The sequence below is a fragment of the Hypanus sabinus genome, chromosome 31, assembly GCF_030144855.1.
Source record: "Hypanus sabinus isolate sHypSab1 chromosome 31, sHypSab1.hap1, whole genome shotgun sequence".
Taxonomy (NCBI): domain Eukaryota; kingdom Metazoa; phylum Chordata; class Chondrichthyes; order Myliobatiformes; family Dasyatidae; genus Hypanus; species Hypanus sabinus.
The window spans coordinates 36033084-36177262 of NC_082736.1; the positions used below are offsets into that span (position 1 = coordinate 36033084).

Consider the following 144179-nt stretch of genomic DNA (forward strand, 5'->3'; position numbering starts at 1 on the left):
AATAGAGTCTTTTCAGAGACTCCTGGACAGATACATGGAGCTCAGAAAAATAGAGAGCTATGGATAACCCTATATAATTTCCTCTGTACCTACTCCCAAGCACCTTAAACCTATGCCCTCTTGTGGCAGCCTGTTCAGCCCTGGGAAAAAGCCACAGACGACCCAAACAATCAAGACCGAGTTCACTCAACATATTCTCATAAGGCATGCTCCCCAATCCAGGCAACATCCTTGTAAATCTCCTCTGCACCCTTTCTATGGCTTCCACATCCTTCCTGTAGTGAGGCGACCAGAACTGAGGACCAGGGTCCTCACTCACGCTGGTAGGCCGATTAAGGAATTTCGTAATCTCGGTATTCCAGTGTCGATCAACTTTACTGAAAATCTTTCCTCAGCAAACCTGGGAAAAGCATTCGAACATCGTCCTTTCGAGAACATGGCAACCCTTCGTTCTGCTCCACCCATACAAAACGACATTACCATTTTCTCTTAAAGGCTCGGCAGCTATTTCAGCATTACCAAGGCGAATACTCAAGTGCACATTAACAATAAAAAGTGATATTCAGCAGTCAACTGGTTACACGTATGTCGATAAAGTGACACTAGACACAGGAGTAGCTGACAGGAACTGAGAAGTGATTTGAGAATTGAGTTTATTGATCATGTGTTCATTGAAGCATATACTGTGTTAATAACCAACATGCCCAAGGAATGTTCTGGAGGGGGTGAGGTGCGGGCAGCCCCAAGTGTTGCCATACATTCTGGCATGTCTACAATGTCCGGTCGAACACAAAACAAAGAATAAGCCCCGTTCCTCCCTCCCTACCCACAACCCTACCTGCTATGTGAGCACACACAAACACACTCACTCACACAGAGAAAGACACAGAGACACACACACACTTACACAAAGACACACACACTCACAGAAACATAGACACACACATGCACAAAAAGACACACAGACACACACACACACACACACTCACAGAAACATAGACACACACATGCACAAAAAGACACACAGACACACACACACACACACACACTCACAGAAACATAGACACACACATGCACACAAAAACACACATACACAGACACACACACACACACACACATGCATACAAAGACACACATACACACACACTCACACACACAGAGAAAGGTACACACACAGAGACACACACACACACACTCACAGAAACATAGACACACACATGCATACAAAGACACACATACACACACACACACACACTCACACAGAGATAGGTACACACACACACACACACACACTCACAGAAACATAGACACACACATGCACAAAAAGACACACAGACACACACACACACACACACACTCACAGAAACATAGACACACACATGCACACAAAAACACACATACACAGACACACACACACACACACACATGCATACAAAGACACACATACACACACACTCACACACACAGAGAAAGGTACACACACAGAGACACACACACACACACTCACAGAAACATAGACACACACATGCATACAAAGACACACATACACACACACACACACACTCACACAGAGATAGGTACACACACACACACACACACACTCACAGAAACATAGACACACACATGCATACAAAGACACACATACACACACACACACTCACACAGAGATAGGTACACACACACACACACACACACACACTCACAGAAACATAGACGCACACATGCATACAAAGACAGATACACACACACACACACAGAAAGGTACACACACACACACACACTCACAGAAACATAGACACACACATGCACACAAAGACACACATACACACACACACACTTACACAGAGGAAGGTACACACACAGAGACACACACACACACACACACACTCACAGAAACATAGACACACACATGCATACAAAGACACACATACACACACACACTCACACAGAGAAAGGTACACACAGAGAGACACACACACACACACTCACAGAAACATAGACACACACATGCACACAAAGACACACATACACACACACACACACACACTTACACAGAGAAAGGTACACACAGAGACAAACACACACACACACACACTCACAGAAACATAGACACACACATGCACACAAAGACACACATACACACACACACACACACACACACTCACAGAAACATAGACACACACATGCACACAAAAACACACACACACACACACACAAAAACACACACACACACATACAGTTACACAGAGAAAGGTACACACACAGAGACACACACACACACACACACACACACACACAGACACACACACACTTTCATAGAGAAAGGTACACACACAGACACACACACACACACACACACACACATGCATACAAAGACACACATACACACACACTCACACACACAGAGAAAGGTACACACACAGAGACACACACACACACACTCACAGAAACATAGACACACACATGCATACAAAGACACACATACACACACACACACACACACACACACTCACACAGAGATAGGTATACACACACACACACACACACACACTCACAGAAACATAGACACACACATGCATACAAAGACACACATACACACACACACACTCACACAGAGATAGGTACACACACACACTCACAGAAACATAGACGCACACATGCATACAAAGACAGATACACACACACACACACACACACAGAAACATAGACACACACATGCACACAAAGACACACATACACACACACACACTTACACAGAGGAAGGTACACACACAGAGACACACACACACACACACTCACAGAAACATAGACACACACATGCATACAAAGACACACATACACACATACACACACACACTCACACAAAGAAAGGTACACACAGAGAGAGACACACACACACACTCACAGAAACATAGACACACACATGCACACAAAGACACACATACACACACACACACACTTACACAGAGAAAGGTACACACAGAGACAAACACACACACACACACACACTCACAGAAACATAGACACACACATGCACACAAAGACACACATACACACACACACACACACACACACACTCACAGAAACATAGACACACACATGCACACAAAAACACACACACACACACACACACACAAAAACACACACACACACATACAGTTACACAGAGAAAGGTACACACACAGAGACACACACACACACACACACACACACACTCACAGAAACATAGACACACACATGCATACAAAGACACACATACACACACACACTCACACAGAGAAAGGTACACATACAGAGACACACACACACACTCACTCACAGAAACAGACACACACATGCACACAAAGACACACATACACACACACACACACTTACACAGAGAAAGGTACACACACACACTCACACACACAGAGAAAGACACACACACACTTACACAAAGACACACACACACTCACAGAAACATAGACGCACACATGCATACAGAGACACACATACACACACACTCACACAGAGAAAGGTACACACACAGACACACACTCACAGAAACATAGACACACACATGCACACAAAGACACACATACACACACACTTACACAGAGAAAGGTACACACACAGAGACACACACACACACACACACACACTCACAGAAACATAGACACACACATGCACACAAAGACACACATACACACACACACACACACACACACACACACACTCACACAGAGAAAGACACACAGAGACACACACACATGCACACAAAGACACACACACTCACAGAAACATAGACACACACATGCATACAAAGTCACACATACACACACACACACACACACACACACACACTTACACAGAGAAAGGTACACACACAGAGACACACACACACACACACACACACACTCACAGAAAGATTGACACACACATGCACACAGAGACACACACACACAGAGACACACACACACACATATTCGCAGGACACTTTGTGGGGAATGCGCAGAGTGAAAAATCATATATCTAACCTGGTTTTACATTTGTTTGTGAATTTTAACCAGGGTTAACTTCTCCCTTAATAGAAAACGTTATCACCTGAAAAGTGTTGAACTGGGAGGGTGATAGATTACCCTCCCTTCTCTGCTGACTCAGCATCCCTCAATCAGTTGTCACACCTCAGTTGGTTCAGTGAAATTCCAAAATAAATGGCCTCGCAAGCACTGTTCTTAGACAGGAAGGGAGCCGTGTTTCTCCCTGTCAGGCCATTCTGCTCCTCAGCTCTGTGCTAGCCCCCTACTGGAGCTGAGGGAGAAGGACAAACCGGTGTTCAGCTCACATCAGCCCTGACCCTACTCCATGGTTGTAGCCTGCAACGACCATCTCTCACCTCAGCCCTGAACTGACTCTGGCTGTACAGTTCATGTTCTGTGTACTATTCACTTACTTTTTAAAAGCTGTTTACACGATTTGTTGTTTTAATCGCATATCGGACATTTGACGGTCTTCATGGATTCTGCTGTGTTTGTTTATTTTGTGGAGGCCTGCAAGAAGGCGAATCTCAAGGTTGTATAAGGTTTACATACATTGATAATAAATGCACTTTGAACTTTGGGGCAATGTCATCAGTCCCATCCCCTGCTTTACTTCCCTGAGGCATGGCATCTTAATCTCACTCAGGTTACGCCCTTCCACTCAAAGTCAAAGTCAAGTTCATTGTCACATCCACAAGTATGTTTATGTACAGGGACAATGACACACAGCTCCAAAACACAACTTCCAGAAGAAACACAAGATAAGATTCATTTGTCACAAATATCAAAACATGCAGTGAAATGTGGAGTCACAGTGTAAAAGGCTTGCTTGCATAATTTTGTATAGCTCGATCAAAGCTCCCCGCATTCTCCACAAAATAAAGTCCTACCCTATTCAACCTTTCCCCGTAACTCGGGTCCTCAAGTCCCAGCAACATCCTTGTAAATTTTCTTTGCACTCTTTCAATCTTATTGAAACAGCAATGACTTTGAATGGAACATCCTACAAAAAGTAGTGGAAACGGCCCAGTCCATCACGGTAAATCCCTCCCAACCATTGAGCACACCTACGTGGAGCATTGAAACAGTGTCCATCACGAGGAAACCCCACGAGTCTTTTCTCACTGCTGCCATCAGGAAGAAGGTACAGGAACCTCATAATAGCACAAGGTTCAGGAACAGTTATTACCCTTCAAACACCAGGCTCTTGAACTAAAGGGGATAACTTCACTTACTCCATTATTGAAATGTTCCTACAACTGATGGACTCAGGCTTCGTCCACACTATGCCGGATAAATCCGTAACCAAAGCTTTTTCTCTTCGTTTTTACCCTCCGCCCACACTAAAACAGCGTTTTCGTCCCCCGAAACTGGAGCTTTTCAGAAACGCTTTCCAGGGTGGGTATTTTTGAAAATGCTGCTCGGGCAGATCAGTGTGGCCGGGGTAACCGGAGACTTCTGAAAACGCTGTCAGATGGCAGCGCGCCATCTCATTGTTTTCTTGAACACAACCTAACAATTTCAGAGCAGACGGAATGAGACTGAAGCCAGAAGAGTTAGAAATGTACTCACCAAATACTTTGACCCATAACTACTGAATAAATAAGTATACTCACTTTGCCCTGTTTTCTGTCCTTGCTCGTATGAAGGTGGTTTACCTATTTATGCAAGTACTTCTCTGACAATAGATGTGTAACAGCCTAATGTAACATTATATGGAAATACAAGATAACACTGATGCAGACATGTTTTACACATTTAACAAGGTGCTTTATTAATGCAACAGTTCATCAGTTTTTCAATGTTTGTCATCAGCTGGGTCATACTGTCCATGAACTCCCTGTCGGTTGCCTCCGTATGCTCCAGTATTTGTTTTTTTTACTTTTAAATGCTCCTGCACAAGAGCCAACAGCTGTCCGTTGTTTTAAGTTTTTCTGGTCTGTAACTGAACAAACGCGCACTTTTATGGCAAGATTCGACTCCAAACATGTCGCTTGTTTTCAGTAGATGTGTCCTGCGCATGCCCAGTAGGAGGAGATTCGCCGAAATCTCCGTTTCAGTGTGGATAGAGATATTTTCAAAAACACATAGTGTGGATGCCTATCGTTTTGACGCGAAACTGGCGTTTTCAAAATTAGTCTAGTATGGATGTAGTCTCACTTTCAATGACTCTTCATCTCATGTTCTCGATATTTATTGCTTATTTTGTATTATTTCTTTCATTTTGTTTTTGCACACTGGTTGAATGCTCAATGTGATTCTGTTAACGGTTATTCTAGAGATTTATTAAGTACGCCCACAAGAAAATGAATCTGGGTTGTATATGGTAATATATATGTACTTTAATAATAAATTTTACTTTGAAATTTGATAAGTAAACTTGAATCTTAATGTCAAAAAAGAATCATGGCAAAAGTTAATAAATTTTTAAAAATCACCTATGCTTTGAGGCAAATAGTTCAGGTAGATAATTGAAATGGGCGTTTTCCGAATGGATAAACAACTGAAGTGTTGGTTACACCTTTGACCAAGAAATTCCTCAATGGTTTGGACGTCAGAGTTCAAAGGGAATTTATCCATCACCTATACTAGACCGTAGTTAATCAGCAATATTCAGGATGGTCAAAGGTACACTGTAAGTGACCAGCCTCATTAGACACAGTGTCCCTTTCATTAACCATCTCTCCAGAAGTCATCAGCAACCATGGGGTTCGCCGATATCTTGGAGATTGTTGGAAGTCAAGGGAAGTTCCAAGCCATCCAGATTTTCCTGATGACAGTCCCGACATTATTCATTCCCTGCCTAAACCTCCTCCAGAACTTCGTGGCCGCTGTCCCCGACCACCGGTGCCGGGTGCGGCTGGGAGATGAGGGCTCGTGGTACCTCAATGTGACGGAGGAGCCACTGAGGGAGGAGTTTCTCCGGGTGTTCCTGCCCCTGGACGAGGAAGGGAGGCCGGACAAGTGCCGCATGTACACCTCCCCACAGTGGCATCTCCTGGGCACCAACGAGACACAGGGCAACGGGAGCCAACCTGACACACAGGCGTGCACCGATGGGTGGGTGTACGACCGGTCCCAGTTCAGGTCGACGATTGTGACAGAGGTACGTCTGGAAATGTCCATTTTAATAATGTGTTCAATGACGTGCGACCATAACATGCAAGGTGTGAGGGATAGTAACGTATCTCTTTGTGGAGCTAGCTACCCAGGTTCGCTTCCTGCCACTGTCTGTAAGGAGTGTGTATGTTCTCCCCATGACCATGGGGGCTTCCTCCTGGTGCTCCGGTTTCTGCCCACTTTCCAAAGACTTACAGATTAGCGTAAGCAGGGTGAGGTAACACTTCACCTATGAACCTGCTGGGGTTGTCTATTGTGTCCAGTGCACTCGATATGGCCTCCTCTACATTTCTGCAACCTGTCGTAAATTGAGGACTGTTTCATCGGGCTCCTCCGTTCCAACTGCCACAAGTGGGACTTCCCAGTGGCCAAATATTTTAATTCCAAAGCCCAAACCCATCCCAAACACATCCCCACTGGGTCTCCTCCTCCTTCCCTTTCTCCTATGGTCCACTCTCCTCTCCTATCAGATTCCTTCCTCTCCAGTCCTTTCTTTCCCACCCACCTGGCTTCACCCATCACCTTCTAGCTATTCTCCTTCCCCCCCACCCCCAGCATCTTTTTATTCAGGCTTCTTCTCCCCCTTCCTTTCCTCTCCTGATGAAGGGTCTCGGCCTGAAATGCTGACTGTTTATCCTCTTCCATCAACGCTGCCTGACCTGTTGAGTTCTCCCGGCATGTTGTGTTTGGTGCTCTGAGTTAGTACGTTGTGGGCATGCACTGAGTAATAAACTAATATCAGTAATTATGGACTTCTTAAAGGAAAACGTGATGATTTCTGTTGCTTACTCGCCTGTACTCTGCTATTATTCCACTATTAATTAAAGCACAAGACTGGTTAATTGTAAATTTGACCTCATGTTGAAGATGGTGCTGCTGAGGGCGAGTGGCAACTTGCTGGCAGTTTTCAAAGCAAAAAAAATACAACTAAATGCTTCATTAATAACATTTTTTCCTGTAAAAATATTATGGTAAATGATCACTGCAAACAATGAAGATGTGAGTGATTGAGGCTGAGCAGAGTGAGGAGACATGCGGGTGCAAGGCGAAGTCGCAGCGAGGTCAGTGCATATTCAAGGAGAGCTCGAAGCAAAGTGGAGGCATATTTGAGACAAAGTCAGGGGAATGGAGAGGAGGAATGTTGGAGTGAAGGAGATGCAGGTTTGGGGGTTGTCCACCTAAGAGTGAGGTTTGATTGATCTCAGCACCAAGCTGATTTAGAAAGATAAGGAACGGTGCGAAATGTGGCGGTGGGGTCCAGGCCCGGAGCGTATCCAAGCAACAGGGCCCTGGTCTTAGAACAAGGAATGACCCGATGTTCTGATGATTTAAACTCTGGGCCAGATGGATTGAAAAGACCGGGTCCTGCCCACTGCTCCTCAGTGTTTACTCTGCCCTTCGCTGAACCGCAGCTGAGGCTGTGGCCTGCTCTGTCCAATCGGGCTTCGTGTCTGCGGGCTCTGCAACGTCTTATTCCTATGTGCTGAACCACGGCTGAGGCTGTGGGCCTGTTCTGGGCTTTGTGTCTGCGGGCTCTGCAACGTCTTATTCCTATGTGCTGAACCGCGGCTGAGGCTGTGGGCCTGTTCTGGGTTTTGTGTCTGTGGGCTCTGCAACGTCTTATTCCTATGTGCTGAACTGCGGCTGAGGCTGTGGGCCTGTTCTGGGCTTTGTGTCTGCGGGCTCTGCAACATCTTATTCCTATGTGCTGAACCGCGGCTGAGGCTGTGGCCTGCTCTGTCCAATCGGGCTTCGTGTCTGCGGGCTCCGCAACGTCTTATTCTTATGTGCTGAACCGCGGTTGAGGCTGTGGGCCTGTTCTGGGTTTTGTGTCTGCAGGCTCTGCAACGTCTTATTCCTATGTGCTGAACCGCGGTTGAGGCTGTGGGCCTGTTCTGGGTTTTGTGTCTGCGGGCTCTGCAACGTCTTATTCCTATGTGCTGAACCGCGGCTGAGGCTGTGGCCTGCTCTGACCACTCGGGTTTTGTGTCTGCGGGCTCTGCAACGTCTTATTCCTATGTGCTGAACCACGGTTGAGGTGATGCACCATCAATAACTCACACTGAGACGTAAGGCGAGATATCGGCTTTTATTGACTGGAAGAAGGAACCAGGAGTGAGTGTCCATCATACTATGACCTGGAGACTGAGGCCGAGCGTCAGGCCTCAGATCGCCTTTATACAGGGGCCTGCGGGAGGAGCCACAGGAGCAGTCAGCAGGGGGCATGTCCAGACAGGCACATAGTTCACCACATGAGGCTGTGGGCCTGTTCCAGGTTTTGTGTCTGCGGGCTCTGCAACGTCTTATTCCTATGTGCTGAACCGCAGCTGAGGCTGTGGCCTGCTCTGTCCAATCGGGCTTTGTGTCTGCGGGCTCCGCAACGTCTTATTCTTATGTGCTGAACCGCGGCTGAGGCTGTGGCCTGCTCTGTCCAATCGGGTTTTGTGTCTGCGGGCTCCGCAACGTCTTATTCCTATGTGCTGAACCGCGGTTGAGGCTGTGGGCCTGTTCTGGGCTTTGTGTCTGCAGGCTCTGCAACGTCTTATTCCTATGTGCTGAACCGCGGCTGAGGCTGTGGGCCTGCTTCAGGCTTCGCGGCTAAGGACTTACTTTAGTTTGAAATGCTTGCTTTTATTGTTTGCATGAATTGTCATTTTCTCTCTCTCCCTCCCCACATTGGGTGCTTGTCCTTCCTTCTTTTAATGTTTGTTGTTTGTGGCTCTCTGTAAGAAGATGGATCTCAAGACTGTATAATGTATACATACTTTGACAACAAATGTACTTTGAACTTTGACCTTTGACTGAAGACTATTTATTGTCATTCATTGGTACACGAGTGTAAAGGAGAACAAAATGCAAACAATTACTCTGCATCCAATGTTTCATTAAAATACACAATACTCAATAAATATAAATACACAAGATAGCTTATAGACATAGACTGATTGTACAGCCATAAAGTGACGCTATGCACAGGACTGTCAGTACATAAGGTGACTGACAGGAAATGATAGAGTAGTGGTGGTTGGGGGTGTGGAGGGGTGGACTAGGGGGTGGAGGTGTTGATCAGCCTCACTGCTTGGGGAAAGAAACTGTCTTTGGGTCTGGTGGTCCTGGCGTGAATGCAAAGTATCCTCCTCCCTGATGGGAGTGGGGCAAACAGTCCATTAAGAGACAGATAGAAACAATGACGCATTTTAGAAAGCCTATTTGAGAAATAATCAATATTAATCTTTTAAAAACTTAATTACCATCTCTCCTACCGAGACATAGGCTGCCGATAGCTGCTCTCCAGGGTCCTCTGTCCTGGGCCTGTCTTTCGAGTTTTCCCGGGTGCAGCCTGTCTTCGAACACCCTTCCTCTCCCAGGGGTGACATCCTCAGTGCTGCTGTTTCTGTAGCTCTGGGCTTTTATGAGATGAGGTTGCTAGTCCCCTGTCCAACTCTCCTCTTTCACAGCCGGGCTCGGGACCATCAATGGCGGAGTTAGTACTTTAAAAAGCCGTTTGAAAAATAGCGTCATTCCTAAATAGTAATATTACTATAGTCAGAATCGGGTTTAATATCACCAGAATATGTTGTGAAATTTGTTATCAGTACAACGCAATCACAATAAAATCTATAAATTACTATATATATAGCAGACATACCCCCAATTTACCCCCATTCATCCAGGGTGAACCGCCGTTGCGCCACCAACAGTGCAATACTTCGGTGTAAAAACGGTGTAATGCCCCCCGGTACACACTCGCAACACAAATACCAGACGAAACACCAAAGGTGAGTAAATAATTACAACTTTATAGTTATTTCTTAGTGAAACAGATACAGGTTATCAGTTTGTGCACATAATATTTTAATACATTGGGGCTGACGCCTCCGGTTCCATCCACAATGACTTTTGGGGGGGGGAGAGGGGAGAGGGGAGGGAGGGAGGGAGGGGGAGAGGGAGAGAGAGAGAGAGAGAGAGAGAGAGAGAGAGAGAGAGAGGGAGAGAGAGAGAGGGAGAGAGAGAGAGAGGGAGGGAGAGGGAGAGGGAGAGGGAGAGAGAGAGGGAGAGAGAGAGAGGGAGAGAGAGAGAGAGAGAGAGAGAGAGGGAGAGGGAGAGGGAGAGGGAGAGAGGGAGAGAGAGAGAGAGAGAGAGAGAGAGAGAGAGAGAGAGAACGAAACAGTGCTCTCAGCACGTATCCCTGGAAGCAACAAAAATGCCACACCTGTCCATTCAGAGCCCCAAACTGTCCTTCCAGGTGAGGCAACACATCACCTGTGTATCTGCAGGGGTCGTCTATCGTGCCGAGTGTTCCCGATACGGCCTCCTCTACATCGGTGAGACCCAATGTAAACTGGGGATCCGCTTCCTTGAGCACCTCTGCTCCACCCCCGGAAAGTGGAATCTCCCGGTGGCCATGCATTTTAATTCTGATTCCCATTTCCATTACGACATGTTAGTCTGTGTGCCTAGATGGGGCGACCCTCAGGGAGGAGGGAGCAAGTCCTTATATTCCATCTGTGTAGCTGTCAACCTGACGAACATCCATTTCCCTCCTTCTATTCCCTATTCTGGCCTCTTACCTCTTCTCATCAGTCTATCACCCCTCGGGTGCCCTCCTCTTTCCCTTTCTCCTATGGTCCACTCTCCGCTCCTATCAGCTTCCTTCATCTCCAACCATTTACCGCCTAGCTTCACCTCTCATCTTCCAGCTATCCTCCAACTTCTCCCCCCTCTCTTCTTATTCTGGCTTCTTCCCCCTTCCGTTCCAGTCCTGAAGATTCGGTGATTCTCCGGGTGCAAGTGGGGAGGAATGGCGGGGGGGGGGGGGGGGGGGGGGGGTTGGGCTGATGCTTTTGCCGCGACTGCTGCAAAGATGGGGGAGGGGTTTATCAGGGTGGCGATGTGCTATCATTCATTCTATGGGGTCTCTTGTTTGTTGGGTGTCTGTGAAGAGTATGAATTCCAGGCTGTATTCTGAGTACATTTTTCAAACTAAATGAAATGAATTTGAATATGCATCATCCAATGTCCCGTGTTCTTGCAACCATCTCACTTCTGTCTGGTTGTAAGAATTCATCCACTGCGTCACTTGGCAGTAAAGATAACCACTGTGCGTCGTATTAATATTATGTAAAGAGTCAATGGACAGCACTGCATGAAGTGTGCTGACAGAATTATTGTGCCATCTTGGGCACACAAGCTATAGGTTCACCACCCCTGCTCTGGATCAACCCTGTCAGATATTAGTGTAGAAAAGACCATAAGATATAGGAGCAGAATTATGCCACTTGGCCCATCGAATCTGCTCCACCATTCCATCATGGCTGATCCATTTTCCCTCTTAGCCCCAGTCTCCTGCCTTCTCCCCATATCCTTTCATACCCTGACCAGTCAAGAATCTATCAACTTCTGCTTTAAATATACCCAATGACTTGGCCTCCACAGCTGTCTGTAGCAATGAATTCCACAGATTCACTACTCTCTGACTAAAGAAATTCCTCCTCATCTCTGTTCTAAAAGGATGCCCCTCTATTCTGAGGCTGTGTCCTCTGGTCTTAGATTCTCCCAGCTTAGGAAACTACCTCTCCACATCCTATCAAGGCTTTCAACATTCGTCGTTTCTTCTGGATTCCATTGAGTACAGGCTTAGAGCCGTCAAACACTCTTTATGTGCCAAGCTGTTCAATCCTGGAATCATTTTCCTGAACCTCCTTTGAACCCTCTCCAGTATTGGGTTAGGAAAGGAGCGCAGAAAGGAGGGTGGCATGGTATTTTCGTGGTTAGCATAACTCTATTACACTGCCAATTCCCGTCGCCGTCTATAAGGAGTTTGTAACTGCGTGGGTTTCCTCTAGGTGCTCTGGTTTCCTCCCACAGTCTAAAGACATAAAACTAATCGACTCCGAGAAATGTGTATAAACTTTGTTTTTGTGCGCAAGGATGACGTATACTGTTCACGTACTTTTACATATAACCCATTATAGATTATGGAAAAATCAAGAAATGCGTAATTGAGCAATATATACACAATATTACTCAAATATTCCTGAAACATTTTCTTCATAAACAACTCCCACATTAGTTTTAGGGTGAGTACGTTGAGGGCACGCTCCGTTGGCGCAGGAAGCATGGTGACACCTACAGGCTGCTCCCAGCACATCCTTGCACTGTGTTGGGTCATTGATATGAATGTCACATTTCACAAATACAGCCAATCTGTAAATTTTTATCTTTAAATCTTCCACTGTCTGGACTGTGCAAAGGTAGAGTCATAGAGTCAAAAAGCACTACAGCACACGCGCATCCTTCAGCCCATCTAGTCCATGCAAACAATTATTCTGCCTAGTTACATTGACCTTCACCTGTCCCATAGCCTGCCATACCCCTCCCATCCGAATCTCCCTTAAATATTGCAATAGAACTTGCAACTTCCGCTAGCAGCTCGTTCCACACCCTGATTGAAGAAGAATTCTCAAGTTTCTCTTAAACACTTCACTTTTCACCCTTAACCCATGACCTGTGGTTGTAGTCTTACACAACTTTAGTAGAAAAAACCCTATCTATACCCCTCATAATTTTGTATACCTCTATCAAATTCCTTCTATGTTATGAGGAATAAAGTCCTGAACTACTTAGTCTTTCCTTATAACTCAGGTCCTCAATTCCCAGCAACATCCTTGTAAATTTTCTCTGTAACCTTTGAATCTTATTGATAATTTTTCCTGTAGATGGGTGACCAGAGCTGCACACAATACTCCAGATCAGGCTTCACCATCAACTTCAACGTAACATTCCATCTCCTGTACATAATGTATGAAGGCCAGTTTTCTGAAAGCTCTCGTTATGACCCTATCTACCTTCAGAACATTCTTGTAAATTTTCTCTGTACTCTTTCGATCTTATTGATATAGCATTTTTACTGATATCTTCACATGGTCTTGGATCACCTGGACGATACAAACTGTTTGTTGACTATCGCTCAGCATTCAACACCATCCTTCCCACAACTGTTAAGTTACAGAACTTGAGCCTTTGTATTTCCCTCTGCAATTGGATCCTCAACTTCCTAATCAGAAGAACACAATCTGTGCGGATTGGTGATAACATCTCCTCCTCGCTGACAATCAACACCGGTACACCTCAGGGCTGTGTGCTAAGCCCTCTGCTCTACTCTCTCTATACCATCTATAAATTTGCTGATGCATTGTTCGTAGAATCTCAGAGGGAGATGAGAGGACGTACAGGAGTGGGATACACCAGCTAGTTGAGTGGTGTCGCAGCAACAACTTTGTACTCAACGTCAGTAAGACGAAAGAGCTGATTGTGGACTTCAAGAAGGGTAAGACAAGACAACCAATCATAGAGGAATAAGAAGAGGAGAGAGTAAGCAATTTCAAGTTTCTGGGTGTCAATATCTCTCAGGACCTAATCTGGCCCCAACATATTCATGCAGTTATAAAGAAGGCAAGACAGCAACTATACTTCATTAGGAGTTTGAACAGATTTGCTTTGTCAACTAAAACACTCAAAAACTTCTAGAGAAGAACCATGGAGAGCAGTCTGACAGGCCACATCACCATCCGGTACAGGTTGGGGGTGGGGGGCTACTGCACAGGATCAAAAGAAGCTTCAGAAAGTTGTAAAATCAGTCATCTCAGCTTGGGCACGAGCAGTCTCCAGAGTATCCAAGACATCTTCAAGGAGTGATGTCTCAGGAAGGCGGCAACATCCATTATAAGGAGCATCACCACCCAGGACATGCCTTCTTCTCATTGTTACCGTCAGGAAGGAGGTACACAAACCTGAAGGCACACACACTCAGCGATTCAGGAACAGCTTCATCCCTCACCTTCCTATGTGATACGGAAATTTCATGGTAACTTTCACGACCAGCGGCCCAAACTCCAACAGATCCACCCAGAAGTATTCAGGAAGCAAAATTTTTGTGTTCCAGTACTATGACTCTGATTCCAAATCTCATCTGACTTGCTGAGTTCCTCCAGCATTTTGTGTGAGTTGCTCTGGATTTCCAACACCTGCAGAATCTTTTGAATTTCTGCTTCTAATTTTGCCCCTTTCTCAGGGTGTCTTCAGTGACGACCACTTTTTTTTTTTGGCAGTGGGACCTCGTGTGCGAGTGGAAGTCTCTGAAGAGACTGGTGCAGTCCACTTACATGATGGGACTGATGATCGGGGCCAGTGTCATGGGCAGGATGGCGGACAAGTAAGTTGAGTCGAATCGATTGTCACACAGTGCATGCGTGCGTAGATGCGATGAAAATCTTACTTGCAGCAATATCAAAGGCACAGAGCATCTGCTACACAGCATTCACGCCAGGGCCACCAGACTCAGTTGCAGGCTGGGTCTGTGGGCTGAGGGATGGCAGATGAGATGCAGAGAGCATCCTGACAAGCTGCACCATTGTTCAGTACAGAAGCTGTGTGTGCGATGGGCAGGAGGCCTCCACAATGGGTAGTCAAAATTGCCCCACACATCACAGATAGGATCCTTCCAGCACTTTTCTGTGTATATATTCTTGCTGGTGGGTAGGCTGGTGCCATTGATCTGGAGCATCACACTGACCTCCACACTACCATGGTGCCTCAACAATAAGGACTCACTAAATACTGTAGAGAACCCTTACTAGGTCCCCACCATTCTGATTGTAACTGAAAAGTAAATAAAGTGCAGATATTGAAAATGTATCAATAGAGAAAAAAGATTTAAAGACCATAGAGGAGTACAATTAGGCCATTCAGCCCATCAAGTCTGTTCCTCATCCCATCATGGCTTATGTACCAACCCTCTCAAACCCATCTCCTGCCTTCTCCCCATAACCTTTGATGCCCTGACTAATCAACAATCTTTACTTTAAATATAGAGTCATAGAAAAGTACAGAAACAAACCCTTCAGCTCATCTACTGAGCCATTTAAACTGCCTACTCTTAATGAGCTGCACTGGGACCATAGGCCTCCATATTCCTACCATCCACATTACCTAACAAAACTTTCCTTAAATATTGATATCGAGCTTGTATGCACCACTTGTGCTGTCAGCTTGTTTCACACTCTCCCCACCTCTGAGTGAAGAAGTTTCCCTTCATGTTCTCCTTAAACTTTTCACCTTTCCCCCTTAACCCATGACCTCTGGTTGTAGGCCCACCCAACCTCAGCGGGAAAAGCCTGCTTGTATTTACCCTATCTATACCCCTCATAATTTTAAATACCTCTGTCAAATTTCTATTACATTCCAAGGAATAAAGTCCTGACATGTTCAATATTTCCTAAGAACTCAGGTTGTCCAGACCCAGCAATATCATCTTGTCCAATAACTTGATCTCCACAGTCTAAAGCAATGAACGCGATGTGGTCACCACTCTGTGCTGTACTAAGCACAGGAGTGTCTGTACATAAAGTAACTCTGACAGGAAATGATAAAGCAGTGGGGTGGGGGTAGGTTAGTGGGTGGAGCTGCTTGGGGTCTGTAAGGAAATTGTATATTCCATCTGCGACAACGCGGGTTTCCTCCAGCCCCGGGCATTCCAAAGATGTTGGAGTCAGGTCTAGTAAATTGGGGGTGTGCTCTGTTGATGCCAGAAACATGGCAACACTTGGAAGATGCCCCCAGCTCACCCTCGAATCGTGCTGGCTGCTGACGCAAACGACGCATTTTGTTGTATGTTTTGAAGTTTTGCTATCTATGAGACAAAAAGTCATAGAAAAGTGCAGCTCAGAAAGTGGACCTTTGGCCCATCTAGTCCATGTAAACCACTTAAACTGCCTAATGCCATCGACCTGCACTGGGATCAAAGCCCTCCATACCCCTCCCATCCATGTACCTATCCAAGTTTCTCTTAAACGAGCTTGCATGCACCACTTGTACCGGCAGCTCGTTCCACACTCTCACCATCCTCTGAGTGAAGAAGTTTCCCCTCACGATCCCCTTAAACTTTTCACCTTTCACCCTTAACCCATGACCTCTGGTTGTATTCCCACAAAGCTTGCTTGCACTAACTGATCTAAACCCCTCATAATTTTGAATGCCTCTATCAAATCTCCTTTCAGTCTCTTATGTTCTAAGGAATAAAGTCCTAACCTATTTAATCTTTCCTTACAAATCAGGTTCTCTGTACTCTTTCAACCTTCATATTGTTTTCTCCATTGGCAGGTATGGGCGGCGGACAATATTGCTTTGGTCGAGCTTCCAGCTGGCTGTCTGTGGGACATGTGGGATGTTGTCCCCGTCCTTCACCCTCTTCTGCTTCTGGAGATTTCTCTGTGGCACGGCGATGGCAGGCATCATAAGTAACACTTACTTCTACAGTAAGTAAATCTTCCGGAATTTATTGGCATCATGTCAGTGCTTTAGTACAGCAGCTGTTTTGCCCGTGATCCCAAGAAACTGCAGAACGTTGACCCTTAACTTTGGGAAGAGGAACGGTGCATATAGAACACTCGCTCCTGCATCAACAGTGTTGAAAGGTTCAATTTAATGCCAGAATAATGTATACAATATACATCCTGAAATGCTTTTTCTTCACAACCATGCACAAAAACAGAGGTGTGCCCCAAGAATGAACGACACTTAAATGTTGGAACCCCAAAGTCCCCCCCAGCTCCCCCCCTTCCGTAAGTAAGCGGCAGCGAGCAACAATTTCCCCCCCCCCCCACCCCACCGGCAAAAATAAAGCGCACCTGCTACCAGCACTCAAGCATGAGCAAAGCAATAGCAAAGACAGACTTGCAGTTACCCCAAAGACTACTTCGTTCGCCTGATAATTCAACATGCTGCAGGTTCTCTCTCTCCTAATAAGGGAGGAAGAGGTGACTCCATTTTCAACAAGCAGGGAGATATTACAAACAACTCACTGGTTTACAATGTTAAAAGTCCGTTCCATCCCTGTTGAGGTTGAAAGGGTTGAGAGCTCAACCTCCTAGGTGTGAACATCATGGACAACACTGAACAACGATTTTGATTTCCTGAATATTTTTGGGTGCATTTGATTGATTTTGGGCTGCTGATCATGAAGATCATCATGAAATTTGCCTATCACGCACCAGTTTTTTTGAGATCACCTCCATTTGTTATCTCAATTCATAATTCAAGTCAATTAAAATGTTGTCCATGATGTAAGCTGAAGTTTTCTATCTTGTCCAGGCATGCTTAGGCAGGGCCGATGCTGCATGGCAGGACAGGTTTTAGGAAGCTAAAAATTTCCATGAAGGATTTTGATGTTTCAGTTTTTTTTTTCAAAGAATAACTGATGCCAAGATTAAATCTTTTTTGGTCCACAAACCAAACAGGTCATCAATGATGGGCAATTTGAAAAACTTCTAGTGGGACCGCTGAAATTTTTCTTGGCAAGTGCAGAGCACCAAACTATGTGCAGCTGGTTAACAAGATGCTTCAAGCGCACAAACCATGAAGCGCAACATGTCACTAAAGATTTATTTTCTGCATTCGCATTTAGACTTCTTCCCTGCACATCTTGGCGTTGTCAGTGACGGGTATGATGAAAGGTTTCACCGGAACATTGCGGTCATGCAGAAACGGTATCAGGGCAACTGGAATCCATCAAAGCTGGCTGATTATTGTCGGACACTAGGGCGAGAAGCCCCAGACATTGAGTACAAATGAAATTCAGCAACAAAACATTTTGAGCTCAGTTCAACTATTGCAAAGCATCAGCACCATTCTGCAATTCAATGCATTGTATTTAATTATAGTTGATTTCTTGTTTCTCCAAATTCCCATGTGATACAAGTGGTCTGAAATTATATTTGTGTTCAGCTTTAAACAGTCTATCAGAAACAAAACAACATCCTGAGAAAGCAACACCTCCAAAAAACTTGTTGTCCCGTGTAGCCTGCCCTGATCTAATCACATAGACAGCAGAAGGAAGCTCACTAATCCTTTAGGAGTTCAAGAGATCTGTCAATAGCAGGGTAGAAACTGTCCTTAAGTAACACACACAAAATGTTGGAGGAACTCAGCAGGTCAGGCCAAGACTATGAAATGGAATAAACAGGCATTTCTGGCCATTACCAGAAAGAAAGGCGGAGAAGCCAGAATAGGAATAATGGAGTGTCACAGTTACAGAGAAAGTGCAGTGCAGGCATACAATAAGGTGCAGGATTAAAACAAGGTAGATTGTGAGATGAAGAATCCAATTCATCATTGTATGCTGTGACGTATGACATCTTCATCATGTGCCTTGCCATATGACATGGGGGATCGTGGTCACATGACCATGACTGTTCTTGGTAAATTTTTCTACAGAAGTGGTTTGCCGTTGCCTCCTTCTGGGCAGTGTCTTTACCAGATGGGTGACCCCAGCCATTGTCAATACCCTTCAGAGATTGTCTGTCCGGCGTCAGTGGTCACATAACCAGGGCTTGTGATCCCACGGCTTCGCCAGTTAACCAGTTAAAAAGGAGTTTCTGCCACATGTTCCTCATAGTCCTGTTTCGAATCTCCACGTTCCGTGGGATACCTCACAGCTACCATTCTTGTTCTCCTACAGAGTTACAACCACCAGCACACTTGAATTTATGTGCATTCCTTACCAATTGAAATATTGCATACCTGTGTCATTGGGTGTCGGTCATGTGACTGACCTTTAACACCTTTTTATTGGCTCTGCTCCAGGCATCCATTATTGCCTTCTTCCCAGCAGGTGATAATCGGTAATTTATGGCTCTCCGTTCTCAAAGTCAGCAACCAGCTTGAAACGCACAGGGCAGATACAGGCTCCAACAGTCAAAAACCTGCAAGTTATATCCAACTAAAGATCACCTCACAGATAGCTTCTTATTTGGAAATGATCTGTAGCCCAGCAGATTACCTGAAGCATTATTGTGTCTTCTTGAAAACACTGATCAAGCCAATCAGTTTAAGCTCACAAAATGGAGAACAGAGTGTCTTCACAAAATGGCAGCCTCCATCTCCTTCGGCCTCATGCTGAGAACAAAGACAATTGGTCTGCCTGCTTCCACATCTTTGGTTCATTCAAATTCACTGATTTGTCGACAGCAGCTCTTTCTGGCCAACAGCAACAAAAGCAGTATTTTCTTTTGTTTTAACAAGTTTACTTTCTCCATTCCTGTTCAGTAAGCGCTTTCTCCCTGGAGTTCAGATGGCCTTCAGTTTGTGCTTTAAGTAGTCTGGAATGTTGCTCTCGCACACATGTACCTCCATGTCTCACAAATACCACATCTCCATCCTGACCAATGACAACTCCAGGACCTCTTCATTTTGTGCAGTCTGCTCTTTTTTAATGGACTTTGTCCCCTGTGTCATATTTATCATTGTAGGACAGACCTGTGTCCTCAGTGCTCTTCGAATTCTCTCTGAACACTCCGCTTCAGTGAGAGCCTTCCTTGATGCACGCAGTGCTGAAATATGTTTCTAGTGCCCTCTGGAGAGGTGGTCCATCGACCAGCACCGAGGGAAGGTTTGGATTCTGGCCGAACACAAGCTGATAAGGGCTATAGCCATGTACATTGTGCACGGCATTCTTCACCATAAGGGCCCAGTCAAGAGCTGTGTTCCAATCACAGCCATTGCTTTTCTTCACCTTCAGCATTATTTCAGTAAGTGTTTGATTGGATCGCACACAGATGAGAATGTGCACACAGTAACATCCATGCTGCATCCATACTACACTGGATAAATCCGTAAGCAATGCTTTTTCTCTTCCTTCTTACCCTCCGTCCACACTAAGCAGCATTTTCATTCCCCGAAAACGGAGACTTTCAGAAATGCTCTCCAGAGTGTGCAATTTTGAAAATGCTGGATTGGCCAGAGCAGTGTGGACAGGGTAACCGGAGAAATCTATAAACACTGTCATGACGTGCCGGAACAGATGGTGACAGCAGCTTGCCATTTCATTGTTTTCTTGAATGCAACCTAACAATTTCAGAACAGACAGAAACGAGACTGAAGCCAGAAGAGTTAGAAATGTACTCACCAAATACTTTGACCCATAACTACTGAATAAATAAGTATACTCACTTTGCCCTGTTTTCTGACCTTGCTCGTATGAAGGTGGTTTACCTATTTATGTAAGTACTTCTCTGACAATAGATGTGTAACAGCCTAATGTATGGAAATACAAGATAATGCTGATGCAGACATGTCATATATTTAACAAGGGGCTTTATTAATGCAAAAGAGTTCATCAATTTTTCAATGTTGGTTGTCTGCCGGGTCATACTGTCCATGAACTCCCTGTCGGTTGCCTCTGTACGTTCCAGCATTTGTTTTTTTTTACTTTTAAGTCTTCCTGCGTGAGAGCCAACAGCTGCCCGTTGTTTAAGTTCTTCTAGTCTGTAACTGAACAAACGCGCACCATGACTTTCATGGCGAGATTCGGCACCAGACATGTCACTTGTTTTCAGTAGATGTGTCCTGCGCTTGCGCAGTAGGAGGAGATTTGCCGAATTAATGTGGACAGAGGTATTTTTTAAAACACCTAGTGTGGACGCCTATCGTTTTTACACGAAACCGGCATTTTCAAAATTATCCGGTCTAGTGTGGATGTAGCCTAAGAGACACTGGCTGTTGAAACAGCATTGCTTGATCATTCTCTATATCCAGTACTGCTCCTGCTTTCGTTAGGGAAGTTTTACTGGAGTGATGGAATGTTCACTGTTAGCACCTCTGCTTCAATGTAACATGATGTCTGCCTTATTTTTACAGGAATTTTTGCTCTTTTGGTAGAATGTACAATCTTTCCATCTCCAAATTTGAATGCTTTGTAACTGAGTGTATCTGTGTTGACCAGTTTCTGCACTTCATTCTAATTAGTTCACTTACATAGCTCTCGAGCCATTTTTCTCCACACCCTGTGCATGTCCATGCTGAATCAATGACAGCAGATCCTAAAAATGCTATCATTCAGATTTCTGCCTCAGACTTCTCTGCAAGTGTAAGTGATTCCTTCACAAACAATGGGATATGACACTCTTCTTCATCTTCAGACTTGTTACTTTCTTCGGTTCGCCTAATTTGTTCGGTTCTGTAAGGACAGTTTCTTATTCAGTGATAAATGCTTTGACAGATCGCACATTTTGATCTCCTACTGTACTTGCTTATTGGATTTGTACTAGGTAATGGTGCCCTTGTCTGATCCATCTGGGATCTACGCTTGCTATACTCATGTTTTGGCTCAGTGAAGTATGTAGTTTCCTGACTCAAACTAATTTCAAGTGTTATCTCGGTGGCCTTTTTTCCAAAAAAATCCTCTTCGGTGCTAATTTCATATATACAAATCACAAACAGGTGAAAATCTGCAGATGCTTGAAATCTGAGCCACACACACACAGAATGCTGGAAGAACTCAGCAGGCCAGGCAGAGTCTATGGCAAAAAAAAATACAATCGACGTCTCAGCCCGAAAATGTACTTTATGCCATTGATGCTGCCTGGCCAGCTGAGTTCCTCCAGCATTTTATGCTTGTTGCTCATATATACAAATGTAAATTCTGTACATGCAGTTAACTCTAGCTGTCTGTCCTATATGTTTGATACGCAGTATCCAACTCTTTTAATGGGTCAGGAATCTCCATTTTGTACTTACGCATACAACTGTACTTTTGTTCAAAATCAGTAATATAATCAGCCAAATTTGTAGAACTGTCTCTGGAAATGTTGTCAAAGTCTGAATATGCCTTATAAATCTGAGCCTTTTCTTCCTTCAGAAAAAAGGAATCAAATGCATTTATTTGCATAGTCATGCCGCCAAGTCTTCCACTGAAATTCCCATGCCTGTCTCTCTCACTGTTCCCGAAAGGAACACCTCTACTGCCTCTCCTTCTCGAGCTCCATATCACGAGTCCATATTTTAGTTTCATTTTTCCAGCTTTCATTTGGCTTGCACCCATCGAAAGCCGGCAGGATCCTGTAACTGGAGCTATCCTCTGCTACCACTGATAACACAACAACAACAAAGACAAGGGTTTTCTTTGTTTAAATAACTTTACTTTCTGCGTTCACATTCAGTACACAAGCGCTGCCATTTTCTTACGCACAATCCCCCTCCAGCCCAACTAACCGCTGCAATGAACAATAAACTGAACAAGCACAACGCCTTACAGCAGCAGTGACGCAGGTTCAATTCCCGCCGCTGTTGTGCGTTCTCTCCGGGATCATGCAGGATTTCTTTGGGCGCTCTCATTTCCTCTCACATTCCAAAGATGTAGCATAAGGCCCAAGTCATTCGGTCATCAAGTCTGCCTGCCATTCTACTGCGGCTGATTTATCATTCCTCGTACAGGTTAAGGTCAGTAGGTCGTGGGCACAGGAAGCATGGCCACACTTACAGGCTGACCCTGGCGCAGCCCCAGACGGTGCAGTCTACGGACGCAAGTCATTACAAATTACAAAACATTACATCAATGATGCAATGTTGAGACTATATAAATCACTGGTGAGGCCTCACTTGGAGTATTGTGAGCAGTTTTCGCCCCTTATCTTAGAAAAGATGTGCTGAAACTGGAGAGGGTTCAAAGGAGGTTCATGAAAATGGTTTCAGGATTGAATGGTGTGCAGTATGAAGAGCATTTGATGGTTCTTGATCTGTATTTGCTGGAATTCAGAAGGATAAAGGGTGACCTCATTGAAACCTCTCGAATGGTGAAAGGTCTCAAAAGAGTAGATATAGAGAGGACATTTCCTATGGTGGGAGAGTCCAAGACCAGAAGACACAGCATCAGAATAGAGAGGCATCCTTTTAGAACAGCAAAGAGAAGGAATTTCTTTAACCGGAGAGTGGTGAATCTGTGGAATTTGTTGCTACAGGCAGCTGTGGAGGCCAAGTCTTTATGTATATTTAAGGCAGAGGTTGATAGATTCTTGATTGGTCAGGGCATGAAGAGATACACAGAGATAGGAGATCGGAGCTGGGAGGAAAGTTGGATCAGGTTGATGCAGAATACTAGCTTGGCACAGACTAGAAGGGCTGAAGGGCCTGTTTCTTTAGTGTTTCATGACACTATGGCTCTAAGCCCAGCAACATCCGTTTGAAAGTTCAATGCTGGAGTTCTTTGGGAGTTCTGATTGCTGTTTCTTTTCTCCTGCAGCCATTGAATGGATCCCGAAGCGGATCAACACAGTGGTCATCACGGCCATGAATTACACGTATTCGCTGGGCATGATGCTACTGGCCGGCACAGCCTTCTGGATCCAAGACTGGCGCCGGCTTCAGTTGGTTGTTTCCATCCCGTTCATTGTCATCTTCCTCTACTCATGGTAACAGACCTCCTTTCCTAGACACCGCGCAGTTCGATCCTGGCTTCCGCCACTCACTCGTTCGCTATGTTCCGTGTCGTATGACGTGGGCAATCACGGTTCTTTGCAAATTTTTTTCTACAGAAATACTTTGCCCTTGCCTTCTTCTGGGCAGTGTACTTACAAGATGGCTGACACCCAGCCATTATCGATACTCTTCAGAGATTGTCTGCCTGGTGTCAGTGGTCGCATGACCAGGGCATGTGATATGTACCGGCTGCTCCCGTGACCATCCACCACCTGCCCCCATGGCTTCACATGACCTTGATCGGTGGCGGGGGCTAAATGGGTGCTACATCTTGCCCAAGGGTGACCTGCAGGCTAGCGGAGGGAAGAAGAGTCTCATACATCCTTTGATAGAGATGCATCTCCACCCCACCACCCACTCAGACATCAGAAATACACAAGGGTATAGAACACTGGAGCAGAATCAGGCCATTCAGTCCATCGAGCTTGCTCTGTCATTCCAACATGACAGATTTATTATCCCTTTCAACCCCAATCTCACATCCCTGCTAACCATCGACCTATCAACCTCTGCTTTAAATATACCCAATGAGTTGGCCTCCACGGCCATCTACGGCAATGAATTCCACAGATGAGATCAATTTGTTACATGTGCATCGAAACTCTTTCCAGCTCAATACCACCTTTCCACATAGCAGGGTGACCAGAACTGAACACCATACTCAGAAAGTGGCCTTGCCAACTGTAAGGCTCACAAGCAAACTCAGGTGCCGGAATCACGGGGACTTCAGCAATTCAAACAGAACTAAAGATTTATTACAGATATTACCCAGAGAAACTAACAAGATCTCAGGCAAACCATACAGAATCCTGACAAAGTGAAATCACTCACGTTACGCATTTCACTAGACAAGGAAGAACAGTGACTCAGCAAAGAAGGGTTGGAATAACCTCCGGAAATCCACCCTGGAGCATGTAGGAGCTCAGGACCATACAGTAGCTGTCCAGATGAAGCAATAATCCCCAAAGATGACAGCTACAATACAAAATCCTGAAAATACTGCGCTAATGAAATGATCCCAAATTGAATTAAAGTGACAAATACAAAGAAGTTTAACAAATGAGACAAATGCAAAACTAAGTGAAAACCCAGAGCTAGCCCAAAGATAAATAATTAGACAGAAAAGCTAAACAGACCAAAAAACATTGCACATCCATGGGACGCTGAGAAAATACAGTCCACACACTAACAGAAAAACCTATCTTTCTTTTTTAAAAATGACTCCTGGCTGTGACACCAACGTCTTGTACAACTGCAACGTAATACCCCAACAGCAGGATTGCTGATGTAGGCCAGCCAGTGTGCCAAACGGCTTTTTCACCACCCTGTCTATGTGTGACACCGCTTTCAGAGGACCATTTACCTCTACTCCACGTCACCAGTCCCCAGGACTCTGCCGTCCACTGTGAAGGTCTGACCCTGATTTGACTTCCCAAACTGCAACACCTCACACTAACCTGAATTGCAGGTAAGTTCGAGCCAAGAACTGCAACATAATGTCACAACTCCTGCACTGATTGCCCTGACTGATGGAGGCAAGTGTGTCAAAAATCCTCTTCACCACCCTGTCTACCACGCTCAGGGAACCATGTACCTGTATCCTTACGTCCCTCAGTTCTACACTAATGAGTCCACTTTAAGGAAACCATGTTCTTGTATCCCCACAGCCCAACATCTCCATGTCAGATATCAAGAACCCATGCACACTGACCCCTTTACTCAACTGAGGAACCACCCTCAGGTAAAGAAGATAAACCTCAGTTCCTGGTTGAAAAACCACCCTCAGGGTGAAGGAATTACCCCGAGGTGGTATTTCGTAGGAAAATGGGGCAACTTACTTCACCCAGAAGGTGGAATGATGTTGCAGAGGAAGTGGTTGGGGCAGGTACATTAACAACATTTAAAAGACATTTGGACAGGCACACCTATGCCCTCTTCTCGCTGCTACCATCAGGAAGGAGGTACAGGGGCCTTCAGTAGCACACCACCAGGTTCAGGAACAGTTATTACCCCTCAACCATCAGGCCCCTGAACCAGTGAGGATAACCTCAACTCTGAACTGATTCCATCGGGAAGGAGGTACAGGAGCCTCAGGTCCCACACCACCAGGTTCAGGAACAGTTACTACCCCTCAACCGTCAGGCTCTGGAACCAGTGAGGATAACCTCAACTCCGAACTGATTCCATCAGGAAGGAGGTACAGGAGCCTCAGGTCCCACACCACCAGGTTCAGGAACAGTTATTACCCCTCAACCATCAGGCTCCTGAACCAGTGAGGATAACCTCAACTCCGAACTGATTCCATCAGGAAGGAGGTACAGGAGCATCAGGACCCACACCACCAGGTTCAGGAACAGTTATTACCCCTCAACCATCAGGTCCCACACCACCAGGTTCAGGAACAGTTATTACCCCTCAACCATCAGGCCCCTGAACCAGTGAGGATAACCTCAACTCTGAACTGATTCCATCAGGAAGGAGGTACAGGAGCCTCAGGTCCCACACCACCAGGTTCAGGAACAGTTACTACCCCTCAAACGTCAGGCTCTGGAACCAGTGAGGATAACCTCAACTCCGAACTGATTCCATCAGGAAGGAGGTACAGGAGCCTCAGGTCCCACACCACCAGGTTCAGGAACAGTTATTACCCCTCAACCATTAGGCTCTGGAACCAGTGAGGATAACCTCAACTCTGAACTGATTCCATCAGGAAGGAGGTACAGGAGCATCAGGACCCACACCACCAGGTTCAGGAACAGTTATTACCCCTCAACCATCAGGTCCCACACCACCAGGTTCAGGAACAGTTATTACCCTCAACCATCAGGTCCCATACCACCAGGTTCAGGAACAGTTACTGAGAGAAATGATTAAATTAAAGACGGTACTTAAGGAGTCCATTTAGAATGTGCTGACACAGAAAGAGCGTGCAAAGCAACTTGCAGGGCAACGTATAAACCAATTTGCAAAATGAGGATGAAACAATAGCTTGCTGATTAAAGAAGCGATACGGGTAACGGGAAGACATGCTTAACGGTTGAACAATAACGGTGTTAATGCGCTGAGGCTGATAAGTGGGCCAAAGGGTAATCACATTTGTAATTTTGTAATGAGATTAAGGAAGAATGTCTGCACCTCACATGGGTGCAACTCACAAAGTCGTAAACAAGTAGGGTATAAAAAACTGTGCAAAGTGTAATTCGGCACTCAATCTAGCAGGAGCTGGTTGGGTCCGACTCTGCAGACTTGAAAAATAAAGTTTACCGTTCTGCAAATTGCTGAGACTCAGTGTGTTTCTGACAACGTGGGGGCTCGTCCGGGATCCACACTCCGGCTGCGGTGGACACGAGGAAGGACATCGGAAACGGTGCACCCCGCCGAGTTTGGCGGTCCCTGACTCCTTGCTCGTCGCTCCGGTGCGGCTTGAGCGAGTGATATCCGGACAGCGCAGAGCGGTAAACGGGGAGAAGGGGACAGTACCTGGTACTGGAAGTCCCCAGGACGCACCGGGTAAGTGCCTACTATTATAGTAGAAGGGTGCGGGAATAAGTAAGGACGGAGAAGACCGGGATAGCTACCCGGGGGTTCTCCTGATAAAAGTCCTTGGGACGCACCGAGTAAAGTGCCTACTGTTGCAGTAGAAGGGTGCGGGATTAAGTAAGAGCGGAATAAGATGGGAGGGGGGTGGCTCTAAAAAGAAAGAGGAAACGGAAAGACCGGGACCATACCCGGGGGTTCCTCCTGATAGCCCCCTCGGTAGAATGTTTGAGAATTGGGGATGTGGAAGACTAAAAGGGAAACAAAAGAAAAAAATGATACAGTACTGTTTAATTTGGTCGAAACAGCCGATAGAAAAACCTGCGGTCTGGTGGCCGCGGCTTGGGTCTGAGGAGGATTGGGTACGACAAGCCTTAAACATTTACGTTAATTCAAAACCAAATGTAAAACCGGAAGAAATTGCTTATGCTTTTTGTTGGGCTCCCTGGCCAGGAGTAACAACAAAGAGTTTTAAATTGGGCATTAAAGGGGAGCGGAAGTGGGACCCACTCGATCATTTACCCCCTCCCTATGTCCAGCCTTCTGCGCCCCTTGCGGGAGCAGAGGGAGGACGTGAAGAAAGTGAAAAAACAGAAGAAATAGACCCGGAGAGGGAAGAGAGGGATGTTAGGGAAAAAGCAAAGGCAAGGATCGAAACAAGGAGTGTGACAGGAGCAGATAAGAAAAAGAAGGACGAATCAAAAAGGGAAGAGGTACAGCTGTGTCCCCTTCGAGAGGTTCCAATGGGAGGAGAACGGGGAGGAACAGGATTTGTAAACGTCCCTCTGACAAGTACCGAAGTACGAGGATTTAAGAAAGATATGAAAACTTTATTAGAAGATCCAATGGGACTGGCAGAACAGTTGGATCAATTCTTAGGACCTAATGTTTACACTTGGGAAGAAATGCACGCGATTATGGGAACGCTATTTTCTGCACAAGAGAAGCAAATGATACGACAAGCTGCAATATCAATTTGGGGAAGGGAACAGCCGAATGAGTTACCGGGGGACCGGAAATTTCCAGTAAACGACCCACAGTGGGACAAACAAGCAGAAGTGGGAAGACGCAATATGCGACAGTGGCGAGAGTACATCATTAAGGGAATAAGGGAGGCTGTGCCAAAAGGTCACAACTTTGCCAAGGCGTTTGGAAACCACCAAGGGAAAGATGAGAGCCCAACCGACTTCCTCGATAGGGTGCGGAAAAATGTGCAACAGTATGCGGGGGTGGACCCTAATTCGGCAGTAGGGGAACAATTCTTTAATACCCCCATCCTACCGGTCCAAAAGCCCGACGGCACGTATCGAATGGTTCAAGATCTGAGAGGCTTAAATGCGGTAGTCCAAACACGATACCCGGTAGTGCCTAACCCCTATACATTAATGAGCAAAATACCTCCTGAACATGAATGGTTCAGTGTGATAGATCTAAAAGATGCCTTTTGGAGTTGCCCGTTGGAGGAAGGAAGCCGAGATATGTTCGCATTTGAATGGGAAAATCCCTTCACTGGGCGGAAGAAGCAACTCCGGTGGACCGTCTTGCCCCAAGGGTTCACGGAGTCCCCAAACCTATTCGAACAGGTACTGGAGCAAGTATTGGCTGGATTCCATTGTACCGAAAAGAACCAACTATTACAGTATGTCGATGACCTACTACTATCGGGACCAGCAGAGGAGGTAGTGTGAGACGATACTATAAGACTCCTGAATTACCTAGGAGAAAAAGGATTGCGGGTGTCCAAGAAGAAACTGCAATTTGTCGAGAAGGAAATAACATATCTCGGACACAGAGTCAGAAAAGGGCACCGCCAAATAACCCCAGAAAGAATAGCGGGAATAACTAAAATACCGCTTCCCAGGACAAAGAAGGAAATAAGACAATTTCTGGGCTTAGTGGGCTATTGCCGGATTTGGATAGAGAATTATACCTCCCTGGTGAAGTTTATGTACGACAAATTGGCAAAGGAAGACCGGGGAATAATCAGCTGGACCGAAGAAGAAGAACAGAAGTTCAGGAAAATAAAAGGGCAACTAACTCGGGCCCCGGTATTAACACTGCCAGCACTGGAAAAGCCCTTTCAGCTGTATGCAACAAACAATGAAGGAACTGCGTTAGAAGTACTAACCCAAGAAAAAGGAGGAAAGCGGCAACCTGTGGCCTTTTTATCAAAAATGTTAGACCCGGTATCCCGGGGATGGCCGACGTGCATACAAGCCGTAGCGGCAGCAGCCGTACTAGTAGAAGAAGCACGGAAATTAACCTTTGGGGGAAGAATGACGGTGTATACCCCGCACTCCGTTAGCACCCTCTTAGCCCAAAAAGCTCAGCGGTGGTTGACGGACTCTCGCATACTGAAATACAAAACCATTCTGATGGTCAGGGATGATTTAAGCTTTGAAAAGAACAATAGTTGTAACCCGGCACAGTTCTTATACGGGGAATCAACAGGGGAGGAAACCGAGCATAACTGCGTGGAGCTAACAGACCTTCAGACAAAAAGTAGGGAAGATCTACAAGTTCCCCTAATTGAAGGCGAGGAACTATATATCGACGGCTCCTCCAGATGCATCAATGGGGTACGACACAGTGGATATGCTATTATAAACAGGAGGACTAGGGAGACGGTGGAGTCCGGCCGGCTCCCGGGTAATTGGTCAGCCCAGTCTTGTGAACTATATGCCTTGCAGAGGGGACTGCAACTGTTAAGAAACAAAATAGGCACTATATACACCGATTCTAAGTATGCCTATGGAGTGGTACACACCTTCGGAAAGATTTGGAAAGAACGGGGGTTGATAACAGCCAGGGGAAGGGAATTAGCTCACGAACAAATGATAAGCATGACTCTGGAAGCCCTAACATTACCTCAAGAAATTGCAGTGGTTCACGTTCCAGGACATCAACGAGGAACAGCCCCGGAAGCAATAGGAAACCGGCTCGCAGATGAAGAAGCCAAACGGGCAGCAATGGAAAAAACGGTCCGACTTCTAACCCTGATACCAATAAGGGAAGGGCTTAACAAACTACCAGTCTTCACCCAAGTAGAAATAGACGCTATGAGCCAGCTGGGAGCCCGACAAACATCAGAAGGCGAGTGGAAGACCCCCGACGGACGGCAAGTACTGAATAAGGAAGTAACTCGTCATATACTGCAACAACTACACCAACAAAGCCATTGGGGAGTGCAAGCTATGTGCGACACTATCCTAAGGGACTATGTTTGTAAAGGGATATTCACACTAGCTCAACAGGAGGTGTGGGGCTGTTACACTTGCCAAAAGGTAAACAAGAAAATGATGCGTGCCACCCATAAGGGGGGACAAACACTAGCCGTCCGACTGTTCCATCTGATCCAAATAGACTTTACGGAACTACCACAAGTTCAGAGATGGAAGTACCTGTTAGTAATTGTGGATCACTTCACTCGGTGGGTGGAAGCATTCCCAACCACTAAAGCAGACGCCCCTACAGTGGCACGGATCCTATTAGAAAATATAGTCCCGAGATATGGAATAATGGGGTCTATTGATTCAGATAGGGGAACACACTTTGCCTCAAAAACACACCAGCTAATCTGTGACGCCTTAGGAATCCAATGGAAGCTGCACACCCCCTGGCACCCTCAGAGCTCAGGAAGAGTTGAGAGGATGAACAGTACCTTGAAGAAGCAATTGACAAAACTAATGATGGAAACCAAGCTACCCTGGACCAAGTGTCTACCCCTGGCCCTACTAAGAATCCGCACGGCTCCTCGAAAAGATATAGGAGTATCCCCTTATGAAATGTTGTTTGGCCTTCCATATTGGAACAAGGTGGAGGGCTATCCTTCCCTGCAAGGGGGAGATGTCTTTGTAAGGGACTATTTACAGGCACTGTCTCGTTCTTTTGCAGAATTGCACAGGAAGGGGTTACTCGCACAAACCCCACCTCTGGAGTTCGCACTCCACCGAACTCAGCCCGGTGACTGGGTCCTGATTAAGACTTGGAAGCCAGAGAAGTTACAGCCGCAGTGGGAAGGCCCATTCCAGGTGCTACTGACCACCGAAGCCGCAGTAAGGACAAAAGAAAAAGGGTGGACCCACGCCGCGAGAATCAAGGGACCCGTAAAGCCCGAAGAAGGTGCAGAATGGACTTGCGTCCAGGGAGAAGACCCGATGGTGCTAAAGCTCAAAAGACGGACAGAATGAACTTTGGGACTGTAATGTATATACTGCTATTGTTGAGAAGCGCTGAAGGGGGATGTGATAAGTGCAGGACGACTGTAAGGGTGGGCATGACGGTTTTTCCAGGGTCCTTTGTATCACACTCGCATGTAAACGGAAATGTTATGACTACAACAAAAAGGAGGAGTATGTGGAAAGTTTAATCTAACCAACTGCTGCTTAAAGATAGATGACAACGGAAAGGTGGTTCAAAAAATATCAGATAAAATAAGGAAACTGGCCCACGTGCCGGTACAGACCTGGAAGCCGCTGGGGTATTGGGACTGGCTGGACGGATGGTTGAAAGGAGGCTGGTGGCGAACCGCTTTAGGGGTTATAGGAGGGGGATTGATGGTCCTCCTTCTGCTACCATGTCTGATCCCCTGCTTGCGGGAGCTAGTAGCTCGGGTGGCAAGACAAGTCATGCAACCAGGGGCCCCAGCTGATCCTGTTCAGGTACTCCTACAAAGGGAAATAGAGCTAGAGGAAAAAGCCTATGTAAACCCGTGGCAAAAGCCCAACTGATAGCACATTCTAAAAAGAAAAAGGGTGGATTGAGAGAAATGATTAAATTAAAGACGGTACTTAAGGAGTCCATTTAGAATGTGCTGACACAGAAAGAGCGTGCAAAGCAACTTGCAGGGCAACGTATAAACCAATTTGCAAAATGAGGATGAAACAATAGCTTGCTGATTAAAGAAGCGATACGGGTAATGGGAAGACATGCTTAACGGTTGAACAATAATGGTGTTAATGCGCTGAGGCTGATAAGTGGGCCAAAGGGTAATCACATTTGTAATTTTGTAATGAGATTAAGGAAGAATGTCTGCACCTCACATGGGTGCAACTCACAAAGTCGTAAACAAGTAGGGTATAAAAAACTGTGCAAAGTGTAATTCGGCACTCAATCTAGCAGGAGCTGGTTGGGTCCGACTCTGCAGACTCGAAAAATAAAGTTTACCGTTCTGCAAATTGCTGAGACTCAGTGTGTTTCTGACAGTTACTACCCCTTAACCATCAGGCTCTGGAACCATAAGGGATAACATACTCAACTTTGCTTGCCCCATCACCAAGCTGTTCCCACAAACCATAGACAACCCATGGGCTTGCTCTTAAAGCTCTACAACTCATGTTCTTGAGATTTATTGGCTATGTATCATTTCTTTTATGTCAGGTTTGTATTTGAAGAGTTTCTTGTCTTTTGCACACTGGTTGTTTGAACATCCTGTTGGGCGCTGTCTTCCATTGCGTTTCTTCATGCAAATGCCTGCAAGAAAATGAATTTCTGGGTTGTATTTGGTGGCGTCTATGTAGGTTGATAATACTTTGTACTTGAACGATTTTGAACTTTCATGTGGACAGTAAAGGTTTAGATTAGTGGAATGTGCGACAAGTCAGACTAGTCTGGATAGAAATCTTGGGTCAGCAAGGTCTGGCTGGGCCGAGGGCCTGTTTCCGTGCTGTGTAATACCTTGGGAAGCCCCGATAGCGTAGCGGGTAGTGCAGAGCCTTCCAGCTCCAGAAATCAGGGGTTGAAACCCTTCTGTCTGTAAGGAGTTTGTATATTTCCTCCAGGTGCTCCGGTTTCCTCCCACAGTCAAAAGTCATTTGGGTTGGGGTCAGTAAGTTGCAGAGATGCTATGCTGGTGCCAGAAGCATGGGATCACTTGCGGGCTGCCCTCAGCACATCCTCGATGGTGTTGGTCGTTGATGCAACCGATGCATTTAACTGTATAATGTGATTTTTCATTTTTTATAAACATGGAAGAGTACAGTACTCAAACAAGCCGTTTGGCCTACAATATACAGTCAATTAAATTAATAGTTGACTGTCAATTAAATTAATAATCAAATGGCCAACTAAACTAATTCCTTCTGCCTACACATGTCTATATCCTTCCATTTTCCTCACATTCACGTGTCAATTTAAACATCTCTTAAAAGTCTCTGAGGTTTCTGCTTCTACCACCCCCTCACCTTAACTGCATGCTCTCTGGTACAAGACATTTCAGCCCTGGGAAAAATATACTGCCTGTCTCCTCTATATGTGCCTCTCATGATCTTATAAGCCTCTGTCAGATTTTCCCACAGCCTCTTGTTACAGCACATGCTCTCTAATCCAGACAGCATCCTGATGAACCTCACTTAATTGAATTGAATTGACTTTATTAATTACATCCTTCATAGAAATGAGGAGTAAAAATCTTATTGTTACGTCAACTGCTCGCTGTTGGTTCTCGGTAGTTTTCAATCCTCAGGTTCCTGCAGGAATTCAATGAGAGAGAAACTTTGATTCTACACCATTGTTTATTCTAAAGTTTACACAAAGGAACAGATACTAAGTAAACAAAAGAACCACGCTATAATGCAGATGAAACACACAAAAGAAGTGTTAATAAGGATGGTGCTTTTGAAAAATCTATGACCTTTATATTTCAGGTAACAGAAATTCCTTTGGTAAGAAAATCCAATCAAAAGGCTACACAATTATAAAACATGTGTAATGTGCTAACACTTAGCTGACTAAAAATGAGAAGGTGACAAACCGTTCTGTAACTGCTATATTGCATTCTCACCAGCAAATAGGGACAAATCACCACATACCATGAAAAATACATGAGTTTGTTAAAGATACAAATGGGTAAAAATACAAATCACGTCAGCAAGAAATAAAGTACAATTAAAACTACAATTTTAGCCTTGCATTAATGCAATTTAAAAGTATATTTTTTTAAAAAACAACCGATCCCAACAACCCTTCCTACAATGGGGCGGCCAGATCTGTAGACTGTGACTGATGAAGCTAATCTCATCCAAGTGAATCTGAATCGATTAATTATCACACTTCTCCACGCAGGTGGCTCCCCGAGTCTGCTCGATGGCTCCTCATGAACAAGAAGACCAACGCTGCCATGAAACAGCTGCGCAAGGTGGCAAAACTAAACGGCAAGGAGGCAGATGGGGAAAAGATCACCACCGAGGTAAGTGCACCCACGGACGTGTCCCGCCACTTGCCCGCCCTGCTTGATGCATAATGGGTGCAACTCCTCCCTTCGCAATTTCAAGCTCAAGTTTATCGCCAGCTGGCTGTATACCTACAACCTCCGGACCACGGTGCACTCACAATATATACAGTACTTCACACACAGCACATCAGAACAAAAAAGTTAAGAAATATAATTCAAAATGCTTGCAGTGCGCGGCACAGGTAAATAGTAAACAGCTCGCTGTCCTAGTGACAGTGGTAGCAGGGTACTCAACCCTGCAGCGGATAGTGAGGTCAACTGAGAAGATCATCAGGGTCTCTCTTCCTGCCATTACGGACATTTACACCACACGCTGCATCCGCAAAGCAAACAGTATTATAAAGGACCCCGCGCACCCCTCATACAAACTCTTCTCCCTCCTGCCATCTGGGAAAAGGCACCAAAGCATTCGGGCTGTCATGACCAGACTATGTAACAGTTTCTTCCCCCAAGATATCAGATTCCTCAATACCCAGAGTCTGGACTGACACCAACTTATTGCCTTCTACTGCGCTTATTGTCTTGTTTATTATTTATTGTAATGCCTGCCATGTTTTGTGCACTTTATGCAGTCTTGGGTAGGTCTGTAGTCTAGTGTAGTTTTTTGTGTTGGTTTACGTAGTTCAGTGTAGTTTTTGTATTGTTTCATGTAGCACCATGGTCCTGAAAAACGTCTCATTTTTACTGTGTACTGTACCAGCAGTTATGGTCGAAATGACAATAAAAAGTAACTTGAACCTGAACTTGAATAGTCTCACAGCATGGGCGAAGAAGCTGTTTCCCAGTCTGGCAGTCCTAGTCCCGATGCTCCTGTACCTCCTCCCTGATGGTAGTGGGTCAGAGAGATTGTGGGATGGGTGGTAGGGATCCTCAACAATGCTTTGGGCCCTTCGTGTACAACACTCCCGGTGAATGTCACAAATAGACAGGAGGGAGATCCCAGTTGCTACTTATTCACTGTAGGGTCTTGCATCCAATGCCTTGCAGCTTCTGCACCACAAAGTGATGCAGCCAGCCAGTACACTCAACAGTGGTTCTGTAGACAGAATGGGTTTAGGAAGCCATGCACGGATCAATCTCCTCAAAGTGTAGACACTGCTGTGCCTTCTTGACTAAGCAGGCAGTGTTGTGGGTCCAGGTTAGATTGTCCTTCATGTGCACACCATGCAACTTCGTGCTCTTCACTCTCTCCACGGCAGAGCCATTGACATGCAATGACAAACTCTGCCCTCCAGTGCAGCAGGGAGTTATCTGTCACTTGGTATGTCAGCAAATTTATACAGATGCACCATGGAGAGCTTCCCTACTGGCCACATCATTGTCTGGTCTGGACGGGCCACTGCACAGAATCAGAATAAACTGCAGAGAATTGTAAACGCAACCAACTCCATCATGGACATCTCCACCATCGAAGACATCTCCAAATAGCAATGTCTCAAAAAGGGCGGCATTCATCATTAAGGACCCCCATCGACCAATAATTACTTCACTTTATTGTCACCAAACAATTGATACTAGAGCGTACAATCATCACAGCGATATTTGATTCTGTGCTTCGCGCTCTTTGGAGTACAATTCAAAGTAAATATAATCAAAATTTAAATTATAAATCATAATTAGAAAATAGAAAAGGGAAAGTAAGGTAGTGCAAAAACAAAACCGCGAGTCAGTTCCGGATATTTGGAAACTATTTGGAAGATCCAGGTCAGGATCTGTTCAGCAGTCGTATCACAGTTGGAAAGAAGCTGTTCCCAAGTCTGGCCGTATGAATCTTCATGCTCCTGAACCTTCTCCTGGAGGGAAGAGGGATAAAAAGTGTGTTGGCTGGGTGGGTCGTGTCCTTGATTATCCTGGCAGCACTGCTCCGACAGCGTGCGGTGTAAAGTGAGTCCAAGGATGGAAGATTGGTTTGTGTGATGTGCTGGGCTATGTTCACGATCTTCTGCAGCTTCTTCCGGTCTTGGACAGGACAACTTCCATACCAGGTTGTGATGCACCCTAGAAGAATGCTTTCTACGGTGCACCTATAAAAATTAGTGAGGGTTTTAGGGGATAGGCCAAATTTCTTCATCTCAAGGAGGAGGTACAGGAGCTTGAAGACAAACACTCAAATGTAAGTTCCTCTAACCTCCATGTAATTTAACTCACTGGCTACTTTATCACAGATGATGTATGGAACTTGGGTGGCAAGGTGAAGATACCTCTCTACCAAAGGAGGTGTAAAGTGCTCCTTCCCTCTGCTAGCCTGCAAGTTACCCTTGGGCAAGGTGTGGCATCTGCTTAGCCCTCAATCAGGGTCATATGAAGCCATTGGAGCAGGTGGTAGATGGACGTATGAGCAGCTGCTGCATATCTGAAGTCCTGGTTATGCAACCACTGATGTCAGGCAATGGCTGAAGAAGGCAATGGTAAACCATTTCTGTAGAGAATAACTGCTGAGAACAGACATGGGCCACGGAAAGAGTATGATTGCACATAATGAACAAAGGGCTAGCTTGGTAAAACTCGGGCCTGGCATTTTCAGTTAACACTAGTTTACCCTTGATACGTTTGAGTTTTCCAATGCCATCCTTGAACACTGCTGTGGCATCATCCAGTACCTTCCTTAATTCACTTCCAGTTGATTCTATTTCAGGGGATGTGGTGTGCAAATGGTGGATAGATCACCAAGCAAGTTGTAGTTGTCCCAGTCAATCATTTCCCCGCATGCCGACCCTCCCATTTTTATACCACCTACAAGCCCAATATGGCCTGTTGGTTGTTGTATTTCACTGTTGTTATGATCCCAGCCCCCTCCTTTTTGAGAATCGCCAGATCGTTAGAAAATGAGAGAGAATCCTCAGCAGGACAAAGCAACGGATTTGGCCATTGTTTCTTGGAGACACCTTTGTGAATTACGATCCTATACTACGTGCCAGCTCTCAGGTCAACGTAGGCTGGGCTACGTGCACACCCTCAGGCAATGTGGGCTGGGGGATTGCATCACCCCACCCTGATTGACATCTACAACTCGGCAAGTCCAGATAAAAGGTAGGCTGCAGGGGACAGTCTCGCAGCAACGCAACAGAAGGAGACACCATCGCTCATCGCTCATCACTCCCGTGATAACGGGAAGCTATTCGGAAGCCGCGTGTGGTCCGTTTCCCCGGCCTAGGAAACGAGTGGCTGATAACACCGAAAAGGACGTCGAACTGACAACGGGGAACCCAAATTCCCGATTCAACGGTGTGCGTCCAAAAAGACTGGCAAGTTTCTTTTCTCACCAGAAATCTCTCTCTCTCTCTCCAACGCGTGAAACCCAGCGGTTCCCAAAAGGCAAAAAGCCTGCTGACTTCTGAGTGACTTTTATATTTCCATCGGACTCAGTATTATCCCCTAGACAAATAAGAACTATTTCTTATTGATGATTATTACTATACCCGCGCTTTAGATTGAGTATTGACGACGTATATTATCTGAATGTTTGCATTAACCTTACTTTTGTGTCCCTTTATAAATAAAGACTTTTAAAAATAGTACCATCAGACTTCAGCGGACCTCTCTATCTTTGCTGGTAAGTGATCCAGTTACGGGATACGTAACACTGTTGATACTGTCACTCCTACAGGAGTTATCTTTTCCCCAGTATAAGTTGTCAGTTGGATATTTGCAGGCTTCAGACAGTATCTTTGAAAAGCCATTCAACCTCATTTTTGTGGAATGACTGAAACAGCTAAGCCAGTGTCCAATTCCATTTGAATTAATTTGACGTTTATTTCTGGTGTAAGCAATATAGTTTGTCCATTGTTAGTTTTCACATGTAAATCTCAAGGCTATCCAGTCTTGTGTCACTCAGAATCAGGTTTATTATCACTGGCACGTGTCGTGAAAGTTGTTAACTTAGCAGCAGTTCAATGCAATACATAATCTCATCATTATCAGATTTTTCATCATCAGCATGACTTGACTTTCTATCTGTTTCTCTTCTCTGTGCAGTCCATTTATTTTTGTCTGACCAACATGCTCTTTGCATATGTCCTATTTTGTTGCATTTTCTGCAAGCTTCGCCTTTAAACCTGCATTGGTCCAGTGTATGTAAGCCCCTGCTGCAATGGTAACACAATCTGTTCGACCAGGCAGGTTTCTGTCCAAGCTCAATTTTGTTTCTGTCGACTGTTTCCAGTGACACAGCAATTTTAACTGCTCTTTAAAATGTGAGTTGTGCTTCAGTTAAGAGCCATTTTTGAATGCTTTCTTGTAAGATTCCACAGACTAATATCTCTTAGTATATTATGATGGCCATCACTGAACTGACAACGCTCAGACAATCAATTCAGTCACATACACTGAAATGGACTCCCCTTCCTTCAGGTTCTTCTTATGAAACCGAAAGCATTCTGCAATCAGCGATGGTTTTGGTTCTAAATGTTCCTGCATTTCTTTCACGATATCATCAAAACACATTTTGTATGATTTGGTTGCAGCAGTTTAAACTTCTAAACAAACTGTATGCTCTTCCACTCACTTACTCAGCAACATTGATTCATTGGCTATTTCATTTTCTTCAAAATACTGTTCAATTTGCTCAGAATGCAATAACCAGTTATCTTTTGTAACAAGCAATAAATACCAAGAACATGATAATGAAGAGTCCTTGAAAGTGAGTCCACAGGTTGTAGGAACAGTTCAGTATTGGGGAGAATGAAGTTATCCATGCTGGTTGAGGGGTAATAACTGTTCCTGAACCTGGTAGTGTGGGTCCTGAGGCTCCTGATCGCAACACCATGAACAGAGCATGGCCTGTTTGGTGGGAATCCCTGATGATGGATGCTGCTTTCCTGAGACAGTGCTCTGCGTAGATGTGTTTGGTGGTGGGGCTTTACCCGTGATGGGACCTGTGCAGAATCCTGAGAATTTTGGTAAATTTTTACCAAAGCCACTACTATAACTTCTGACATTTATTTCAGTTCCCTGGGATGCATTCCATCAGGACTAGGGGGCCCACAAGTTTGCTCAGCACTACCTCTTTAGTGATGGCTATTGTATCAAGGTCCTCACCTCCCATCGTATCCATAACAACATGGTCATTCAAAGCCTCATTACCCAATATCAATTTCACCCTTCTTGTCCTGCATCCACTTTATCCACCCTTTTCCACTTTATATAATTATAAAAACTTTGCTATCCGTTTTTACATTTTGCGCCCATTTATTTTCATAATCTATCTTCCCTTTTTAATTGCTTGCTTAGTGGCTCTTTGTTTTCCCAATCTCCCAGTTTCCAGAATAATAACTATAAATAGGATCAATGATAGAACAAGTCAAGCACAGAAGACAATAAACTGTGCCAATGCAAATATGAATAAATAGTACTAAATAAAGAGAACAAGAGATAACAAGATAAAAAGCCCTTAAAGTGAGATCATTGGTTGTGGGAACATCTCAATAGATGACAAAAGCATCCACGATCCACACACCCAGCCACGCTCCTTTCTTGCTGCTGCCATTGGGACTCGCACCTTCTACACGATGGCAAAAGAGCTTGGCTGGGTGGTGTGGATTGTGGATGGTGGATGCTGTTGTCAGAGGTTATTTGAGATGCACTCCATTGGGAACATTTAATAGGTTGTGGGAGCTGGTCCCCACTACCCCCACTCAGCTATGACAAGCTTAAGGTTTATTGAGATCCAGATAAGTGACAGGTCCATTTCGCACGATGTCTCTTTCCCGGGAGTGTAGGACGTTAATCCTTCTTCATTACGAGTGAAGATAGGGTGAACGGTCGCAGTCTTTTCCACACGTTAGGGGAGTCTGAAACTAAAGGGCGCAGGCTTAAGGTGAGAGGGGAATGACTGAAAGAGGACCCAAGGAGCTGGCTTTCCACAGAGGGTGGTGAGCTTATGGAACGAGCTGCCAGAGGAAGTGTGTACATTTACAACCTTTCAAAAGACACTTGGACAGGGGTTCCCAATATTTTTTTATGCCCTGGAGCCTCACAATTAACCGAGGAGCTGTGGACCCTGAATTAGGGTTCATAACTCCGAGCAGGTTATGAACCCCAATACATGGGCCACATACAGACAAAAATCTTTGGAAGGATACTTGTATGGATAAGAAAAGTTTATTTAGAGAGAGTTCAAGTTCAATTGTCCTTCAAACATACACAATACAGCCAAAAATAAAGCATCCCTCCGGGGGCAAAGTGCAAAACACAGAAGCAAGAGTCACACATTGTTACGAGAGCAGATAAACATAGTCACAAAAATATATAGCCCAGTACCTTGAGCATCCTGGCCTGTAGATTGATGCTGTGTGGGATGATGTCCTGGAGCCACGTTTCTGCAAGAGCAAAGCTGTGGCAGTACCTCATCTCCCGCTGGGTCAGCCACAGGTGTACACAATCCAGCTTGTCTTCCTCGGAGTGGACACTGGAGGGCAGCACTGACAGGAGGCCACACCACCCCCCCCCCCCCACCATCCCAATCCTCTAGTCCAGAATTCAGCGACACACAGACAGCTCCGGTGTCTCCTTCGCCGGAAGCCGCAACAGGCGACCCTGAGGCCTGATGGGCCTGGTCCTGATGAGGAGTATCTCAGCATTTTCTGTTATCCTTCCACACCCCTGGCACCCACAGTTTCAAAAGTAATCTTTCATACGCTACAGAGTCATAGAGGCATACAGAGCAGAAAAAGACATTTCGGCCCAACAGGCTTGAGCTCATCAATTCCCATCTCAGTCAGTCCCATTTGCCCATGTTTGTCTGGTATCCCCATAAACATTTTCTATCTGTGTAGCTGTTAAATGTTGCTAATGGGCCTGCCTTAACCACTCCCTCTGGCGCCCGCTCCATATACAGAGGATGAAGACGATGCCTCTCCTACTTCTTTGGGGTGGCACCATTGCATACCAGCTAGCACCAATGCACAGTGACCCTTGCGGGCTGCCCTTTACAGGTCTCTGGACTGTGTAGGCTACGGATGTAAATGATGCATTTCACTGTACGTTTTGATGGTCCAATGGTTAAATGGTTTGGTCAGTATAGCCCCTGAAATTCTTATTCTTCACAGACATCCACAAAACAAGAAACTCCAAAGAAAGAATGATAGAAACACCAGAACCCAACTGCCCCCACCGTCCCCCTCCTGTGCACAAGCAGTGGCAGAAACATTAACCCTCCCTCCCCCCTTCCCCACACCACCTGCAACGACAAAAGCATCACCCCCACATTGCAAGCAATAGCAAAAGCCTCCCCCAAGGAGATCTCAGTCAAGAGCCCATCATGAACTACGGTTCATTGTCCAGCACTTCTGTACCTCAGTAATATACAAGTGATATCTAAAGCTAATCTTAAATCTTAAAATCTCTAGGTGTTGACAGTTTATTCTCCAACCAACATGCACGGCCCTCCACCATAAGCTCCCTGCCCACAGAGGCTGCCCTGAACTGTTGCATTACTTAGAAACATAAAAACAAAGAAATCTACAGCCCCTCAGCCCACAATATTGTGCTGACCATGTAACTTACTCTAGAACCTCCTAGAATCTCCCAACTGCATAGCTCTCTATTTTTCTAAGCTCCATGTACCTATCTAAGAACTGCTGGCACCCATCACCCCCTGTGTGAGAAATTTACCCCTGACATCCCCCTTGCACCTACTTCCAAGCACCTTAAAACATTAAATGCAGGAGATCCTGCTGCACTTTGATTTTTGCTCCTGGATGTTATTGAGGGCATGTCAGTAAAAGGCCCGTGAAGCTCAGATGTATGAATTCACTGTAATTTGCAGGTTCTCATATCAACTATGGAAGAAGACCTGACAAACAGCAAAGATTCCTACAGCGTGCTTGATCTATTCCGGACTCCTGGACTGTGTAAGATATCCTGCTGTATCATGTTTGTCTGGTAAGCTGCTAGTTATTGAAACTTTATTCAGTGCCCAGTTTTCTGCCGTGTTCCGAAGACGTACAGGTTAGGGCTGGTGAGTTGCAGGCCTGGTGACATGCGGGCTGCCCTCAGCACACTGCGTCGGTCGTTGCACTTAACTCTATGGTATACTTTAATGTTTCCATATGCATGTGAATCAGAACCAGGTTTAACATCGCCGGCATATTTCGTGGCATTCGTCGTCTTTGAGGCAGCAACACAATGCAGTACATAATAATAGAGAAAAAAAAGTGAATTACTGTTAAGTATATTAAATAGTTAAATTAAATAAGTAATGCAGAAATAGAAAAAGTAGTAAGGAGGTGTTCGTGGGTTCAATGTCCATTCAGAAATCGGATGGCAGAGGTTCCTGAATCGGTGTATCTTATGGATTTTGGGCTGTCGATACTGAAAATCGCCATGGAAGTTCCCTATCACACACCATTTTTTAAAAATTGCCTACATTGGTTATTTGAATTCACAATTCAAGTCAGAATAACCATGCCAAGATTAAGGAAAGCATTTTTGATGGTCCACAAACCAAACAGGTCATCAATGACGGGCAATTTGAAGAACTTCCAGTGGGACCGGAGAAAATCACACAGGAGGCATTCAAGGATGTTGCTGAAAGTTTTCTTGACAACTACAGAACACCAAACTACGTGCAGCTGTTGACAACATGCTTAAAGCATACAAAACCATGAAGTGCAACATGTCACTAAAGATTTATTTTCTGCATTCCCATTTAGACTCCTTCCCTGCAAATCTTGGCACTGTCAGTGACAAGCATGGTGAAAGGTTTCACCGGGACATTATCAGGGCCGCTGGAATCCATCAACGATGGCTGAATATTGCTGGTCACATAAGCGAGAAGTCACAGACACGGAGTACAAATGAAAATCATCAACAAAACATTTTTAGTCTAGTTGAACTATTGTGAAGTGTCAGCACCATGATCTATTTCAAAGCATTATAGCCAATAAGTTAATTTCTTGTTTCTCCAAATTCCTATGTGATACAAATAGTCTGAAAGTATTTTTGCATTCAGTTTCAAGCAGTCTATCATAAACAAAAAAAAATTCTGAGGAAACAACAATTAAACTCGGAATTGAACTTCTTTTCTTGGCAGGTTTTCAATTAGCTTCTCGTACTACGGCTTGGCAATTGACCTGCAACGGTATGGGATGAACATCTACCTCATCCAGGTCATCTTTTCAGCCATTGACATCCCCGCAATTTCCATCACTTATATCCTCATAAGATATGTTGGCCGATGCTTCACAGAATGTGTCTCCCTCATCCTGGCCGGGAGCATTATACTCATAAATATCTTCATCCCCACAGGTAAGGAATAAAACTTATACTTGTTTTTAACTTGTCCAATACGATAGTGTTGCGGTTGTCACGATGCTATTGCAGCTCAGAGTGTCAGAATTCAATTCTGTAAGAAAGACTGTAAAAACTTACACCTGTCATCTCCTCTATACCTACAAGCACCTTACAACTGTGCCCTCTTGTGTTAGTGATTTCAGTCCTGGGAAAAAGCCTCTGACTATCCACATGATCAATGCCTCTCATCATCTTATGCACCTCTATCAGGTAACCTTTCATCCTCCGTCGCTCCAAGGAGAAAAGGCTGAGTTCACTCAACCAGTTCTCATAAAGCATGCTCCCCAATCCAGGCAACATCCTTGAAAATCTCCTCTGCACCCTTTCTATGGTTTCCATACCCTTCCTGTAGTGAGGTGACCAGAACTGAGCACAGTACTCCAAGTGGGGTCTGACCAGGGTCCTATGTAACTGTAACATTAATTACCTCTCAGCTCTTGAACTCAAACCCATGGTTGATGAAGGCCAAAGGACAGTATGCCTTCTTAACATAGAACATAGAATAGTTCAGCACAGTACAGGCCCTTTGGCCCACAATGTTGTGTCGACCCTTAAACCCTGTCTCCCATATAACCCCTCACCCTAAATTCCTCCATATACCTATATAGTAGTTTATTAAATTTCTCTAGTGGATCTGCCTCCACCACTGACTCAGGCAGTGCATTCCACACACCAACCACTCTCCGAGTAAAAAACTTTCCTCTAACTTCCTCTACTCTGTTTTTGGGACCTCCTCCTTTTCCAACCCAAGTCATTGGTACCAATATGTCCCATGACCTCTGGCTGTTAACCTTCCCACTTTAGGATATCGTGGACGCAATCAGAAACATCCCAGACCCTGGTACCCGGGAGGCAAACTGCCATCCGTGTGTTCACAGAATTGCCTGTCTGACCCTCTAACTATAGTCCCCTATTACTGCTGCCTTCTTCCTTTCCCTACCCTTCTGAGCCACAGGGCCAGAATCTGTGTCACAGGTGCAGCCACTGTTGCTTCCCCCCGGTAGGCCGTCACCCCCAACAGTACTCAAACAGGAGTACTTATTGTTAAGGGGGACAGCCACAGGGTACTCTGCAGTATCTGACTCCTGCCCTTCCCACCTGACTCCTACCTACTTACCTGTCTGCCGTGGCCCCAGTGTAACTACTAGCTTTTCGCTCCTCTCTATCACCTCCTCACTCTCCCTGACCAGACAAATGTTATCAAGCTGCGTTCCCTTACACGGTCCCTAAGAGGCTGCAGCTCGATGTACCTGGTGCAGATGTTGCTGTCCGGGAGGCTGGGAGTCTCCTGGACCCCACATCTGACACCCAGCACAGAACACTGGCCTCATACACATACTTCCTGTTTCTATTCCTCACAAGTAACTTACCTCGCCCCGACCCATTATCGTTGAAGCCCAAATGAGCCAAAGCCCTACGCTCTGCCTCAGATTGCTCCTTTGATGACCACACCACTGGGCAGTGTCTCCCTTTTATGCCTGAACCTTCCCTGCTATTTAAGTCACGACTGGTGCTCCGGCTATGGCCACTGTTAGGCCACGTACAATGGACTAACACTCTCAAAGCTTCCTTTTTAAATAACCGCCACCGACCTGCGAGGGATTCCTGTTGGTGAGACACCCTTGATGCCGCTGATAGGCCACATACAATGGACTAAGGCTCTTGAAGCTTCCTGTTTTAATAAGAGTAATGTCTACAGCGCGGCCTCTGTTACAGAGATGCAGACCTTACGCTCTCTACTCACTGCAGTCGGTACGGGCAGCATCTCGGCAGCGTTCTGCTGTTTGTTCCTCCACACGCCTGAACTCTTTCCAACCGTCATCAGGTAGGCACCCGTTACGTTCTATAGACGAGTCCCGGCGGAATGTCCCCTTCCTCAGCACGTTTAATGCAATAGGAAGAGTGGCAGATAAGGTTCAAAGAATTTATTCTCAAAGTACACTTATGTCGCCATATATACAGTAACCCTGAGATTCATTTTCTTGCTGGCATTCACAGTAAATAAGTCCAAAGGAGCACAAGGTACTCACTGAAAAACTGCACAGCAGAGATTGGCAAACAGTCAAGGTACAAAAGACAACAAACTTTGCCCTGTTGTACGACGTGGGCAATCACAGTCTTTATATGACCAATTAAGTTCTTGGCAAATTCTACAGAACTGGTTTGCCATTGCCTTCTTCTGGGCAATGTCTTTACCCCAGCCATTATCAACTCTCTTCCGAGACTGTCTGCCTGGTGTCAGTGGTCACATAACCAGGACTTGCAATCTGCACCAGCTGCTCATACAGACAGACAGACATACTTTATTGATCCTGAGGGAAATCAGATTTTCTTACAGCCGCACCAACCAAGAATAGTGAAGAAATATAGCAATATAAAACCATAAATAATGTTAATCATGCCAAGTGGAAATAAGTCTAGGACCAGCCTATTGGCACAGGGTGTCTGACACTCCAAGGGAGGAGTTGTAAAGTTTGATGGCATACAGCATAACTTCCTATGACGCTCAGTGTTACATGTCAGTGGAATGAGTCTCTGGCTGAACGTACTCCTGTGCCTAACCAGTACATTATGAAGTGGATGGGAGTCATTGTCCAAGATAGCATGCAACTTGGACAGCATCCTCTTTTCAGACACCACTGTCAGAGAGTCCAGTTCCACCCCCACAACGTCACTGGCCTTACGAATGAGTTTGTTGATTCTGTTGGTGTCTGCTACCCTCAGCCTGCAACCCCAGCACACAACAGCAAACATGATAGCACTGGCCACCACAGCCTCGTAGAACATCCTCAGCATCATCCGGCAGATGTTAAAGGACCTCAGTCTCCTCAGGAAATAGAGATGGCTCTGACCCTTCTTGTAGACAGCCTCAGTGTTCTTTGACCAGTCCAGTTTATTGTCCATTCATATCCCCAGGTATTTGTGATCCTCCATCATGTCCACACTGACCCCTTGGATGGAAACAGGGGTCACCGGTGCCTTAGCCCTCCTCAGGTCCACCACCAGCTCCTTAGTCTTTTTCACATTAAGCTGCAGATGATTCTGCTCGCACCATGTGACATACGACCATCCACTACCTGTTTCCATGGCTTCACATGACCCAGTTCAGGGTGCTAACCGTACTCAAGAATGGCCTGCAGGCCAGTAGAGGGAAGGGGCGTCTTTCAGAGTAAACAAATAAGCAACGGGTATCGAGAACATGAGTTGTAGAAATCTTTAAAGTGAGTCCACAGGTTGTGGAATCAAATCAGTTGTTGGTGTGAGTGAAGCTATCCCCATCAGTTCAAGAGCCTGAAGGCTGAGAGGTAATAATACTAAATGCAAGAGTTTCTGCAGATGCTGGAAATCCGGTGCTACTCACACAAAATGCGAGAAGAACTCTGCTGGTCAGGTAGTTGATGTTTCATCAAAGATCAAAGCTCGAAGTAAATTTTATTATCAGAGTACATACACGCCACCCAAATGTAACTCCGAGATAAATTTTCCTGCGGGTGTACTCAATGAATACGTAATAGAATAGTAACTATAACAGAATTGATGCAGGATCATCCAGAGTGCAGAAGACAACGAACTGCAAATCCAAATATCAATAAATAGCAATAAGTAACAAGAACATGAGATAATGAGATAAAGTGAGGCCATTGGTTGTGGGAACATCTCAATGAGTGTAGTTATCCCTTTTGTTCAAGAGCCTGATGGCTGAAGGGTAGTAACTGTTCCTGAACCTGGTGGTGCAAGTCCTGAGGCTCCTGTACCTTCTACGTGATGAAGAGCACATCCTGGGTAGTGAGGATTTTTGATGATGGTTGCTGCTTTCCAACATCAGGTGTGTAGATATACAGAATAAAGTGGCAACTGTATATGGTAAATAAAGTTGATCACTGGATTAATATGGAAGGGTTAGCATGAATGAGTAGGGCTAAATGGCCTGTTTCCTTGCCGTACAGTTCAATTAATTCTTTAAATATCTGCTGGTAAATTTACTTTGTCTCACCCTTGCAGGCAGACAGGAATGGGATTAGCGCTCACAATGGCACGGGTAGGAGCTATCATTTCACCCATTGTAAGGCTGATCGATGACTACATACCATTCTTTACAATGACCCTGTATGGTGGAATGGCAATAATGTCTGGGACCGTGGCCTTTACCTTGCTGGAGACACGGAACGTTCCTTTACCAGACACCATTGAGGAAGTGGAACGCAGGTTGGTATTGGGAACGTATTGCCATGACAGCAGCGTCAGACTCACACTCATTACCACCGTGCAAATACTCTTAGGCACATATATAGAGAGCTAGAGTGACTACAACCTTTACATTACTGTAGTATCTTTTGCACTGTACTGCTGCCACAAAAAAAACAAATTTCATGACATATCTGAGTGATGATAAACATGATTCTAATCTGGGTCTCTATTGTGAACTGACAGTGGGAAGGGGGCAGAGAGAGGGGAATCATGGTTGGGAAAAGGGGAAGGGAGAGGGGAAGGGAGAGGGGAGGGAGCAGGAAGCACCAGAGAGACAGTCTGCGATGATCAATTGTTTGGAATCAAATGACGGTGTCGCAGGACTGGGCAAGACTGCACCAGCGCCAGTCCTCACTCCTGGCATTCCTCCCCTTCCCTGCCCCATCCCACACACCTCCTGTGGCACACCACCCTCACTATTCCCAACATCCTTTGCTCCCGCCAAATTTACAAACCCGCTGCCCGCTCCATGTTGACCTGTACAGCTGCAGCAGTGCAGTAAGACATTCTATAAATTACGTGCTTTTAAAAATTAGAAGCTGCAATCAGAAATAGTGAAAAATAAATAGGGAAAAACGATACCAAAATAGTGAGATAGAGTTCATGGGCCTTTCAGAAAGCAGTGAGATAATGTTCATAAACCCTTCAAGAAAGTAGTGAGATAGTGTTCATAGACTCTTCAGAAAACTGATAGCTTCTGAAATAGCTATTCCCAAATCATTGAGTGTGTGTCTTCAGGCTCCTGTACCTCCTCTCTGATGGTAGGAATGAGAAGTGGGCATGTTTCTTCGTGATGAACACCACCCTTCTTGAGGCATTGGGTTGGGATTCATGTTGAAACAAGGGAACAGACTTCCACATATTCTAAAACAGTAGTCAACGGTCCAGCACAGTAGGCTGGCCTGGAAGGTGAGGTCCCATGGCGTCCAAAGGGAGCTGGTAACGTGGATTCAAAATTGGCTCGGAGGTAGAAGGGAAATGGCTCTTTGGGTGTCTGGAGAGAAAGGGACTTTGCTTTGGTAGATCCTTTCTCAGGGTTCTCACCTGAAGGACGGTCACTGTGTTAGAGAAGGTGAAGAGACGACGAACAAGCAGTTTCTAATCACTGAATAACAAGTGTTTTGTTTTTCTCCAGGGTAAAGAAAAGAGCAAATAAAATCAAAAGGTCCAATAAAGAAGAAATTCAGCTCCAAGAGGCATAAATATCACTGCAGAAACAGGGTGCTAAACTCACCTCGGGCTTAATACACCTTTGGAATTGGAACTGGAATTGGTTGATTATTGTCACATGTGAAAAGGTTGTCTTGCATGCTGTTCAGACAGATGAAATCATTACACAGTGCATTGAGGTAGAAAAGTTCAAAGTACAGATACATATATCAACTCTGAGATTCGTCCTCCTGCGGGCAGCCACAAAACAAAGGAACACCATGAAACACTCAGCACGCGAGAAAAAGAACAGAAGGCGCAAACAGCAAAAAGCAAGCGAACAAGACAGGGAATGTCAAACCGGGGTCCAGGAGGACTCAGTTTTGTTCAGTTCAGGACTGTGCCGCTAGCTGGCTGCAGGCCGCTGAGCCAATCTTCACCGAAGCACCCCAGTCCTCACCAATCACCCTGGTCAAACTGCTCAAAAATAGCAAAAAAAAAAGGCAAACAGAATCCAGTAACACATGCACCATTCACCTCAAAGCCCCCAAAACCTCGAGTCTCGCCAATCAATCCTTGCAATGTGGAAACCTCAGCAGCTACCGAGAGGTAGTGGAAGATCAAACACTGGCAGAACACTAGCCCGTGCTCTGCCCTACTGTTTCTCATTAACTTGTGTTTATTACATACGTGAGGTCACTACGCCGTCTGCGGTGAGCAGAGATCAGCGCATCGCCTGGGAGCCTTCCCAGTGCCGCGTGGAATTTTCCATTTGTGATACTACGTTTGTGCTAAAAAGAATGCTCCGATTGCGAAGGCTTTTGGACAAAGGGTTCTCAGACTGTATGGTGCAGGTAAAACAATAACAGAATGTAGAATAGAGCGTTACAGAGAAAGTGCACAGCAGGCAGACTAATAAGGTGCAAGGTCGTGGAGTCACGGAAAAGTACAGCACAAAAACAAACCCTTAGGCCCATCTAGTCCCTGATGAGCCATTCAAACTGCCTACTCCCATTGACTTGTTCCGGGACCACAGCCCTCCATACCCCTACCATCCACATACCTATCAAAACTTCTGTTAAATATTGAGACCCAAGCTCATTCCATACTTGCACGGCCATCAAAAGAAGCTTCCCCTCTCATTTCCCCTTAAACTTTTCACCTTTCACCCTTAACCCGTGACCTCTAGTTGTCGTCCCACCCAACCTCAGTGGAAAAAGTCTGCTTGCATTCACCGTCTATACCCCTCAGAGTTTTGTATATCTAACAAAGTAGATTGTGAGGTCAAGAGTTGATCTTATCATGTCAAGGTTCAATATTCTTATGACAGTGGGGTAGAAGCTGTCCTTGAGCCTGGTGGGACTTCTACCCGACGGGAGAGGGGAGAAGAGAGAATGTCCAGGGTGGGTGGTTTTGACTGCTTTACTGAGAGAGTGAGAAGCATAGACAGAGTCCATGCAGGGGAGGCTGGTTTCCGTGATGTGCTGAGCTGCGCCCACGACCCTATGCAGTTTCTCACAGTCACGGGGGGGCAGAGCAGTTGTTGCACGCAGCTGTACGAATGGATGAGGTGTCACGGTAGCCACAGTGCTATTACAGCTCGGGGCATTCCAGGGTTCCGCTGTCTGTAAGGAGTTTGCATGTGCTCCCCGTGACCGCGTGGGTTCCCTCCCACAGTGCAAAGACATACCAGTCAGCAGGTTAACTGGTCATTGTAGATCGTCTTGTCAAATAGGTGGGTTGGAGAGCAGTGAGGGTTGTTGGGAAGGAAAGGCCAGTTCCATATTGTGCCTCTAAAAAAATATAACAGACAGATAAAAATTGGGTCGACAGGGGCACGCCTCAAAGTTGACAATACTCGTTTCCATCAATGCTGCCTGGCCTGCTGAGTTCCTCTAGCATTTTGTGTGTGTTGCTTCAATTTCAGGGGGAAGGCCTTTTAACAGAACTATAATATGAAAGAATAGTCATATCACATGCATTTTTCACCTGAAATCTTTCCAAGAACTTATGACGTTTAAGAAGAAGTATTTTCAATTTCCATAGTTCTGTTCACAGAACTTGAACAGCTGAAAAGTTTTACTTCTGAAGAGAAGACAAGAAGTTGAAAATTTGGACAGGTTGTTGAATAAAAAGGCTGTTTTATCATGTAGAGTTCGTTGCCGACATAGTCGCGGTCCCTCAAACTGTTGAATGATGAATACTTGAAACAATTACCTTTGATTTTCAGTTCGCCATGACAGATCTTTGCTTGCTTCATGATCAGTCTACCACTAGGCAGCAAATGTTCAGGCCAACACATCCACTCTTTCAATCCACAATCAAGATCTTCATTTTTCACGTTTATCAGTGTCTTTCATTCACTCCTATTCATTACATATCAGGTCACTACACTGTCTGTGGTGCACAGAGACCTGTGCATCATTTGGTAACATTCCCAGTGTCTTCTGGAATTTTCCATTTATGACATCACGCCAGTGCTAAAAAATTTCAGATTTCGGATTTTGGAATTTCGGCTCAACCTGTATGTAAATATATATATGTATATTGCTGACAAATAGTACTGCAGTTGTAAAAGTTAAAAGAGTCAGACATTTAGACAGGAATAAAAACACAAAATGCTGGCAGAACTCAGGCCAGACAGCATCTATGGGAGGAGGTAGTGACGACGTTTCAGGCCGAAACCCTTCATCAGGTGTGAAGTAATATGGGATGGTCGAGCGGGGATAAGAAGTGGGGGGAGGGATGAAGTAGAGAGCTGGGAAGTGATAGGCTGAAGGGAAATGGGTAGGGGGAAGGTGGAGAATTATGGGAAATAAAAGAGAAAGAAAGGTAGGGCAGGGGGGAGAGTATATAGTGAGGGGGGAAAAAGAGAGAGAAAGAGAACCAGACTAAAATTATAGATAGGGATGGGGTAAGGGGGGGGCAGGGGTATCAACGGATACACCAGGGACATTTAAGAGACTCTTAGACAGGCACGTGGACGATAAAAAAATGGAGGGCTAGGAGAGGGAAGGCTTAGGTTGATCTTACGAGTAGGTTAACAGGTTGCCACAATATCGTGAGCTGAAAGGCCTGTACTGTGCTGAATTGAGGTGATATTCAAGTCTCAATAAGCCACTGCCCCAATTAGCCAAAGCTTCATGGAAATAGTTTAATATGTATAAATAAGACAAACTATTTAACTGAGTGACCAATTATGTATTTAAATAAAACACAGAACAAATTAGAGCACTACCAATACAGAACTATAAAACTACCCATTATTTCCTAATAGTTATTGATGGAGGAATTTGTCCAGCGTACACTGCGGTGTTCTTTTGATTGACTGTAAATAACAAAATCAGCTCAGACTCCAAGCACAGATAACGGACTGACTTTATACAACATGCTCAATAATTGCATCCTCCATATCTTTATTCTCATTAGAATATTCAAGATGATCATCAATACCTTCAAATTCATTGTCGTTCCTAATTTGTAGAAGTAGTGAAACCCTTTCATTTCCACTTCCGGCCGTTTCTGACATCTCCAAGTCCGAATGCTTGAAACTGCAGTGAGCAAAATGGTTCCAAGTTGTCTTTTTAAAAATGCAAACTCGAGGAAATCTGCAGATGCTGGAAACTCAAGCAACACACACAAAATGCTGGTGGAATGCAGCAGGCCAGGCAGCATCTACAGGGAGAAGAACAGTCGACGCTGTCTTACTGCTTATTTAGACACACAGAAACAGAAAAAACCTACAGCACATTACAGACCTTTCAGCCCACAATGCTGTGCCGAAAATGTCCTTTCCATAGAAATTACCTAGGGTTACCCATAGCCCTCCATTTTTCTAAGCTCCATATACCGATCCAGGAGTCTCTATCGAATCTGCCTCCACCACCATGGCTGGCAGCCCATTCCACGCATTCACCACTTTCTGAATAAAAGGCTTAGCCCTAACCTCTCCTCTGTACCTACTCCCCAGCACCTTAAACTTGTGCCCTCTCATGCTAGCCACTTCAGCCTCAGGGCAAAGCCTCTGACTGTCCACACGATCAATGCCTCTCATCATCTTATACATCTCCATCAGGTCACCTCTCATCCTCTGTCGCTCCAAGGAGAAAAGACCGAGTTCACTCAGCCTATCCTCATAAGACATGCTCCCCGATCCAGGAAACATCTTTGTAAATCTCCTCTGCACCCTTTCTATGATTTCCACATCGTTCCTGTAGTGAGGTGACCAGATCTGAGCGCAGTACTCCAAGTGGGGTCTGACCAGGATCTTATCTAGCTGCAACATTACCTCTTGGCTCTTAAACTCAATCCCATGATTGATGAAGGCCAATGCACTTTATGCCTTCTTAACCACAGAGATAACCTGCACAGCAGCTTTGAGTGTCCTATGGACTCGGACCCCAAGATCCCTCTGATCCTCCACACTGCCAAGAGTCTTACCATTAATACTATATTCTGCCATCATACTTGACCTACCAAACTGAACCACCTCACACTTAAGTGGGTTGAACACCATCTGCCACTTTTCAGCCCAGTTTTCCATCCAATCAATGTCCCGCTTTAACCTCTGACAGCCCTCCACACTATCCACAACACCTCCAACCTTTGTGTCATCAGTAAATTTACCTACCCATCCTTCCACTTCCTCATCCAGGTCATTTATAAAAATCACAAAGAGCAAGGGTCCCAGACCAGATCTCCGAGGCACCCCTCTGATGAACGACCTCCATGCAGAATATGCAGAATATGACCCGTCTACAACCACTCCTTGCCTTCTGTGAACAAGCCAGTTCTGGATCCACAAAGCAATATCCCCTTGGATCCCATGCCTCCTTACTTTCTCAATAAGCCTTGCATGGGGTACCTTATCAAATGCCTTGCTGAAATCCATATACACTACATCTACTACTCTTCCTTCATCGGTGTGTTTAGTCACATCCTCAAAAAATTCAAACAGGCTCGTAAGGTATGACCTGCCCTTGACAAAGCCATTTCAAGCAGAGATGCAGAGAAATTCATTTAGCCAGAGTGTGGTAAATTTGTGGATTTGTTACTACAGGCAGTTGTGGAGGCCAGGCCATTGGGCGTATTTAAGGCAGAGAATGACAGGTTCTTGATTGGACACAACATCAAAGAGAAGACCAGGGAGTGGGGCTAAGGAGGGAACAAAAGGATTCAGCCATGATTAAATGATGGAGCAGATTCCATGGCCAAATCTTGTTCAGCTCCTGTCTTATGGTCTTAAGTTGATCCTCCAAGAGCTTGTTGTTGGGTTTGAAGGCTTGTGTGCCTCAATGACCTGAAGGGCTATAATGGCTGGACCCTAAATGGACTTCAACTCCACAGACAACAGTCACACCAAAATCTTCGGCACAACTCTCCATGACCAGCGACACATCCATCCAAGCTTTTCATTTGCCCACATTTGCCCCAAATCCTTCTAAACTTTACCTATCCACATACCTGATTAAGTGTTTTAAAAATGTTGATAATATACCTGCCTCAGCCCACTTCCTCTGGCAGTTCGTTCCACATATGCACCAGCCTCTGGGTGAAGAAGATGTCCCTCAGGTTCCGATTAAATCTCTCCCCCCTTTCACATTAAGCCTGTGCCCTCTTGTCACTAAGTCCCCAACCCTGGGGAACAGACTGAATGTATTCACCCTATCTGTGCCGCTCGTGATTTTATACACCTCTGTAAGATCACTCCTCAGTCTCCTACGCTCCAGTGAATAAAGTCCCAACCTCTCTCCATGACTCAGACCCTCGAATCTTGGCAGCATCCTTGTCAACCTCCTTTGAATGACCTGCCAGCTTGTGCTCCTTCCCCCTGCCGTTGTCTATTTCATGTATTTCAGAGATATAGTGCAGAACAGGCCCTCCTGGCCCAACGAGCCACACCGCCCAGCAACCCAATTCACAATGACCAATACTGTACGTACTTGGAAACCGGACCATCTGGAGGAAACGCACGCCCTCACGGGAAGAACGTACAAACTCTCCTATTGAGCCCTCCGTATTTTAACTGATGAGCACAGCGCTCATCGCTACGTGGCACCCTGAGCAAACAGTTGGTGATGAAGATGGCGTGGTCTAGGTTAAAAGATGGAGTAGGTTAAACGATGGTCACCTTACTATAATGGTACTGTGAGGCGGGGTGGGGGAAGGGGAATAGATCGTACAGTCTCTCCCTCACTCCAACTGTGACAATAGGCATTTTGAGATGTAATATTGTCACACTAAACCCTCCCCCATTCCCTCCAGGAGGACCACAACCGTGTCAGGGGCGTTGGAAGCTTGTGTGCCTCAATGACCCGGAGGGCTATAATGGCTGGAGTCAGGACCTTATGCTTTGGCTCTTGGTAGGGTCACCCATGCCAAACAGGTCAAAGGGTAGAGGACAGACTAAGGGTGGTCCACCAGGCCTCCAGGTTCAGGGGTCAGCTCGGGGCTGACAACCCTGACTGGGAGAACAAAATTGTTACGGGAACAGCAATGAAGAACCCTTCTACATCCGAATCCTATGGTATTCCTGAGTCTCCACCCAGGACTTGGATAGCTGACAGTATTGAAAATCGAGCTATTGACACAATAAAGGAAGCCCTGAGCACCACCAGAGATGGAGGACCTTCATTGCTGCCCTAAACAGAAGTGGCGAAACAAACAGTAGAGAGAGAACTCCTTTCCCTCCTTTTCCAGTTTTGATGAAGGGTCTCAGCCTGAAACGTTGACTGTTTATTCCCCTCCATAGATGCTGCCTGACCTGCTGAGTTCCTCCGGCATTGTGTGTGTGTGCTCCTTCGAACTCCTTCCAGCTTAACGACATCTCTTCTGTAACACGGTGACCACAATTACAAAATAACAAAAATAAAAATGACATGCTGGCCAGGAAACCAGAGCAAGTTGTCGGTTTAATGGAGACACAAAAGATGTTGGAATCAGAAGAAAAAACATGATGGGTGATCTAAGAGAGACAAGAGCAGATCAAGATACTGTCCAAGATGATGAGTTGCTCCACTGTTTACACTGACCTCTTACTTTACTGGGCTGGTGTGTATTTTGGGAAGTTTCACAAGAGATATGTTTCTTATAATGTGAAAACCGGAGATTTTCTACCATAGATTTGTGTTTTAATCAAACAATCTCAGCACGCCGTTTAACATCCATTCACAAAACTCAGAACCCCTTCTCCAACAGCCATGATTTCAGCTCTTTGTCGAAGTAACCTTTCACCCGCAGACTCATTGTCACCTCGTTGACCTGCGTGAGCGGCGTCTTGCCCGTCAGCTGCGCGACGTATTCCTTCACGTCCTTGTCGAGTGTCTGAGGAGGGCAAGAGGGCACCAGAGGGGTTAAAACATGCAGAACGACAACACTCGTGCACAGGACAGAGCAACAGGGAGATCAAGTACCATATAAATTTGCTGACAATAGAACCATTGTTGGTAGAATCTCAGATGGTGACAAGAGAGCGTACAGGAGTGAGATATGCCAACTAGTGGAGTGGTGTCACAGCAACAACCTGGCATTCAATGGCAGTAAGACAAAAGAGCTGATTGTGGACTTCAGGAAGGGTAAGATGACAGAACACATACCAATCCTCATAGAGGGATCAGAAGTAGAGAGAGTGAGCAGCTTTAAGTTTCTGGGTATAAAGATCTCTGAGGATCTAACCTGGTCCCAACATATTGATGCAGTTATAAAGAAGGCAAGACAGTGGCTATACTTCATTAGGAGCTTGAAGAGATTTGGCATGTCAACAAATACACTCAAAAACTTCTATAGATGTACCGTGGAGAGCATTTTGACAGGCTGCATCACTGTCTGGTATGGGGGGGAGGGGGGGCTACTGCACAGGACTGAAGCTGCAGAGGGTTGTAAATCTAGTCAGCTCCATCTTGGGTATGAGCCTACAAAGAACCCAGGACACCTTCAGGGAGCGGTGTCTCAGAAAGACAGCGTCCATTATTAAGGACCCCCAGCACCCAGGGCATGCCCTTTTCTCACTGTTACCATCAGGTAGAAGGTACTGAAGCCTGAAGGCACACACTCAATGATTCAGGAACAGCTTCTTCCCCTCTGCCATCCGATTCCTAAATGGACATTGAACCCTTAGACACTACCTCACTTTTCTTAATATACAGCATTTCTGTTATTTTAATCTATTCAATATAGGTACACAGTAACTGATTTACTTATTTATTAATTTTTTTCCTCTTTTATATTATGTTTTGCATTGAACTGCTGCTGCTAAGTTAACAATTTTCACATCACATGCCGGTGATAATAAACCTGCTTCTGATTCTGGTGTGTACGCAGAAGGGATCAGTTCAGTTCAGACCGTCCGTTGGTCGCAGTTGACCATGAATATTACGTCTCAGCGAGCCAGGGCAGAATGATATGGAGAGCAGGCTCTTGCCCTTGTAGCAGGCTGCCCCTCTCCACACATCTGATGAATCCAAAGGCAGAGACTGATACAGTAGGTACCAGCATCGTTGCAGGAGTTACCAGTCGACATCAAACTCAATACAGGATTGCCTCAGGAACTTCAGCTCCAGGTTGTGCAGTTAGGCCTTACGTGGGGAAAAGGGCCTGTTCTTATGCAGTACTGTTTTACGTTATATGCTGCATGGTTTGTACAATTCTACTCTTCATTCTGGAGCACCCAGACAACAAGCCCACATACGTCAGGCTTCTGTTTATTGATTACAGCTCAGCGGTAATCACCATCATCCCTCAGTGTTAATTGGCAAGTATTAAAACCTGGGCCTCTGTACCTCCCTCTGCAACTGGATCCATGACTTCCTCATCAAAAAACCACATAATACTGATATATCTGAATTTAGCTTCTCTTCCTCAAATTCTATCATATTATGATCACTGCCTCCTAAGGGTTCGTTTACCTTAAGCTCCCTAAAGAAATCCGTTTCATTAAACAACACCCTATCCAGAATAGACTTTCCCCTAGTGGGCTCAACCATCAGTTGCTCTAAAAAGCCACCTTGTAGGCATTCTACAAATTCCCCCTCTTGGGATCCAGGATCAACCAGATTTTCACAATCTATGAGCATATTGAAATCCCCCATGACTGTTGTAACCTTGCTCTCGAGATGCATTTTCTATCTCTCATTGTAATTTGTAGCCCACGTCCTGGATACCATTCAGAGGCCTGTATATGACCCCCTTCAGGGTCTTTTTAGCCTTGCAGTTTCTTAAGTCAACTCACAATGATTCTACATCTTCCTTATGTCACCTCTTTCTAAGGATTTGATTTCACTTGTTTACCAACAGAGCCACACCACCCCCTCTGCCTACCTGCCTGTCCTTTTGATAAATTGGGTACCCTTGGATGTTAAGCTCCCAACTATGATCTTTCAGCCATGACTTAGTTATGCCCACAATGTCATACCTACCGATTGCTAATTACACTACATGATCATCTACCTTGTTTTGTATACTGGGTATTCAAATATAACACCTTCAGTCCTGTACTCACCATCCTTTTTGATTTTGTCCCCATATTACACTGAAACTCATCCTGCTGACTGCAATTTTGCCCGGTCATCTGCCTATCCTTCCTGATAGTCTCACTGAATACCAAGACCGTCTCTCTCCCACACAGCACTGCAGAAAAGATCTAGAGTCATAGAGTCATAGAAAGATACAGTATAGAAACAGGCCCTTTGACCCATCTAAATGGTGATGTACCATTTAAAGTGTCTACTCCCATCAACCTGTACTGAGACCATAGCACTCCATACCCCTCACATCTGTGTACCTATCCAAACTTCTCTTAAACATTGAAATTGAGTTTGCATGCGCCGCTTGCGCTGGTAGTTTGTTCCACACTCTCACCACCCTCTGAATGGAATAGTTTGCTGTCATGTTCTCCTTAGACTTTTCCCCTTTCACCCTTAATCCATGACTACATAGGACCCTGGTCAGACACCACTTGGAGTACTGTGCTCAGTTCCAGTCACCTCACTACAGGGAGGATGTGGAAACTATAGAAATGATGCAGAAGAGATTTACAAGGATGTTGCCTGGATTGGGGAGCATGCCTAATGAGAACAAGTTGAGTAAACTCGGTCTTTTCTTCTTGGAGTGAAGGTGGATGAGAGGTGACCTGATAGAGGTGTACAAAATAATGACAGGCATTGATCGTGTGGATAGTCAGAGGCTTTTTCTCAGGGCTGAAATGGTTGCCACAAGAGGACACAGTTTTAAGGTGCTGGGGAGGTGGTACAGAGGAGATGTCAGGGGTAAGTTTTTTACTCAGAGAGTGCTGAGTGCGTGAAATGGGCTGTCGGTGACGGCGGTGGAGGCAGATACGTTAGGGTCTCTTATGAGACTCCTGGATAGGTACATGAAGCTTAGAAAGATAGAGGGCTATGGGTAACCTTAGGTAATTTCTATGGTAAGGACGTGTTCGGCACAGTTTTGTGGGCCAAAGGGCCTGTATTGTGCTGCAGGTTTTCTATGTTTCTATGACCTCTAGTTGTAGTCCCACCCAACCTCAGTGGAAAAAGCTTGCTTGCATTTACCCCATCTAAACCTCTCCTAATTATAGGAAGATATTGTCATAACTCGAGGAACTGAATTATGGAGAGATTGAACTGGCAGGGACTTTATTCCCTGGAGACTGAGGGGTGATTTTAGAGTCATGAGGGGCATAGATGGCATCGGTTTAAGGTGAGAGAAAAGGATTTTATCAAAGCTTGCGGGCTAATGAGTATATTTGCATGGAACACTATCACACGAAAGTAACGTCCATCATCCAAGATCCCCAGTGTCCAGGCCATGCTCTCTTCTCTCTACTACCATCAGGAAGGAGGTCCAGAAGCCTGAGGTCCCACACCACCATGTTCAGTTATTACTGTCTGCAGTTCTAGTCACCTACCTACAGGAGAGATATCAATAAGTCTGAAAGAGTGCAGAGATTTGCTGGGACATGAGGACCTGAGTTATAGGGAAAGGGTGAATAGATTATTCCCTGGAGTGTAGAAGATTGAGAGGAGATTTGATCACAAAAGTATGAGGGGGAAAAGACGGGATAAATGTAAGCAGGCTTTTTCCATGAAGGTTGGGTGGGACTAGAACCAGAGGACATGGGCTAAGGGTGAAAGGTGAAAAGTTTAAGGGGAACATGAAGAGGAAATTCTTCGCTCAGAAGGTGGTGAGAGTGTGGAACAAGCTGCCAGTGGGAGCGGTGGATGCGAGTTTAAGAGAACGTTGCATAGATACCTGGATGTGAGGGGTAAGGAGGGTTATAGTCCATGGGAACCCTTCATACACACCCCATCTATGTACCTATCCAAACTTCTCTTACAGTTGAAAGCTGCAGGGTGATGGGACTAGGCAGAACAACAGACTAGGTGAGCCAAAAGCCTGTTTCTATGATAAAATACGTACATCCATGTCACCCTGTCATTCATTTTCTTGTCGGCATTTACAGGAAAATAAAGAAATATAATCGAATTTATGAAAAAATATAAAACAACAAAGACTGACAAATCACCACAAAATGCCAGAGGAACTCAGCAGGACAGGCAGCATCTATGGAGGGGAATAAACAGTCAACGTTTCGGGCTGAGACCTTTCATCAGGACGTGACTGTTTATTCCGCTCTATGGATTCTGCCTGAGCTGCTGAGTACCTCCAGCTTTCTCGGTCTGTTGCTCTGGGTTTCGAGCACCTGCAGAATCTCGTGTTTCTGACACACAACCAATGTGCAAAAGAAGACAATTCATGGAAATAAACTTTTTAAAATTACAATACTAACAACATGAGTTGCAGAGAACTTGAAGTGAGTCTATAACATTGGGTATAGAAATGGAGAGAACATTTCGTTTAAACAGCTTTAAGACAACGCAAGGAAACGATAACGTACCCAAATGTCGCCCTCTATCTTCCGGATGACTGTCATCTTTCTGTTGCCGTGGGTGATGTCCGTATAAACTGGGAGGTTGTGCATGCGGGAGCGCCGGATCACATACGGCAGGTCAGGGGGTGGATCTGGAGAAGATTAAACACTGATTACACACCGTGGAGCCGACAAACACCAGCTCCTTACTGACTTAATGAGCTCACTGGTCACTCGTCTGGGCTGAAGTTAACCTGAGCTGGGCTAATTAGATCTGAGAAGGACTGAGGGGCAGATTCGTCACACTCAGGGTGGTGGGTGCATGGAATGAGCTGCCCAAGGAGATGTCTGAGTCAGGTAATTCAACCTCATTGAGGGGTGACCTCATTTAAACCTATCAAGTGTTGAAAGGCCTCAATAGAGTGGATGTGGACAGGATGTTTCCTATAGTGGGGGAGTCTAGGACCAGAGGACACAGATAGAGTGGATGTGGAGAGGATGTTTCCTATAGTGGGGGAGTCTAGGACCAGAGGACACAGATAGAGTGGATGCGGAGCGGATGTTTCCTATAGTGGAGGAGTCTAGGACCAGAGGACGCAGATAGAGTGGATATGGAGAGGATGTTTCCTATAGTGGGGGAGTCTAAGACCAGAGGACACAGATAGAGTGGATGTGGAGAGGATGTTTCCTATAGTGGGGGAGTCTAGGACCAGAGGACACAGATAGAGTGGATGTGGAGAGGATGTTTCCTATAGTGGGGGAGTCCATAAACAGAGGGCACAGCCTCAGAAGACAGGGACATCAATTTAGAACAGTGATGGTGAGGAATTTCTTCAGCTAGAAGGTGATAATTCTGTAGGACCCAATGCCAAAGATGGCCGTGGAGGCCAAGTCATTGGGTACATTTAGACCGGAGGCTGATAGGTTCTTGATCAGTCAGGGCATCAAAGGTTACAGGGAGAAGGCAGGAGATTGGGGTTGAGAGGGATAAAAAATGGAATGGTGGAGTAGACTCCATGGGCTGATGGCCTATTTTTGTCTAATGTCGATTGTGGACTGAGTCAGGGTGAAGGAGAATGAGGAGGCTGTGCCAGGCAGGGGAGGGGTGTGTGGGTGCAGTTTGGAGAGAGGGGCAGGTGGATTTTGATTTGGTGAGGCAGGAGCCAGGGGTGTTTGGCGGAGTGACACTGGGCTGAAAGGTAAGAGGGAGATTGAAGCCCTCATGCAGGGCATTGACCCGAAACATCGACAATTCCCCCTCCCACGTGCTGCTCGATCCTCCAGCGGACCGTGCATTGCATCAGACGATACAGACCTCGAGGTGGACACCATCCCGACGGGGTGGGGTAACGGTCGTGTTTCGGAGGAACTGGCACGGTGCTGGGTGGAATCAATCTCTCCACAAAATGGAATTCCTCCGTCGACTCAACAATCCCCGGATATGTGGAACCAGAACCCGGAGCAGTGCAGTAACTCTAGGACAAACGGAAACGTCATTGCAAACCTTCGCAACTGGGTGATCAAGCCACCGAAAGCTGCCTGACAGTTGGTCCTTCCCTTCCCTTTCTTTATTGCTTGCTCAGTGGTTCTTTGTTGTTTTTCAAAGCTCCACCAATCTTCCAGTTTCCCACTACTCGCGGTGACTTTGTACACACGAGCTTTTAGTTTGATGCCTTCCTATATTTCCTTAGTTATCCAAGGCTGCCTCTCCCCACCCTTACTGTCCACGACTCTCTAACCCTAACCCGTACATCTTTGGGAAAGAAACTGGAGCACCCGAAGGAGACCCAGGCGGTTACGGGGAGCACGTACAAACCCCTTACCGACAGCAGCGGGAGCTGAACACAGATCACTGGTGCTGTAAAGCGTTACGTTAGCCGCGACACTATCATTCACTGTTATTGGAGAGGCGTGTTATCGTGTCTGTAACCTCCTCTGGCAGAACATTCCTGGCACCCCCACTCTTTGTGTTTAAAAAAACTTGACCAACACATCGTCAAACCTCCCTCCTCCTCACCTTCAACCTATGCCCTGTAGTGGGACATTTCCACCAGGGGTAAAAGACTCTATAACTATCTGCCTATCTAACCTATCGGTGCACAAACCAAGACCACATCACAGGCACCACACTAAACCCCTCGAAATGGAAACAAACAGAGACTGCCAGAGGTTACAATGGGCAATGGGCGGCTTAGTGTGTAGTGACACCTTCAGCCTGCCCCCAGCACACCCTTGGGTACGTTGGCTGTTGATGCAAAAACACATTTCACTGTGTGTCTTGATGTATACGTGACAAATACATTTAAATCTGAATCGGGTCATCGACAGGATGCAGAAATACACTGAGAATTGCCCGATGGAATTCAAGCCAGAAGAATCAAGCTAAAAGGCAGGACACAGGGTTAATGACAGGGTTCCTAGTGGTGAGGAGGAACAGAGGGATTTTGGGGTCCACATCCATCGATCCCTCAAAGTTGCTGCACAAGTTGAATTGGCTGTTCAGAAGGAGTTCAGTGTGTTGGCCTTCATTAGTCGGGGGATTGAGTTCAAGAAACGTGAGGTCATGTTACAGCTCTATAAAACTCTGGTTAGAGTTTACCGCATCAGTGATCAGTGACCTGTTACAGTTCTATAAAATGCTGTTTACCGCATCAGTGATCGGTGACCTGTTCGTTGTTTGGAACAGCTGGCTGGAGTTTTGAAGGGGCCAGTGCTCAGGCCAGGAGAAGGAGAAGCTCGGCACTCAGGCTGGGAGAAGCAGTAGCCAGCGTTCAGGCCGGGAGAGGGTTTGGAGGGGCTGACCTGGGTGCAGACCTTGCAGCTGCCTGCGACTCAAAGTCACAGCAGTTGGGGCGTGAAAGCAGCGTGCAGTGTAACCATGAGCGACTGTCTTGGACGTTCTCTTGCGATCACAAGACCCAGTTGGACATTGATAACGTGAGATGCCGCCGGTCTGTTTCCCTTCCTTGGTGGGGAGACAAGCGATGAGGCAGCAGCGTGGCCTCGGCTGTAGTGACAACAAGGACTCGAGCCGCGGGCTTGCCTGCTGCTGCAGCCCAGGTGAGAAGATGCCAGAGGCAGTGTAACCTGGCGTCTGTGCTCATTTGGGGGGGGTGGTCCCTCCTATCAGTGCTGTCCTCCAGTGTCTGACCGGCAGAGGACAGGCAGGATTGACAGGAGCTGTCCCATCAATTTGCATGTTGCTCAGAGACTTCAAGTCAAGGCAACTTTTATTGTCATTTCGACCATAACAGCTGGAACAGTGCATAGCAAAAATGAGACAACGTTTTTCAAGACCATGGTATTACATGACACTGTACAAAAAACTGGACTGAACTACATAATAATAAAAAAAACACAGAGAAAACTACACGAGACTACAGACCTACACTGGACTGCATAAAGTGCACAAAAACAGTACTGGCATTACAATAAATAATAAACAGGACAGTAGGGCAAGGTGTCAATCCAGGCTTCGGGATTTGAGGAGTCTGATAGCTTGGGGGAAGAAACTGTGATATAGTGTGGTCGTGAGAGCACGAATGCTTCGGAGCCTTTTCCCAGACGGCAGGAGGGAGAAGAGATTGTATGAGGGGTGCATGGACTTGAACTATATATGTGTTTTCTTGCATAATGAAGTGTGTGTGTTCTGCCTCTCACTATTTTGAATGTATGACCTGCACCTGGGCCCCGGAGGAACGCTGTCTCATTCCACTGTATGGTCTGAATGATAATGAAACTTCCCTTGGAAGGTCGGCACAACAGCGTGGACCGAAGGGCCTGTACTGGTCAATGTAGAGGGAGAGTTGAGCCCCAAGACCCGACATGAAACTGTGAACTTTCAACCTTTGACTTTCGACCCGGGAGTGCGAGGTGAGCTGACCCCGCCCACGCAACCCGGTCCCGCCCCTCTCAGACTCCGCCCACCCGTTCAGGCCCCGCCTCATTGTGGCCACACCCCTCTCAGACTCCGCCCACCCGTTCAGACCCGCCTCATTGTGGCTCCGCCCCTCTCAGACCGCCCACCCGTTCAGGCCCGCCTCGTTGTGGCTCCGCCCCTCAGACTCCGCCCAGCCGTTCAGGCCCCGCCTCGTTGTGGCCCCGCCCATCCGTTCTGGCCACGCCCCCAACGGTGTCCAGGCAGCCGACTCTCATCAGCCTGACCAATGACTCCGGACTAGTACCTCTCCCCGCCGCCGGGACCACATCCAACCCCACCCCCAAGTTACTGCCCCAGCCTTCCCGGTGAGTTCCGCCCCCGGTCGGATCGCCGCCCTGCCCGCTACCTGAGGCCGAGGGACAGCGAGGCGTGCAGCCCGCAACAGACGGTTCAAAGCGACCGCCGCCATCTTCTGCCGGCGACTGACAGTCCGCGCGTGCGCAATTAGCGAGAGTGAGCGCAATACGCATGCGTAGAGACGGCATGGTGCCGGCATTCATCCTTCACGACCGGCCTCTCCGAACAACAATACGCATGCGCGACTTCTGCCGTGGAGCCGTCGCTCAGAATCAGTTTTATTGTCAGCAGCATGGGTCATGAAATTAGTTAATTTAGCAGCAGTAGTTCAATGCAATACATAATGTAGAATAAGAAAATAAGAATAATAAATACGTATATTGAATAGATTAAAAATCGTGCAGAAACAAAAATAATATACAGTACTTTTAGTCCCAATGCACGTAATAATTGCAACAGTTCTGCCCACAGCTGATAATGTTCCTGCTTGGTTTCAGTCTGCAGGAGCAGGTCATCTACGTATTGGACCAAGCACTCGGGCTTTGAAAACTGGTTTAACTCTTCCCCTAAGCTCTGGTGAAATGGAGATGGGGAATTAAGTTGTGGGGCAGTCCCATGTATACTGCTGTCTCTGAAAGGTAAATGCAAAATTGTATTGACACTCTCGTCCCGGTGCAACAGACCAAAATCCGTTACTTATGTCGACAACTGTGAACCACTGAACTCTGTCATTCTAGTTGACGACCGTCTCTGGGTTAGTTGCTACAGTCGGGCCTGTCAGGTCTACATAGTCTGTTGTCAACCTCCAACTACCATCTGGTTTCCTCATTGGCCATATGGGTGGGTTATTAGTAGAGGCTGCCGGCCTCAGAACACGTTGTTGTACCAAACTCTGTATTATCTTACCTACATTTTTCTCTTTTGGGAAACAGGTATGGGGAGAAGGCAGGGCAGTGGGGATGACTGGGAGAATTGGATGAGCCCGTGATTGAATGGCGGAGCAGACTTGATGGGACGAATGGCCTGCTTTTGCTCCTATATCTTATGGTCTTATGTAGCTTCTGTAATTTGGGGTCTGGACCCTGCATGCACACCGTGGCAGTCATGCTCACAAATGTCCCAGAGTTCAGTGCGATGATTTGCTGCACCATGTGATCATTGCTCATTTCCTCCGGTTCTATCCACATTTCACCCATGCTCTCCTGCTAGGACCTGCACGTGGTGTACATTATTCATGCCAGTGGGTTCAAAAAGAGCAAACATTTCCAGTGCCTTTTTAGACTCTGCAGTACAGTGAGACACCAGGGTCCACAACTGTTCATTTGAGGCCCCTGGTTCTAAATAGTCCCGCTGTAATGCTGGTCCTTAAACCCCCGGAACACAGTCCATAAATGGAATACAAATTCACCTCTCCTTTGGTAACATTTGGCTGGAGCGTCTACTGGGTCCCCTCTATTAACAACTATTATTGCTTTTTTCAGATCCTCACTAGTTCCCTCGCCACATCGTTGTATATCTGGCAAAGCTGAGTGTATATTTAGATGCAAACAGATTATTATCAAAATCCTGTCCTCAGAATCATCTAGGGCACGTATTACTCTGACAACTAGTTGCTTGGAAAGCTTTCGTGGATCGTCTCCGAGCACACGTGTCCCGATATCCTTAGCAAGATCTCTACGCTACTGTACCCTGGACAGTGTGGTGTATGTTATATTCTGATTTTGACTTGTTCCCGCCTCTCTGATAGTAACTAGGAGTGCCAATTGCGCAGATGGTAGAACCTGCTCTTGCTGGTAGGGTGTCGGTGGGAATTCCTCGGGAAATGGTGCTTCATAATTATCATAACCGTATCTAGAAGCTTCATCTGCTAAATCATGCCAATCGATATCTCCATATTCACCTTCCTTCCCTTTTTCAGATCCAAAAACTTGCACCGAGTGTAAGAGTTGGAATGTTGTGGTGAGGTTGTATAAGGCATTGGTGAGGCCGAATTTTCCTGCTCGGTCAGGGCATCGAAAGATATGGCGAGAAGGCAGGAGAATGGGGTTGAGTGGGATCCGGGATTAGCCATGATGGAATAGCAGAGAAGACTCAATGGGCTGAATGGCCTAATTCTGATCCTATGTCTTATGGTCTTACACTAACTGCTTCTCTGGCTGTTTTATGCGTTTCAATGCCTCAAGTTAGCCTCTTGCCATTTGAAAGTTGACTCCGTTGCATTCAATATTTAGACAATAACTATACTCAAATTAAAATATGGTTACTACTATCTATAAAACAGTCAATAACCCGGGGTCCCTGCTCCTGAAAGTCCCTCAATGTGCCCATTGCGACTGCATGCTCCCTCTCCAAGGACAGCCAGGCACAAGCGTATCTTCGGAAAAAGGGCAGGTAGTTGGCCCAGGAAGCATTTATTTCAAAAATATAAGAGCAGGGGAATGTGATGCTGAGGGTTTATACTCACCTTGAGTAATGTGGACAGTTTTGGGCTCCTCATTTAAGAAAAGTGCTGGCATTTGAGAGGGATGATTCTGGGAGTGACAGAGCTATCATTCGAGGAATATTTGATGGCTCCGGGTCTGCATTTGCTGGAATTTAGAAGGATGAGGGATCTCATTGAAACCTTTCAAATGTCGAAAGGCCCACACAGAGTAGATGTGGAAAGGATGTTTCCCATGGTGGGAGAGTCTAGGACAAGAGGGCACAACTTCAGGGTAAAGGGGCGTCTATTTAAAAAGGAGATGCGGTGAAATTTCTTTAGCTGTGGTGTGGTGCATTTGTGCAATTTATTACCACAGGCAGCTGTAGTGCCCAGGCTGTTGGGTGTACTTAAGGCAGAGATTGATAGGTTCTTGATTGGCCATGGCATCAAAGGTTACGGGGAGAAGGCTGGGAGTGGTACTGAAGAGGGGGAAAAAGAATCAGACATGATTGAGACTCGATGGGCCGAATGGGATTATATTGCTATGTCTTGTGGGAATCTTTGACCTGCAGACTGGTTGTTGCACAATCTTTGTTATTGTATCACTTTACATAAACCCCATTGTATTTCTGTGCTCCACTGTGAATGCCCACAGGGAAATGAATCTCAGGGTGGGATACGTTGCCATATTGATAATCAGTTTACTTGGAAGTTTGGAACTTTACAGCCATCAGGCTCCTGAACCATCGTGGAAAACATCAGTCACCTCAGCTCTGAACTGATTCCACAATCTCTGGACTTGCTTCCAAAGACTCTCCGACTCGAGTTCGCAATATTATTGTTTAATTTTTCATTTGCACCATGTGCCTTTTGTACGCTGGTTACTTTCCACTGAATGCCTGTGAGAAAATAAATCTCATCGTTTTTCCTGGTGACATATATGCATATATTTTGATAATAAAGTTTACTTTGAACTTTTTGACTTTATTGTTGTTTTGGCGATTGCTGACAAGCACTCATCACGAATAATGAACACCGGACAGCTCCTGCTCTCCCCGGACGCTCAAAGCCACCACCCTGGGGAATCTCCTGATCACCATAGTTCAAGAGGCATGAGGTAACGTTCCCGCTCAATAGACCACACCTGGAGTATTGTGTTCAGTTCTGGTCGCCTCATTATAGGAAGGATGAGGAAGCTTTCGAGAGGGTGCAGAGGAGATTCACCAGGATGCTGCCTGGATTAGAGAGGGTGCAGAGGAGATTCACCAGGACGCTGCCTGGATTAGAGAGGGTGCAGAGGAGATTCACCAGGATGCTGCCTGGATTAGAGAGGGTGCGGAGGAGATTCACCAGGATGCTGCCTGGATTAGAGAGGGTGCAGAGGAGATTCACCAGGATGCTGCCTGGATTAGAGAGGGTGCGGAGGAGATTCACCAAGATGCTGCCTGGATTAGAGAGGGTGCAGAGGAGATTCACCAGGACGCTGTCTGGATTAGAGAGGGTGCAGAGGAGATTCACCAGGATGCTGTCTGGATTAGAGAGGGTGCAGAGGAGATTTACCAGGATGCTGCCTGGATTAGAGAGGGTGCAGAGGAGATTCACCAGGACGCTGCCTGGATTAGAGAGGGTGCAGAGGAGATTCACCAGGATTCAGCCTGGATTAGAGAGGGTGCAGAGGAGATTTACCAGGATGCTGCCTGGATTAGAGAGGGTGCAGAGGAGATTCACCAGGACGCTGTCTGGATTAGAGAGGGTGCAGAGGAGATTCACCAGGACGCTGCCTGGATTAGAGAGGGTGCAGAGGAGATTCACCAGGATGCTGTCTGGATTAGAGAGGGTGCAGAGGAGATTTACCAGGATGCTGCCTGGATTAGAGAGGGTGCAGAGGAGATTCACCAGGACGCTGCCTGGATTAGAGAGGGTGCAGAGGAGATTCACCAGGATTCAGCCTGGATTAGAGAGGGTGCAGAGGAGATTTACCAGGATGCTGCCTGGATTAGAGAGGGTGCAGAGGAGATTCACCAGGACGCTGTCTGGATTAGAGAGGGTGCAGAGGAGATTCACCAGGACGCTGCCTGGATTAGAGAGGGTGCAGAGGAGATTCACCAGGATTCAGCCTGGATTAGAGAGGGTGCAGAGGAGATTTACCAGGATGCTGCCTGGATTAGAGAGGGTGCAGAGGAGATTCACCAGGACGCTGTCTGGATTAGAGAGGGTGCAGAGGAGATTCACCAGGATGCTGCCTGGATTAGAGAGGGTGCAGAAGAGATTCACCAGGATGCTGCCTGGATTAGGGAGCGTGTCTTGTGAGGAGAATCTGAGCAAACTTGGTTTTGACTCTTTAGAGTGAAGGAAGATGAGAGGTGACTTGGTAGAGGTGTACAAGATGATAAGAGGCACAGATCGAGTGGAGAGCCAGAGACATTTTCCCAGGGTGGAAGTGACAAATATGAGGGGAATGATTTTAGGGTGATTGGAGAAACGTACGGGGTTGGATGTCAGAGATATCAGAGAGTGGTGGGTGTGTGTGGAACACCCTATCAGAGGTGGGGATAGAGGCAGATACACCAGGGACATTTAAGAGACTCCTAGACAGGCACAGGGATGATAGAAAAATGGAGGGCTATGAGGGAGGGAAGGGTCAGATTGATATTGGACTAGGTGAAAGGGTTTGCACAGCATTGTGGGCTGAATGGCCTGTACTGGTCAAAGAATAGTGAGGTTGTCTACAAGAAGGGTCAGAGCCGTCTCTATTTCCAGAGGAGACTGAGGTCCTTTAACATCTGCCGGATGATGCTGAGGATGTTCTACGAGTCTGTGGTGGCCAGTGCTATCATGTTTGCTGTTGTGTGCTGGGGCAGCAGGCTGAGGGTAGCAGACACCAACAGAATCAACAAACTCATTCGCAAGGCCAGTGATGTTGTGGGGGTGGAACTGGACTCTCTGACGCTGGTGTCTGAAAAGAGGATGCTGTCCAAGTTGCATGCCATCTTGGACAATGACTCCCATCCACTCCATAATGTACTGGTGAGGCACAGGAGTACATTCAGCCAGAGACTCATTCCACCGAGATGCAACACTGAGCATCATAGGAAGTCATTCCTACCTGTGGCCATCAAACTTTACAACTCCTCCCTCGGAGTGTCAGACACCCTGAGCCAATAGGCTGGTCCTGGACTTATTTCCACTTGGCATGATTAACCTATTATTATTTAATTATTTATGGTTTTATATTGCTATATTTCTACACTATTCTTGGTTGGTGCAGCTGTAACGAAACCCAATTTCCCTCGGGATCAATAAAGCACGTCTGTCTGTGCTGTAATTTTCTACCTCCTCTGTTCCACTTACAGGGAAGGACAAACACAGCCCAACGCAGGAGAGAGGCGTGTGACGGGAGATTCACTGAGGTTCTGCCTCGAACCTCTGGACGGTAGTGGGGATACCGCTCTCTCGTACCTGGACGTCTGCCCAAGAGGATTCATCGCATACCTGCAGCCCAACGGTGTTTACTCCCAGGGGAATCCTTCGTGGGAGACTCCCTGCGTAATCCGGTCTTTGGGAACATCCTGGGTTAGTGGGACACAATTCAGCTTATTGTCACTGTGCCCGCTCCAGGCAGAGTCAGTGAATCCATAAGATATTGGAGCAGAAGTAGGCCATTTGGCCCATCGAGTCTGCTCCGCCATTCAATCACGGGCTGATTCAATTCTTCCAGTCATCCCCACTCCCCTGCTTTCACCTCCATACCTTTTGATGCCCTGGCTAATCAAGAACCTATCTATCTCTGTCTTAAATACACCCAACGACTTGGCCTCCACAGTCGCTCGTGGCAACAAATTCCACAGATTCACCACCCTCCGACTAAAGTAATTTCTCCCCATCTCAGTTCTAAATGGACGTCCTTTAATCCTGAAGTTGTGCCCTCTTGTCCCAGACTCCCCTACCATGGGAAATAATCTTGCCATATCTAATCCATCCTCTTTTCCCGCCTAATTTTCTCAGGGTTTGACAAAAGATTCCTGTCCCGGTGCTGGCCTGATTCATCCCTGCAATCCAGCAGATCCCACCCAGCCCCGCTGTCTGCACACATTCAGGTTCCTTCCACCGACAATATCACATCTCTGTACCCCCACCCACCCTAATTCTCATCCCTCAACGGACTCTGTGTGCTGTGACGCCTCCCAAACCCTGGGTTCGACTCCCACCTCCGCCGCTGTCTGTGTAAAATTTACACATCCCCCCCCGTGACTGTGTGGGACAACCCCCCCCCCCCCCCCAGGAGCTCCAGTACCCTCTCACCACAACGACGGGGTTAATTGTTTCCCCCAGTGTGTGGGTGAGGGGTAGTGGGGATCAGTTTGAATGTGTGGCTGAGGGTCAGCACGGACTCAGTGGGACGATGTGTCCCGTTCCGTGACATATCCCTCTGAGAGTTGAAGAGGAATCGGGTGACTTTCCTCCCTGTGTGGCTGGAGACAGGAGGAGGGAGGCTTTGAAAGTTCGGGAGGTAAGGGGGTTGTTACGGGGTGAAGGTGATTAAGAGGGGCCACCCTTACTCCAGCCTTCCCCGGCACTGGGCCTTGGGAGGCTTGGACTCCCTCCGGTCGCGGTCCTGAGGCTGAGGGGGCAGCCAGGCCAGGCCGGGGCGCTGGGTGGGGGCAGCCGTCACTACCCCATCCACTCCAGGCCAACCACGGCCCTGCCACGGCGGCCCCTGCGCGTCCGCCTCCCCGTCCCCGTCATCCGCTGGTTGTTCGCCCACCCACTGCTGGGCCCGGCGCATGGCCCGGCCCGTCTTCCCACTCTGCCAGGCTGTGACGCGGTCCCCTGGTAGTGAAGGGAGACCAGGCTCAGCTCTGCTCCCACCTTGGGCCCAGCGGCCAACAGCAGCCTCAGGTCTCACCCATGGATCGCGTACTGAAGCCCACAGCCTTGGGCTGGGGCATCGCTGCCGCCCGTCCCTGGTGACCTCCCACCGGCCCTTACCGCCCGCCACTGTCGGCTCTCCCTTGGGGACCAGGGGCCCGAATGGGTCGTCAGGAGTCAGCTCCAGGCTGCCAGGCACGCTCGGGCCCTGCTCCTGGCTGGTGGAAGACCAGCCGGGGGCCTCAGTGTACAGGCCCCAGTCAGGCCGTGGGGCCTCAGACACCAATGGCCCCTCATCCTCCTCTTCCTCCTCCTGTTGTTGGCGATTGGCCCAGATTTCTGGGGCTACGGGGCCAAATTCCACGAGGCCTATGGCTTCCCACTCGGCCAACAACTGGTTGGAGTGATCGATGTCCAGGAAGGCTGTGGGCTGTGGTCTAGCCTCACCGCAGCAGAGCCTCGGCCTCAGCACCCGCTCCTACAACAGAGAATGGCGGGAGGTTAGGGAGCCGTTCGGTGCAGAAAATGGCCCCTCAGCCCATCACCTCCTGCTGGCTATGGACCCCCATCCCAGGTGGTGCCATCTGCCTGACTTTGACCCATGTCCCATCAAGCTGTCCCGCCACACTGGGCATGTTGGAGGGGTTTTGGGCACTTTGACTACAGAAGGACATGACAGCTGGGGAGACGGTCTGGACAAAGATTGCAAGATCATGGGAATGAACAGCTCAATGTACAAAGAACGTTTAACGCCTCTGGGCCTGTACTTAATGGAGTTCAGAAGAATGGTGAAATTTTACTGGCATTGGAGAGAGAGTGGGACAGTGGGATTAGTTTGGGGACTGACACGGGGCTGTGGGGAGAGAGTGGGACAGTGGGATTAGTTTGGGGACTGACACAGGGCTGTGGGGAGAGGGTGGGACAGTGGGATTAGTTTGGGGACTGACACGGGGCTGTGGGGAGAGAGTGGGACTGGGATTAGTTTGGGGACTGACACGGGGCTGTGGGGAGAGAGTGGGACAGTGGGATTAGTTTGGGGACTGACACGGGGCTGTGGGGAGAGAGTGGGACAGTGGGATTAGTTTGGGGACTGACACAGGGCTGTGGGGAGAGGGTGGGACAGTGGGATTAGTTTGGGGACTGACACGGGGCTGTGGGGAGAGAGTGGGACTGGGATTAGTTTGGGGACTGACACGGGGCTGTGGGGAGAGAGTGGGACAGTGGGATTAGTTTGGGGGCTGACACGGGGCTGTGGGGAGAGAGTGGGACAGTGGGATTAGTTTGGGGACTGACACAGGGCTGTGGGGAGAGGGTGGGACAGTGGGATTAGTTTGGGGACTGACACGGGGCTGTGGGGAGAGAGTGGGACAGTGGGATTAGTTTGGGGACTGACACGGGGCTGTGGGGAGAGAGTGGGACAGTGGGATTAGTTTGAGGACTGACACGGGGCTGTGGGGAGAGAGTGGGACTGGGATTAGTTTGGGGACTGACACGGGGCTGTGGGGAGAGAGTGGGACTGGGATTAGTTTGGGGACTGACACGGGGCTGTGGGGAGAGGGTGGGACAGTGGGATTAGTTTGGGGACTGACACGGGGCTGTGGGGAGAGAGTGGGACAGTGGGATTAGTTTGGGGACTGACACGGGGCTGTGGGGAGAGAGTGGGACAGTGGGATTAGTTTGAGGACTGACACGGGGCTGTGGGGAGAGAGTGGGACTGGGCTTAGTTTGGGGACTGACACGGGGCTGTGGGGAGAGAGTGGGACAGTGGGATTAGTTTGGGGACTGACACGGGGCTGTGGGGAGAGAGTGGGACAGTGGGATTAGTTTGGGGACTGACACGGGGCTGTGGGGAGAGAGTGGGACAGTGGGATTAGTTTGGGGACTGACACTGGGCTGTGGGGAGAGAGTGGGACAGTGGGATTAGTTTGGGGAATGACACGGGGCTGTGGGGAGAGAGTGGGACAGTGGGATTAGTTTGGGGACTGACACAGGGCTGTGGGGAGAGGGTGGGACAGTGGGATTAGTTTGGGGAATGACACGGGGCTGTGGGGAGAGAGTGGGACAGTGGGATTAGTTTGGGGACTGACACGGGGCTGTGGGGAGAGAGTGGGACTGGGATTAGTTTGGGGACTGACACGGGGCTGTGGGGAGAGAGTGGGACAGTGGGATTAGTGTTGGGACACACAGGACTGTGGGGAGAGAGTGGGACAGTGGGATTAGTTTGGGGACTGACACAGGACTGTGGAGAGAGAGTGAGACAGTGGGATTAGTTTTGGGATTGACACAGGGCTGTGGGGAGAGAGTGGGACAGTGGGATTAGTTTGGGGACTGACACGGGGCTGTGGGGTGAGTGGGACAGTGGGATTAGTTTGGGAACCGGTGACCCCTGTTTCTATTCAAGGGGTCAGTGTGGACATGGTGGAGGATTACAAATACCTGGGGATACGAATTGACAATAAACTGGACTGGTCAAAGAACACTGAGGTTGTCTACAAGAAGGGTCAGAGCCGTCTCTATTTCCTGAGGTCCTTTAACATCCGCTGGACGATGCTGAGGATGTCCTACGAGTCTGTGGTGGCCAGTGCTATCATGTTTGCTGTTGTGTGCCGGGGCAGCAGGCTGAGGGTAGCAGACACCAACAGAATCAACAAACTCATTCGTAAGGCCAGTGATGTTGTGGGGGTGGAACTAGACTCTCTGACGGTGGTGTCTGAAAAGAAGATGCTGTCCAAGTTGCATGCCATCTTGGACAATGTCTCCCATCCACTCCATAATGTACTGGTTATGCACAGGAGTACATTCAGGCAGAGACTCATTCCACCGAGATGCAACACTGAGCGTCATAGGAAGTCATTCCTACCTGTGGCCATCAAACTTTACAACTCCTTCCTCGGAGTGTCAGACACCCTGAGCCAATAGGCTGGTCCTGGACTTATTTCCACTTGGCACGATTAACTTATTATTATTTAATATTTATGGTTTTATGTTGCTATATTTCTTCACTATTCTTGGTGCGGCTGTAATGAAACCCAATTTCCCTCAGGATCAATAAAGTATGTCTGTCTGTCTGTCTGGAACTGACATTGGGCTGTGGGGAGATAGTGGGACAGGGGGATTAATTTGGGAAGGTCTCTGCTCTTGAACAGTTCAGCGGGTTAAAAGCACTTTCCTTTCCAAAGCTGTGGGTCATTGGTCCTATTGTCTGCCCCCCCCTCCCCAGCTGCTAACTGAGGGGACTCACGGTTACTCTCTGCAGCCCACAGATGGTTTTCTCTGTGCTGGACAGTCTGTGGGTGAGATTACTGATCCTCTTATTGAAACTCGTTCTCTCCTCCTCCATGTCTAAGACCTAGAACGACAACAGGCCGAAGGTTGAAGATTCAAGATGGTTTCATGTCATTTCCAGTACAGAAGCATAAACGAGAGCAAACAATTGTCACTCCGGATCTGACACAGCACAAAAAACACACACAATAAATATAGATACATAAGTTAGCTGAAATACATAAACTCTTCCCATCTCTCTTCCGATTTTGCAATGGATGATGAACCCATGAACACTACCTCAGTATTTTTTTCTCTCTTTTTGCACGACTTACTAATGTTACGTATATTTCTAATAGTAATATATAGTTTTGTTAAGTTATTATGTATTGCAAGGTACTGCTGCAACAGAACAAAATAATTCACATCAAATGCCAGCAATGTGTATGTATCTGATTGTAGATCAATGAAGTGATGCCAGGCAGAGGGACTGCCCTGCTGTGGACAGGACGCCTCTGCAACTGGCAGTCAAAACCGCCCAGCGCAGCTTTATTACAGAACAAAGCTCAGTGCAGGCCTAACTCACTCACTATCGGTCAACCCATCCCTTCCGCATGGCCCTCCATGTTTCCATCGTCCATGTGCCTATCGAAGGGTTTCTTAAATGTCCCTGATGTGTCTGCCTCCACCACCACCCCATCAAGGAGCAAGGTAGAGTGAGAGGGAGTGCGCAGGAGGGAACGAGAGACAGAGAGTATGAGAGAGAGAGAGATTGAGAGGGAGAGTATGAGAGAGAGGAGAGAGAGTATGAGAATGAGAGAGAGAGAGCATGGGAGAGAGTATGAGAGAGAGTGGGAAAGAGAGAGTATGAAAGGGAGAGAGTATGAGAAAGAGTATGAGAGAGAGATTGGGAGAAAGAGAGAGAATGGGAGAAAGAGGGAGAGAGTATGAGAGGGAGAATGAGAGGGAGAGAGTATGAGAGGGAGTATGAGAGAGAGAATGGGAGAGAGTATGAGAGGGAATGAGAAAGAGTAGAATGAGAAAGAGTATGAGAGGGAGTATGAGAGAGAGTATGAGAGAGAGTATGAGAGAGAGTATGAGAGAGTATGAGAGAGAGTAGAGAGAGTATGAGAGAGAGTAAGAGAGAGAGTATGAGAGAGAGTATGAGAGAGAGTATGAGAGAGAGTATGAGAGAGAGTATGAGAGAGAGTATGAGAGAGAGTATGAGAGAGAGTATGAGAGAGAGTATGAGAGAGAGTATGAGAGAGAGTATGAGAGAGAGTATGAGAGAGAGTATGAGAGTATGAGAGAGAGTATGAGAGAGAGTATGAGAGAGAGTATGAGAGAGTATGAGAGAGAGTATGAGAGAGTATGAGAGAGAGTATGAGAGAGAGTATGAGAGAGAGTATGAGAGAGTATGAGAGAGAGTATGAGAGAGAGAGTATGAGAGAGAGAATGAGAGAGTATGAGAGAATGAGAGAGTATGAGAGAGAGAATGAGAGAGAATGAGAGTATGAGAGAATGAGAGTATGAGAGAGTGAATGAGAGAGAGTATGAGAGAGAGAATGAGAGAGAGTATGAGAGAATGAGAGAGTATGAGAGAGAGAATGAGAGAGTATGAGAGAATGAGAGAGTATGAGAGAGTGAATGAGAGAGAGAATGAGAGAATGAGAGGAGTATGAGAGAGTTTGAGAGAGAGAATGAGAGAATGAGAGAGTATGAGAGAGAATGAGAGTATGAGAGAGAGTATGAGAGAGAGAATGAGAGAGAGAATGAGAGAGAGAATGAGAGAGAGTATGAGAGAGAGTATGAGAGAGAGTATGAGAGAGTATGAGAGAGTATGAGAGAGATGAGAGAGAGTATAAGATGAGAGAGAGTATGAGAGAATGAGAGAGAGTATGAGAGAGAGAGTTTGAGAGAGTATGAGAGAGAGAATGAGAGAGAGAATGAGAGAGAGTATGAGAGAGAGTATGAGAGAGAGTATGAGAGAGAGTATGAGAGAGAGAGTATGAGAGAGAGTATGAGAGAATGAGAGAGTATGAGAGAGAGAATGAGAGAGAATGAGAGTATGAGAGAATGAGAGAGTATGAGAGAGTGAATGAGAGAGAGTATGAGAGAATGAGAGAGTATGAGAGAGAGAATGAGAGTATGAGAGAGAGTATGAGAGAGAGTATGAGAGAGAATGAGAGAATGAGAGAGAGTATGAGAGAGAGAATGAGAGAGAGAATGAGAGAGAGAATGAGAGAGAGAATGAGAGAGAGTATGAGAGAGAGTATGAGAGAGAGTATGAGAGAGAGTATGAGAGAGAGTATGAGAGAGAGTATGAGAGAGAATGAGAGAGATGAGAGAGAGTATAAGAGAATGAGAGAGAGTATGAGAGAATGAGAGAGAGTATGAGAGAGAGAGTATGAGAGAGAGAATGAGAGAGAGTATGAGAGAGAGAATGAGAGAGAGAATGAGAGAGAGTATGAGAGAGAGTATGAGAGAGAATGAGAGAGAGAATGAGAGAGAGAATGAGAGAGAGATGAGGAGTATGAGAGAGAGTATGAGAGAGAGTATGAGAGAGAGTATGAGAGAGAGTATGAGAGAGAATGAGAGAGAGAATGAGAGAGAGAGAATGAGAGAGAGAATGAGAGAGAGTATGAGAGAATGAGAGAGAGTATGAGAGAGAATGAGAGAGAGAATGAGAGAGAGAGAATGAGAGAGAGTATGAGAGAGAGTATGAGAGAGAGTATGAGAGAGAGTATGAGAGAGAGTATGAGAGAGAATGAGAGAGAGAATGAGAGAGAGAATGAGAGAGAGAATGAGAGAGAGTATGAGAGAGTATGAGAGAGAATGAGAGAATGAGAGAGAGTATGAGAGAATGAGAGAGAGTATGAGAGAGAGAATGAGAGTATGAGAGAGAGTATGAGAGTATGAGAGAGTATGAGAGAGAGAATGAGAGAGAGAATGAGAGAGAGTATGAGAGAGAGTATGAGAGAGAATGAGAGAATGAGAGAGAGTATGAGAGAATGAGAGAGAGTATGAGAGAGAGTATGAGCAGAGTAGAGAATGAGAGAGATGAGAGAGAGAATGAGAGAGAATGAGAGTATGAGAGAGAGAATGAGAGAGAGAGATGAGAGAGAGTATGAGAGAGATGAGAGAGAATGAGAGAGAGAATGAGAGAGAGAATGAGAGAGAGTATGAGAGAGAGTATGAGAGAGAGATGAGAGAGAGTATGAGAGAGAATGAGAGAGAGTAGAGAGAGAGAATGAGAGAGAGAATGAGAGAGAGAATGAGAGAGAGAATGAGAGAGAATGAGAGAGAGTAATGAGAGAGAGTATGAGAGTATGAGAGAGAGTATGAGAGAGAGTATGAGAGAGAGTATGAGAGAGAGTATGAGAGAGAGTATGAGAGAGAGTATGAGAGAGAGTATGAGAGAGAGTATGAGAGAGAGTATGAGAGATGAGAATGAGAGAGAGAGAGTATGAGAGAGAGATGAGAGAGAGAATGAGAGAGAGAATGAGAGAGAGAATGAGAGAGATATGAGAGAGAGTATGAGGAGAGAATGAGAGAGAGAATGAGAGAGATGAGAGATGAGAGAGAATGAGAGAGAGAATGAGAGAGAGAATGAGAGAGAGTATGAGAGAGAGTATGAGAGAGAGTATGAGAGAGAGTATGAGAGAGAGTATGAGAGAGAATGAGAGAGAGAATGAGAGAGAGATGAGAGAGAGAATGAGAGAGAGTATGAGAGAGAGAATGAGAGAGAGTATGAGAGAGAGTATGAGAGAATGAGAGAGTATGAGAGATGAGAGAGTATGAGAGATGAGTATGAGAGAGAGAATGAGAGAGAGAATGAGAGAGAGTATGAGAGAGAGAATGAGAGAGAGTATGAGAGAGAGTATGAGAGAGAATGAGAGAGAGAATGAGAGAGAGTATGAGAATGAGAGTATGAGAGAGAGTATGAGAGAGAGAATGAGAGAGAGAAGAGAGAGTATGAGAGAGAATGAGAGAGAGTATGAGAGAGAGAATGAGAGAGAGAATGAGAGAGAGAATGAGAGAGAGTATGAGAGAATGAGAGTATGAGAGAGAGTATGAGAGAGAGAATGAGAGAGAGAGAGAGAGTATGAGAGAGAATGAGAGAGAGAATGAGAGAGAGTATGAGAGAGAATGAGAGAGAGTATGAAGAGAGTATGAGAGAGAGTATGAGAGAGAGAATGAGAGAGAGATGAGAGAGAGATGAGAGAGAGTATGAGAGAGAGTATGAGAGAGAGTATGAGAGAGAGAATGAGAGAGAGAGAGATGAGAGAGAGTATGAGAGAGAGTATGAGAGAGAGAATGAGAGAGAGAATGAGAGAGAATGAGAGAGAGAATGAGAGAGAGTATGAGAGAGAGTATGAGAGAGAGTATGAGAGAGAGAATGAGAGAGATGAGAGAGAGTATGAGAGAGAATGAGAGAGAGAATGAGAGAGAGAATGAGAGAGAGAATGAGAGAGAATGAGAGAGAGTATGAGAGATGAGAGTATGAGAGAGAGTATGAGAGAGAGAATGAGAGAGAGAAGAGAGAGTATGAGAAGAGAGTATGAGAGAGAGTATGAGAGAGAGAATGAGAGAGAGAATGAGAGAGAGAATGAGAGAATGAGAGAGAATGAGAGAGAGTATGAGAGATGAGAGTATGAGAGAGAGTATGAGAGAGAGAATGAGAGAGAGTATGAGAGAGAGAATGAGAGAGAGTATGAGAGAGAGAATGAGAGAGTATGAGAGAGAGAATGAGAGAGAGTATGAGAGAGAGAATGAGAGAGAGAATGAGGAGAGAATGAGAGAGAGTATGAGAGAATGAGAGTATGAGAGAGAGTATGAGAGAGAGAATGAGAGAGAGAAGAGAGAGTATGAGAGAGAATGAGAGTATGAGAGAGAGTATGAGAGAGAGAATGAGAGAGAGAATGAGAGAATGAGAGAGAATGAGAAGAGAATGAGAGTATGAGAGAGAATGAGAGAGTATGAGAGAGAGAATGAGAGAGAGAATGAGAGAGAATGAGAGAGAATGAGAGAGAGTATGAGAGAGAATGAGAGAGAGTATGAGAGAGAATGAGAGAGTATGAGAGAGAATGAGAGAGAGTATAAGAGAATGAGAGTATGAGAGAGAGAATGAATGAGAGAGAATGAGTGAGTATGAGAGAGAGAATGAGAGATAGTATGAGAGAGAGTATGAGAGAGAGTATGAGAGAGAGTATGAGAGAGAATGAGAGAGAATGAGAGAGAGAATGAGAGTATGAGAGAGAATGAGAGAGTATGAGAGAGTGAATGAGAGAGAGTATGAGAGAGTAAGAGAGAGAATGAGAGAGAGAATGAGAGAGAGAATGAGAGAGAGTATGAGAGAGAGTATGAGAGAATGAGAGAGTATGAGAGAGAGAATGAGAGAGAATGAGAGTATGAGAGAATGAGAGAGTATGAGAGAGTGAATGAGAGAGAGTATGAGAGAGAGTATGAGAGAGAGAATGAAGAGAGAATGAGAGTAGAGAGAATGAGAGAGAATGAGAGTATGAGAGAATGAGAGAGTATGAGAGAGTGATGAGAGAGAGTATGAGAGAGAGTATGAGAGAGAGAATGAGAGAGAGAATGAGAGAGAGTATGAGAGAGAATGAGAGAGAGTATGAGAGAGAGAATGAGAGAGAGAATGAGAGAGAGTATGAGAGAGAGTATGAGAGAGAGTATGAGAGAGAGTATGAGAGAGAGAATGAAGAGAGAATGAGAGTATGAGAGAGATGAGAGAGTATGAGATGAGAGAATGAGAGAGAGAATGAGAGAGAATGAGAGAGAGTATGGAGAGAGTATGAGAGAGAGTATGAGAGAGAATGAGAGAGAGTATGAGAGAGAATGAGAGAGGAGTATGAGAGAGAGAATGAAGAGAGAGAATGAGAGAGTATGAGAGAGAATGAGAGATAGTATGAGAGAGTATGAGAGAGAGGTATGAGAGAATGAGAGAGAGAGAATGAGAGTATGAGAGAGAGAATGAGAGAGAATGAGAGTATGAGAGAGAATGAGAGAGTATGAGAGAGTGAATGAGAGAGAGATGAGAGAGAGTAGAGAGAGAATGAGAGAGAGAATGAGAGAGAGTATGAGAGAATGAGAGAGAATGAGAGAGAGAATGAGAATGAGAGTATGAGAGAATGAGAGAGTATGAGAGAGTGAATGAGAGAGAGATGAGAGAGAGTATGAGAGAGTATGAGAGAGAGAATGAGAGAGAGTATGAGAGAGAGTATGAGAGAGAGTATGAGAGAGTATGAGAGAGAGAATGAGAGAGAGAATGAGAGAGAGAATGAGAGAGTATGAGAGAGAGTATGAGAGAGAGTATGAGAGAGAGAATGAGAGAATGAGAGAGAGTATGAGAGAGAGTATGAGAGAGATGAGAGAATGAGAGAGAGTATGAGAGAGAGTATGAGAGAGTATGAGAGATGAGAGAGTATAAGAGAATGAGAGAGAGTATGAGAGAGAGAATGAGAGAGAGTATGAGAGAGTATGAGAGAATGAGAGAGAGTATGAGGAGAGAGAATGAGAGAGAGTATGAGAGAGAGAATGAGAGAGAGTATGAGAGAGAGAATGAGAGAGAGATGAGAGAGAGAATGAGAGAGTATGAGAGAGAGAATGAGAGAGAGAGTATGAGAGAGAGTATGAGAGAGAGAATGAGAGAGAGTATGAGAGAGAGTATGAGAGAGAATGAGAGAATGAGAGAGAGTATGAGAGAATGAGAGAGAGTATGAGAGAGAGTATGAGAGAGAGAATGAGAGAGAGAATGAGAGAGAGAATGAGAGAGAGTATGAGAGAGAGTATGAGAGAGAGTATGAGAGAGAGTATGAGAGAGAGTATGAGAGAGAGAATGAGAGAGAGAATGAGAGAATGAGAGAGAGTATGAGAGAGAATGAGAGAATGAGAGAGTATGAGAGAATGAGAGAGAGTATGAGAGAGAGTAAGAGAGAGAATGAGAGAGAGAATGAGAGAGAGAATGAGAGAGAGTATGAGAGAGAGTATGAGAGAGAGTATGAGAGAGAGTATGAGAGAGAGAATGAGAGAGTATGAGAATGAGAGAGAGAATGAGAGAGAGAATGAGAGAGAGAATGAGAGAGAGAATGAGAGAGAGAATGAGAGAGAGAATGAGAGAGAGAATGAGAGAGAGTATGAGAGAGAGTATGAGAGAGAGTATGAGAGAGTATGAGAGAGAGAGAGGGAGAATGAGAGAGAGTATGAGAGAGAGTATGAGAGAGAATGAGAGAAAGTATGAGAGAGAGTATGAGAGAGAGAATGAGAGTATGAGAGTATGAGAGAGAGAATGAGAGAGAGAATGAGAGAGAGTATGAGAGAGAGTATGAGAGAGAGTATGAGAGAGAGAGAGGGAGAATGAGAGAGAGAATGAGAGAGAGTATGAGAGAGAGTATGAGAGAGTATGAGAGAGTATGAGAGAGTATGAGAGAGTATGAGAGAGTATGAGAGAGTATGAGAGAGTATGAGAGAGTATGAGAGAGTATGAGAGAGAGTATGAGAGAGAGAGAGGGAGAATGAGAGAATGAGAGAGAGTATGAGAGAGAGTATGAGAGAGAATGAGAGAAAGTATGAGAGAGAGTATGAGAGAGAATGAGAGAGAGTATGAGAGAGAGAATGAGAGAGAGAATGAGAGTATGAGAGAATGAGAGAGAGAATGAGAGAGAGTATGAGAGAGAGTATGAGAGAGAGTATGAGAGAGTATGAGAGAGAGTATGAGAGAGAGTATGAGAGAGAGTATGAGAGAGAGAGAGGGAGTTCATCAGTAAGAGGGTTAAGGGTTACAGAGAAGATGGGGTTGAGGAAAACGATGGCTGAATGGCCAAATTCTGCTCTAATGTCTTTTTGAAGGGAATCTCCAAGCAAAACTAATCCTTACCTGAGGTCCAAGAGAAAAGGACAGGGATCACGAGGTCCATTTGGACGGTGCTGGGTGCTTCTCCACCTTTTGGTATCTGAGAGCAAGAAGTCCCCCCCCTCCCCGCCCCCTCCAACACTCACCATCTGCTTGAGTTGCTTTTCCATGGCCTGGTTGCCCTGCTGTGCACGAGACAGGTGATGCTGTAACCTGCGGGATGGAGATCGAGGTACAGGTCAGACCTCAGCCGTCCCTCTGCAGGGCGAGGAGGCGTTGCCGCGGTAACGACCCCAGTGCGGTGCCACTCCTGTCTGTAAGGAGTTTGCATGCTCCCCACCACCAGCGTTACCAGATGCTTAAGATTCAAAAGTCGTTTATTTGTTACAGCGAGATGTGCCGTTTCTGTCCATGATCAACGCGATCAGAGGATGTGTTGGGGGCAGCCACGCCATCTGGAACCAACGGAACGTACCCACAACGACACAGAATACAACAAGCAACAAAGAACACCCTCGCACCCACCATCTCTGAGTAAATACCTAACTCTGACATCCCCCCCTCGACTTCCCTCCAACCATTTTAAACTAATGCCCCCCTGTTTCCACCCTTGGTAAAAGTGTCTGGCCGTCCCAAAGACGAGATCCTCCTTTGCACTAAGTACTGGGACAGTACAGGCCCTTCAGCCCAAAATGCTGTGCTGACCCTTTAATGCACTCCAAGGTCAACCTAACCCTTCCTTTCCAATTAGCCCTCCATTTTTCCATCATCCACGTTTCTGTCTGAGAGTCTCTGAAATGTCCCTGATGTATCTGCCCCTACCATGCCCCTCGGCGGGACATTCCACACCCCCACCCCTCTCTGACACCCCCGCCCCCGATACTTACTTCCAAACACCTTAAAATTAGCCCCACAGTATTAACTATTTCCATCCTGGAAGAAAGTCCCTGGCTGTCCACTCGATCTGTGCATCTTATCATCTCATACACCTCCATCAAGTCACCTCTCATCCTCCTTCACTCCAGAGAGAAAAGGCCGAGCTCACTCAAACTATCCACATAAGACACCCTCTCTAAAGCTTCCTCATCCTTCCTGTAATGAGGCGAGCAGAACTGAACACGATACTCCAAGTGGGGTCTGGCCAGGGTTTATGGATCTGCAACGTTACCTCACGGCTTTTGAACTCAATCCCCCGACTAACGGCCAACACACCGAACACCTTCTCAACCACCCGATCAACTTGTGCCAGATGCTGGAAATCCGAGCAACTCGGGCAGAGTCTATGGAAGAGAGCGGACAGGCGACGTTTCGGGCCTTCCCGACTTTCCCTGTACAGTTACCTGCAGAACATCTCCCCGAGGTCGCCATGTTCCATCCGGGCTCGAGACAGCTGAGAGTCCTGGTATCCGTCACCAGACCCGAATTCTGAGTCCTTCTCTTCCGCCCGGCTCGAGGCGCAGGCCGAACAGGGGTGTCTGTCCTCGTTCTCTTCTCGTAGGACCCTGGGGTGGGGACAGCTCCAAGGTCAGTGTAAAATTTAGAAACATAGAAACCCTACAGCACAATACAGGCCCTTCGACCCACAATGCTGTGTCGAACATGTTCTTGAGAAATTACCTAGACTTTACCCATAGCCCTCTATTTTTCTAAGCTCCATGTGCCTATCCAGGAGCCTCATAAAAGCCCCTATCGTATCCACCTCCACCACCATCGCCGGCAGCCCTTTCCACGTACTCACCACTCTCTGCGTGAAAAACTTACCCCTGACATCTCCTCTGTACCTACTCCCCAGCACCTTAATCCTGTGTCCTCTTGTGGCAACCATTTCAGCCCTGGGAAAAAGCCTCTGACTATCCACACGATCAATGCCTCTCATCATCTTATACACCTCTATCAGGTCACCTCTCGTCCTCCGTCGCTCCAAGGAGAAAAGGCCAAGTTCACTCAACCTATTCTCATAACACATGCTCCCCAATCCAGGCAACATCCTTGTAAATCTCCTCTGCACCCTTTCATAGTTTCCACATCCTTCCTGCAGTGAGGTGACCATAACTGAGCACAGTATTCCAAGTGGCTGATCCTCCACACTGCCTAGAGCCTTACCATTAATGCTATATTCTGCCATCATATTTGACCTACCAAAATGAACAGCTTCACACTTCTCTGGGTTGAACTCCATCTGCCACTTCTCAGCCCAGTTTTGCATCCTGTCGATGTCCCGCTGTAACCTCTGACAGCCCTCCACACTATCCACAACACCTCCAACCTTTGTGTCACCAGCAAACTTAGTAACCCATCCTCCACTTCCTCATCTGGGTCATTTACTAAAAGCACAAACAGAAGGGGTCCCAGAACAGATCCCTGAGGCACACCACTGGTCACCGACCTCCATGCAGAACATGACCAGTCTACAACCACTCTTTGCCATCTGTGAGCAAGCCAGTTCTGGATCCACAAAGCAATGTCCCCTTGGATCCCATGCTTCCTTGCTTTCTCAATAAGCCTTGCATGGGGTACCTTATCAACTGCCTTGCTGAAATCCATATACACTACATCTACTGCTCTTCCTTCATCAATGTGTTTAGTCACATCCTCAAAATATTCTATCAGGCTCGTAAGGCACGACCTGCCTTTGACAAAGCCATGCTGACTATTCCTAATCATATTATACCTCTCCAAATCTTCATAAATCCTGCCTCTCAGGATCCTCTCCATCAACTTAAGGAAGACTCACTGGTCTATAGTTTCCTGGACTATCTCTACTCCCTTTTTTGAATAATGGAACAACATCTGCAACCCTCCAATCCTCCAGAACCTCTCCCGTCCCCATCGATGATGCAAAGATCATTGCCAGAGGCTCAGCAATCTTCTCCTTCACCCCGTACAGTATCCTGGGATAAATCCCATCCAGTCCTGGTAACTTATCCAACTTGATGCTTTCCGAAATCTCCATCACATCCTCTTCCTTGTTCAAGCTTTTCAGTCCACTGTAAGACATCCCTACAATTGCCAAGATCCTTTTCCGTAGTGAATACTGAAGCAAAGTACTCATTAAGTACCTCTGCTATCTCCTCTGGTTCCATACACACTTTAACATTGTCACACTTGATTGGACCTGTTTAAAATCAAAGTACGCAATTGATCATTACAGGAAGGATATGGAAGAGGGTGCAGAGGAGATTCACCAGAATGCTGTCTGGATTAGAGAGGGTGCAGAGGAGATTCACCAGGATTCAGCCTGGATTAGAGAGGGTGCAGAGGAGATTCACCAGGATGCTGCCTGGATTAGAGAGGGTGCAGAGGAGATTCATTAGGATGCTGCCTGGATTAGAGAGGGTGCAGAGGAGATTCACCAGGATGCTGCCTGGATTAGAGAGGGTGCAGAGGAGATTCATTAGGATGCTGCCTGGATTAGAGAGGGTGCAGAGGAGATTGACCAGGATGCTGCCTGGATTAGAGAGGGTGCAGAGGAGATTCACCAGTGTGCTGCCTGGATTAGAGAGGGTGCAGAGGAGATTCATTAGGATGCTGCCTGGATTAGAGAGGGTGCAGAGGAGATTCACCAGGATGCTGCCTGGATTAGAGAGGGTGCAGAGGAGATTCACCAGGATGCTGCCTGGATTAGAGAGGGTGCAGAGGAGATTCACCAGGATGCTGCCTGGATTAGAGAGGGTGCAGAGGAGATTCATTAGGATGCTGCCTGGATTAGAGAGGGTGCAGAGGAGATTCACCAGTGTGCTGCCTGGATTAGAGAGGGTGCAGAGGAGATTCACCAGGATGCTGCCTGGATTAGAGAGGGTGCAGAGGAGATTCACCAGGATGCTGCCTGGATTAGAGAGGGTGCAGAGGAGATTCATTAGGATGCTGCCTGGATTAGAGAGGGTGCAGAGGAGATTGACCAGGATGCTGCCTGGATTAGAGAGGGTGCAGAGGAGATTCATTAGGATGCTGCCTGGATTAGAGAGGGTGCAGAGGAGATTCACCAGGATGCTGCCTGGATTAGAGAGGGTGCAGAGGAGATTCACCAGGATGCTGTCTGGATTAGAGAGGGTGCAGAGGAGATTCACCAGGATGTTGCCTGGATTAGAGAGGGTGCAGAGAGGATTCACCAGGATCCTGTCTGGATTAGAGAGGGAGCAGAGGAGATTCACCAGGATGCAGCCTGGATTAGAGAGGGTGCAGAGGAGATTCACCAGGATGCTGCCTGGATTAGAGAGGGTGCAGAGGAGATTCACCAGGATGCTGTCTGGATTAGAGAGGGTGCAGAGGAGATTCACCAGGATGCTGCCTGGATTAGAGAGGGTGCAGAGGAGATTCACCAGGATGCTGCCTGGATTAGAGAGGGTGCAGAGGAGATACACCAGGACTCTGTCTGGATTAGAGAGGGTGCAGAGGAGATTCACCAGGATGCTGTCTGGATTAGAGATGGTGCAGAGGAGATTCACCAGGACTCTGCCTGGATTAGAGGGGGTGCAGAGGAGATTTATCAGGACGCTGTCTGGATTAGAGAGGGTGCAGAGGAGATTCACCAGGATGCTGCCTGGATTAGAGAGGGTGCAGAGGAGATTCACCAGGATGCTGCCTGGATTAGAGAGGGTGCAGAGGAGATTCACCAGGACTCTGTTTGGATTAGAGAGGGTGCAGAGGAGATTCATTAGGATGCTGTCTGGATTAGAGATGGTGCAGAGGAGATTCACCAGGACTCTGCCTGGATTAGAGGGGGTGCAGAGGAGATTTATCAGGACGCTGTCTGGATTAGAGAGGGTGCAGAGGAGATTCATTAGGATGCTGCCTGGATTAGAGAGGGTGCAGAGGAGATTCACCAGGATGCTGCCTGGATTAGAGAGGGTGCAGAGGAGATTCACCAGGATGTTGCCTGGATTAGAGAGGGTGCAGAGGAGATTCAGCAGCATGCTGCCTGGATTAGAGAGGGTGCAGAGGAGATTGACCAGGATGCTGCCTGGATTAGAGAGGGTGCAGAGGAGATTCACCAGTGTGCTGCCTGGATTAGAGAGGGTGCAGAGGAGATTCATTAGGATGCTGCCTGGATTAGAGAGGGTGCAGAGGAGATTCACCAGGATGCTGCCTGGATTAGAGAGGGTGCAGAGGAGATTCACCAGGATGCTGCCTGGATTAGAGAGGGTGCAGAGGAGATTCATTAGGATGCTGCCTGGATTAGAGAGGGTGCAGAGGAGATTGACCAGGATGCTGCCTGGATTAGAGAGGGTGCAGAGGAGATTCACCAGTGTGCTGCCTGGATTAGAGAGGGTGCAGAGGAGATTCATTAGGATGCTGCCTGGATTAGAGAGGGTGCAGAGGAGATTCACCAGGATGCTGCCTGGATTAGAGAGGGTGCAGAGGAGATTCACCAGGATGCTGTCTGGATTAGAGAGGGTGCAGAGGAGATTCACCAGGATGTTGCCTGGATTAGAGAGGGTGCAGAGAGGATTCACCAGGATCCTGTCTGGATTAGAGAGGGAGCAGAGGAGATTCACCAGGATGCAGCCTGGATTAGAGAGGGTGCAGAGGAGATTCACCAGGATGCTGCCTGGATTAGAGAGGGTGCAGAGGAGATTCACCAGGATGCTGTCTGGATTAGAGAGGGTGCAGAGGAGATTCACCAGGATGCTGCCTGGATTAGAGAGGGTGCAGAGGAGATTCACCAGGATGCTGCCTGGATTAGAGAGGGTGCAGAGGAGATTCACCAGGATGCTGCCTGGATTAGAGAGGGTGCAGAGGAGATTCACCAGGACTCTGCCTGGATTAGAGGGGGTGCAGAGGAGATTTATCAGGACGCTGTCTGGATTAGAGAGGGTGCAGAGGAGATTCATTAGGATGCTGCCTGGATTAGAGAGGGTGCAGAGGAGATTCACCAGGATGCTGCCTGGATTAGAGAGGGTGCAGAGGAGATTCACCAGGATGCTGCCTGGATTAGAGAGGGTGCAGAGGAGATACACCAGGACTCTGTCTGGATTAGAGAGGGTGCAGAGGAGATTCACCAGGATGCTGTCTGGATTAGAGATGGTGCAGAGGAGATTCACCAGGACTCTGCCTGGATTAGAGGGGGTGCAGAGGAGATTTATCAGGACGCTGTCTGGATTAGAGAGGGTGCAGAGGAGATTCACCAGGATGCTGCCTGGATTAGAGAGGGTGCAGAGGAGATTCACCAGGATGCTGCCTGGATTAGAGAGGGTGCAGAGGAGATTCACCAGGACTCTGTTTGGATTAGAGAGGGTGCAGAGGAGATTCATTAGGATGCTGTCTGGATTAGAGATGGTGCAGAGGAGATTCACCAGGACTCTGCCTGGATTAGAGGGGGTGCAGAGGAGATTTATCAGGACGCTGTCTGGATTAGAGAGGGTGCAGAGGAGATTCATTAGGATGCTGCCTGGATTAGAGAGGGTGCAGAGGAGATTCACCAGGATGCTGCCTGGATTAGAGAGGGTGCAGAGGAGATTCACCAGGATGTTGCCTGGATTAGAGAGGGTGCAGAGGAGATTCAGCAGCATGCTGCCTGGATTAGAGAGGGTGCAGAGGAGATTCACCAGGATGCTGCCTGGATTAGAGAGGGTGCAGAGGAGATTCACCAGGATGTTGCCTGGATTAGAGAGGGTGCAGAGGAGATTCACCAGGATGCTGTCTGGATTAGAGAGGGTGCAGAGGAGATTCACCAGGATGCTGCCTGGATTAGAGAGGGTGCAGAGGAGAATCACCAGGATGCTGCCTGGATTAGAGAGGGTGCAGAGGAGATTCACCAGGATGCTGCCTGGATTAGAGAGGGTGCAGAGGAGATTCACCAGGATGCTGCCTGGATTAGAGAGGGTGCAGAGGAGATTCACCAGGATGCTGCCTGGATTAGAGAGGGTGCAGAGGAGATTCATTAGGATGCTGCCTGGATTAGAGGGCAGGTTTTATGAGGAGAGGTTGAGCGATCTGTGGCTTTTCTGTCTGGGGTGAAGGAGGATGAGAGGAGACCTGATAGAGGTCTACAAGATAAGAAGAGGCCTACATCAGGTGGACAACCATAAAGTTTTTCCTGGGTGGAAATGGCTAATACGAGGGGGTGGAATTTTAAGGCAATTGGAACAAATTATGGGGGGGAAGGGATGTCAGAGGTAGGTTTTTTACACTGAGAGTGGTGGGTGTGTGTGGAATACCCTGCCAGGGGTGGGGGTAGAGGCAGATACATTGGGGACATTTAAGAGACTCTTAGATAGACACATGAATGATGGGAAAATGGAGGGGTATGTGTGAGGGAAGTGTTAAGATTTGGAGAGGGTTACGATTTCAGCACCGCATTGTGGGCCGAAGGGCCTGTATTGTCCCTGTATTTAGTGTAAAGGAGGATCGAGTTCTTGAGTTCCTTAACCCATGGAATTCAGTACCTAAAGCAATAAGTGATGCAGACTGGGTTAACATCTTCAAACGGCAGCTCAGAGCCTGGAGCAACACACTCTGAATGCTGGTGGGGCTCAGCGGGTCAGGCAGCATCTCTGGAGAGGAATAAAGAGCCGATGCTTCGGGCCGAGACCAGGATTGGAAAAGAAGGGCAAAGAAGTGAGAGTAAGAAGGTGGAGTGGGGGAGGGAGGAGTACGAGGTGAAACCGGGGGAAGGGGAGAGGGTGACATTAAGGGCTGGGAAGTGGATCAGTGAAAGGGATACAGGGCTGTAGAAGGGGGAGGGCAGAAGACAGCGGAGGAAAGAAAAGGGGGAAGAATACCAGAGGGAGCTGATGGACAGATAAGGGGATAGGCTGAGAGGGGGAAATTGGAATGGTGAAGGAAGTGAGAGTTGGCCATCAGCCGAATTTAAGACATCACCGTTCATACCATCAGGTTAGAGGCTATCCAGACGGAATATGAGGTGTTGCTCCTCCAACCTGAGTGTGGCCTCATCGTGCCAGAACAGGAGGCCATGGACTGACATGTTGGAATGGGAATGGGAAGTGGAATTGAAATGGGTGTCCACTGGGAAATCCTGCTTTCTGTGGCGGACAGAGTGAAGGTGCTCAACACTGAGCTCAAAGCCTATTTATTTAACCTTAGATTCAACTAAAATAGTAATGATTTGCATTTACTAATGTCTTTTATACTGATGTCTGTATTTTTGCATTGTAAAGCACTTTGAGCTGCATTGTTAGTGCGATAAATACTTTGTGTATATGTTATTCAGTCTGAAAGACGCTTAAACGTGCGAACAGAAAACAGGCTTCCAGAGCAGACAGTCAGAGAGGAAAGGGCAGGAGTAAAGTGGAAACACAAGAGAGTCTGCAGATGCTGCAAATCCGAAGCAACACACACATAAAATGCTGGCGGGACTCAGCAGGTCCATGGGGAGAAGAAGATGGACAGTCAATGTTTCCGGTTGAGAATCTCCAGCAGGACTGAAAGGTTAACTGTCCATCCCCCTCCATCACTGACATTGACGGTTGCTCCTGCACATTTGTGTTGCTGGAGGTTCTGCAAAAACTAATTTTCCCAGAAAGCAGAGAAAATCCAAGCAGGGTGAGAGAACGGAAAGAGAGCGCTGGATGTGTGGAGAACGCTGCCCGGGGTGGGGATAGAGGTGGATACATTACACACAGACACGAAGAGTGCTGGGTGTGTGGAGAAAGCTGCCTGGGGAGGGGGTAGAGGCCGATACAGTCGGGGCTTTTAAGAGACATTTGTATAGGCAGAGGGATGTGGGGGAAATGGAGGGACATGGGCATCCTGTTGACTGAAGAGACTCGTTCAGTTGATGATTTGATTACTAATTTAATTGGTTCAGTACAACATTGTGGGCCGAAAGGCCTGGTCTTGTGCTGTACTGGTCTGTGTTGGGGGGGGGCTGAAAGTGCACACAGGAGGGGGAGCGAGAGATACAGGGAGAAGCCAAAGAAGACAGTTTGGGGCAGAGGGGCCGAATGGCAGATTGCTTTCTCAAAGGGAGGGACTGGATTGAGTCAGGCATTAGATACGTCGTCGTTCTGCCTCCTGACAAGCCTACCAACACGAGGAGGGTCCTTACTTTGGCTGCAGAGGGTCTGTCAACAGCTCCTGTAGAAAGACAGAGAAACTGGTTATCAGCCCTGTAACCTCGCCAGTAAACTCTTCCCATTACCCTGGTTTTACAATCCTTCCTCCTCTGTTGATGGGTGCACTGATCCCACCCCCACCTCTCCAGGCCGGCCCCTTTCCTCTTGCTGGACACATCCTGGGACATCAGTAAACTCGCCGCACAGCCAGAGGTGCAGAACCATCTTCGAACCATCCCCATTAACCCACTGGTGGCCTGGTATCACAGGTATTCCCTTTCTCCTATCCACCCGTTCCCCATAACTTCCGACCAACTCTTCATTCCTTTCCCACTTCTGGCAAAGGGTGTCTGACCTGCCGAGTGTTTTCACTACCATCACGCTCTCAATCTCATCTGCACTCCGACCTGCCAATCTCTGCCGTCTGGTGCTGTGCCCGCCTCAAACTTCAGCAGGTCCTTCCCTGAACCTGAAAATGCTCCTTAAGCTCTTCCACTTTGACAGTAGTTTAAGCCTTCATACCTCCTTCTGCTAGTTAGTGCAGAGTTTAAATTAAATTTATTACCCAAGTTCATATATGTCACCAATGACAGGTGCCAGGATAGAGATACGTCTCTACCAAAGGAGGTGTAAGGCGCTCCCTCCCTCCGCTGGCCTGCAGGTCACCCTTGGGCAAGGGATAGCCCCTGATTAGCCTCTCGATCAGGGTCACGTGGACCCATGGGGGCAGGTGGTGGATGGTCGTACGAGCAGCCGGTCCATGTCACAAGTTCAGGTTATGCGACCACTGACGCCGGGCGGACGAATCTCTGAAGAGTATTGATAATGGCTGGGGCCACCCGTCTTGTAAAGACACTGGCCAGAAGGAAGCAATGGCAAACCAGTTTGGTAGAAATATTTGCCAAGAGCAATCATGGTCCTGGGAAGACCACGGTCGCCCCGGTCATACAGCGTGGCACATAATGGTTATGTCATATCACGGCACATGGTGAATGAATAGCTCTCAATAAATACAAAGCAGCGAAAAAAAATAACAATACTAAATAAATAAGCAATAAATATTGAGAACGTGAGATAAAGAGTCCTTGAAAGAGAGTCCGCAGGTTGTGGGAACAGTTCAGTGTTGGGGTGAGTGATGTCATCCACACTAGTTCAGGAGGTAGTGACTGTTTCTGAAACTGGTGGTGTGGGTCCTGAAGCTCCTGTACCTTCTTCTTGATGGCAGCAACGGAAGAGAGCACAGCCGGGGTGGTGGGTGTCTCTGATGTTGGAGGCTCCCCTCCCGTGACTACGCCCCGGACAGATGTGCACAGTGGTGGGGAGCATTTTGCTGTGATGGACTTTCCCGTTCAAGGCCGTGACACAGCCAGTCAATTTTTGTAAACGAAAATTACAGTCAGGTATTTTGTTACGTGACTTTAAAAGTGTTGTCACATCGTTAAACCAACACCACAAAAAATACAAAGGCCCCGGGGAGTGTCGGAGAACGGAGGCACCCATGAGTGCGGGAAAGCTCCCTGAAAGTGGCGTCACAGGTAGACAGGGTGGTGATGAAGGTCTTTGACACCTTAGTCTTCATCGGTCGGGGCACTGAATACAGGAGCTAGGAAGTTACGTTGCAGTTGGTCAAAACTTGGGTCTCCTGCATTGAGTTTTGGTTGCCCAGTTATAGAAAAGATGTCATGAAGCTAGAAGGATGTAAGGATGTTACCAGTACTTGGACTTTATTCCACAGGAGACTGAGAAGTGACTGTATAGAGGTGTATAGATCCATGAGGGACACAGTTAGGGTGCAGGAGACTGACCCAGGTGCAACCCTTTCCTGAGACTAAATCAGACAGGAATCTTTGTGCTATGAATTGACCAGAAGACATTGGAGCAGAATTAGGCCATTCAGCCCACCAAGTCTGCTCTGCCATTCCATCATGGCTGATATATTATCCCTTTCAACCGCATTCTCCTGTCTTCTCCCCGTAACTAATCAAGAACCTATCAACCTCTGCTTGGCCTTCACAACGCCCATGCAATAAATTCCAGATTCACTACCTTCTGGCTGAAGAAATTCCTCTAAAGGAAACTCTTTTCCAAATGGCTGTCCCTTTATTCTGAGACCCTGTCCTCTGGTCCTAGACTCCCCCACTATAGGAAACATCCTCTCCACATCCACTCTATCTGTGTCCTCTGGTCCTGGACTCCCCCACTATAGGAAACATCCTCTCCACATCCACTCTATCCGTGTCCTCTGGTCCTAGACTCCACCACTATAGGAAACATCCTCTCCACATCCACTCCATCTGTGTCCTCTGGTCCTAGACTCCCCCACTATAGGAAACATCCTCTCCACATCCACTCTATCTGTGTCCTCTGGTCCTAGATCCCTGCACTATAGGAAACATCCTCTCCACATCCACTCTATCTGTGTCCTCTGTTCCTAGACTCCCCCACTATAGGAAACATCCTCTCCACATCCACTCTTATCTGTGTCTTCTGGTCCTAGACTCCCCCACTATAGGAAACATCCTCTCCATATCCACTCTACCTGTGTCCTCTGGTCCCAGACTCCCCCACTACAGGAAACATCCTCTCCACATCCACTCTTATCTGTGTCTTCTGGTCCTAGACTCCCCCACTATAGGAAACATCCTCTCCACATCCACTCTATCCATGTCCTCTGGTCCTAGACTCCCCCACTATAGGAAACATCCACTCTATCTGTGCCCTCTGGTCCTAGACTCCCCTACTATAGGAAACACCCTCTCCACATCCACTCTATCTGTGTCCCCTGGTCCTAGACTCCCCTACTATAGGAAACACCCTCTCAAATGGGGTAGTTCAGGCTGGATGGGCTGAACTGTCACCAAAGGCCACAAACACTTCAATTCATTGGGGGGGGGGGGTGGAGAATTTGCCAGCATCCTCAGCCCTCCCTTCCTTACCTGGGACATGTGCTGGCTGTCAGAGTGTGGAGTTGCTTCTCCCTCCAGCGTGAGTGAGGCCTCGGGCCTGGCGCCAGGGCCCCTCGGGGTGCGATGTGGGTGGCACCACTGGGGCTCCGGCTGCTCCCCCTGCTGTTCCACAGGCTTGTTCGGCCCGGTTCCAGGCTCTGGCGCCGCAGTCCTTGGCCTCCCTGCGTAGGCCTCGTCCACCTGCTGCTGCCGTCCGTCCAGCTTGTCCGCGGGCACTGGCCGCTGGGAGAGGGCACTGAGCGTGGCCGGACTCAACACCCGGGTGGTTATCTCGTCCAGGAAGCGGGAAAACTTCACCCTCTGCCGTACCATCTGCTCCCTCGCCTCTGTCAGCCCTACTGCCTGAGGGCCGAAGCCTCCCCTCGGCTCTGCCTGGGGGACCGGGCCCCACCTCACCGACATCACCTCCATCGATTTTGCCTTCCTGAGCCGCTCAGAGCCAGGGCGTGCCCCATGGCAGGCGGCTGGCATACCCTCCTCCTCCTCCTCCAGAGCGGAGGACCCGGTCTCGGCCTCGGCCTCGCCCAGGCTCCGCACGTCGGCCCAGGATCGCGATTGCCGCCTGCCCCTGGCTCCCAGGCACCGGGCTTCCCGGCCACCGTCCGAGGAGGAGGAGGAGGAGGAGGAGGAGGAGAAGCCGAACTCCTCGCCCCTGCCCTGGGGCCGGCCGCCGAGCCTCTTGGCCTCCGAGTCCTGCCTGGGTCGCCTCTCCATTGGCTTCTGCTGGCTGGACCCCTCACCCTCCTCACGGCCCCTTTATAAAGCCCTCGCCTGGACCGTCCTCCCACATACCCAGTCCCTCCTTCTCACAGCCTCCGGAGCTGGCAACACTCCATGGGCAGTGAGCCGTGGAATGTCCTGTCAATACCCATCAGCGCAGCATGAAGGAATCCGAGCGTGAACTGGCCACGGCTCCCGGGGGCGGGTAGGTCTCTCTCCGGGTCCCAAACTCTGATGTGTGTGTGTGTCTCTCTCTCTCTCTCTCTGTGTCTGTGTGTGTCACTGTGTGTCAGTATTTGTGTGTATATCGTCAGTATTTCTGTGTGTTTGTGTGTGTGTGTCTCTGTATCTGTGAGTCTGTATTGGAAAACGTGAGCTTCACTGAGCAGCCACAAAGCCATTCAGCCCATCGAGTCCCTGCCAACCCTCACTCCCACAAGTGTGCTGTACGGCAATGTCTGACATTCCACAGTCCACAGCAGATATTCCAGACCACCGCTGCCTTAGAGATTTGAAGATTTAAACTTTTGGTTTCAGATGTCGTTGCTGAAGGTGGGTGACAGACGACCACCGGTTCACAAATCAAGGTACAACTGAACGCGTCATTCGTAACACCTTTCCCATGGAAAATTGAGGTCAACGATCATCAGCATCGACGAAGAGGCGGGATCCAGGCGCGCATCTGTGCGCGAGGCCGAGGAGGAGTTTGGACGTAGGAGGCAGACGAAAGCGGGAGCAGGGGAGCCCCGGAGCCCGTCCACCTAAATCAGGAGCAAGGCTGGATCGATGTTAGCGCCAGGCCCATTTGGAAAGTTTGGATGCGGGCCGGAACTTGGCTGCAGGGCCCAGGCCTGAGAGCAAGGAACCGCCTGACGTTTGGACGATTTAAACGCCGGGCCAGATGAACTGAAAAGGCTGGTTGATGGGTCCAGAGGGGAGGAGGTCGGGCCAATTCTGCTCGCTCCTCTGCCACACTTACTCTGCTGTGGCCTGTTCTGAACTGCCAGCTCTGCGATGTTTTGCTCCACTATCTGAGGCTGTGGGCCTGCCTCCGGGGCTTCGTGTCTACAGACTCGCACCCGTTCTGAATGATGTCACTTGCTTTTATTGTTCGATCATTTGTGTTTTTCTCCCTCTGCACACATTGGGCGGTTTTGGTCTTTTCTAAAAGTGGGTTGTTGCAGGTTTCATGTCTAGAGGAAATGAATCTCAAGCCTGTATAATTTATCACACTAAATGGTGGAGGAACTCAGCAGGTAGCATCTATGGAAAAGACCACCTCCCAAGTGCACCCCTCATCGTGGCAGTAGAGGCCACATGACAGTCCAGGGCCTCCTATATTTGGCCCTGACAAGAAACGTCGAGTTTATTCCCCTCCACAGATGCTGCCTGGCCTCAGTTCCTCCAGCGTTTTGTGTGTGTGTGATGCTCCAGATTTCCAGAATCAGCAGACTCCCTCGTGTTTGTAATTTATACATAACCTGATAATGAAAGTATTCTGCTGTATGTGACTGCGTGATAGATGACCATCCCCCACCCCATGAGGAGCCGCTGACTGCCGGCAGGTCTCTGCTGACCTGTTAGCCCTGTATCAGGCAGCCAGCGTGAAAGGACGCTTGGGGCTAGGGTCAATCGATCGCCGTGGCCCCATTCAGTCAAAAGCCAGCAGGGTCCGCTGCGCAGCCAGACGCGACTTTGAGCCATTAGGAGCCCCGACGCCCGTGGCTAAGGGACGGGAGGTGCGGGTGGGACCCAGCTGCGTGTCAACTCTCCAAAAGCAACAATATTCTAAAAAATCAGCAGGGAAAACTAAACCTCAGAAAGTACCCGGAATTCAAGATTGCTTGATGCCATTTCCGTACAGAAGTGTAAGAGAGCTTTACTCTCTCTTTCTAATTGTTACTCTGGATCTGAAGCAGAACAAAAATAGTAAAAATACACAAGATAGCTTACTTACACAGTTCTGTGCAAAAGCATATACAAACTTATATAGCTAGGGTGCCTGAGACTTTTGCACAGCACTGTAGTAATTTTATGTATTGCAAAAAAAAACAAATTTCATGCCATAAGTGAGTGACGATGAACCGGATTTTGATACAGGTCTGTTCTGCACTGAGATGGGAAGACCAGAAAACATGGGAGCAGAATTAGGCCATTCAGCCCATAGAGTCTGCCCCGCCATTTCATCATGGCTGACCCTAGACCCCATTCAATCCCATAATACCTGCCTTCTCCCTTGATGCTCCGACCTATCAGGAAACTCAACTTCTGCTTTAAACATATGCACGGACTTGGCCTCCATGACAGTCTGTGGTTTGCGTTCCACAGATTCACCACTCTCCAGCAAGAGAAGAAAATTATCCTTACTTCTGTTCTAAAGGGTCGCCCCTCAATTTTGAGGCCGTGGGAAGTGGACAGGGAGAGAGGAATCGTGGTTGGGGAGAAGGGAGGGAGCAGGAAGCACCAGAGACATCCTGTAATGATCAATAAACCAATTGTTTTGAAACAAATGACCTTGCTCGATGTCTTGGGGCTCAGGGTGTGTCTGCATTCACACCACCATCCCCTGCCACCTGTCCCACACCCCTCCCACAGTGCTCCACCCTCGCCGTTTCCAACACCCTTTTGCTCCCCCCCCCCCCCCCCCCCGATTACAAACCTGCTCTCCAATCCACATTGACAACCAGTATTGTGCAAAGGTCTTGGGCACCCTAGTTACATGCATGTGCCCAAGACTTTGTACGCTATTGCAGATTGATTGTATGTCCATACAGTGACACAAGGCACAGCAGAGTCTTGACAAGGGGGGACTCTGACAGGAAATGATAAAGCAGTGGTGGTTGGGGGTGTGGAGGCGTTGATCAGCCTCACTGCTTGGGGAAAGGAACTGTTCTCAAGTCTGGTGGTCCTGGTGTGGATGCTCCTGTTGGGAGTGAGCAGAGTGAGTAGGATCCTTCATGATGTTACTGGCCCCTTTTCTGTACAAATATCCCTGATGGCAGATAGGCTACTGCTTGGCACAGATCAAGGGGTATCAGTGAGTGCCAGCGCAGACTGGGGGGACTGCTTCGTCAAGCTTCTTTGATCCTCTCACTATTTTGTGGTGACTGCCCATTGCAGTTTGATTTCCCATTCTGACATGTTGGTCAACAGCCTCCTCCTCTACTGCCACCAGGAGGCCACTTTCAGGATGCAGGAGCTACAACTCATATTCCACCTGGAAAGTCCCCAACATCCATTTCACCAGGTGATTTGGATGAGGAAGGCGGTGTGGGTGGGTGGGGGGGTGGCTTAGTAAGTTTGCAGATGACACAAAGGTTGGTGGAGTTGTGGACGGGGCAGAAGGTTATCGTGGGTTACAACGGGACATTCACAGGATGTAGAGCTGGGCTGAGGGGACAGATGCAGCTTAATCTGGAAAAGTGAGAAGTAATTGACTTTGGAAGGTCAAACTAGAGGGCAGAGTACAGGCTTAATGACAGGATTCTCAGCAGTGTGGAGGGACAGCGATACCTCAGCATCCAAGACCATAGAGCCCTCAAAGTTGATTGGGTGGTTAGGTGGTGTTTGGTGTGTGGGTCTTCAGCAGTCAGGGGATTGAGTTCAAGAGGCATGAGGTAATGTTACAGCCATATAAAAACCAGGTCAGACCACACGAGAGCATTGTGTTCAGTTCTGGTCACGTCTAGTGTGGAAGCTTTAGAGTCTGTGCCTAATTTACCAGGATGCTGCCTGGGTTAGACAGCATGTCTTATGAGGTTGAGGGTAGGTTGAGTGAGCTGGGGTTTTTCTCTTTGGAGAAAGAGGATTTTATGTATACACACGTTATGCGTCTGGAGTGCCCGTGGAGGCAGATACATTAGGGACATTTAATGGGGCAGCTCCATAGCATAGCAGTAAGCACAATACTTTACAGTGCCAACAACCCAGGTTCAATTCCTGCCACATTCTGTGAGGAGTTTGTATGTTCTCCCCGTGACCATGTGGGTTTCCTCCCAGGCCAGGCCACACCAGTCAGGTCAGTTGCCCCAAGATTAGGCTAGGGTGAAATTAGGGGACTGCACTGCATCTCTAAATAAATGAATAGGAGACTTGTAGGCAAATGGATGAAAGAAAAATGAACGGCTGTGAGCTGTGTAGGAGGGGTTAGATTATTTATCGGATAAGTTAAAAAGGTTGGCACAACAGGGGGCCTGTATTGGTTTGTGCTTTCTATGTAACCCCAACACAAGTTGAAGTGTCACACACACACACACGAAATGCAGGAGGTCAGACAGCATCAATGGCATCTGATGCAGGTCAGACAGCATCAATGGAGGGGAATAAACAGTGGGCGAACGTCGAGGTACAGTATTTATTGGGCCCAGGTTTGCAAAGCACTGTCTGCAAGGTTATTTTTAACCATTTATTGGTTACTTAATAAACAAACCAGAAATACAAATACAGTCATTATCAAACATAAAAACGGGCCTTGCGTGGCATTGCTCGGAGATGGTACTGTGCCCGCGAGACCAGAGAGCCAGACAGACAACAAGCTACTTCTATTCGTACTGAGTGCAGAGGACTTTCCCAAACCAGTAGGGTTGTCTCAGAAAATGTGGCATCTACTTATAACTCCACACCACCCCTTCAGTACCAGGCAGGTGGGTGTAAAATGTTCACTTGGTCTGTTCCAAATTAAACCTGTCGCTCTGTCTTTGAATAATCGAGGTTAGTAATCATCTGGGAGATTTCAGTTCAATTAAAGCAGGCAATAGAGGGATTTGTTTTCTAGGAGATCTTGATAACTGGAGGAACCCTCACACTGTTGAACGGGAAGTGAGGAACTTTTAACGCTCAGCCACGGTGGCCCCTGCTATGGACAGTGACGAGAACAAAGAGCCCACATCTCATCCAGAGTACCCAGGAATTGAATACACACACACACACACACACACAGCTGCCAACAACCCGGCTGTTTCCCTAAAAGACCATTGGTACCGCCAGAGGCGTTTTTCCACTGTTCACTTGCCAGCAAACTCTCGTAAAATGCAAATTCACACAAACACACAGCTGACACTGACGTACACACCAGGCAGGACACACAGACCCGACTTACACTGACACACTTGCAGATACATACATACACACACACACTGATTCTGACAGACACCCAAGGCGAGTTTTGTGACACTGATATTATGTCCCGCAGTGGAAAGCCACCTTGAACTGAGCGTTAACATCACCAACTGGCCAGACTGTAGGGGGCTGCCGTCGACAGGCAGGGGGAGAGCGAGCAGAGCTGACTGCATTCGACAGCGAGTAAGAGTCAGACTGAGTAAACCTGCTCTGGATCAACTGTAAAACACAACTACAGCCTCGGCAAGCTTAACAACTAGGGTGGGAGCAACACCGTCTGGGATAACACCGGCAAAATAATGACCTACTTTAGCAATTACCCACTCATCTCACCACAGACTTCTCTCACTTCCATTTCTTTAAAAAAAATGTGGTGCTGCACACTGATGTTTTCTAACGTACTGTGGTCACAATTACAATCAATTCGCTTGCCCCCATGATTGAGCAAAAGGAATAAAAAAACTTCTGAGAATATGCATCAGAAAGAGGCAAGGAGGAAGCAAGGAAGGGAAGATCATCTGTGATTAAATCATCAGTGGGGGGAACGCTGCCAGTGATCACTCAGGGAGTGTGGGAAGCCAGCCAAAGCAGTAGCTGATAGGGAACTGGAGAGAGGGGGAGAGGTCTGGCTGCAGATCCTGACCAGCCTGCCTAGTAGGATGGGTTTCAGGAGGTGAAAGGCCCTAACAGAATTGGAGAGCACATGGACAACTGAACTGGGAGCCCGGAGGACAGAGGGGTGTTTAATCAGTCACACTGGCTGCAATCACATGGCCAGTTGGCCCACAGAACAGAAATCCCTGGCAGAAGCCCCCACAAGAATCTCCCCAGTCCTCTACACTACTACTCTATAGGGCAAAGGGTTCTGTGCAGCTTGGAGCCAAGTTCACGAGCGATTCACTACAAAACCCCAGGTGTCTGCTCGGCTCATAGCCAGCCGTGCGCAGTTTGGGAAAGGACATTGGAATCCACTTCACTCCACCACTAGGTCAAAGCGTTCGGCCTCCTCGAAGGTGGCATTCATCTGCGCGGCCCACTCATCCAGCACCGACTTCTGTAAGGCAGGGCAAGGAATCGTATTAGCGACAAACGGTGGCACAGCAGGGCACACGCCATTAACACAGGAAGGGTGCGAGGGGCTTTCAAGAGGCCAGACAGGGTTCACCCGAGGATGAGGGGATTTCGGATAGGGGTTTATGAGATTATGGGGGGGGGGGGGCATAGATAGAGCAGAAAGTTCAGGGTCCTTTCCCCAAATGTTGAATGCTGGAGGTTCACCAAGATGCTGCCTGGTTTAGAGAGCACGTGCTATACCAAGAGCTTGGACAAACTTGAGTTGTTTTTCTGGAGTAACTGAAGCCGAGGGGAAACCTGATGAGATTTAAGATTATGAGAGGCATAGACAGAGTAGACAGGTAGTGTCTTTTCCCTCCAGGGTAAAATATTTAATGCCACAGATATTGAATATGAGAGGGGTAGATAGTCTTTCTCCCCAACACAAGAGAGCGTACATTAAAGGTAAGATGGTGAAAGTTTAAGAAAATGTGCCAGGAAAGTTTCTGTTTATGTAAGGAGAGAGAGGTAGGAGCCAGGTCAGGCGGTAGGGCTGGGATGGTGGCGGATATGGCACAATAGATGTGTTTAACAGGCTGTCTGAGAGGCCAATGGACAAACCAGGAATGGAAGCACACACAACGTTTCACCAGACCCAGGGCATCAGTCAGACTGCCGTCGGGAGTATTGAGATCAGTTTTGAGGTCCCTTGTCCGAGAAGGGGTGTGCTGGCGATTGAGGGGGCCTGGAGGGAATTCACACAAATGATTCTGGGATTGAAAGGGGAGCGTTTGAAGTCCGTGGGCCTGTACTCACTGGAGTTTAAAAGAACGAGGGTGGATTTGCCGAATGGTGAATTCGGAACCCACTGAATTGAGGGGTGGAGAGGGTGAGACAGCACGGGAGCGTAGTGGATAGTGCAACACTCTTCACATCTTTGGGCTGCGCTGGTTACCGACGCAAATGACAAATATCATTGCATGTTGCGAAGTGCAGTGCTGTGCAAACTGTTAGGCTCCCGAACTATACACGAGTGCCCAAGACTTTTGCACAGGGCTGTACGGGTGACAAATCAAGCTAATCTTTTAAGGTATCTATCTCCACTTCCAATGGTCTGGTCACCCCCCCACCCCCCAAACATCACCTCGGGTGGGGGGGGGGGGGCAGGGGACAGGGTTCAGAACTACTGAGACTCTTCCAACCTCTGCGAGCATTCCCAAAATACTTTACAAGTCTGGGGTGTGGTCTGGGGTTAGAAGATCTGCGTGCTGCTGAAGCTTTGCGACCTTGTGGGCATCCTGTTGTGAATCTACATAACTGAGGCATCAATACCCCTACTTGAGGCGAAAACATAGCTGCATAAACAAGGTTAGGTGCAGACAAAGGTGCCCCCAAACCACGAGGAGAGTCTCTGGATTGTCAGCTCTCGACATCTTGGGGGGTGGGGTGCAGGTTCTGCTCACTTATCTGCTACTCAAGAGTCCAACGTATGCGGATGCTCTGTGCTATCACGTGACAATAAAAGATTCACCACTTGACGTCTGGTATTGAGCCCGAATGAAAAATTCCCGACACTGGGCGAGAACTCAGGACGGGTAAAGTCCCAGCCAGTTCGGGAGGCTGGCGAGAGAAAGGACAGCTCCACTTGTCTTGTACAGTGAAGCGAGCTGTTCGCATCAAACCAAAGCGGACGTCACCCTTACGGACACCGCAGGGACGACAGCGGCTGGGTTGGGCACTGGGCCAACCGGTGTTGCCTGAGGGCGGATACAGAGCATTTTGCCGGAGTTATCCGAGGGGGAGATGGTTTTGCGAGTTTTTATATGGCAGATGGGAGCAGAATTTGAATCAGAGGGAGGGGGAGGGACCACTGATGAATCGAGGCAGTCCTGCCGTCACAGGCTGGACGACGGAGCGTGCGGCGGACTCACCTCAATCTCAACCACCTTCCGTTTCTGCTTCTTCTTCTTGGCGGCGGCAACACCAGGAATGGCGCCTGGCGACACGGGCGGGGCCGGCGGATTCTCCCTCAGGTTGGCGGGCTTCACCGGCGAGAAGTCCGGCATGGCCTCGACGGCCAAGAGCCTCTCGAAGCCGAAGAAGGAGCGGCGCGCCGGGTGCCACTGGTTGGGGGTGGAGGTGTCGGAGCCGTCACTCGCGTTTTCGGCCTGCGTGCCGAACGGGCTGAGCCGGCTGTAGGAACGCCGCACCTTCTGGGACATCACCGGGTCCCTGCCGCACAGCAGCATTTCAGGGTCCTCGGCGACAGGCAGCGAGGGAGCGGGCTCAGCCTCCACCCCCGACCCGGGGGAGACCTGGCACACGTTCTCCTTCACAGCCTCGGCATGGACCTGCGGGAGGGAGCAAACTGTCACCCCTGCTGCGGAACAGTGCGTTAGGGTGGGAGGGGGCGCTCACGACATTCGAGGCCGCTGACCACCTCCTCATCCAGAGACACGCGGAAGTCACCACCAGGCGAGGTTTAAGGCCGCGGAACGTTAGTTGCCACCAACATCCAGGCAGAACACGTTCAATATGCCACCAGCCTCTGCCTTCTTTCGGCAAAGCCAATTCTGAATCCGCACACCACGGCTAAGCTTCCCTGGATCCCACACCTCCCACCTTTCTGAATGAACTTATCGTGGAGAACCTTGTGGTACGACTTTCTAAAATCTGTATGCACCACACCCACCCCTCTAACTTCATCTACCTCTCCCCACCTCAGAGAATTCTATCAGGCTCGTGAGGCACAAAATGCCCTCGCAAAGCCGCAGAAACATGTTGCTATACAACTCCAGAGAATTCCAGTTAATCAGGAAAACAGCGGGATTCACTTCATTTAGCAGGGGCACTGTGCCGATTAATTGGGGCAGGAGACTGTTGTCGAAGAGTTTATAACTAGCATCAGAAACACACACTGGAGGTGCACTTGGGCACTACGCCGTGCTTAGAGCAAATGGCTTTTAAATAGCCTCAGTTACATGTACGTGTGCCCAAAAAGTAGTGATTTTTGGCACTGATGGTTGGCAAGAAGTAAGCAGCAAGATAACTCAGAGCTCTTTTTGCTCGCTGCGGTGACCAGTATTCAGGCTTGGAGGTGCCAGAAACAGCTGGGAATGATTTTGCTTCCTCAACAAGTTAAATACTCAGAAGAACTTGAAGGTATCAACACTCACTCTAAATGTTACAATGAAAATGGAGACTTGGAAAGCATTGTACAAAGACAGCTCATTATCTGCACTAGGTGTCTGCATTAGGTGTCGGAAAGAACACAGCAGCAGACACTGGATTCTTCCAATCAATCAATATCAGGAACTTACACAGTCTGATAGTACTGTAGACTTCTGGTAGTGTTCGAATTTGTTCTGTATTTCCTTTAAATACACTATTTGTTACTCAGTTAAACAGTAGTTTGCATATTTAAAAAAACACCATTTTAATTATTTCTATGAAACTTCAGCTAACTGGGATGAAATGCCCTGGTCCCAGTGTAACCTTTTCCATGCGGCTGGCTTCTTTCTGATCTACAGTTCCAGCTCAAACTACAGCCGGGCGCTTCAATAGCTGCCAGGAGCAGCCTGGAAGACGGGCGCCTTCGGGGACGACCCGATTCCTCGCTGAATGAAGCGTCGTGAAACATTGGGGCAGTGTGACTGTGGATCTTGATCGATTCTAGGTCGAGGTCTGTTGGGAAGTGTTTACACATGATTGCATGGCAAGGAGGGGTGGGGTGGCACAAGTGGGGGGGGAGGGTCGATGATTCTGCTGCTGATGCGTGGGGAGGAAGTGGGGGCTTTGGGGTTCTGCTATGACCATCATTCATTCTTTGGGGTTTCTTGTTTCGAGGATGTCTGTGATGAGTAAGAATCTCAGGTTGTATACCATATACATTCTCCGACATTAAACAGGACCATTTGATACCCGACTTCCTTTCAGACTTCTCTCCCCACCCCACCAAGCATAATGACCGTTGTGGACTGGAACCAGAGCTGGCAACGTGTCCTGCCTGCGAGTCAAAGGGTTAATCTTCACGCTCGCTTTGGACACAACAGAACATTGATTGCAACTGTGAGAATGGTGGGACAATGCTGACAAGTGACGATGGGTTCTGACCGGGGGGCTTGTCGTCATGCGGTGTATGGAGTTTATCCGCTATGGGTAATTTTGCGAGGTCTCACTAACGGACTGGTCAGATTGAGTGGAGGTGTGCTGCATCAAAGGAGAGCTTTGGGCAGTTTTCCAGGGTCTTGCTGTCAGGAACAGCGCCGTGGATCGGCAGGACGGGAGGTGTGCTGCAGCAAAGGAGAGCTTTGGGCAGCTTTCCAGGGTCTTGCTGTCGGGAACAGCGCCGTGGATCGGCAGGACGGGAGGTGTGCTGCAGCAAAGGAGAGCTTTGGGCAGCTTTCCAGGGTCTTGCTGTCGGGAACAGCGCCGTGGATCGGCAGGACGGGAGGTGTGCTGCAGTAAGAGGGCCACGTGCAAACCCAGGTGAGCATTTTAACGCTTGCCCCTTGTCCTGATAAACACAGCTTTGTTGTGCAAAGCAGATGATTGGAGCTTGTGTCTTTCTGTCTCATCAAACTGGATCCGAGGAAATATTGCACTTCAACGTAGATAAGTACAGAAACAAGCCGTTCAGCCCATCTAGTCCATGTAAAACGATTGTTCTGCCTCGTGCCATTGACCCACACCAGGATCACAGCCCTCCGGACCCCTCCCATTCAAAATTCTCTTGTGTTGTATTCAAACCTGCATCCAGCACGTCCACCGGAAGCTCATTCCACTCTCCCACCACTCTGAGTGAAGTCCCATCGTGTTCCCCTTAAACATTTCACCTTTCACCCTAACCTATGACCTCTAGTTGCCGCCCCACCCAGCCTCAGAGGAAAAAACCTGCTGGCACAATGCTCCAAATTGAGCCTCACCGACGCCTTACATTACTTCAGCAGATCAGCCCGACTCCACTTTCAAGGGTTTATGTATTCCCAGATCTGTTTTGCAGCCACTGGGACCAACCGTGGACCGGGTCAGGGAGGGGAGGGGTGTATACTCACCGGAGGGCTGCGCCTTGGGACTGTGGATGTGCCTGGAGGGAGCTGGACAAGACAAGAGTTTGGTTAGTTTCATCCATTATATAACCAGTTCACGAGTAAAACGGCAGGGCAATAGTCCTGCAGCTGCTCCTGTGGGAATTCACTAGTGATTTTGGTGACACGCCACATCTCCTCAAACTCAGCGAATTTTGCCACTGGATACTTCCTAAGACGGTGAGGAACCTTAACTGGCCATGCCACAGCAGAAGTGGAAATTTGTTTTAAACATCTCCAGGCTCTGTGGTTTGTGGAGAGATCGCTCAGCTCAAAGTGACCCAGCCCCTGACCACCACTCCTACTAAGAAAATACTTTGCGGGCCGAAGGGCCTGAGCTGTGCTGCAGGTTTTTCTAAAAGCAAATTCGAGAAAATCTGCAGATGCTGGAGGAACTGAGCAGGTCAAGCAGCATCTCTGGAGAAGGGTGAACAGCAGACATTTCAGCCTGAGACCCTTCAGCAGTGAGGGAAGGAAGTGGTGGGAGAGGGGGACGGACGGGTGAAGTGAAAAGCTGGCAGTTGATTGGTGGAAGAGGTAAAGAGCCGGGGAAGGGGGAATCTGGTAGGAGAGGACAGGAGGAGGAGGAGCAGGGAGTGCAGGTAAGGAGGTACGGTGAGAGAGCACAATGCAGAATCCCCGTTCCAGTCTACAGCTCAGCAGGATGCAGATGGAAACCGTGGAGAGCATCCTGACTGTTTGCACCACCCTCTGCCGGATCAGGACAAGCTGCAGAGGGTCGTGACCTCGGCCAGCACCGTCGTGGGTACGTCTCCCCAGCGTCAGGGACACCTTCGAAAGGCAGCACCCTTCATTATGGACCCCAACGACTCCTGAAGACACACAATGTTTCAGGAACAGCCCCTTCTCCTCCACCATCAGATTTTGAAACAGACAATGAACCCCTGAACACCACCTGGCTGTTCTGCTCGTCTTTTGCTCTCTCTCTCTATATATATATATATATATATATATATATAAAAAATTGCAATTTATGGCTTTTTTAAAATACTGTCACAGAAATATAATGACAAAGTTTGTCATGGAAAAATTCACAAGGATTTTACTGGGACTGGAGGGCTCCATCAGGGAGGAGGCTACGTAACATCCGCGTCAGGACCACCAGACTCAAATAATTACTTTCCCCACAAGCAGAAGGGCTAATAAACACCTCCACCCACTAACCCACCCCTCCGCACCCCCAACCACCACTACTTTATCATTTTCTGTCAGTCACCCTATGTAGAGACACTCCTGAGCCTAGTGTCGCTTTATGAACATACAATCAATTTGTGTATACAAGCTACCTTATGTACTACGCTTTTTCGTTAGTATTGTGTTCTTTATCTTATTTGCACCATTGGAGAGGGTTCAGAGAAGGTTCACAAGAATGCTTCCAGGTATGAAAGGGTTACTGTATGGGGAAAGTCCAGCAGCCCTTGGGCTGTATTCCCTGGAGTTCAGGAGAATGAGGGGGGATCTCATTGAAACACTCTGAATGTTAAGAGGTCTGAACAGATTAGATATGGCAAAATTATTTCCCATGGCAGGGTATTCTAGGACAAGAGGGCACAACTTCAGGATTAAAGGACGTCCATTTAGAACTGAGATGCTGAGAAATTTACAAATTTACAAGAACTTTAGTCAGAGGGTGGTAAATCTGTGGAATTTGTTGCCACGAGCGGCTGTGGAGGCCAAGTCATTGGGTGTATTTAAGGCAGAGATCGATAGGTTCATGATTAGCCCAGGGTATGAAAGAGAATGGACAGAAAGCAGGGGAGTGGGGATGATTGGAAGAATTGGATCAGCCCATGATTAAATAGTGGAGCAGATTCAATGGGCCGAATGGCCTACTTCTGCTCCCATCTCTTATGGTGTTTCTTTGTGCTGCATCAGATCCAGAGTAACAATTATTTTGTTCACCTTTAAACCTGTGTACATTAAACAATCTGGACTGGGACAGCTTCCCCCAAGAGCGACGGAGCCTGAGGGGTAACTTTGCAGAGATGTATGAAAGATCACAAAGTGCGCTCGTCAGGTGAATGATCACAATCTTCATCGTCAGTGTAGGGGAGTCTATAACCAGAGGGCACAGGTCGAAGGCAGCTGAGGAGACAGCCCGGGGTTACAGAGCCATATCGGACAGAGGCACGTCCTCCGATTTGAGGGGTTATTAGACCATCCGAGAGGACCACAACCACATTGAGAGCTCGCGTGCCTCAACGACCCGGAGAGCTGTGTTGGCTGGAGTCAGGGCACTACGCTTTGGCTCTGGGTCGGGTCACCCATGTCAGACAGGTCAAAGAGTAGAGATCGGACTAAGAGTGGTCCTCCATGTTCAGGGCTAACAACCCTGACCGGTCAAACAAGACTGTTACAGAAACGGCAAAGAAGAACCTATACCCCAGTGCGAAGGTATGGGCAGGGAAAGATGGAGGGCCTTCACTGCTGCCCTGAACACCAGCAAGTATTGATCCACACCTATCTGAACTATTCCCTATAGCCGGCGGCCAGCTCACGTCCCTCCAAGCCAGGGGTTCCAACCTGGGGTCCATGCCGCCCTGCTTAATGGTGTTGGCCCGTAGCATGAAAAAGTCTGGAATGTCCGCTCTATCCCGGACATGGATAGGAAAGGTTTCCAGAGACATGGGACAATTGAGGGCAAATGGGGCTAGCTTAGATGGACCAAAGGGCCTGTACCTCTGCTGTCTGGCAAATTGAACGGTTGTCTAGATCAAGTAGTTTAATTCAGAAACACCAGCTACTGGACTGTGAGCGAATAAGAAAGGAGAAGATCTGCTGGAGGAACTCTACAGGTTGAAAAGCATCTGCAGAGGAGATGAACGGGACTGAGGAGACGGATCTCCCTGCCTGAGGAGACAGCCACCGGTCTTGTCCGATGGGCGAGCCGGGGTGGGGGCCAAATGGTCTCCAATTGCTGCTACCACACTCAGCCGAAAGCTAGAGCACGTGGGTTAAAGGTGAGGGCAGAAAGGTTGAAATTGGGCAACACATTCCTCCCCACGTTGGCACGTGGGGCAAACTGGCAGGGTAAGTGGAAGAGGGCGGGTAGGATAACATTTAGTAGACAGTAGAGATGTGGATCCAAACATGGCTACGGGGTCTAGGTCAGACTATGGTCGGCACAGACCAAAGGCCTGTTTCTGTCTGGTGTGACTAACTCTGCGCACGTCTCCTCAGCTGCAGCGACCGTCAACCCCCTCCTTCACCTCGACGTCGGGCAGCCAGTCCAGAGCAACATCAGACCAAAACGTCAGTCTGACATCACTGAAGCAAAATGATAATTCAGTCTATGACATACTTAAAATAAAATTACCCCAGGCACAGCTGCTGGCTCGTTTCCCCCCACCCACCCCAAAAAAGACGCACATAAGCATTCTCCACTTACATTTTTCTGAGGCTTGATCTTCTTCAAAACGATGGAGCGTTTGACAGCTGGAACCTGCATAAAAATCAGCTCAGTCACAAGAAGCTTCAGCACAGGTCAGGCTGCCTCCCAGCTCCCCCTCCGCTGAACACAGGCTAACGCACACCTTCCTGCAACAAATTCTATCTCCCCCAGTTCAAGACAACACAAAACGCACAAGCTCGAGATTAAAAGGGAAGTGGTTTTCCCCAAAGTGAACACTCTTGCACACTTATGTTCTTGATGTTATTGGAGTATAAAGTTGCATTGTTTGCTGTGTAACCAAAACTATGTAGTCAGCTTTGTATTTGCTATGTATGTATCCAATTTAGTAGGAGAATGAAATCTCTGTATTGTCTCTGTACTATTGAACACATCAGTGACTTAAGAATGTAGCCAAATAAGAAGATAATGGTGTGTTAATGAGAGGTTAGCTAAGAGATGACTGTGGCCAGGGATGAGGTAACACATGGCCCAAAAAGTAGATTAGAACATGATTAAGTTAATGGGTAGAAACAATATTGGGAAGTCGGGAGCTGATGTACTGGTGATATGCAACTGTAGACCGATTGGATATGCTAATGCAACTAAACCAGGAGATTGCTATAAAAAAATGCTATGTACAAGGAATGGCGGGCAATCAGCGACTAGCTCACTGACTGTCTCAGCTTTGATTTGCAAATTAAAGTTTAACACTTCTCGAAGAATCTTCTGTGTCTCCTGGTCGTTTGTGGGGCACGAGAATGTTTATCATTTAATTATTGTTATTGGATTGGCACACATGTATTCTGACAATTAACTTATCAAAGTTTACTCCGCTGTGCGCTGAACTGGGGGTGCGGCCGAGAGCCTCCTCTGGGAGCCCACGTAACGGTCAGCAAGTCGTGTTAATCACAAGCACAGGTCAGGCTGCTTCCCCCCTCCACTATACACCACACACCTCCTGGCAAGAACTGTTATCGCCTTTTAGTTCCCCCAGTTCTTCAGAGCAAGAGAAAAGTACAAGCAATGATTAAATTGAACTATCATTTTCAAAATAAAACAGTGGGATTATTACAAAAACTAGCATAGAACCGAAAGGATGAATGGCCACTTTGTGTCATGTGGAAGGGTGGGAAGTTTTTGCAAAGGACTGCATGAATTTTAATTTATTTAGCTGCGTATTTAGAGATGCAATACTAACAGGTTCTCCCGGCCCAGTTGTACAATTACATACGTGTCCATTTAACCTACTAACCCATACATCTTTGGCGTGTGGAAGGAAACGCACATGGTCACCGGGTGAATGTACAAACTCCTTTCAGACAGGCGACGGAATCAAACCCAGGACACAGTGCTGTAAAACATTACACTGACCACCGCTCCACCAGGCCACCCCAATGTTCTTAATTACCCTAATGACAGATACCAATTTAAATACCTCAAAAAATAGAATCACTTACAGTGATTCATTTATTTTTCATACATATATTGGAACGTACAGTGAAATGTGTCGTTTGCATTAACAGCCAACACAACCTCGGGATGTACTGGGGGCAGCCCACAAGGTCCGTCACACATTCAGGCACCAGCATACGCTCAGTGGCCACTTTATTAGGTACACCCGCTTTTTACTGCAAATACCTAATCAGCCAATCACGTGGCAGCAACTCCCTGCATAAAAGCATGCCAACATGGTCAAGAGGTTCAGTTGTTGTTCAGATCAATTAGAATGGGGGAAGAAATGTGATCTTAGTGACTTTGACTGCGGAATGATTGTTGGTGCCAGATGGGGTGGTTTGAGTATCTCAGAAACCGTTGATCCCCTGGGATTTTCACGCACAACCGTCTCTCGAGATTACAGAGAATGGTGTAAAAAACAAAAAAAACATCCAGTGAGGGGCAGATCTGTGAGCAAAAACGCCTCATTAACGAGAGAGGTCGGAGGAGAGTGGCCAGACTGGTTCAAGCTGACAGGAAGGTGACAGTAACGCAAACAACCAACTGACCGTTACAACAGAGGTGTGCAAAAGAGCATCTCTGAACACACAACACGTCGACCCTTGAAGTGGATGGGCTGCAGAAGAGAACACGAGGATCAGGCTATACGATTACGTTTGAGATCACTCAACATACCAAGCGTTACACTCACCGATACTTCTTCACTCCCTGTTGCTGATCTTCTCCTTGCTGCTGAGGACACACCTGAAAAACGGGCAGGGTTAAATCATCACCGTGGGCTTGTGCAGCCACTGCCGTCGCATAGAACAATCACAATTTATCCCCATGGGCAAATGCGATCCCGTCACCCCACCCCACCACTCCCCACTCTCTCATCCTGCCCCGGCCACTTTTCTGTGTCCTGTCGCACGATGTGGGCAATCGTGGCCTTTCCATGATCCTGGGCAAATGTTTCTACAGAAATGCACTGTCATTGCCTTCTTCGGGGCAGTGCCTTTATGAGGTGGATGCCCCCAGCCATCTTCAACACGTTGGAGACTGTCTGCCTGGCGTCAGCGGTCAGCTTGTGACCTGCACCGGCTGCTTCATATGACCACCCACCACCTGATCCCAGGGCTTCACATGACCCTGATCGGGGGCTAAGCAGGTGCTACCCCTTGCCCAAGGGTGACCTGCAGGCTAGCGGAGGGAAGGAGCACCTCACACCTCCTCAGGTAGAGACGCATCTCCGCCCTGCCTCACGAATTATTTTATTTTATGATAACCTTGCCAGTAACCTTATACGGTCTTATTTTACAGAGGCTCCTCGGTAGTGTAGCAGGTTAAAGTGGCACTATTACAGCCCGGGGCATCGGAGTTTGGAGATCAAATCCGATGCAGAAGCATGTACTGTGTGACCCTGCGTGTCTCCTCCCACAGTCCAAAGACGTACCGGTTAGCAGGTTAATCGGTCCCGTGATTAGGCCAGGGTTAAATCGGGAGTTGTGGGCGTTGCGGCTCATTGGGCCACACTGTCTCGCTAAATAAACACACATCTCACACTTCATGTCAACATGCCAATCTTCAGGCTGCGCTATATCTGTAAAAATTTCCCAGTGTTCTAGTCGACAAACCAAATCACCTCAAACTCCTAACGAAATATAGCCGCCGTCTTGCCTTCTTTATAATTACATCGATACCTTGGGTCCAGGTTAGATCCTCAGAGATCTTGACACCCAGGAACTTGAAACTGCTCATTCTCTCCACTTCTGATCCCTCTATGAGGACTGGTCAATGTTTCCTTGTCTTGCCCTTCCTGAAGTCCACAATCAGCTCTTTGGTCTTATTGACGTTGAGTGCAAGGTTGATGCTGTAACATCACTCAACCAGCTAGTATATCTCGCTCCTGTATGCCCTCTGTCACCACCTGAGATTCTACCAACAACAGTTGTGTCATCAGCAAATTTATAGATGGTATTTGAGCTAAGCCTAGCCACACAGTCATGTGTATAGAGAGTAGAGCAGAGCAGTGGGCTAAGCACACATCCCTGAGGTGCGCCAGTGTTGATGGTCAGCGAGGATCCAATTTCAGAGGGAAATAGAGGCCCAGGTTCTGCAACTTCTCAATCAGGATTGTGGGAATGATGGTGTTAAATGCTGAGCCATGGTCAATGAACTCTGCAAAATGCCACAGATCCTGATGTAGGTGTTTGTGTTGCCCAGGTGATCCAAGACTATGTGGAGAAGCATTGAGATTGTGTCTGCCATTAACCTATTGTGGCGATAGGCAAATTGCAATGAGTCCAGGTCCTTGCTGATGCAGGAGTTCAGTCTAGTCATGACCAACCTCTCAAAGCATCACTGTCATCACTCACGTCACTGTTGATGTGAGTGCTACCAGGTGATGGTCATTAAGGCAGCCCACACTATTCGTCTTAGGCACTGGTATAATTGATGCCTTTCTGAAGCAAGTGGGAACTTCCGCCCGTAGCAGTGAGAGGTTGAAAATGTCCTTGAATACTCCCGCTAGTTGGTTGGCACAGGTTTTCAGAGCCTTACCAGGTACTCCATCGGGACCTTCACCTTGTAAGTGTTCACCCTCCAGAAAGACGGTCTAACATCGGCCTCTGAGACGGAGATCACCGGGTCAGCAGGTGCAGCAGAGATCCTCACAGCTGTAGTTGTATTCTCCCTTTCAGAGCGTGCATAGAAGGCCTTGGGTTCATCTGGTAGTGAAGCATCGCTGCCATTCGTACTATTGGGTTTCGCTTTGTAGAAAGTATTGTCTTGCAAACCCTGCCAGAGTTGTCATACATCTGATGTCGCCTCCAACCTCGTTTGAAATGGTCTCTTCACTCTTGAAACAGACCTGCGCAAATCATAACTGGTTTTCTGGTACAGGCCTGGATTGTCATGCATCCAATGTCGCCTCTCTCTTGAAATGGCCCCTGCCAGTCATACCTGACACAGAACTGGGTCGCCAGACTGAAAATGCCACAGATCCTGCCCTCGGCAGATGACAGACCTCCTGGTTCATCCACGACTTTTGGCTTGGGAATGTACAGCAAGTTTTTGTAGGCACACACTCATCCACCCAGGTTTTAATGAAGTCGGTAACAACTGCAGTATACCCATCCAGGTTCGAAGATGAATCCCTGAATACAGTCCAGTCCACCGATTCAAACCAGTCCTGTGCTTCCCTTGTCCAGACCTTCTTGGTCCTCATTGCTGGTGCTGCAGTCTTCAGTCTCTGCCTATACTCGGAGTAGAGGCCTGTCCCAAAGAATTACAATATGCTGACTATAATTCATGTTTTTCCCTTCTATTACACACTGCTGGCACAGAGTAAACAGCTTTCCCAACAAGGCAGGCAGCGTCTACGGAGCTGACATTTTGTGCCGAGACCCTTCTTCAGGACCAAGATTTCATGACATACGTTGGTGGTAGTAAACCCGACTCTGAATCAGAACGTTTATCATCACTGATGCAAATTGGGAAGCTCATTGCTTCACAGTGCAACACTCAAAAACAATTTACTATAAGTGATAACAAGAAACATAAAAACAATGCAAAGGAGAGGGAGGTAGCGTTTGTTCACGGACCCTTCGGAAATCCGATTGCGGAAGGGAAAACGTCGAGTGTGTGTCTTCAGGCTCCTGTACCTCCTCCCCGATGGTGGCAAAGGGAAGAGGGCATGACCCGGGTGGTGCGGGTCCTTAGTGAGGGATGCCAGCTTTTGAAGATGTTGGGAAGGCTGGTGCCCATGGCGGAGCTGGCCAAGCTGGGGGCCTCGCTCATGAGAATCTGACTTTATGCAAACTCCCCTGCGCAGCTTTTAAATTATCTTTCAATGTTCCACGGATGCCCAGTTATGACTAGACTCTCGCGCACATTTCATCAGACCTGGGGTCCCTCAGTTACTGGTAGGGAGTCCATGGGAGGAAACAAAAAGGTTGGGGACCCCTGCTCCAGAGGGCAGGCCACATAGTTTAGTGGTACAATGCCAAAGTCATGAAAAGACACCTTACTCAGAGCTCTGTCATGGCCAAATGTTTCCATAGCAGCAGAGGATACACACATCCTCATAATGACTGATCCTCCTCCTTAACATCACCCCACCACCAATTTTCTAATTATGGCTTCTCTCTCCGAGGCTATCGCCCGGTAGCACTCACATCGACAGTGATGAAGTGCTTTGAGAGGTTGGTCTTGACTAGACAGACAAACAGACTTTATTGATCCCAAGGGAAATTGGGTTTCGTTACAGCCGCGCCAGCCAAGAATAGTGTAGAAATATAGCAATGTAAACCCATAAATAATTAAATAAAGTCAATCATGCCTGAACTCCTGCTTCAGCAAGGACCTGGACCCACTGCAATTTGCCTATCACCACAATAGGTCAATGGCAGACACAATCTCAATGGCTCCCCACATGGCTTTAGACCACCTGGACAAACACCTACATCAGGATGCTGTTCATCGACTATAGCTCAGCATTTAATACCATCATTCCCACAATCCTGACTGAGAAATTGCAGAACCTGGGCCTCTGCACCTCCCTCTGCAATTGGATCCTTGAGTTCCTATCTGGAAGTCCACAGTCTGTGTGGATTGGTGATAACATATCCTCTTCGCTGACGATCAACACCGGTGCACCTCAGGGCTGTGTGCTTAGTCCACTGTTCTACTCTCTGTATACACATGACTGTGGGGTTAGGCATAGCTCAGATACCATCTATAAATTTGCTGACGATACAACCATTGTTGGTAGAATCTCAGGTGGTGACGAGAGGGCGTACAGGAGTGAGATATGCCAACTGGTGGAATGGTGCCGCGGCAACAACCTGGCACTCAACAAGGATAAGACTAAGGAACACATACTAATCCACATAGAGGGTTCAGAAGTGGAGAGAGAGAGCAATTTCAAGTTCCTGGGTGTCAACATCTCTGAGGAACTAACCTGGCCCCAACATTTTAAAGCAGCTACAAAGACAGAAGCTATATTTCATTAGGAGATCGAGGATATGCATGTCACCAAAGACACTTGCAAATTTTCATTGACTACATCACTGGCTGGCCTGAGGAGGCTGGGGGGGGGGGGGGGGTGGCTACTGTACAGGGTTGAAATAAAATGCAGAGAGTTGTAAACTCAGTCAGCTCCATCACGGGCACCAGCCTCGTAGTGTCCAGGACATCTTCAAGGAGCGATGCCTCAGAAAGGCAGACTCCATCATTAAGGACCCCCATCACCCAGGACATGCCCTCTTCTCATTGCTACCGTCAGGAAGGAGGTGCCTGAAGACACACACTCAGTGATTCAGGAACAGCTTCTTCCCCTCTACCATCAGGGAGGAGGTACAGGAGCCTGAAGGCACACACTCAACGATTCAGCAACAGCTTCTTCCCCTCTGCCATCAGGGAGGGGATACAGGAGCCTGAAGACACAGTGTCAGCGATTCAGGAACAGCTTCTTCCCCTCTGCCATCAGGGAGGAGGTACAGGAGCCTGAAGACACACACTCAGCGATTCAGGAACAGCTTCTTCCCCTCTGCCATCAGGGAGGAGGTACAGGAGCCTGAAGACACAGACTCAACGATTCAGGAACAGCTTCTTCCCCTCTGCCATTAGGGAGGAGGTACAGGAGCCTGAAGACACACACTCAGCGATTCAGGAACAGCTTCTTCCCCTCCGCCATCAGGGAGGGGATACAGGAGCCTGAAGACACACACTCAGCGATTCAGGAATAGCTTCTTCCCCTCTGCCATCAGGGAGGAGGTACAGGAGCCTGAAGACACACACTCAACGATTCAGGAACAGCTTCTGCCATCAGGGAGGAGGTACAGGAGCCTGAAGACACACACTCAGTGATTCAGGAACAGCTTCTTCCCCTCTGCCATCAGGGAGGAGGTACAGGAGCCTGAAGACACACACTCAGCGATTCAGGAACAGCTTCTTCCCCTCTGCCATCAGGGAGTGGGTACAGGAGCCTGAAGACACACACTCAACGATTCAGGAACAGCTTCTTCCCCTCTGCCATCAGGGAGGAGGTACAGGAGCCTGAAGACACACACCCAGAGATTCAGGAACAGCTTCTTCCCCTCTGCCATCAAGGAGTGGGTACAGGAGCCTGAAGACACACACTCAGCGATTCAGGAACAGCTTCTTCCCCTCTGCCATCAGGGAGGAGGTACAGGAGCCTGAAGACACACACTCAGTGATTCAGGAACAGCTTCTTCCCCTCTGCCATCAGGGAGTGGGTACAGGAGCCTGAAGAGACACACTCAGTGATTCAGGAACAGCTTCTTCCCCTCTGCCATCAGGGAGGAGGTACAGGAGCCTGAAGACACACACTCAGCGATTCAGGAACAGCTTCTTCCCCTCTGCCATCAGGGAGGAGGTACAGGAGCCTGAAGACACACACTCAGTGATTCAGGAACAGCTTCTTCCCCTCTGCCATCAGGGAGGAGGTATAGGAGCCTGAAGACACACACTCAGCGATTCAGGAACAGCTTCTTCCCCTCTGCCATCAGGGAGGAGGTACAGGAGCCTGAAGACACACACCCAGAGATTCAGGAACAGCTTCTTCCCCTCTGCCATCAAGGAGTGGGTACAGGAGCCTGAAGAGACACACTCAGCGATTCAGGAACAGCTTCTTCCCCTCTGCTGTCAGATTTCTGAATGGACATTGAACCCGTGAACACTACCTCGCTACTTTTTTATTTCTATTTTGCACTACTTGTTTAGTTTAACTATTTAATATATATATCTCTCTATATCACGTTTTTTCTATGGTTTACGTGTGGCCTTGCACTGCTGCTGCGAAGTTAACTAATTCCTGGCGATTATTAAACCTGAAGCCATTCAGGAGCCCGATGGTCCAGTGAAACCCGGTCCTGATGAAGGGTCTGGGCCTGAAACGTCCACTCTGTATCCCCTCCATGGAACCGCCTGGCCTGGCCTGGCCTGCCCAGTTCCCCCGGCCCCAGCGACCAGCTCTGCGCCGCCACCCGGCCCATCCCCTGCTGCTGGCCCAGGGGAGCGGCCTCACTCACCTCCGGCATGACCCTTCTTGCCCAGCGCCGCCATTTCAGGCCCGAATACCGCGCTCGTGTCTGGAAACGGCATTCAAATCGCCCGCCGCCGCTTCTGACTGGCTGCTCGCCATCCCGCCTTCGCTTCCGATTGGTCAATCCTTCTGTCAAATAGACATATTCCGGTAATTGGCCTCTTCCGTCAGCGTTCCTATTTACGATTGGTCCACGTACACGTCAGTTACCCCTTCAGCCACGGCGACTCCCGAATGGAGGATAGTCCCACCCATCCCATCACCTTGGCGTCTATTGGATTGATAGCCTGTCAATTTCCCTGTCACAGGCAAACCGGCCTCGCTATTGGATAGTTTTGCAGAGCTGAGCCCGTCCCCCATCCCGATATGAAAATAGTGCCGTAGCTTCACTGTAAATAACATTAGTTGTTTTTTTTAAAAAGGTTTATTATCATTGTAATGAATTTTGTTGCTTTTAAGGCAGTGATACAGTACAAAACGTAAAAAAGTTCTAAATATGTCTGTTTTGCTCAAAAACGTTCTCAGTAAATCACAGGGAAAGGCTGAATAGGTGAAGACATTGCCCAGCGTGTGGGAGATTGAGGGGAGATTTGACAGAGGTATGCAAAATTATGAGGGGTATAGAGAGGGTAAATGCAGGCAGGCTTTTTCCACCGAGGTTGGGTGGGACTCCAACCAGAAGTCATGGGTTAAGGGTGAAAGGTGAATTACTTAATCAATAACTTATCAGTGTGGCCAGTGTGTTGCTAAATGATTAAGAGGGAGCAGGCAGTGAGATTAATGAATACCCTGCCACCGAGGTCCTGTCATTAGGACAGCGAGCTGTGCACTACATGCATTTTGAATTATCTTTTATTAAAACATTAATCTATTTTGTATTCTGTGTGTGATTTGTCTTGTGGGCGCACCATGGTCCGGAGGGACGTTGTTTCGCTTGGTTGTATACCTGTACAGTCGGATAAACTTGAAATTGAACAATCTCCCTCTTATGATCTTCCACTTTATCGCCTGCCAGCGCTGCACTTCCTCTGTGGCTGTTCCACTTTATTCTGCATTCTGTTACCGTTCCCCATCAACACACTGTGCAAAGATTTGATCTGTATGAACGGTACAGTATCAGAGTCAGATTTAATATCACCGGGACATGTTGTGAAATTTGTTGTCTTTATGGCAGCAATACAATGAAAAAAAGTGAACTGCAGCAAATATATATATAGTCAAATAAGTAGTGAAGAAAAAGAAATTAAAAAACAAACAGTGAGGTAGAGTTCACGGGTTCAATGTCCATTCAGAAATCAGATGGCAGAGGGGAAGAAGCTGTTCCTGAATCACTAAGTGTGTGTCTTCAGGCTCCTGTACCACCTCCCTGATGGCAGAGGGGAAGAAGCTGATCCTGAATCACTGAGTGTGTGTCTTCAGGCTCCTGTACTGCCTCCCTGATGGCGGAGGGGAAGAAGCTGTTCCTGAATCACTGAGTGTGTGTCTTCAGACTCCTGTACCTCCTCCCTGATGGCAGAGGGGAAGAAGCTGTTCCTGAATCTCTGGGTGTGTGTCTTCAGGCTCCTGTACCCCCTCCCTGATGGCGGAGGGGAAGAAGCTGTTCCTGAATCGTTGAGTGTGTGTCTTCAGGCTCCTGTACCTCCTCCCTGATGGCAGAGGGGAAGAAGCTGTTCCTGAATCGCTGAGTGTGTGTCTTCAGGCTCCTGTACCCCCTCCCTGATGGTATCAATGAGGACAAGGCATGCAACACACACAAAACGCTGAAGGAGATCAGGATGCTGAGGGTCCTTCATTGGAGACAAGCTTTTCACTGTATAGGAGCAGAATTAGGCCATTTGGCCCATTGAATCTGCTCTGCCAATTCATCACGGCTGATCCAATTTTCCTCTCAGCCCAAATCACCTGCCTTCTCCCCGTATCCCTTCATGCCCTGACCAGTCAAGAATCGATCAACGTCTGCCTTAATTATACATAAAGACCTGGCCTCCACAGCTGCCTGTGGCAAAGAATTCCACACACTCACCACCCTCTGGCTAAAGAAATTCATCATCATCTCCATTCTAAAAGAATGCCCCTCTATTCCGAGGCTGTGTCCTCTGGTCCTAGACTCCCCCACTACAGGAAACATCCTCTCCACATCCACTCTATCTGTGTCCTCTGGTCCTAGACTCCCCCACTATAGGAAACATTCTCTCCACATCCACCCTATCTGTGTCCTCTGGTCCTAGACTCCCCCACTGTAGGAAACATCCTCTCCACATCCACTCTATCTGTGTCCTCTGGTCCTAGACTCCCCCACTATAGGAAACATCCTCTCCACATCCACTCTATCTGTGTCCTCTGGTCCTAGACTCCCCCACTGTAGGAAACATCCTCTCCACATCCACTCTATCTGTGTCCTCTGGACCTAGACTCCCCCACTATAGGAAATATCCTCTCCACATCCACTCTATCTGTGTCCTCTGGTCCTAGACTCCCCCACTATAGGAAACATCCTCTCCACATCCACTCTATCTGTGTCCTCAGGCCTCGGACTCCCCCACTACAGGAAACATCCTCTCCACATCCATTCTATCTGTGTCCTCTGGTCCTAGACTCCCCCACTACAGGAAACATCCTCTCCACATCCACTCTATCTGTGTCCTCTGGTCCTAGACTCCCCCACTATAGGAAACATCCTCTCCACATCCACCCTATCTGTGTCCTCTGGTCCTAGACTCCCCCACTATAGGAAATATCCTCTCCACATCCTCTCTATCTGTGTCCTCTGGTCCTAGACTCCCCCACTGTAGGAAACATCCTCTCCACATCCACTCTATCTGTGTCCTCTGGTCCTAGACTCCCCCACTATAGGAAACATCCTCTCCACATCCATTCTATCTGTGTCCTCTGGTCCTAGACTCCCCCACTACAGGAAACATCCTCTCCACATCCACTCTATCTGTGTCCTCTGGTCCTAGACTCCCCCACTATAGGAAACATCCTCTCCACATCCACCCTATCTGTGTCCTCTGGTCCTAGACTCCCCCACTGTAGGAAACATCCTCTCCACATCCACTCTATCTCTGTCCTCTGGACCTAGACTCCCCCACTATAGGAAATATCCTCTCCACATCCACTCTATCTGTGTCCTCTGGTCCTAGACTCCCCCACTATAGGAAACATCCTCTCCACATCCACTCTATCTGTGTCCTCTGGACCTAGACTCCCCCACTATAGGAAATATCCTCTCCACATCCACTCTATCTGTGTCCTCTGGTCCTAGACTCCCCCACTATAGGAAACATCCTCTCCACATCCACTCTATCTGTGTCCTCTGGCCTCGGACTCCCCCACTACAGGAAACATCCTCTCCACGTCCTCTCTATCTGTGTCCTCTGGTCCTAGACTCCCCCACTACAGGAAACATCCTCTCCACATCCTCTCTATCTGTGTCCTCTGGTCCTAGACTCCTCCACTACAGGAAACATCCTCTGCACATCTACTCTATCTGTTTCCTCTGGTCCTAGACTCCACCACTATAGGAAACATCCTCTCCACATCCACTCTATCTGTGTCCTCTGGTCATAGACTCCCCCACTATAGGAAACATCCTCTCCACATCCACTCTATCTGTGTCCTCTGGTCCTAGACTCCCCCACTGTAGGAAACATCCTCTCCACATCCACTCTATCTGTGTCCTCTGGACCTAGACTCCCCCACTATAGGAAATATCCTCTCCACATCCACTCTATCTGTGTCCTCTGGTCCTAGACTCCCCCACTATAGGAAACATCCTCTCCACATCCACTCTATCTGTGTCCTCAGGCCTCGGACTCCCCCACTACAGGAAACATCCTCTCTATCTGTGTCCTCTGGTCCTAGACTCCCCCACTGTAGGAAACATCCTCTCCACATCCACTCTATCTGTGTCCTCTGGTCCTAGACTCTCCCACTATAGGAAACATCCTCTCCACATCCATTCTATCTGTGTCCTCTGGTCCTAGACTCCCCCACTACAGGAAACATCCTCTCCACATCCACTCTATCTGTGTCCTCTGGTCCTAGACTCCCCCACTATAGGAAACATCCTCTCCACATCCACCCTATCTGTGTCCTCTGGTCCTAGACTCCCCCACTGTAGGAAACATCCTCTCCACATCCACTCTATCTCTGTCCTCTGGACCTAGACTCCCCCACTATAGGAAATATCCTCTCCACATCCACTCTATCTGTGTCCTCTGGTCCTAGACTCCCCCACTATAGGAAACATCCTCTCCACATCCACTCTATCTGTGTCCTCTGGACCTAGACTCCCCCACTATAGGAAATATCCTCTCCACATCCACTCTATCTGTGTCCTCTGGTCCTAGACTCCCCCACTATAGGAAACATCCTCTCCACATCCACTCTATCTGTGTCCTCTGGCCTCGGACTCCCCCACTACAGGAAACATCCTCTCCACGTCCTCTCTATCTGTGTCCTCTGGTCCTAGACTCCCCCACTACAGGAAACATCCTCTCCACATCCTCTCTATCTGTGTCCTCTGGTCCTAGACTCCTCCACTACAGGAAACATCCTCTGCACATCTACTCTATCTGTTTCCTCTGGTCCTAGACTCCACCACTATAGGAAACATCCTCTCCACATCCACTCTATCTGTGTCCTCTGGTCCTAGACTCCCCCACTGTAGGAAATATCCTCTCCACATCCACTCTATCTGTGTCCTCTGGTCCTAGACTCCCCCACTATAGGAAACATCCTCACCACATCCACTCTACCTGTGTCCTCTGGTCTTAGACTCCCCCACTATAGGAAACATCCTCCTCATATCCACTCTATCAAGGTCTTTCCATGTTCAATAGGTTTCAATGATGTCCCACCTCATACATCTGAATTCCAGTGAGCAGAGGCCCAGAACAATCACTCTTCATATGATAATCCTTTTAACCCTGGAATCATTTTCCTTTGAATCCTCTCCAGTGTCAGCACATCCTTTCTAAGATAGCGGCCCAAAACTGCTCACAATACTCCAAGTGAAGCCTCACCAGTGCTTTATAAAGACTCAACATTACATCCTTGCTGTTATATCTTAGTCCTCTTGAAATGAATGCTCACATCGCATTTGCCTTCCGCTCCACAGACTCGACCTGCAAGTTAACCTTTGGGGAATCCTGCACGAGGACTCACAATCCCTTTGCTGCTCAGATTTTTGAATTCGCTCTCCATTTGGGCACCTTGGTACATGTGACAATTAGAAACCAATAATCCAAATGAAACAATGTACAGGGAGGAGGTCAAACACCTAGAGAACTGGTGCAGCAACAACAACTTGATGCTTAATGTCACCAAAACCAAGGAGATGATCGTCGATTTCAGACGGTCTCAGCCTGAGCACACACCCCTCAGCATCAGCGGCTCCACAGTGGAGAGAGTGGAAAACATCAAGTTCCTTGGGGTGCAGATCTCGGACAATCTCTCCTGGTCCAGGAATACCACTGGGATTGTGAAACGGGCCCAGCAGAGATTGCACTTTCTGAGGAAGCTTAAACAAGCCTCACTCCCCACTAACATCTTAACTACATTCTACAGAGGCGTGGTTGAGTGTGTGCTGACCTTTTGCATCACAACCTGGTACTCCAGCTGCAGTGCTGCCGACAAAAAAGCCTTGCAGAAGGGAGCAGAGAAGGTTATTGGGGTCTCCCTACCTTCTGTCCAAGACTTCTGTCAGAGTCGCTGCCTCCAGAAGACTCGGTACATCATTAAAGACCCCTCACACCCTCTCCATGAACTGTTACAGGAGCATGTGACACAAACCACAAGGCTACTAAATAGCTTCCTCCCACAGGCAGTCAGACGGCTAAATTGCTGCTTACCTGACTTGGCTTTGGACACTTTTAACTTGCACTGGACACTTATAACTTGATTTTAACTGACATGTGGCTGTTGTGTTTTACTATTTATTGTTGTGTTTACTATTTATTGTTATGATTGCACTTGCCTCTGGGAAACGCTGTCTCATTCTGTCCTGCAGAGCTGATGTATGGTTGGAATGACAATAAAGTTTTTGAATCTTGAATCTTGAACCTGCACAAGTCACCAAAACAGTGCTATGTCTATTAGTGGGCTTCGGCCCTCTCTTCCCCCCCATTCCTGATGAAGGGTCTTGGCATGAAACGTTGGCTACTCTTTTTTCACGGACCCTGCCTGACCTGCTGAGTTCGTCCAGCATTGTGTACGTATTTGCTGTTCGTGGGGTCTTGCTTTGCACAGAGAGCCCCGGCAGACATTACCGTTGAGCAGGGAGTTTCTCCCACCCAATCCCTCTGGACCTGTCAGTCTGTTTTCAGCTCCATCTTGCGGCTATTGCACAGGATGGAAGTAAACTGCAGAGAGTTGTGCTCCACCATGGGCTCTGCCCTCCAGGACACCTTGAAGGAGCGATGCCTCAAAAACGTAGCGTCAATTATTACGGACCTCCATCACCCAGGACATGCCCTGTTCTCATTGATGCTATCAACGATTCAGGAACAGCCTCTGCCATCCGATTTCTGAATGGAGATTGAACCCATGAACACCCCTCACTACATTTTTTCTTTTGTTATTCTCTTTTTGCGTATATGTTTCTTATTGCAACATAGTTTATATTCTCTATTGTAATGTACGGCTGCCTCAAAACAACAGATTTCACGAAATACGTCCGTTTTTATGTAAATAAAACCTGATCTGATTCTGTTGTGGTGGAGGGCCTAGGAACTAAAATACCTCGGCCACTTTGCTTCCCGAGGGCAGGGCGGGAGGGAAGGGGACGGCGGCTGGACATCAACGTCATCAGTTTGCGCCGACACCCGGAAGAGACGTGGCAGCAGCGGCAGTAGTAACAGTGGGAGGCAGAGGCAGCGGTGACGGGCCGAGTGGACGCCATGGGGCTCTGCAAGTGCCCGAAGCGCCGCGTCACCAACCTCTTCTGCTTCGAACACCGCGTCAACGTGTGCGAGCACTGTCTCATCTCCAAGCACAGCAAGGTGGGCCGGTGGGAGGGATCCGGGGTCCCCGTGTGGGAGAGATCCCAGCGGTTCAACACCCCAGTGTGGGAGGGATACAGTGACCCGTGACCCCGTGTGGGAGAGATCCCAGCGGTTCAACACCCCAGTGTGGGAGGGATACAGTGACCCGTGTGGGAGAGATCCCAGTGCTTCAACACCCCAGTGTGGGAGGGATCCCAGCGGTTCAACACCCCACTGTGGGAGGGATACAGTGACCCGTGACCCCGTGTGTGGGAGAGATCCCAGCGCTTCAACACCCCAGTGTGGGAGGGATCCCAGCGGTTCAACACCCCAGTGTGGGAGGGATACAGTGACCCGTGTGGGAGAGATCCCAGCGCTTCAACACCCCAGTGTGGGAGGGATCCCAGCGGTTCAACACCCCAGTGTGGGAGGGATACAGTGACCCGTGACCACGTGTGGGAGAGATCCCAGCGCTTCAACACCCCAGTGTGGGAGGGATACAGTGACCCATGACCCCGTGTGGGAGAGATCCCAGCGCTTCAACACCCCAGTGTGGGAGGGATACAGTGACCCGTGACCCCGTGTGGGAGAGATCCCAGCGGTTCAACACCCCAGTGTGGGAGGGATACAGTGACCCGTGTGGGAGAGATCCCAGCGCTTCAACACCCCAGTGTGGGAGGGATACAGTGACCCGTGACCCCGTGTGGGAGAGATCCCAGCGCTTCAACACCCCAGTGTGGGAGGGATCCCAGCGGTTCAACACCCCAGTGTGGGAGGGATACAGTGACCCGTGTGGGAGAGATCCCAGCGGTTCAACACCCCAGTGTGGGAGGGATACAGTGACCCGTGTGGGAGAGATCCCAGCGCTTCAACACCCCAGTGTGGGAGGGTTCCCAGCGGTTCAACACCCCAGTGTGGGAGGGATACAGTGACCCGTGTGGGAGAGATCCCAGCGCTTCAACACCCCAGTGTGGGAGGGATCCCAGCGGTTCAACACCCCAGTGTGGGAGGGATACAGTGACCCGTGACCCCGTGTGTGGGAGAGATCCCAGCGCTTCAACACCCCAGTGTGGGAGGGATACAGTGACCCGTGTGGGAGAGATCCCAGCGCTTCAACACCCCAGTGTGGGAGGGATACAGTGACCCGTGACCCCGTGTGTGGGAGAGATCCCAGCGCTTCAACACCCCAGTGTGGGAGGGATACAGTGACCCGTGACCCCGTGTGGGAGAGATCCCAGCGCTTCAACATCCCAGTGTGGGAGGGATACAGTGACCCGTGACCCCGTGTGTGGGAGATTCTGATCCAGCGCTTCAACACCCCAGTGTGGGAGGGATACAGTGACCCGTGACCCCGTGTGGGAGAGATCCCAGCGGTTCAGCTCCCCAGTGTGGGAGGGATTCAGTGACCCGTGACCCCATGTGGGAGTGATCCTAGCGGTTCAGCTCCCCAGTGTGGGAGGGATACAGTGACCCGTGACCCCGTGTGTGGGAGATTCTGATCCAGCGCTTCAACACCCCAGTGTGGGAGGGATTCAGTGACCCGTGACCCCGTGTGGGAGAGATCCCAGTGCTTCAACACCACAGTGTGGGAGGGATACAGTGACCCGTGTGGGAGAGATCCCAGCGCTTCAACACCCCAGTGTGGGAGGGATACAGTGACCCGTGACCCCGTGTGGGAGAGATCCCAGCGCTTCAACACCCCAGTGTGGGAGGGATACAGTGACCCGTGACCCCGTGTGGGAGAGATCCCAGCGCTTCAACAACCCAGTGTGGGAGGGATACAGTGACCCGTGACCCCGTGTGGGAGAGATCCCAGCGCTTCAACACCCCAGTGTGGGAGGGATACAGTGACCCGTGACCCCGTGTGGGAGAGATCCCAGCGCTTCAACACCCCAGTGTGGGAGGGATACAGTGACCCGTGACCCCGTGTGGGAGAGATCCCAGCGCTTCAACACCCCAGTGTGGGAGGGATACAGTGACCCGTGACCCCGTGTGGGAGAGATCCCAGCGCTTCAACAACCCAGTGTGGGAGGGATACAGTGACCCGTGACCCCGTGTGGGAGAGATCCCAGCGCTTCAACACCCCAGTGTGGGAGGGATACAGTGACCCATGACCCCGTGTGTGGGTGAGATCCCAGCGGTTCAACACCCCAGTGTGGGAGGGATACAGTGACCCGTGTGGGAGAGATCCCAGTGCTTCAACACCCCAGTGTGGGAGGGATCCCAGCGGTTCAACAACCCAGTGTGGGAGGGATACAGTGACCCGTGACCCCGTGTGGGAGAGATCCCAGCGCTTCAACACCCCAGTGTGGGAGGGATACAGTGACCCGTGACCCCGTGTGGGAGAGATCCCAGCGGTTCAACACCCCAGTGTGGGAGGGATACAGTGACCCGTGTGGGAGAGATCCCAGCGCTTCAACACCCCAGTGTGGGAGGGATACAGTGACCCGTGACCCCGTGTGGGAGAGATCCCAGCGCTTCAACACCCCAGTGTGGGAGGGATCCCAGCGGTTCAACACCCCAGTGTGGGAGGGATACAGTGACCCGTGTGGGAGAGATCCCAGCGGTTCAACACCCCAGTGTGGGAGGGATCCCAGCGGTTCAACACCCCAGTGTGGGAGGGATACAGTGACCCGTGTGGGAGAGATCCCAGCGCTTCAACACCCCAGTGTGGGAGGGATCCCAGCGGTTCAACACCCCAGTGTGGGAGGGATACAGTGACCCGTGTGGGAGAGATCCCAGCGCTTCAACACCCCAGTGTGGGAGGGATCCCAGCGGTTCAACACCCCAGTGTGGGAGGGATACAGTGACCCGTGTGGGAGAGATCCCAGCGCTTCAACACCCCAGTGTGGGAGGGATCCCAGCGGTTCAACACCCCAGTGTGGGAGGGATACAGTGACCCGTGACCCCGTGTGTGGGAGATTCTGATCCAGCGCTTCAACACCCCAGTGTGGGAGGGATACAGTGACCCGTGACCCCGTGTGGGAGAGATCCCAGCGGTTCAGCTCCCCAGTGTGGGAGGGATTCAGTGACCCGTGACCCCATGTGGGAGTGATCCTAGCGGTTCAGCTCCCCAGTGTGGGAGGGATACAGTGACCCGTGACCCCGTGTGTGGGAGATTCTGATCCAGCGCTTCAACACCCCAGTGTGGGAGGGATACAGTGACCCGTGACCCCGTGTGTGGGAGATTCTGATCCAGCGCTTCAACACCCCAGTGTGGGAGGGATACAGTGACCCGTGACCCCGTGTGGGAGAGATCCCAGCGGTTCAGCTCCCCAGTGTGGGAGGGATACAGTGACCCGTGTGTGAGAGATCCCAGCGCTTCAACACCCCAGTGTGGGAGGGATACAGTGACCCGTGACCCCATGTGTGGGAGAGATCCCAGCGCTTCAACAACCCAGTGTGGGAGGGATACAGTGACCCGTGACCCCATGTGGGAGAGATCCCAGCGCTTCAACACCCCAGTGTGGGAGGGATACAGTGACCCGTGACTCCATGTGTGGGAGAGATCCCAGCGCTTCAACATCCCAGTGTGGGAGGGATACAGTGACCCGTGACCCCGTGTGGGAGAGATCCCAGCGCTTCAACACCCCAGTGTGGGAGGGATACAGTGACCCGTGACCCCGTGTGGGGGAGAGATCCCAGCAGTTCAACACCCCAGTGTGGGAGGGATACAGTGACCCGTGACCCCGTGTGGGAGAGACGCCAGCGCTTCAACACCCCAGTGTGGGAGGGAAACAGTGACCCGTGACCCCGTGTGTGGGAGAGATCCCAGCGCTTCAACACCCCAGTGTGGGAGGGATACAGTGACCCGTGTGTGAGAGATCCCAGCGCTTCAACATCCCAGAGTGGGTGGGATACAGTGACCCGTGACCCCGTGTGTGGGAGATTCTGATCCAGCGCTTCAACATCCCAGTGTGGGAGGGATACAGTGACCCGTGACCCCGTGTGGGAGAGATCCCAGCGCTTCAACATCCCAGTGTGGGAGGGATACAGTGACCCGTGTGGGAGAGATCCCAGCGCTTCAACACCCCAGTGTGGGAGGGATACAGTGACCCGTGACCCCGTGTGGGAGAGATCCCAGCGCTTCAACACCCCAGTGTGGGAGGGATACAGTGACCCGTGTGTGAGAGATCCCAGCGCTTCAACATCCCAGAGTGGGTGGGATACAGTGACCCGTGACCCCGTGTGTGGGAGATTCTGATCCAGCGCTTCAACATCCCAGTGTGGGAGGGATACAGTGACCCGTGACCCCGTGTGGGAGAGATCCCAGCGCTTCAACATCCCAGTGTGGGAGGGATACAGTGACCCGTGTGGGAGAGATCCCAGCGCTTCAACACCCCAGTGTGGGAGGGATACAGTGACCCGTGACCCCGTGTGGGAGAGATCCCAGCAGTTCAACACCCCAGTGTGGGAGGGATACAGTGACCCGTGACCCCGTGTGTGGGAGATTCTGATCCAGCGCTTCAACATCCCAGTGTGGGAGGGATACAGTGACCCGTGACCCCGTGTGTGGGAGATTCTGATCCAGCGCTTCAACATCCCAGTGTGGGAGGGATACAGTGACCCGGAACCCGTGTGGGAGAGATCCCAGCGCTTCAACACCCCAGTGTGGGAGGGATACAGTGACCCGTGACCCCGTGTGTGGGAGAGATCCCAGCGCTTCAACACCCCAGTGTGGGAGGGATACAGTGACCCGTGACCCCGTGTGGGAGAGATCCCAGCGGTTCAGCTCCCCAGTGTGGGAGGGATACAGTGACCCGTGACCCCGTGTGGGAGATTCTGATCCCAGCGCTTCAACATCCCAGTGTGGGAGGGATACAGTGACCCGTGACCCCGTGTGTGGGAGATTCTGATCCAGCGCTTCAACACCCCAGTGTGGGAGGGATACAGTGACCCGTGACCCCGTGTGGGAGAGATCCCAGCGGTTCAGCTCCCCAGTGTGGGAGGGATTCAGTGACCCGTGACCCCATGTGGGAGTGATCCTAGCGGTTCAGCTCCCCAGTGTGGGAGGGATACAGTGACCCGTGACCCCGTGTGTGGGAGATTCTGATCCAGCGCTTCAACACCCCAGTGTGGGAGGGATACAGTGACCCGTGACCCCGTGTGTGGGAGAGATCCCAGCGCTTCAACATCCCAGTGTGGGAGGGATACAGTGACCCGTGACCCCGTGTGTGGGAGATTCTGATCCAGCGCTTCAACACCCCAGTGTGGGAGGGATACAGTGACCCGTGACCCCGTGTGGGAGAGATCCCAGCGGTTCAGCTCCCCAGTGTGGGAGGGATACAGTGACCCGTGTGTGAGAGATCCCAGCGCTTCAACACCCCAGTGTGGGAGGGATACAGTGACCCGTGACCCCATGTGTGGGAGAGATCCCAGCGCTTCAACAACCCAGTGTGGGAGGGATACAGTGACCCGTGACCCCATGTGGGAGAGATCCCAGCGCTTCAACACCCCAGTGTGGGAGGGATACAGTGACCCGTGACTCCATGTGTGGGAGAGATCCCAGCGCTTCAACACCCCAGTGTGGGAGGGATACAGTGACCCGTGACCCCGTGTGGGAGAGATCCCAGCGGTTGAGCTCCCCAGTGTGGGAGGGATACAGTGACCCGTGACCCTGTGTGGGAGAGATCCCAGTAGTGATCCAGTGTCGCGGAGATCCGGAGGCTCAGTGTGTTAGGAGACCGACTGTGGTCCAGTTCGTGATTTCACCAGTGATCCAGTGAGTTAGAGGTCACGTTAATGATTGGGAGGTGATCCAATGAATTGGGGAACCAGCCAGTGATCCAGTGTCAAGGGTTAGTTAGGTGACCTTGGCAGTGATCTGTAAGTTAGGGGACCCACTGGTGGTCTAGTTCATGAGGGATCTGGTGTGCATAATGCTGGGAATTTGGCCCGAGTTATAAGTAATGGTTGAATCGGTTAAGAATTTATTCCCTGGAGTGTAGGAGAATGAGAGGAGTGGTATACAAAATTATGAGGGGTATAGGTGGGGTAAATGCAAGCAGGCTTTCCACTGAGGTTGGGTGGGACAACAATCCGAGGTCATGGTTTGAGGGTAAAAGCTGAAAAGTTTAACGGGAACATGAAGGGAAGCTTCTTCACCCAGAGGGTGGTGAGAGTATGGAATGAGCTGCCAGCACTAGTGGTGCATGTGAGCGCGATTTCAACATTAATGCAAAGTTTGGGTGGGTACATGGATGGCTGGGGCACAGAGGGCTGTGGTCCCCGTGCGGGTCGGTGGAAGTAGGAGGTTTAAGTGGTTCGGCACAGACTGGATGGGCCCACAGGCCTGTTTCTGAGCTGTACTTCTCTACGACTCTGTATTTGGAATCAGGCCAGTGGGTCAGGGATTAGCCATCCAGAGTGTGAGGTGTCTGACGGGGATTGTTTAGACCAGCGAGTCAGTACCAGGAGTCCAGCCCATAACTGAGTCCATTGTTAACAGTACTGTTCATCCCGTGAAGGACAAAAAGTGTTTCAGCTGGAGAGAGTGCAAAGGAGATTTATGAAGACTTGAGAAACTGAGTTATGGAGAGAGATTGGGCAGGCTGGGGCTTTATTCCCTGGAGTTTATGGATTGAGGGGTGACCTTATAGAGGTGTATAGAACTATGAGGGACACAGATAGGGTGTCGGAGACTGAGGGGTGACCTTCTAGAGGTGTGTAGAACTATGAGGGACACAGATAGGGTGTCGGAGACTGAGGGGTGACCTTCTAGAGGTGTGTAGAACTATGAGGGACACAGATAGGGTGAATGTGAGCAGTCTTTTCACCAGGGTCTGGGAATCAGGAACCAGAGGGCACGGTTTAAGGTGAGAGGGGAGATACTTAACAGGGATCTGAGGGACAACTTCTACACCCAGAAGGTGGTCGGTATATGGAACGAGCTGCCAGAGGAAGTGGTTGAGGCAGGTACATTCAGAACATTCAAACGACACGTGGATAGGAAAGGTTTAGAACACAGACCATTTACTTAATGTTATTGATCCCTGAAAAAGGTTGAGAATCCTTGATTTAGAGGGATAAGGTTCAAGCATACAGTACTGTGCAAAAGTGTGAGGCACCCTAGCCCTCGATAAGTGCATAACTAAGACTTTTGAACAGGACTGTAGGCCAATGGAACTTTGTTGGCATGGATGAGATGGGCCGAAGGGCCTGTGTTAATGCCGGGTGTCTCTGTGAAACTATATTGGGATACTCGCATGGACTGAACCTAGGAAGGGATCGGAGGGATCCCTGAGGCCCATCTCCGTGGCGGTCAGGCGCACGACGTTGTTGGTGGGAGGGTTGCGCCGGGGATCTGCGGCATTTAACCTGTCTGCCTCCTCCCGCGACAGTGCATCGTTCAGTCGTACCTCCAGTGGCTCCAGGACAGCGACTACAGCCCCAGCTGCCGCCTCTGCAGCGCGCCGCTCGCCGATGATGACACGGTCCGGCTGGTCTGTTACGGTGAGCGCTGGTTTCCCCTGCTCGGCTCTCTCTTTCGCACCGCCTCTCGGGTGCTGAGGCAAGTAGCAAAGGTGACAGGACAACGGCCAGTCCAAACTGCACAGGGAATCATTGCAAGTTTCAAGTTTGTTTAATGCCAGTTCCAGTACGTACACAAGTGTAAAGGAGAACAAAATAATTGAAGGAGGAGTATATACATGAGGAGTAAACATCTTTACGTTATGTCTCCGTCTAAATGTGCAAAGTCCAATTTATAGTAATTTATAGTCAATATTATGTATAACAGGATTGTCAATATAACATTGAAATACAGTTGTGTCCGTGTCCTAGTTACGTGAAATGACCAGGAGACGCAGACAATTCTTCGAGAAGTTTAAACCTTTATTTGCAAACAAAGGCTGAGGCAATCGATGAACTTGTCACCGAAAGCCCGCCGAGCTCCGGTGTACAGCATTCTTTATAGTAATTACTTATCTCAGTTACATTTCGGTCTCATCAGCATACCCAATCAATTTCTAGCTGCATATCATCTATACATTAACTAGTCAATCGCTCTTGCCTAGCTCTCGGTGCGCCTCCAGTATTTCTTTCCAGTTCACATCTTGGGCCTCATTCCTGGCCAAGGTTGTTTCTCCGTCAGCCTCCTTAACCTCCCTCACATTACATTTTCTGCTAGTACCATCCTGTCCGCCACCGTTATCTCTTAATAAACAAAGGCTGAGTATAATACATGGAGTACGTTTCAGCTAATTAGTGCTGCTAGCTAAACAGGTGTTCTTTAACTGCCACAGTATGCAGCTAAGAGAATACAAGGTATCTAGTAAAACAATACATAGCAAAATGTGTCTAGTAAACTAATACATAGTAATATTCAGTACATAGGAGTGATTACATAGTGTAGTAAATAGCTAGTTCATAGTGGTTATATTTCAGGTATATATAGTGATTATGTCAGGTATATTTCTCAATATCAGCAGGAGTTAAGCAGTCTGATGGCCTGGTGGAAGAAGCTGTCCCAGAGCCTGTTGGTCCTGGCTTTTATGCTGCGGTACCGCTTCCCCGGCTGGTAGCAGCTGGAACAGTTTGTGGTTGGGGTGACTCGAGTCCCCAATCCTTCGGGCTCTTTTTACATACCTGTCTTTGTAAGTGTCCTGCATAGTGTGAAGTTCACATCTACAGATGTGCTGGGCTGTCTGCTCCGCTCTCTGCAGAGTCCTGCAATTGAGGGAGGTACAGTTCCCGCACCAGGCAGTGATGCAGCCAGTCAGGATGCTCTCAATTATGTCCCTATAGTAAGTTGGGGGCCCACACCAAACTTCCTCAACCATCTGAGGTGAAAGAGGTGCTGTTGTGCCTTTTTCACCATACGTGAGTGTGTACAGACGACGTGAGGTCCTCGGTGATGTTTATGCTGAGGAACTTGAAGCTGTTCACCCTCTCAACCCCAGATCCATTGATGTCAGAAGGGGTTAGCCTGTCCCCATTCTCCTGTAATCTACAACCAGCTCCCTTTGTTTTTGCAACATTGAGGGAGAGGTTGTTTTCTTGACACCACTGTGTCAGGGTGATGACTTCTTCCCTGTAGGCCACCTCGTTATTATTTGAGATCAGGCCAATCAATGTAGTGTCCTCAGCAAATTTAATTAGCAGATGTGGAGTAACAGTTACCAAATTTTTATTCCGCATCCAATGCAGCACCAAAAAACAAAGTAAGATAAAGAACACAATAAATATGAATACATTAGGTAACTTGTAAGACCATGAGACATAGGAGCATAATTTGGCCCATCGAGTCTGCTCTCATGGCTGATTCATTCTCCCTCTCTGTCCCAATCTCCTGCCTTCTCCCCCGTATCCCTTCTGCCTGAAAAAGAAACATAAAGACCTGGCCTCCAAAGCTGCCTGTGGCAAAGAATTCTCCACTCTTTGACAACAGAGGTTCCTCCTCATCTCCAAATGGACATCTCTATTCTGATGCCGTCCCATCTGGTCCTAGACTCCCCCACTATAGGAAACAGGCTCTCCACATCCATCTATCTGTGTCCTCTGGTCCTAGACTCCCCCACTATAGGAAACATCCTCTCCACATCTACTCTATCTGTGTCCTCTGGTCCTAGACTCCCCCACTACAGGAAACATCCTCTCCACATCCACTCTATCTGTGTCCTCTGGTCCTAGACTCCCCCACTACAGGAAACATCCTCTCCACATCCACTCTATCTGTGTCCTCTGGTCCTAGACTCCCCCACTACAGGAAACATCCTCTCCACATCCACTCTATCTGTGTCCTCTGGTCCTAGACTCCCCCACTATAGGAAACATCCTCTCCACATCCACTCTATCTGTGTCCTCTGGTCCTAGACTCCACCACTATAGGAAACATCCTCTCCACATCCACTCTATCTGTGTCCTCTGGTCCTAGACTCCCTCACTATAGGAAACATCCTCTCCACATCCACTCTATCTGTGTCCTCTGATCCTAGACTCCCCCACTATAGGAAACATCCTCTCCACACCCACTCTATCTGTGTCCTCTGGTCCTAGACTCCCCCACTACAGGAAACATCCTCTCCACATCCACTCTATCTGTATCGTCTGGTCCTAGACTCCTCCACTATAGGAAACATCCTCTCCACATTCAGTCTATCTGTGTCCTCTGGTCCAAGATCCCCCCACTATAGGAAACATCCTCTCCACATCCACTCTATCTGTGTCCTCTGGTCCAAGATCCCCCCACTATAGGAAACATCCTCTCCACATCCACTCTATCTGTGTCCTCTGGTCCTAGACTCCCCCACTATAGGAAACATCCTCTCCACATCCACTCTATCTGTGTCCTCTGGTCCTAGACTCCCCCACTATAGGAAACATCCTCTCCACATCCACTCTATCTGTGTCCTCTGGTCCTAGACTCCCCCACTATAGGAAACATCCTCTCCACATCCACTCTATCTGTGTCCTCTGGTCCTAGACTCCCCCACTATAGGAAACATCCTCTCCACATCCACTCTATCTGTGTCCTCTGGTCCTAGACTCCCCCACTATAGGAAACATCCTCTCCACATCCACTCTATCTGTGTCCTCTGGTCCTAGACTCCCCCACTATAGGAAACAGGCTCTCCACATCCACTCTATCTGTGTCCTCTGGTCCTAGACCCCCCCACTATAGGAAACATCCTCTCCACATCCACTCTATCTGTGTCCTCTGGTCCTAGACTCCCCCACTATAGGAAACATCCTCTCCACATCCACTCTATCTGTGTCCTCTGGTCCTAGACTCCCCCACTATAGGAAACATCCTCTCCACACCCACTCTATCTGTGTCCTCTGGTCCTAGACTCCCCCACTATAGGAAACATCCTCTCCACATCCACTCTATCTGTGTCCTCTGGTCCTAGACTCCCCCACTATAGGAAACATCCTCTCCACATCCACTCTATCTGTGTCCTCTGGTCCTAGACCCCCCCACTATAGGAAACATCCTCTCCACATCCACTCTATCTGTGTCCTCTGGTCCTAGACTCCCCCACTATAGGAAACATTCTCTCCACACCCACTCTATCTGTGTCCTCTGGTCCTAGACTCCCCCACTATAGGAAACATCCTCTCCACATCCACTCTATCTGTGTCCTCTGGTCCTAGACTCCCCGACTATAGGAAACATCCTCTCCACATCCAGTCTATCTGTGTCCTCTGGTCCTAGACCCCCCCTCTATAGGAAACATCCTCTCCACATGCACTCTATCTGTGTCCTCTGGTCCTAGACTCCCCCACTATAGGAAACAGGCTCTCCACATCCACTCTATCTGTGTCCTCTGGTCCTAGACTCCCCCACTATAGGAAACATCCTCTCCACACCCACTCTATCTGTGTCCTCTGGTCCTAGACTCCCCCACTATAGGAAACATCCTCTCCACATCCACTCTATCTGTGTCCTCTGGTCCAAGATCCCCCCACTATAGGAAACATCCTCTCCACATCCACTCTATCTGTGTCCTCTGGTCCTAGACTCCCCCACTATAGGAAACATCCTCTCCACATCCACTCTATCTGTGTCCTCTGGTCCTAGACTCCCCCACTATAGGAAACATCCGCTCCACATCCACTCTATCTGTGTCCTCTGGTCCTAGACTCCCCCACTATAGGAAACATCCTCTCCACATCCACTCTATCTGTGTCCTCTGGTCCTAGACTCCCCCACTATAGGAAACATCCTCTCCACATCCACTCTATCTGTGTCCTCTGGTCCTAGACTCCCCCACTATAGGAAACATCCTCTCCACATCCACTCTATCTGTGTCCTCTGGTCCTAGACTCCCCCACTCTCGGAAACAGGCTCTCCACATCCACTCTATCTGTGTCCTCTGGTCCTAGACCCCCCCACTATAGGAAACATCCTCTCCACATCCACTCTATCTGTGTCCTCTGGTCCTAGACTCCCCCACTATAGGAAACATCCTCTCCACATCCACTCTATCTGTGTCCTCTGGTCCTAGACTCCCCCACTATAGGAAACATCCTCTCCACACCCACTCTATCTGTGTCCTCTGGTCCTAGACTCCCCCACTATAGGAAACATCCTCTCCACATCCACTCTATCTGTGTCCTCTGGTCCTAGACTCCCCCACTATAGGAAACATCCTCTCCACATCCACTCTATCTGTGTCCTCTGGTCCTAGAACCCCCCACTATAGGAAACATCCTCTCCACATCCACTCTATCTGTGTCCTCTGGTCCTAGACTCCCCCACTATAGGAAACATTCTCTCCACACCCACTCTATCTGTGTCCTCTGGTCCTAGACTCCCCCACTATAGGAAACATCCTCTCCACATCCACTCTATCTGTGTCCTCTGGTCCTAGACTCCCCGACTATAGGAAACATCCTCTCCACATCCAGTCTATCTGTGTTCTCTGGTCCTAGACCCCCCCTCTATAGGAAACATCCTCTCCACATCCACTCTATCTGTGTCCTCTGGTCCTAGACTCCCCCACTATAGGAAACAGGCTCTCCACATCCACTCTATCTGTGTCCTCTGGTCCTAGACTCCCCCACTATAGGAAACATCCTCTCCACACCCACTCTATCTGTGTCCTCTGGTCCTAGACTCCCCCACTATAGGAAACATCCTCTCCACATCCAGTCTATCTGTGTCCTCTGGTCCTAGACTCCCCCCACTATAGGAAACAGGCTCTCCACATCCACTCTATCTGTGTCCTCTGGTCCTAGACTCCCCCACTATAGGAAACATCCTCTCCACATCCACTCTATCTGTGTCCTCTGGTCCTAGACTCCCCCACTATAGGAAACAGGCTCTCCACATCCACTCTATCTGTGTCCTCTGGTCCTAGACCCCCCCACTATAGGAAACATCCTCTCCACATCCACTCTATCTGTGTCCTCTGGTCCTAGACTCCCCCACTATAGGAAACATCCTCTCCACATCCACTCTATCTGTGTCCTCTGGTCCTAGACTCCCCCACTATAGGAAACATCCTCTCCACACCCACTCTATCTGTGTCCTCTGGTCCTAGACTCCCCCACTATAGGAAACATCCTCTCCACATCCACTCTATCTGTGTCCTCTGGTCCTAGACTCCCCCACTATAGGAAACATCCTCTCCACATCCACTCTATCTGTGTCCTCTGGTCCTAGACCCCCCCACTATAGGAAACATCCTCTCCACATCCACTCTATCTGTGTCCTCTGGTCCTAGACTCCCCCACTATAGGAAACATTCTCTCTACACCCACTCTATCTGTGTCCTCTGGTCCTAGACTCCCCCACTATAGGAAACATCCTCTCCACATCCACTCTATCTGTGTCCTCTGGTCCTAGACTCCCCCACTATAGGAAACATCCTCTCCACATCCACTCTATCTGTGTCCTCTGGTCCTAGACTCCCCCACTATAGGAAACAGGCTCTCCACATCCACTCTATCTGTGTCCTCTGGTCCTAGACTCCCCCACTATAGGAAACATCCTCTCCACACCCACTCTATCTGTGTCCTCTGGTCCTAGACTCCCCCACTATAGGAAACATCCTCTCCACATCCAGTCTATCTGTGTCCTCTGATCCTAGACTCCCCCACTATAGGAAACAGGCTCTCCACATCCACTCCTATCTGTGTCCTCTGGTCCTAGACTCCCCCACTATAGGAAACAGGCTCTCCACATCCACTCTATCTGTGTCCTCTGGTCCTAGACTCCCCGACTATAGGAAACATCCTCTCCACATCCACTCTATCTGTGTCCTCTGGTCCTAGACTCCCCCACTATAGGAAACAGGCTCTCCACATCCACTCTATCTGTGTCCTCTGGTCCTAGACTCCCCCACTATAGGAAACATCCTCTCCACACCCACTCTATCTGTGTCCTCTGGTCCTAGACTCCCCCACTATAGGAAACATCCTCTCCACATCCAGTCTATCTGTGTCCTCTGGTCCTAGACTCCCCCACTATAGGAAACAGGCTCTCCACATCCACTCTATCTGTGTCCTCTGGTCCTAGACTCCCCCACTATAGGAAACAGGCTCTCCACATCCACTCTATCTGTGTCCTCTGGTCCTAGACTCCCCCACTATAGGAAACATCCTCTCCACATCCACTCTATCTGTGTCCTCTGGTCCTAGACTCCCCCACTATAGGAAACAGGCTCTCCACATCCACTCTATCTGTGTCCTCTGGTCCTAGACCCCCCCACTATAGGAAACATCCTCTCCACATCCACTCTATCTGTGTCCTCTGGTCCTAGACTCCCCCACTATAGGAAACATCCTCTCCACATCCACTCTATCTGTGTCCTCTGGTCCTAGACTCCCCCACTATAGGAAACATTCTCTCCACACCCACTCTATCTGTGTCCTCTGGTCCTAGACTCCCCCACTATAGGAAACATCCTCTCCACATCCACTCTATCTGTGTCCTCTGGTCCTAGACTCCCCGACTATAGGAAACATCCTCTCCACATCCAGTCTATCTGTGTTCTCTGGTCCTAGACCCCCCCTCTATAGGAAACATCCTCTCCACATCCACTCTATCTGTGTCCTCTGGTCCTAGACTCCCCCACTATAGGAAACAGGCTCTCCACATCCACTCTATCTGTGTCCTCTGGTCCTAGACTCCCCCACTATAGGAAACATCCTCTCCACACCCACTCTATCTGTGTCCTCTGGTCCTAGACTCCCCCACTATAGGAAACATCCTCTCCACATCCAGTCTATCTGTGTCCTCTGGTCCTAGACTCCCCCCACTATAGGAAACAGGCTCTCCACATCCACTCTATCTGTGTCCTCTGGTCCTAGACTCCCCCACTATAGGAAACATCCTCTCCACACCCACTCTATCTGTGTCCTCTGGTCCTAGACTCCCCCACTATAGGAAACATCCTCTCCACATCCACTCTATCTGTGTCCTCTGGTCCTAGACTCCCCCACTATAGGAAACAGGCTCTCCACATCCACTCTATCTGTGTCCTCTGGTCCTAGACCCCCCCACTATAGGAAACATCCTCTCCACATCCACTCTATCTGTGTCCTCTGGTCCTAGACTCCCCCACTATAGGAAACATCCTCTCCACATCCACTCTATCTGTGTCCTCTGGTCCTAGACTCCCCCACTATAGGAAACATCCTCTCCACACCCACTCTATCTGTGTCCTCTGGTCCTAGACTCCCCCACTATAGGAAACATCCTCTCCACATCCACTCTATCTGTGTCCTCTGGTCCTAGACTCCCCCACTATAGGAAACATCCTCTCCACATCCACTCTATCTGTGTCCTCTGGTCCTAGACCCCCCCACTATAGGAAACATCCTCTCCACATCCACTCTATCTGTGTCCTCTGGTCCTAGACTCCCCCACTATAGGAAACATTCTCTCTACACCCACTCTATCTGTGTCCTCTGGTCCTAGACTCCCCCACTATAGGAAACATCCTCTCCACATCCACTCTATCTGTGTCCTCTGGTCCTAGACTCCCCCACTATAGGAAACATCCTCTCCACATCCACTCTATCTGTGTCCTCTGGTCCTAGACTCCCCCACTATAGGAAACAGGCTCTCCACATCCACTCTATCTGTGTCCTCTGGTCCTAGACTCCCCCACTATAGGAAACATCCTCTCCACACCCACTCTATCTGTGTCCTCTGGTCCTAGACTCCCCCACTATAGGAAACATCCTCTCCACATCCAGTCTATCTGTGTCCTCTGATCCTAGACTCCCCCACTATAGGAAACAGGCTCTCCACATCCACTCTATCTGTGTCCTCTGGTCCTAGACTCCCCCACTATAGGAAACAGGCTCTCCACATCCACTCTATCTGTGTCCTCTGGTCCTAGACTCCCCGACTATAGGAAACATCCTCTCCACATCCACTCTATCTGTGTCCTCTGGTCCTAGACTCCCCCACTATAGGAAACAGGCTCTCCACATCCACTCTATCTGTGTCCTCTGGTCCTAGACTCCCCCACTATAGGAAACATCCTCTCCACACCCACTCTATCTGTGTCCTCTGGTCCTAGACTCCCCCACTATAGGAAACATCCTCTCCACATCCAGTCTATCTGTGTCCTCTGGTCCTAGACTCCCCCACTATAGGAAACAGGCTCTCCACATCCACTCTATCTGTGTCCTCTGGTCCTAGACTCCCCCACTATAGGAAACAGGCTCTCCACATCCACTCTATCTGTGTCCTCTGGTCCTAGACTCCCCCACTATAGGAAACATCCTCTCCACATCCACTCTATCTGTGTCCTCTGGTCCTAGACTCCCCCACTATAGGAAACAGGCTCTCCACATCCACTCTATCTGTGTCCTCTGGTCCTAGACCCCCCCACTATAGGAAACATCCTCTCCACATCCACTCTATCTGTGTCCTCTGGTCCTAGACTCCCCCACTATAGGAAACATCCTCTCCACATCCACTCTATCTGTGTCCTCTGGTCCTAGACTCCCCCACTATAGGAAACATCCTCTCCACACCCACTCTATCTGTGTCCTCTGGTCCTAGACTCCCCCACTATAGGAAACATCCTCTCCACATCCACTCTATCTGTGTCCTCTGGTCCTAGACTCCCCCACTATAGGAAACATCCTCTCCACATCCACTCTATCTGTGTCCTCTGGTCCTAGACCCCCCCACTATAGGAAACATCCTCTCCACATCCACTCTATCTGTGTCCTCTGGTCCTAGACTCCCCCACTATAGGAAACATTCTCTCCACACCCACTCTATCTGTGTCCTCTGGTCCTAGACTCCCCCACTATAGGAAACATCCTCTCCACATCCACTCTATCTGTGTCCTCTGGTCCTAGACTCCCCGACTATAGGAAACATCCTCTCCACATCCAGTCTATCTGTGTCCTCTGGTCCTAGACCCCCCCTCTATAGGAAACATCCTCTCCACATGCACTCTATCTGTGTCCTCTGGTCCT

General features: G+C 48.3%; 4 protein-coding genes across 4 annotated transcripts in view; 2 read left to right on the forward strand and 2 right to left on the reverse strand.

Moving 5' to 3' along the window:
• Window positions 1–6650: 6650 nt before the first annotated feature.
• On the forward strand, window positions 6651–50018 carry LOC132384092 (solute carrier family 22 member 6-A-like). Its single transcript, XM_059955426.1, has 10 exons — window positions 6651–7125; window positions 15251–15354; window positions 17301–17455; window positions 24214–24382; window positions 35049–35172; window positions 42983–43098; window positions 44249–44463; window positions 46225–46333; window positions 48511–48714; window positions 49892–50018. Exons 1-10 carry the CDS (start codon window positions 6724–6726, stop codon window positions 49956–49958), a joined length of 1665 nt encoding a protein of 554 aa, XP_059811409.1. The 5' UTR covers window positions 6651–6723; the 3' UTR covers window positions 49959–50018.
• A 6780-nt stretch (window positions 50019–56798) lies between these two features.
• LOC132384094 (large ribosomal subunit protein mL49-like) lies at window positions 56799–66216 on the reverse strand. The gene is made up of 4 exons (XM_059955427.1): window positions 66055–66216; window positions 63084–63243; window positions 61796–61920; window positions 56799–57228 (listed from the first exon to the last, which is right to left on the reverse strand). The coding sequence occupies exons 1-4, from the start codon at window positions 66202–66204 to the stop codon at window positions 57082–57084; spliced, it is 582 nt and encodes a 193-aa protein (XP_059811410.1). The 5' UTR covers window positions 66205–66216; the 3' UTR covers window positions 56799–57081.
• A 35280-nt stretch (window positions 66217–101496) lies between these two features.
• cdca5 (cell division cycle associated 5) lies at window positions 101497–120372 on the reverse strand. The gene is made up of 6 exons (XM_059954870.1): window positions 120290–120372; window positions 113950–114002; window positions 111801–111854; window positions 108359–108400; window positions 105236–105655; window positions 101497–103305 (listed from the first exon to the last, which is right to left on the reverse strand). The coding sequence occupies exons 1-6, from the start codon at window positions 120360–120362 to the stop codon at window positions 103225–103227; spliced, it is 723 nt and encodes a 240-aa protein (XP_059810853.1). The 5' UTR covers window positions 120363–120372; the 3' UTR covers window positions 101497–103224.
• A 6750-nt stretch (window positions 120373–127122) lies between these two features.
• Window positions 127123–144179, forward strand: part of zfpl1 (zinc finger protein-like 1) — a 43162-nt gene continuing 26105 nt past the window's right edge. The window contains exons 1-2 of the mRNA XM_059955428.1: window positions 127123–127307; window positions 134630–134741. Coding sequence (XP_059811411.1) covers window positions 127206–127307; window positions 134630–134741 — 214 coding nt within the window. The 5' untranslated portion in view covers window positions 127123–127205. The remainder of the gene's footprint in view (window positions 127308–134629; window positions 134742–144179) is intronic.

Excerpts from the sequence above, each read along its gene's own strand:
- LOC132384094 (XM_059955427.1), bottom strand. The coding sequence starts at position 66,204 with ATGCCGGCACCATGCCGTCTCTACGCATGCGTATTGCGCTCACTCTCG. Across the intron at positions 63,244-66,054 it reads TCGCTGTCCCTCGGCCTCAG|AGTTACTGCACTGCTCCGGG; the intron begins GTAGCGGGCAGG and ends CGTTTGTCCTAG. Across the intron at positions 61,921-63,083 it reads GGGATGGTGTCCACCTCGAG|ATCCACCCCCTGACCTGCCG; the intron begins GTCTGTATCGTC and ends AATCTTCTCCAG.
- cdca5 (XM_059954870.1), bottom strand. The coding sequence starts at position 120,362 with ATGCCGTTTCCAGACACGAGCGCGGTATTCGGGCCTGAAATGGCGGCG. Across the intron at positions 111,855-113,949 it reads CAGGGAGTGAAGAAGTATCG|GTTCCAGCTGTCAAACGCTC; the intron begins GTGAGTGTAACG and ends ATTTTTATGCAG. Across the intron at positions 108,401-111,800 it reads AGATCAAGCCTCAGAAAAAT|CTCCCTCCAGGCACATCCAC; the intron begins GTAAGTGGAGAA and ends TGTCTTGTCCAG.
- LOC132384092 (XM_059955426.1), top strand. The coding sequence starts at position 6,724 with ATGGGGTTCGCCGATATCTTGGAGATTGTTGGAAGTCAAGGGAAGTTC. Across the intron at positions 17,456-24,213 it reads AAGTAACACTTACTTCTACA|CCATTGAATGGATCCCGAAG; the intron begins GTAAGTAAATCT and ends TTTCTCCTGCAG. Across the intron at positions 24,383-35,048 it reads GTCATCTTCCTCTACTCATG|GTGGCTCCCCGAGTCTGCTC; the intron begins GTAACAGACCTC and ends TTCTCCACGCAG.